The sequence below is a fragment of the Cheilinus undulatus genome, linkage group 22 (genome assembly GCF_018320785.1).
Source record: "Cheilinus undulatus linkage group 22, ASM1832078v1, whole genome shotgun sequence".
NCBI classification, from domain to species: Eukaryota; Metazoa; Chordata; class Actinopteri; order Labriformes; family Labridae; genus Cheilinus; species Cheilinus undulatus.
The window spans coordinates 25,871,012-25,995,838 of record NC_054886.1 but is presented as its reverse complement, the minus strand read 5'-3'; the positions used below and the strand labels follow the sequence as shown (position 1 = coordinate 25,995,838).

At 39.1% G+C, this 124,827-nt stretch overlaps 5 protein-coding genes and 1 long non-coding RNA gene across 11 annotated transcripts; all 6 read right to left on the bottom strand.

The window, feature by feature from the left end:
• Positions 1 to 3,577: 3,577 nt before the first annotated feature.
• On the bottom strand, positions 3,578 to 44,564 carry LOC121504242 (solute carrier family 12 member 6-like). Of its 3 annotated transcripts, none has more exons than XM_041778936.1 (26): positions 44,432 to 44,564; positions 38,094 to 38,871; positions 29,610 to 29,704; positions 28,930 to 29,058; positions 26,296 to 26,442; positions 26,150 to 26,204; positions 20,901 to 21,031; positions 18,931 to 19,172; positions 18,723 to 18,850; positions 18,452 to 18,637; positions 17,487 to 17,651; positions 17,152 to 17,250; positions 16,619 to 16,676; positions 16,333 to 16,507; positions 15,878 to 15,996; positions 15,703 to 15,801; positions 15,504 to 15,623; positions 15,285 to 15,389; positions 13,119 to 13,287; positions 12,839 to 13,034; positions 12,570 to 12,739; positions 11,197 to 11,328; positions 10,689 to 10,796; positions 7,686 to 7,918; positions 7,450 to 7,583; positions 3,578 to 4,576 (listed from the first exon to the last, which is right to left on the bottom strand). In XM_041778936.1, the coding sequence occupies exons 2-26, from the start codon at positions 38,296 to 38,298 to the stop codon at positions 4,485 to 4,487; spliced, it is 3,492 nt and encodes a 1,163-aa protein (XP_041634870.1). In that variant the 5' UTR covers positions 38,299 to 38,871; positions 44,432 to 44,564; the 3' UTR covers positions 3,578 to 4,484. The 3 variants fall into 3 exon arrangements, with proteins under 3 accessions (XP_041634870.1, XP_041634869.1, XP_041634871.1); XM_041778935.1 differs by having other exon boundaries at positions 38,094 to 38,874; positions 44,432 to 44,558; XM_041778937.1 differs by having other exon boundaries at positions 38,094 to 38,874; positions 44,486 to 44,549.
• Positions 44,565 to 47,361: 2,797 nt separating this feature from the next.
• LOC121504176 lies at positions 47,362 to 52,357 on the bottom strand. Its single transcript, XR_005991439.1, has 3 exons — positions 51,625 to 52,357; positions 51,158 to 51,461; positions 47,362 to 48,786 (listed from the first exon to the last, which is right to left on the bottom strand). It is a non-coding gene; the product is annotated as an uncharacterized LOC121504176 (long non-coding RNA).
• Positions 52,358 to 54,041: 1,684 nt separating this feature from the next.
• On the bottom strand, positions 54,042 to 69,057 carry lpcat4 (lysophosphatidylcholine acyltransferase 4). Its single transcript, XM_041778812.1, has 13 exons — positions 68,621 to 69,057; positions 66,843 to 67,206; positions 63,490 to 63,602; positions 62,589 to 62,649; positions 62,340 to 62,398; positions 60,512 to 60,546; positions 59,422 to 59,476; positions 58,784 to 58,866; positions 56,790 to 56,915; positions 56,551 to 56,707; positions 55,563 to 55,655; positions 55,341 to 55,476; positions 54,042 to 54,712 (listed from the first exon to the last, which is right to left on the bottom strand). The coding sequence occupies exons 1-13, from the start codon at positions 68,708 to 68,710 to the stop codon at positions 54,543 to 54,545; spliced, it is 1,542 nt and encodes a 513-aa protein (XP_041634746.1). The 5' UTR covers positions 68,711 to 69,057; the 3' UTR covers positions 54,042 to 54,542.
• An 886-nt stretch (positions 69,058 to 69,943) lies between these two features.
• On the bottom strand, positions 69,944 to 74,249 carry emc4 (ER membrane protein complex subunit 4). Its single transcript, XM_041778832.1, has 6 exons — positions 74,099 to 74,249; positions 73,007 to 73,151; positions 72,030 to 72,141; positions 71,643 to 71,796; positions 71,376 to 71,536; positions 69,944 to 70,622 (listed from the first exon to the last, which is right to left on the bottom strand). The coding sequence occupies exons 2-6, from the start codon at positions 73,108 to 73,110 to the stop codon at positions 70,587 to 70,589; spliced, it is 567 nt and encodes a 188-aa protein (XP_041634766.1). The 5' UTR covers positions 73,111 to 73,151; positions 74,099 to 74,249; the 3' UTR covers positions 69,944 to 70,586.
• Positions 74,250 to 74,651: 402 nt separating this feature from the next.
• Positions 74,652 to 92,850, bottom strand: si:cabz01101003.1 (ubiquitin carboxyl-terminal hydrolase CYLD). Of its 3 annotated transcripts, XM_041779768.1 has the most exons (17): positions 92,784 to 92,844; positions 92,336 to 92,698; positions 89,872 to 89,989; positions 89,467 to 89,624; positions 87,262 to 87,771; positions 87,018 to 87,123; positions 84,184 to 84,641; positions 82,910 to 83,075; positions 82,684 to 82,825; positions 82,119 to 82,241; positions 81,817 to 81,908; positions 81,652 to 81,715; positions 79,346 to 79,550; positions 79,150 to 79,258; positions 78,926 to 79,044; positions 76,060 to 76,267; positions 74,652 to 75,980 (listed from the first exon to the last, which is right to left on the bottom strand). In XM_041779768.1, the coding sequence occupies exons 2-17, from the start codon at positions 92,504 to 92,506 to the stop codon at positions 75,796 to 75,798; spliced, it is 2,934 nt and encodes a 977-aa protein (XP_041635702.1). In that variant the 5' UTR covers positions 92,507 to 92,698; positions 92,784 to 92,844; the 3' UTR covers positions 74,652 to 75,795. The 3 variants fall into 3 exon arrangements, with proteins under 3 accessions (XP_041635702.1, XP_041635701.1, XP_041635703.1); XM_041779767.1 differs by having other exon boundaries at positions 92,336 to 92,850; XM_041779769.1 differs by lacking the exon at positions 92,336 to 92,698 and having other exon boundaries at positions 92,784 to 92,832.
• A 206-nt stretch (positions 92,851 to 93,056) lies between these two features.
• On the bottom strand, positions 93,057 to 123,396 carry LOC121504903 (adenylate cyclase type 2-like). 2 transcript variants are annotated; one of them, XM_041779998.1, is made up of 26 exons: positions 123,133 to 123,396; positions 116,602 to 117,737; positions 112,287 to 112,496; positions 112,050 to 112,211; positions 110,470 to 110,619; positions 109,814 to 109,968; positions 108,136 to 108,247; positions 107,882 to 108,009; positions 107,018 to 107,176; positions 106,762 to 106,921; positions 105,779 to 105,961; positions 105,064 to 105,095; positions 104,556 to 104,609; positions 103,842 to 103,905; positions 103,529 to 103,626; positions 103,282 to 103,366; positions 102,183 to 102,320; positions 102,007 to 102,084; positions 101,561 to 101,736; positions 100,182 to 100,266; positions 99,927 to 100,085; positions 97,921 to 98,067; positions 97,726 to 97,833; positions 97,519 to 97,633; positions 97,108 to 97,232; positions 93,057 to 94,701 (listed from the first exon to the last, which is right to left on the bottom strand). In XM_041779998.1, exons 2-26 carry the CDS (start codon positions 117,439 to 117,441, stop codon positions 94,567 to 94,569), a joined length of 3,858 nt encoding a protein of 1,285 aa, XP_041635932.1. In that variant the 5' UTR covers positions 117,442 to 117,737; positions 123,133 to 123,396; the 3' UTR covers positions 93,057 to 94,566. The 2 variants fall into 2 exon arrangements, with proteins under 2 accessions (XP_041635932.1, XP_041635933.1); XM_041779999.1 differs by having other exon boundaries at positions 116,602 to 117,732.
• Between the last annotated feature and the right edge of the window lie 1,431 nt (positions 123,397 to 124,827).

The window sequence follows — 124,827 nt, the reverse complement described above, 5'->3', positions numbered from 1 at the left end:
CCATCAGATAATCAGGTTGTTTTCATAGTTAGTACTTTTTAATACAGCCTGTCAAAAGGCAATATAATCAAATTACCAGTAATACTGTAAAGTAACTGCATACAAAATAAACCACGTCGCGATTTAACTCTGCACAAATAAACAAGCAAAAATGAAAATAGGTTTCAAACTTATCTGAAACTTAATGTATAAGTTTTTAGCCTCCAGTTTTAAAATTAAAAAACCCTCAAAATTAGACGCCTAGGACTTTGATTTTAGTTGTCCTTTTGAAAAAATATCTTTGCAAGGGCCACAGTCCAAACCTGGGAGGGTGAAAATAGAATAAAATATAAATATGTATGAGTAAGAATGCTCACAATGTCAAAAAATCAAATAACTACATAAAACATTGATCTAAGAAGGTGAGGAGCTTGGTTTCACCTTTCATTTTCATTATTTTTCCTTACCTAGTCATTTAAGATTTGGGTTTAAAAGCTAGTTTAAGCCATCACTTTTTATACCCATTGTCAACTTTGTCGCTTGATGGTTTACCAAAAACGCATTTTCCTCTGTTCATTTTGTTGATTATTTGTCAATACACCACCTAATATATATGCAATAAATAACTTATGTTAAAAAGATGAATTTAATATGAATGATAAAAAGATAAAGTTAGACCTTCATGAAATTCAGAGATTATGTTCCTCAGATGAGTGAAAGATTTTAAAACTTGAGAGAAATTCATGCATTTTTTTTTAACTAAAAATCATTACTGAATACAGGTGTTCGATAACTGAAAACTTTATATTTAGAAAAAATGAATAAAATGAAAATTAAATACATTTTAGTTTGCCTTACTGAGTTGACAAATGAAAATATGATGGGCAAAAAGTTGTGTTTTGGAAAAAAAAAAAATGTTGAATTAAAGACCTGCTCTTTCACACAACTGCTAGTTGGGACCTCAACCTACACAAATGTCCACGTTATTGAGGTAATGCATTTTGGTATCATGAAAATCCATTTGTACGCTATTTTAAAAAGTTTGATTCTAGAAAAAGGTTAAATGTTTACTGTATAAAATGATATAAATGTGTTGTGTTTATATGAAAAAGAACAGTACATTTTCTTTCAAAATGTCTTTATTTCTTCCAGTATTTTTTCAAGCAAAGTTTTTTATGCTTTCTTTTTATATTAATGTAATTAAAAAAAGATAAAACTTGGGATCTTTTTCGTCTTTATGTACAAGCGAGAAAACAATGTATAGGAAAAAAACAAAGAACATAAAAGAATCCCTGCACGATAACACAGTAAAAAAAACAACAGAAGCATTAGAGTGGAATCAAACATCTCAGAGTCTACAGCTCCTTTAGCACGAAGCGCTCATTCACTCATTCTCTCGCTCTCTCAGACGCACGCAGCAGGAATCAGCAGGTTTAGTTCAGGTGAACGGTGAGGTGGTGATGTTTCAGGGAACAAGCTCAGAGTGCAGCCGATATTCTCAACATGAGGAATGGACGACACCGTTAATCATCTATCCATTACACACAGACGGACACACAGAAACACAAAGTTCTCTTGGACTGACGGTGAGATTTGGACAGCATGCAGTGCAGTGGTCCTCTCTGGGCGGTCCAGTTTGTCAATGATATATTTATTCAAAGTCTTAAAATCCTCGTCTCTAGACCTTCACAAGCACAGGCACTCAAAGAACTCTGATATGTCGCCTTGTTTTTTTATCTCTGGCAAGTTTTTAAACAAAGATATGTGAGTCAGTAACTGTAGATCACTTCTGTTGATTATGCTTTATCAGAATCTGGAATTAGACAAGAACGGAAGCCCATTTAAACCAAAATAGATAGGATGATGGAGTCAGAAGCGAGCAAAAGGGAAAAGATAAAACACTATTTTATTCTCTTTTATACATTAAATAATATTGAAAATCAGGCACCATTTTTATTTCTTCTTATTTTGCAGACACGTTTGTGTTAAATTATCTATCCACTCACATAACAAGAGACAAACAGGATGCTTTAAATCATACTGAGAGTAGTATCTGTGTAGTTTTACAAGTATGGCTGCTTAGATTTGCTATCAGTATTGGTGTCTCCCTACTTAAATAAGAATATTTTAATATTTAATTCTAATTTTCTAAATTTTTGAAAATTGACATCAAATACTGAGGCAAATATCAGCATTAAAAATTTGACCCTTTATCTCAATAACTGTAGTGCAATGACATTAAATCCCCACTTTATAGCAAAATGTTGCATTTTTTAAGCATTTAGTTAGGAATTTACTACTTTCGATGTACTAGTATAAAAGTCTTGAATCATAACTTTAACATAGAGGTATTACTGAATCAGAGTTAATTTTGGGTAATTTATTTGTGAATTTAATAAGAAATTTGGGGGAATTTGCTTGAAAAGACACCAAAATTGTCAGTACTTTCATGGGAATTTGAACAATTTATATGTTGAGGGGGAATTCAATGGGATATTTGGGTAGAGACCTTCCTTCCAAATCTTCCTGATCATGAAATGTGTTTGGATTTGGTTGGGGAACATGTTTGGGAATTTTAAATGGAATTTAAGGGGGATTTATTTCTAATATTGTGAATTTAATTTAAAGTTGCTTGAAAAGAATTTGCTTAAAAAGTCACCAAAAATGGAAAGTTTATGTTTCTCTTTTTCAGAAAAGCTTACTGAAACGTTAGGGGAATCTTTGGGGAATGTGCACAGAAATTCTTGGTAATGTCTTTGAAATTGTAGGGAATTTAACAGGATTATTATGTTTTGTGAATCTGTCATGCTTTAAAGGAAACTTTTAGTGCCTTAACAAGATCCTGTAGTCCATAATCAGAAAAAAAGTAGGCCGTATGTCTCTGAATGGCTGGCACCATCTCTTACTGACAAAACATTGGCTGAAAAACACTCAAAATGAATCAAAAATGTTAAAAATCTATATTTTTTTGTTGCACAGTAAGAAAAGCCTGTTGTCCTCATATGCAAACTTTGGTAAAATAAAAAAAAAATACTTCCTGTTCAAAGACAAAGCTTAAGTTTAAAACTCATCAGGTCCTACTGATCCCAAATAAGTGGGAGAAACTAAAAATGCATTCCAAACAAAAGCTCAGGTCTTAGGAGGTTAAATCTAGTCTTGGTCCAAGTCCTAAGATTCAAATGTTTATGAGCTTTTGCAACATTTTAGTCATTTTTAAACCTTATAGATTTTGTCCAGATTTGATTGACAAAACTTGAAAATGTTTAAGTCCAGATTTAGTCAGTAAAAATACTTACATTTTAGTCCTTTCTATCAGTCAAGACATTTCAAATTTAACCAGCCAAACAGTAAAAATGATATTTATGTGAAACATTGATTTTAATGCTCTATTAATACTAACATTAAAAAATATCTTTATGAAACGTGCTTATAGGCCCAGGGGAGAAATATCATGGATTCTGCATATCCATCGCTAACATTTTAGTCTTATTTTACTGTTGTTTTTGTCTTATTTTTTAGTCTTGAATAACGTTTTTAGTCATGGCTTGAGCTGATAAAATTAACCCCGTAACAAAAAAGATAGCAGCACAGTCAGAAATAAGTTTTTCATACTTTTAACTTTAAAATATGATGGTAAAAGAATTACTAAGACGATGAAAGAAGTCAGAATTAGAACCTCACAAGTACAAAGTAAAAGCCCTTTTTTGATTATGCCTAATTTTTCATGCATCTTTTTTTTTCTATTTTGGCAGAAATGGGCTTCCATACAAAAGAACAGACTAGCCAGAACCAGCAGCGAGTTCAGAAAACAAAAAAGGAAAACAGAAAAAAACAGACCCTGAATTTCTTTATGTGGATTAAAATAATCTGAGGTAAGAAAAGGAAACATTTTACTGATATGTAGTTAAATAAAATGTTTCTTTCGTCTTGTTAAAATATGTAAAAGAGGATTTAAAACAGAGATTCCCCACTTGTTTTGCAGCACTGTTTCTTTCCAGTTTTTATGTAGCAGTGAGTAAATGTAAAGTCTGACTTTATGGACAACATTAAACACTAGATTCACACACACAGGCTCCGCTCGCACTCGCATCTGCTTTCTAATACATTCTGTACAAAAAGCAACCCTGAGTCTCGTCAGTGGGACGCCTCGCTCGCCTCATTCACGCACACACGACACTGGCCCCTCCTCTGACACACAGGTGACTCTGACACACAAACAGCTGACCGCTCTCATTCTTTTGCTTGTTCCTGGAATCATGTTGGCGTTTCTGTGAGTTGTTGTAAGTGGAATGGAAACCCTTGCCGTGACAGAAAAGTGTGGAGGTGACAGGGAAAGGGGCTGAAGGGTGGATGGAGGTGTTGGGCGCAACGGCCGATGCTAACAGTCTTTTTTTTTTTTTTCTGTCCCAAGCTCCCGCCTTTAGAGCTTACAGAGCATCCCGCCGTCTCCTGCGCTCGCTTCAGCATGACTGGTCGCCTCTTTAACTTAACGCCCTCTTGTCCGATCAAGAGTAGATAGTGATGACCTCACTTCCTCCTCCTCTGACCAACAAGACGCGCTCCAAACCTTCAGTCAGGACTTCGAGGAACTCCATGTCTGATCACAGAGTTAAAGGGGCTTTGTTGTTTTAGTATGATGAAGTACGCTAACATGTTCTATGAGGCAATAATAACAAAGTTGAAGGGCTGATTTTTGAGATGTCCTCTTATAACTCATGAGGATTTAAGTAGCTGTGCATCCAATGGTTTTGACTGGATAATCTAGGTTCAACATAAATCCAAGTTTCATCAGAAATTCAAAGTATTGGCTTTACTTTTCTGAATATTTGAGAATATCAAGGTGGCAGAAACAACTTCTAATAATGCTGCTTGTCATTCTACTGCTGCTTCTGCTTTCACTACTTCTGCTATTTCTCTACCGCTACATCTGCCAGCCCTTCTTCTACTGGCCCTTTTTCAAACCCTTCCTCTACTGTTGCATCTTCAACTGACTGTATTTGACCCTTTTCTTCTACAGCTAAATCCTTTAACTTTTCTGCTCACTCTGCAATGGCTATGTCCTCTACCTCTTCTTCTAATACTGCTACGCCTTCTTTTTCAACACCTTCCTCTGACACTTCATCTTCTACTGCTTCTTTTCCAAAGTCTTCTTTATTGCTAAATCTTCTACACTTACTTTTCCCACAACTTCTTTACTTTTTGTCCTTTCACTCCTTCTTCTTGTGCAATATCCTATACTCTTACCAATACTTCATCTTTTACCCCTGTTCCTTTTTAAGCTTCTTTTTTGCTGCTTCCTCTTCTAACCCTTTAACGCTTTGTCAACCTTTTCTTCTACCGCTTAATGTTTGGCTACTTTTCCACATCTACGTCTACTGTGTCTTCTTCTCCTTCATTATTTTATTCCACAGCTACATTTTCTACTGTGTCTTATTCAACATCTTCCTTTGCTTCTTTTTCAAACTCCAAGCGACCACTACATCTTCTAATGCTTCTTTTTAAGCCTCTTCTTCTTCTGCAACACCTTTAACCCCTCACAGGTTGTTTCCACCAAGCGGTCCGGCACAGTTCAGTGTGGAATGGCACGTATTTTTTTGCGTTTCCATAAAGCAAAAGTTGGAAAGGGTCCCAAAAAACCGACCTGTATCATCCCACTTCTAAGCACCCTTCCGTAGGGTCACCAATCTTACCTATCCTTACCAAAAAGGTGGAGCTACACATACAACAATAGGGGGTTGTACTGACTTCACGTCAGCACATGACACTGCTGCAAAACACGGAAGTCTGCTCTGTGAGGAGCAGGCGAAAATGGGAGATATTTGGACTTGATGGAGATCCAAACTGTTTCCTAGTCTGTGGATATTAGTATCTGACCACAAATCAAGTTTCCTGATGTTTATCTGGACCTGATTTTAAAAACACAAAGCAGAGCCTGAAGGCTCACATCAGCCTGGTCTACCTGCGATGGATGTGAAACTAAAGTAATGCTGAAGTTTTGTGAAAACGAAGCCTTAGAACCGTGGATTCTATGTTCTGTCGCGAGTTATTAATCTACTTCTTACGTTAGGTAACCTGTGAAACCATTGCTCTGTGGTTGTTGAACGTGCTCGTAAAACTGCAGACTATTTTAAAATGAGACGTGCATCCAGGATTTCTGACTTAATCTAGCATGATTTTAACACCAGCTGAACTTTAACTTTGTTTTTAATTCGGCTAATTCTCATAGTACAGCTCTGAACTTTTATACGTTGTCCTATAAACTGTTCTAGACTAGATATATTCACTTATTAACGTACAGTTACAACTCAAACCGTTTCTGCACACATATTCCATCAGCTGAAGAGCTGTGCTGACAGTGGTTAACATAATTAATATGTAGTAATTTTTTTAAAAGCACTTTCAGCTGAAATAAAGCTGTTTACTGCTTATTCCCTACTGATTTCTGTTGCTCATCCTTTTATAACTCTGCGGCTGGACCAGCAGACTCATGCTGCATGTGACTTCACATTCATTGCCTTTACAGCCTGCCCACCAAGTGAGGGCACGGGTGTCTGTGGAAACACAAACTATTTTGGGGTTTAGCATACCAAACCATACCAAACCGGACCGCCTGATGGAAACACGGCTTAAAATACACCAGATACGCGTTTGGTCCGTCTCCGCTCCAGCACGGTAACAGAGCAGATAGGTTTTAGTTTAGTCAATGAGAGAGTTTCCACCAGCTCCGCTGCTCTGCATCTCTCCTCCAGTTCTGGCAGTTCGGAGCCCACGTTGGGCTTCTATTTCTGCCGGACGTTGGAACCCTGCACATAAATTCAGCACAGAGCAGATTGAATGGGGCAGGAAGTGTCGCTGAAACCAAATTAAAATATCTGGTTAAATTTTAGAATAAAATACTCTGTGTTGATGCCAGACTGTATTTCCTTTCACTACATCAACAAAAAGTCTTAATGGGGCACAGCAGAGCCCGTAATCAACAGGTCAGAGGAGCAAAAAGAAGCGCATGTATTTATAAAGAGTTACTGACCCATGGTAGAAGCAGAAAATTCTACATGAAAGGGAAAAACAGAGACAATTCAAGTTCATCCTACTCCTGCAGTTCAGAACAATAGCTTCACGTGTTTATTATGCTTTAAGGCACTTCAGTAGTTTCTACTCGCATGGCCAGGTGTGATTCTGTAACTACTGCGAAACTCCTCTGTGTCGCAGGTCTACATCATCTTCTGCTTCTTTCTCAACCGTTTCTTCCACTGCTCTATTTTCTACACCTATTTCCCATAACTTCTCTTTCTCACCCAGCACATCTTCCATCCTTTCTTCTTCCACTACTTCTCCTTTTTCCTAGAACTGTCTCGAACAGCCACATCTTCAGCTGCTTCTTTTCTACCCCTCTTCATCTCTAATGAAACAAAGTGTCACTTTAAATGTATCATTAGGTAAAATCAGGGGAGTGTGACATGTAAAGGATACAATTCTCATCTCCCTCTGTGTTCTTTGGAGGTCCGGGCATGTTGAGCAGGACCAGCCTGGCATCATGGGACTTGTTGACGATGACCTCGTTGAGTTTGACCGCGGTGTGCATCCGCCTGACATTGGAGTGATCCCTGAATACCAAAAAAAACCCAAAAAAAACCCACACAATTAATGACCTCTTTTAATTATACTGTTAACAGGCAGACGTTACAATAGATTATTGTGTCTCTCACGGCCGGATGCTGAGCATGTCTCTGAAGCCCTCAGGTGTGGAGCAGCCAGAGTGCGTCGCTCGGTATTGCGCTGCCTTCTCTTTGGTCCAGGTCATCTGGACTCTCCGATGGTGCTCTGAGCTGCCGCTGCTGCTCGCCGGCCTCTCTCGTTCACCGCCGTCTGTGTCGTCGTCGTCGTCTGATCCGATGCTTGTCAACCTCAGCATTGAGTTACGATCTTTCACCAGCTGGGCCTGTTTTGTTTTTATTTCAACAAACACACAAAAACATTTTATTTTTCATATCATCTAACATTTTTTTCCATTCTCTGCCTCAGGATACTCAATCCCTGCTTCCCGTCCTCGCTTTTGTGCTTCCTTACCGGTCTGTCAGTTGAGGTTTGTCTAGTGTAGCTGGAGGGGGGGGTATACCTACAAACAACAAAAGCCAAACTAACATGCTGAGACAAACACTGACTGCATCTAGTCTAGCAGAGGATCTAGAGGAGAACTACAGGGATGACATCGGACACAAAGAGTCAAAGGGACGTTTAAGATCTTAGTTTTCTGAGGTTATATTTGCTCTTATGTAGATTAACCTCCTTAACTGCTAGTTAAACACTCTCTGAATAGTTTAAACAAATGTTTTTGGCTAGAAACAAGTGGGATAAGTAGGTCTGTCCTGTTGGGATTTTATGTTAGTGCTTTTTCTGCGTGGGTCATGAGGATTCGGCTTTTTCTAAATACAAGAAATGGGGGCTCTAAGAAAAACAAATTGGAAACCATGGTTGATAATTATGAGGTAAACTTTGTTTTTGGACTTTATATAATCAGAACCTTCTCAAAACTTAAGTGGATGATTATCTAAAATCAAGAATTGAATTCAGTCAATCTGACATTTTTGTGCTGATCTCTATGACAAACCACAGTCAGAAATTATTCTCTGGTAGCAGTGACTAATCAGTGCTATGACTACGTGATACCTAAATGTGGATCAATTAGTGGATTGACAACCATCTATTTTGGTTGTATATTGAAAGATTAAGAATTCATGACAGTTTTTCAGCAGCTTGTCCAGAAGGGTCTCTATCTAGAGGGGTCTATAACTAAACGTCTCTATGTCGAACAGCTGATTGTTGACTAAAGTGAAACCAACTTACATCATCAAAACTCCAGCGTACCCGCTAAGAAGACCAGTGACAAAAGAAAATGAGATAAATCTTCAATAACAGTGATAACAAACTGTTATCCTTTTAAAGATGCAAGAAATCAAATCTCCTAAATCTAATGCAACTCCATACAGTTAATGGCCATCTTCAACCTATCAAACATGACTCTCCTATCCTATGATGTGTCATAGGATAGTCATATTTTGACCTCAGATTAAATGCAGATGACTCACACCTATTTAAGGTCCTGTGACCTCTAATGCTACGTTTCCATGAAGCAGTCTGGTTCAGTTCTGTTTGTTTTTTATGCATTTATTTATGATTTCACTGTTAAAAGATACCAAAATACGGCACCCTTGTGTTGGGGTACCAATCAGACTCTAAAGGGTGGAGCTAGACCTCCTGCAGTCTTTTGTTTGGTTGAGAGACATGAAACTTGGCGTTAGCTCATGTAGGACATGGTGGTCATGCACCGTGATCAACTGATAGCCAGTTGATCTTGATTATCGCCTTACAGCTTCCACAGCCAATCACAGCTCTTTCTCTCAGCACAGTGGTGTATTTAAATGACGTATTTCTCACTAGCCCCTGCATGCATTAATGTTAATGAACCACGCTGCCGTTATCAAAGCTTCATCTCCTCCACCCCAGCCTCCTCCTGTATAGCATAAAGCTTGTTGCACCCTCATATTCAGTCATGCTACCATTTATTGGATCTATTTCTTTTCAACTAACTTTACTGTATTCAATACACATTATTATAAATATATCCATCCATATGGGGGTTTCTAGTCATGCTGCTTGACTAACCCAGGGAGCATTTTTGGTGGAAAAACCCAAAACATGTCATGTTTGTACTCAGCTAAACAGCTTTTCTACCTCATTTTGTCATAAAAATACTTTCAAAAGGAAATATTATTTAGCAAATACACCTTGTGGGGTACTGATTAAATCAAGATAACTCAATTCAAGACCACAAGTTAAAAACTGTAGCAATGTGCCATTCACAAAAGAGCAAGCTCTTATATATGAACGACAAGAGTCAGCTCCCATGTGAGAGCAGGTTTCCTTTATCATTTTTGCTGTTTTTCAGCTGACTTAAAAAAAGCCAAAATGGTTCCAAATGGAGGGCGGTTTGGGAGTCTTAAGACCGGCTCCTTAAATATCTAATAAGAGTCTGAATTCCCATTACTACAAGGGAAGCTGAATGGAAGATGGCTGTGGAAACACAAGCAAGATCAGGGTTCAATGTACCAAAATTTCAAATCGTACTGAACCAAACGGAACAGCTTGATGGAAACCTTTAGTCTCTCTCTAACATCGGGTTTTAACCACAGGTGAAAATAATCTTACAAGTTATTTACAAGTTATTTCTTGAGTTCGAAACACCTTGAAAACTACTGAGACCCTCTTCATAGTTTGCCAAAGCAGGATGTTTCCATGTAATTTATATTTGAATTTCATTGACATTTAACACATCATATTGTTAAAACAACATGATGAATGGTCATTTTTACTCACAGACAACTTTCTTTCTACAGACACTGCCACATCATCTACTCACATCTCTCTACAACCACTGATCTCACCTGAGACTTTGTAGCACCTGCCTCTGTCCTACCGCTGCTGATGATAGAATACCCCTGATAAAATGATGCATGACAACCACAAATACATCACACCAGCTCATCACTGAGTACATAATGTCCCTTATACTGCTGGAGAATCATTTCATAAGACTTAAAATCAACTTCAGGGAGTTATTTGAAGAGATTTGGGTTGGAGATGGTTTGATCACTCATAAGCATTTCTACACCCTTCATTCTTACTAAATATTGTATTCTGACTCAGCCTACCTCTCTCTCCCGGTCTGATTTAGAGAGTCGCATCTGTCGGAGCATCTGAGACCTCTGCTCCATCATCAGGGTCCGTTCATAGGTGTATGCGCTGATATCGCTGTTATGCTGAGAGGAGAGATAAAGAGAGGGGTAAAGACAAGAAAACAGCCACAGAGATCAGCATTTTAACCCTTGAAGAGCATCACTAGTTAGGTGAACAGGGGAGCTACAAACATGGCAGAAGGCTGGGCAACATTTGTTGAGCTATTTTGAACATTTTTCTGCACTTTGTAAAATGTTTATGACTTAAAAATCGAAATATTTCAGTAAGCATTAAGAAAGCATCACAGCTGCTTGCTGTCAAGTTTTCCATCTTGAGTTGTCAGTTTCTAAATTAAATACAAATTTACAGCTCGCTGCATGGCTGAGTCTAAAGAGGGAAGAAAATACAGAGTTTTCAACTTTTTTTAGTTGTTGGATATCTCGTAGCGTCTAGAAAAATATAACTTGATCCTAAGAGGCATACCATTTCAACAACTTCCACGTCAGCCTCAATGCGGAGATGATAGAGGAATGTTGCCAGATCCTTCTTCATCTGGATGGAGTTATCCTCCATCTGGGCCACCGTAAAGATCCTCATGCCGCACTTTCGCCACACCTGAGAAGAGAAAAGAAAATCTAAACAAAAAAAAAGTCTATTCTCATCTGTCTTAGTTCCATCAGCGCATAATATGTAAAAGTTAAAGGTCTATCGTCTAGATTTTTCTGGTATATTTCAGGTTGTTGTCCTGCTGCATAACCCAAGAGTGCTTGAGCTTGAGGTCATGAACTGATGGCCGGATGTTGGCCTTCAGGATTTTCAGGTAGATGGCAGAATTCATTGTTCCATCAATCACAAGCAGCAAAGCAGCCCCAGACCATCACACTGACACCACCATGTTTGACTGTTGGCATGATGTTCTTTTATCAAATGCTGTTATTTTTACTCCAGATGTAACGGGCTGCAAACCTTCCATAAAGTTCAACTTTTGTCTCGTCAGTCCACAGGATATTTTTCCAAAAGTCTTGGGGATCATCAAGATGTTTCTTGGTAAATGTGAGATGAGCCTTTGTGCTCTTTTTTGTCAGCAGTGGTTTTGGCCTCTGAACTCTCCCGTGATGCCATTTTTTTCCCAGTGTCTTTCTTATGGTTGAGTCATGAACTCTGACCTTAACTTAGGCCAGTGAGGCCTGCTGGTCTTCGGATGTGATTCTAGGTGCTTTTGTGACCTCCTGGATGAGCCGTTGTTGCACTCTTGGAGTCATTTTGGTTGGCCGACCACTCCTGGGAAGGTTCACCACTGTTCCCAGTTTTCTCCATTTGTGGATAATGGCTCTGACCGTGGTATGCTGGAGTCCCAAAGCCTTGGAAATGGCTTTGTAGCCTTTTCCAGACTGATAGATTTCAATCACTTTGTTTCCCATATGTTCTTGAATTTCCTTGTACCGTGGCATGATGCGTTTCTTTTTGAGATCTTGTAGCCTACTTCACTTTGTCTGATAGCTTCTATTCAAGTGATTTCTTGATCTAACAAATCTGGCGGTAATCAGGCCTGGGTGTGGCCAGTGAAATTGAACTTAGCTTCCCAAGAACAGTGGTTAATCACAGTTAACTCATGATTTAACATGAATAAATAAAATCACCATTTAGAAACTGCATTTTCTATTTACTTTGGTTGTCTTTGTGAGATATTAAGATTGGTTTGATGATCCAAGCATTCAAGTGTGATAAATATGCAAAAAACTCAGGAATCAGAAAGGGGTAAATACTTTTTTCATGGCACTTTATGCTGGATTCATCTATATCTGAGGGTGGCTACTCTCTTTCATGCACTCCAAAGAGGAAGAATAATTTCATACTTTATGTTGGCGCAGCAGGAAGGGCAGCAGCATGAGCATCCCTCCATCATGAACAATCCACCACACGTCGATGTAGCCGTCTGTGCACGGCTCGCTATTGCTTGGAAAAAGGGAGATGTTTTTGGGCACCAGCAGGGCCAGGTGAGCTGCTGTTGTTACCCGCACTGTGTCTGAAAGGAAGAGAGGGGGCGCTGTTAGCCTGCAAACTCTGAATGAGTATGAGATTGGGAAAAAACTACCCTAATCTCTACCATTGTCTTTAAACTCACTGATGAAGGTCTTCCAGGCCTGTGGATCCTCGCTCTGCCTCCATGCATGCGGCCAGCCCATCACCACTGTGTTTGGTTTCATCCCCCCGAGCCCGCTCGACTGAATCATATGGCTGATTCCCTCACGCGGCTTCTGAGCCACGATGCACTGAGTGAAACCTTTCACTCTCTCTTTATCCATCAGATGCTTCAGAGTCTGAAACAGGACAAATTCGGGGTTTGTTTAAAAATTCTCTGAATGAGTAACTTCCTGGATTTGAAATACCACTGACCCTCTCACCTGTTCAGCAGCGAGAGCCTCCCCGTAGCTTTGGAGGAAGTTTCCAGAGACGACTGTGCCAACGATGGTCAGGCCCTTTCCCGCCTTCAGCTGGCTGGCAAACGTCAGCAGGCGAGGAGACTTGACGTGGGCGTCCTCATCCAGTTTAAGTAAGACCAGCACCTGGGGCCTGTGGGAGGAGATTAGTGAGTGTTAATGGAGGTTTATTTTGGGAATCGTGTGGCTTTTTGCTGCTTTAAGAAACTCTGTTTGTCACAGTTTATAAGCCTGACCCCTGGGCACGGATGGATTTCTGCACTGTTGATTTTTAGCTGAGTCAATGTGCACAGAGTAAGGCAAGAAAAACAGAGTGAAACTCAAACCATTTCTCTTTGAAAACCTGGGTTGCCTTGTTCTTGCTCATGGTGGATAAATGTGGGGTCTCTATAATTAACATAATATAAATGTTTGTTCTAGACCAGGAGTTCTCTAGCCACAGGACCCACCGCAATGTCTTTAGTTACAAATTGCCACCCAAATGTTTGAAAGTTTTTAATCAGATTTATTTAGTGAAAAATGTTCCAGTTTGGACCTTAGATGGAACAAAACATGCAACTAAACAAAGAGCCAGAGCAAAAAGACAGTCTACTCCATTTTCCTGTCAATTTAAGGAGCTGTTATCATGGAAAAGGGAGTTTTGCCATCCCAGGAAAAGGAGAGAAATTAGTTGAAATATGAAGAAATCATTTAATCTGATCTATTATCACAATAAAACAGGATCCAATCAGGACACAACAGACAGTGTGACAAAAAAACAGATTCTACATCTTTAATTATGATGCTGAAACTACAGGTGCATCTAAAAATATAGAATATAATGTTAAAGTTCATTTTTTCCCCCATGATTTACTTCAGAAAGTTACATTTCCATTTATTCTAGATTCATCTCATACAAAGTGAAATATTTCCAGTCATTTTATTGTTTTAATCTTCATGATTACGGCTTACAGCTCAAGGAAATCAAAACCTACTATCTTAAAATATTAGAATATTAGGGAAAAGTCCAGTTTGCAAAGGTTTCCTAAGCCTTCATTCTCTTACTCTGGTTCAGTTCACACAATCACAATCATGGGGAAGACTGCTGATGTGACTCTTGTCCAGAAGACAATCATTGACTCTCTCCACAAGGAGGATAAGCCACAGAAGTTCACTGCTGAAAGGGCCAGCTATTCTCAGAGGCAGTATCAAAGCAGATTCATGGAGAGTTGATTGGAAAGAAAAAGTGTGGTAAGATAAGGAGCTCAAGCAACAGGGATGAGCTCAGCCTTCAGAAGATCGTCAAACTAAGCAGATTCAAGAACTGAGGGGAGTTCACAAGGAGTGGGCTGAGGCTAAAGTCAGTGGATCAAGAGCCACCACACAGACCAGTAAATGGACTACAAGTGTTGTGTTCTCAGCATCCATCACAGTCAGTGATGGGTGCCGTTGGTCCACTGGTCTTTCTCAAGTCCAGAGTCAATGCTGTCAGCCATCTACCAGGAGATTTTAGAGACCTTCCTGCTTCTATCTGCAAAGAAGCTTTCTGGAGATACTGATGTCCTTTTCCAGCAGGACTTGGTACCTGCCCACAGTGAAGCCAAAACTACCACAAACTGGTTTACCGACCATGGTGGCACTGTATTTGACTGGCCAGCCAACTGGTCTGACCTGAAACCCGTAGACAATCTCTGGGGAAACGTCAAGAGAAAGATGAGACACCAGACTCAACAATACAGACGAGCTGAAGACTGCTATCAGAGCAACCTGGGCTTCATAACACCCCAGCAGTGCCACAGACTGATCGCCTCCATACCAAGTCGCATAGATGCAGTAATTTGTACATAAATGAGCAGAATTTTCCAGAGGGTCAACAATTCTTTTTTTTTTTTTTTTTGACCGTTAATGTTTTGAGATAGTGAGGTTTGATTTTTGTAAGCTGTAATATGTAATCATCAAGATTTAAACAAAAAAAAGTCCTTAACTATTTCCCCTTGAATGAGATTACTCCAGAATACATTGATGTTTAACTTTTTGAATTAAATCACGGGGGCAAAAATGAACTTTTTCATGATATTCTCATTTTTTGAGATGCATCTGTAGATGTTTTATATTGAATGTGGTGTGAGTGTGTGTTAAAAGCTGCTGTACCTCCAGTTTTTGGTGTGTGGTGGCCCCTCCTCCAACCTCAAGAGGGCGTAACGAGCTGCACTGAGCGAGAGACCCCGGATCCCATCCCCCCACTCCTTCTCCGCTCTGTCAAAACACAAGTGCAGACAGAAGAATAAAAATCTTAACTGTAGTATGTACTGATTTATACTAAAACCTCCTTAAACACAACCAAAAATAAAATGAGCCACTGTAACTTACCCATGATACTCAATGTACTTGTAGATCATGCCGGCGATCAACATGGCAACGATTGCGTAGTACCAGGAGGATATGAACATCAGCGCCAGGCAGATGGTCATCCCCAAGAATGATAACGTCCTGTGCACAAAGAAGGCACGGGTCAGAGTGTTTTTATACACTAGTGGTTATCTATGTGCAGGTGTGAGTGCGGTCGTACCAGTGGTAATAGGAGAAGCGAGGCCTCCAGTTGGGTGTTCTTAGGAGAGTCTGGAGGCCACAGGCGAGGTTTACAAACAGGTAACACATGAGGAAAAACCTGCAGAAGGAAAGGTGATTAAAGGGGAAGGTTCCAGTAAAGATAACAAACACAAACATGTGCTGCAGCGTCTCACATTGTTAGAATTGGAGCCACCAGGTCTAAAGAGGCGATGAGGATGCCGAGCTCAGCGATCAGGGCGGTGAGCAGCAGGGCCCAGGTCGGCTCGCCGTTAGCTTTCCCATGACCGAACACCTGAAACAAACAGACATTCAGTTAGTCGTAATGACTTAAGATGGAATCAGGTCAGATATTAGAGCTGTGCATTTAACGATCACAATGCAACAAGATGGGTTTCATCCTCAGGTTTCCATATCCATACACATAGTTACTTTTTATCAAGGCGAGCTGTGAGATAAATATTAACTTCCAAAGTCAATGTAAATTTTATTTCATTGTAAGGCAAAATAAATGAGTGATATATCCTTCGGCAAGTCCTTGAATAACCAAAGCTTACATTAACTCACGGTACCAGACTGAGACATCATTGTCCAAGTCTGAGTAATCAAAGTGCATATGTGCATCTCTCACCCGCAGGAAGGGGATGATGTTGTCCTTGGCGATGGCCTGCAGGAGCCGGGGGGCCCCGGTGAGCGACTGAAGTCCTGCGCCGCACGTGGAGAAGAAAGAGCCGATCACGATGACCCAGGGAGAGGGCCAGGCCAGAGTCCCCACCACCAGATTTCCTCTGACTGAGTCCCCGAATCTGCAGGAGGGAGACAAACCCACACGAATATTTCAGTAAAAACTGCTCTTTCACAGCACAGTAGAGTGCAAACAAACATACGGAGTTAGGTATGAGCGCATGTGTACTCACTTGTCTCTGAGGACAACCCCATCAATGCAGGCTCCAAACAGAACAACGCTGCTCAGATCTAGTTTGAAAACGCTCAGGAGGACACTTAAACCACATGTACCCTGAGTGACTTTCAGACACAACAGTACATTAGAATAAGCCTTAAATTCAGAATAATGTGGGCACTGACACAAAGTATAAAAACAGTAAAACAGCAAAAAATAAATAAATAAATAAATAAAAAATCTGTTTTACACTGATATTGGGAGAAAAAAATGTAAAAGGCTTTTAGGGTTGCACAGAGCAATATGTATTTTGCATGTGCTACAGCAAAATTGGTCTTTGCTACGAGGTTTTTGTATCTCAACGAACTGGTACTATGAGAGGCGGCGAGAGAGGCGTAGGCTAAAAGTTTTTTGCACATTACTATCAAGACTATCAACCTCTATAGCACCAGTGTTGTGGGCAAAAACATCAACAAACAGCCCTGGATTTCTCTGCTATTTCTGTATGAAGTCTTTAATGATTTCAATGTATTTTTTTTTAAAGGATACAGACAAGGGAGGTGGTGAGGATGGCGAGGATGGTTCCAATGGGGATGGAGCGCTGGGCATCTTTCAAATCTCCTGACCGGTTTGAACCTGCCATGATTCCTGAGAAAAAGAGAGACGATCAATTAAATTTACACAATTCTAATATATTTACACAACTTAACTTCTACTTGTATTACTTAGTAGTTTTGTTGTAGCATCGTGTCTAAATTCCCTCTTTTGAACAAGTTATGAAGCAAACAATGTGTGCATTAACAGCATGCTTGCATTAAGCTGAATAAATGTGAGTTTATTTCTAAATCCAGCTTAAAAGGAGGGGAAGTAAAGACAGTGCTTACCTGTGACGGAGGGGAAGAAGATGCCGACCAGAAGGGTGAAGGAGGTGGTGATGTCAGCGAACACGTAAGGCTGATGCATGGAGGCCGGGTGTGCATCGGGAGATGAGTCGATGGAGCCTTTCTCCACCACGTCTCCTTTGCTGAGGTAGGAGCTCCACAGGTTCTCTGTGAGGAAGAGAATTAACCCAAACATTAAAAAAAAATCCATGCAGTCGTGATGATCTTCATGTATTTGTTTGATTTTTTTGTTTGAATATATTTATTTAACTCTCTCCTTCTCCCACATCCTATGATATCTTTCGGAATATTATCATAGGAATCATACTATTTTTCACTTACTCCTTTATATTTTAGATTTTATAATCTTCTACTGTAACTGCCATTCAAGATCTACCTGTGTCATTTTGATTTTTGTTATTTTTTTCTGTGTTCATGTTATGTTCTTCCTTTCTTGTTTCATTTTACAGAGCTCCTACTCTGCTCTGATTCTTGATGTTTATTCTTCCCTGAGTTTCTGCTCTTGCTGTGTGTAAAGCACTTTGTAAACAACTGTTTTTAAAGTGCTATATAAATAAAGTTATTATTATTATAGTTTTTGTTTCATCCTACCAAAAGAAACATGAACCCAGTTTTGTGCAACTGCGTGCACTTGGGATGGCACCACCAAGTTTTAGCTGTCAATAGTGACACCGATCATATGCTGCAATGCAATGAAACCTCCTACAAATGATGATGATGAAACCTGATAAAAGCAGCACAAAGTGATCCTTACTCAGTCAGCGACATGCCTTAACTGACTGTTTAACAGACCAGTACAAAAACCTCCCAAGGAGCAATGCAACAAGTTTCCAACCTGGTCCAGGAACTCTTAGGGGGTGCCAGAGATTTTCAAAGTGGTACTCGTTTTGATTTACCTTGTACCTTGAGTATTTTAAAATCACATTCTATATTAAAACACAATTTACCTGAAATGGTCCCACTGGCCAGTCCAGGAATCCCTTCAATCTCTGAAAAGTTGTTGGAATTAAAGTATTTATCACAGGAAGCGTTGAGCTCTGTGCCCTCACAGAACTGCTTCCAAAGATACGTGGTCTTTTCTGCTGGTGCAGGACTCAGGCTGGGGTTAACAGTCGGGTTTATGGTGCTGTTTTCTATAGGATGACACACAGCGAGTCAAAAAGACAAATACACTTGTCATGATTTTTGTAATAAATTCAGTGTAAGCCTGCTCCCTACCATTGATAACTGTGTAGTTGGCGTCTGCTCTCTCTGCCTGCTCGTTGATCTGGAGCAGGATTGTCTTTGCACATTGGCGTTCCAGGACTTCATGGCCGCTAATCGTTCTGTTTCCCAGCATGCACACACTATAGAAAGAAGCATATACAACAGTCAATAACTACAGGAAATAGTGATACATTTTTGAGAGCCGATGATCAAAACTTACGGGAAATGTGGCGGTTTGAAGGCAGAGACCAGCGCTCCGATGTAGATGGAAACAATGGAGACGATGACGCAGGCCAGGAAGATGGAGGCCAGTTTGTTGACATATTTTACCCCAACAAAGACCAGCAGAGACATGAGAAGGAGGCAGATGGAGCCGTAGACACGCATGTTGTTCAACATGGCTGCCCCTTCACCCTCAGGGTGCTTGGACTCAAAAATGGCTGCCTTGGGTGCGATATACATCTAGAAGGAGGAGGCAGACTTTAGGCTTTGGCTTTTGTCACAGGCCTTATATGAATTGTAGTTAAAACCTGGATTCTTTCTTTTCTCCAGCATTAGTTAAGAAAAAGTCTATTAGGCTATGAGAAAATACTCCTACTTCTACATGAGTAAACATTTTGTTACACACTTTACTGTCTAAATCACACATTTCAAGCCTTCAACTAAACATCATGATGCTAATTTGAGAAATCATTTTTCCATGCAGACTAATATGGACAATAAAGTTTAGGGTATGAATACCATCACATCCAGCCAGTTTGCAAAGTTTTAAAGTGCTTTACACCTGCATCCTTTTAAATGGCCATAGCTACGCTAGCTATGTAACATAAGCTAATGCAGCTAAACTAGCTTTAGCAATTTGAGCTTTAGCAGTGGGGGCTTTAGCCAACGTAGCTAACGTTAACTAAGCTTTGCAGATAATGTAAGTATGTATCTCAAGTAGCTGCTTTGTGAGCTAAGCTTAAGCAAAGTTAGCTACGTAGTTATGCCTTCTGCTAAGATAGCTTTAGCAACATGAGCTCTAGCAAAAGGGTAACTTAGCTACACAGATACTGAAGATAAGTAGATAACGTAGCTGCTTTGAGAGCTTAGATTTAGCAAAGTTAGCTACGTAGCTATGTCATCTACCACTAAGTTAGCTTTAGGAAAGTGAGCTTCAGCAAACATAGCTAAAGCTTATTTAACTAAGCAGATACCGTAGATTACGCAGCTGCTTTGTGAGCTTAGCCTTAACTCCATCTATGTAGCTTACGCAGCTAACAGAGCTAAGTAAGCTTTGCTAGCTGCATTTGATTGTTTACATGGAGAACAACCTTTTTTCCTGTTAGACTGCTGATTCTGCATTACTAAACATTTTGTAATCGGGTTTTGCAGGTTTTGCAGGTCAGGTTTTTGACTTTTAACTTTTGGTATCCTAACCCTTACCGTAACTCTAACACTAAACGAAGGTGCATAGGGAACCTGATTTTATTTCAAAAGTTTCAGCCTGTATCTCTGTTCTGAAATACAGAGCGTCTCAGATAAATAGTCTGAGATTGGCCGTCAGAAAGGAGCAGTCTGCAGCCAGACTGTGTTGATAGTGTCAAGCTGTGCTGCCCCTAAAAGATGATATCTATGCTCTCTGTTCACTGTTGTTTACATCAGAGCTTAGATGGACCATTTGACTTGGATTGAAAAAATACGTATTAGGAATTACTTTACCAGTCTCATAACTCTAGCGCCCAGATCTGAATTAGTCCTGTAGCTGGCTAATCGTGCACATCCCTATTCACAGCCATGTCTTCCTTCACCTCAATAAATCTCCCTTGCCAAACTGGGCTTTTACTTAAAAAAACTGGAAGTGCAACTGGCTAAATCCAACCAATACGGGAGGTATTCCCACCCGTCATTATCTTAACCAGGCTGTAAGCATGTTTAATCCTGCTGCAAACATGGTCATTTAAAGACGGGACCTAATGTGATATATTGAGTTTTTAAGGCAGTCTCATGTGGAGACTCCAGGAACTGCATATTTTTTTGTTTTGTTGCACTTCTGGAGTGGCAACATTTTTCAAAAACCGATTGTATGTCTGGTAAAATCATCATCATGAGGACAAAGTGTGATTTTCCACAGTTATCCAGATCTTGATTCTTAAACCTACTGTGACTTAATAAACACACCATAAACACAGTAATGGTTTTCAGACTCACCAGGAGGATCTCAATGGCTCCAAGGATGTACATGGCTCCCGCAAAAGTGGTGCCCAAGTAGAAACACAAGCCCACCGCACCCCCAAATTCAGGACCAAGAGAGCGACTGATCATGAAGTAGGCCCCGCCGGCTGAATTAGGAGGAGAGAACAAGAGAGAGAGAGTGGGGTGGTTTGAAGAAATGGAAATGAAGAGGCAGAAAGGGGGAAGTGGTGGAGGAATAAGTTAAATTAAAGAGAGAAAGGCAGAGATGGAGAAGAGAAGATGGGACATAAAAACAGAGAGAGAGGGTTGGATGTTAGTGACATTATGGTGTTAGGAGGTAAAGAGAGAGAAAAGAGAACAGCTGATGAGAGAAGTCGTCCTATGCTTGAAGAAATAAGCATAATGTACTACATGAAACATTGAAGAAAGAAGACAGAGAAGATCTTTGGTCAAATAGTATCTGCAAATTAATGTCCTGAGTGTCTACAACAAGCCTGGGTTTAGCTAAATATGCCTGGAGTAAACTATTTTCTTTTGGGACTGAAAAAGCAAGAGATAGTACTGAAAAAACATTTTTCTGTCAAGTTTTCTTCTTATTATGCGTCACAAGTTGGTTAAGGATGATGCCACATCAGCTCTGTGACAGAACAATCATGACCTGGGAACAATGATATTTATGATTTGAGGTCTGAGAGGCTCTGACGCATTTTGGTGTAGGGCTGAATGAGTTTGGAGCATAATCTAAATGTGATTCTTTTCTGATATAATGATTTAATATGCAATCACTTTACAAGTTATGTATTTTTCAACAAACATAAGCAATATATCATTCTATATTATAACCAACACAATATTCAATACATTAACATTGTGACTATAAAAAGTATTCACCCCCTTGGGTGTTTTAACCTTTTTGAGTTTATAAATCAATCATGATGAATATAATTTGGCTTTTTGTGGACAAAAAACCCTCTTTAATATCAAAGTGAGAACAAGTTTTTCAAAGAAATGTTAAGTAAATAAAAATATGTAACATAAAATAAGTGACTGAACAAACATTTACCCCCTTCAAGTCAGTATTTAGTAGATGGACCTTTGGCTGCAATCACAGCTCTGAGTCTGTGTGGTTAGGTCTCAAGCAGGCTTACACATCTGGATGCTGCAATTTTGCTTCATTTGTCTTTGCAAAACTGCTCAAGCTCTGTCAGGTTCCATAGGGATGGGGCATAAAGAGCCCTTTTCAAGTCCAGCTGGGCTTTGACTCGGCCACTCCAGAACACTCACCTTCTTGTCTTCAAACCGTTTCTGTGTAGCTTTCATGTCATGCTTTGGGTCTTAGTCTTGCTAGAAAATAGAACTTCTCCCTAGTTGTAGTAGTTCTCTTGCAGATCCAATCAGACTGTCCTCAAGGAGCTTTCTATATTTTGCCTCATTTTACCCTCCACCTTAAAAGCCTCCCAGGGCCAGCTGCTGAAAAGCATCTCCACAGCATGATGCTGCCACAGCTGTGCTTCACAGTGGGGATGCTGTATTTGTGTTTGATGTTTGATCAATTTGACATTACACAGATTTTTTTTTTTTGTAATTTCTTTTTGTCAGAAAAAAAAGTATATTGACCACAATTGATTTATAAAATCAAAGGGGGTGAATATTTTTAGGCTCTGTAATTCTTAGGCTCAGAATGATTAATTTCATATGCATTTATCAGAAACAAAGTTGCATATCTGTACACTTTTTATATGGGTTCATAAATCCCTAAGTAAAAACCAGCTTGAATTTATCTCTATACCACTAGTACACCAGGCAAGCTATAAAATAAACACTAGACTGTATTTGCTGATACAATTTGAACCAGGTATAAAACAGAGTACATGAATCATACAGTAAGAGAAACTACATATTCACTACAGATTTTCAGCTTAAAATTCAGTGTTTGGCTTCCAAAATGAAGCCCTTCAAAACAAAATAAATGCACTGATATTGTTGTAAATTAAACTATATGTGAATAAATAAATGAATAGATTAATCTTTAAAAAAGCAGCCACACTAAGAAGAGAAAGGCTCATTTTATTGTGGGAGGCTGGCTGCTCTTCTGATACTCTCCTTCAAAATAAAATTCAGGCAAACCATAACCTTAAATTATGACTATAAAGCAACTTCCTTTTTTATTACTACAACTTTTCCCTTAAGACTTTGTTTCTTTAATATCTTTGGTACTCGTCAAACCACAGTAGGGTGGTGAAATAAATCAAGAATGCTATAAAACCTATTCCTGAAAGATCACTGTAGCATGCACCTCTAAATGGATTCGTAGGGCCTAACTTCATTCAGGAAGCCAAACACTCTGACACATGACATCTTTATATCAACCACAGTGAGCCACCGTCCATTCATACAGCATGAACTACCATCAGAGACTGGATGGTGAAAGCATGAAGCTGCTCAGGTGAGAAAAAGAGCATGGAATGAAATGTCATGTTAGATTAACTTTCTATGTTACTGAGCGTTTTCCTTTCTACGTTCAGTTCCTCAAAATGTCACAAGCTGCTGGAAATATCACACTACTTTGACATTTGGGATATTTGTCTACGGGCGATCCAGTGAGGGGTAAGAGTCAGTTATCCTGGGTTTGTAATGTGTTCAGACAGACAGGAAGAGGCAGACAGAGAGAGAGATGGGACAAACACAAATAACACTCATTAGGAACAAAAAAGAACAAGTAGATTAAAAGTACTGCTAGCTGGAAGATGAATGGGAAAACGTTGGGAAATAAAGTGGAAAATTGTAGATTTCTAAATTCTTAACTGTGAGACTCATCATATCCTTTAAAGCACATTATTAATGCTGGATCCCCTGATATAAATAACGTTTATGTTAGCAGGCAAAGGGACAATTATTATGCTTTAATGAGCAGAGCCCCTTTAAGGAATATTTATATCTCTAGGGGTTATTTAGACTTTTAATGGTCAGTGATTTTAATCCCCACTAAGCCCACAAAAGGGTAATTTTTCATTTATTCCCTAGTCATTATTGCAGCTGCATTAACCCTTTATCATGAAAAAATCTGCTGTATAATGTTTATAAAAAGCCTAAGGGTTGTGCGTTTGTTTCCAGCAGCAGAATCACTGCTTCTGTGTGAGGATGCTATAAAAGTGATGACAGTACTCCTGTAAACAATGCAGATCTAATTTGTCAAATAAAAGAACCTGTGAAAACAGAGCTTACCCTTTAGACATGCTTTTACTCACACAGCATATGAGTGCAGAAAGCTACTGCTCTGTAATGTGCAGCTTGTACTGATGAAATCTATGGTGATGCACAGTTTAAAAATACTTGAATTCTTCTCTCTGGAGCTTAAAAATGTACTGGACACAGTGAGAGTCCATTAGGCAAGATCAAGCAGCAAATAAATATTTGCAGCCTATCTTAACTGATTAAGATAGCACAGAAAAATATTGCCTCAAATCATCAGATCCTGTCTAATAATAGTCGCTGAATACTTTTTTAAAAACAGCTCATCTAAAGAAAGGAAAAGAGAGTGTATACAGGCTAGTGTGCCAGCATGTGCCTTGTATGAATTGCTTCTTGTATGAAGTGATTTTCAATGGGAACATTTGGGTCTAACATATTTTTGTTAGAAAAGCCTGAGAAAGTGATTTTTGCACAATATGTCCCCTTTAAGGTGCTTGGTAATAGTAACTGTATTAGCCAGAAGACACAGTGCATCCAGGAAGTATTTAGACCACCCTTCACTCTTTTCTCCATTTTGTATGCTACAGCCTGATGCTACAGCCATTTAAATTCATTTTTCTCTTAATAATCTACACTCAATGCCCAAAATGTCAAAGTGAAAACAGAATTTTAGAAATCGGGCAGAGTGGCTAGACAGAAACCTCTCCTCAGTACAAAAAACATTAGAGCTCAATTTGAGTTTGCAAAAAACTCCAAATGAAAGCCAAGTGGGCGCTCATGCATTTTGTACTGAGAGGCTTCCGTCTTGCCACTCTGCCAGAAAACCCAGATCAGTGGAGGGCTTCAGTGGTGGTTGTCCTTCTGGACCATTGCCCCATCTCCACACAGGATCTCTGGAGCTCAGTAAGAGAGGCAGTCTAGCTTCCGGTCATCTCTCTTACGGATGCTGCGTTCCTTTTGTCATCATAACTCATATTCAGACTTGTTTTCTAACAGGAGGCGGCGAATGGACCATCTCCCAAAGCCGTATTTACAACTTGTGAACTCGTTCTTTTACGGCACACCCTGACCTTGACCACACAACATGGCGGCACAAAGTATTAAGTGTAGTAAAAGCTGTGATTTCAACCTGTTTTCAGAACCTTTTGCTGTTTCTCTGTGCACTTTTAGAAACTGTAGACACAGCACTACCCTGCGGTTGCATGTAGCAACAGTCTTGTAATGCATGAACTACTGTGCAATGTGTTGTTTTAAAGGCTCATCGGCTAGCAACTGGTCAATGTTGCTAAAAACAATGACTGGCTAACGCAAGAACGGCATCAATCGTCTTTCCAGCTCAGATGACCAGCTCTTGGAAGAGTCCTGATTGTTTCAAACTTCTTCCATTTGGAAATTATGGAGGCCACTGTGCTCTTTGACACCTGCAGTGCAGCAGAATTTTTTTTAGCCTTCCTCAAATCTGTGCCTTGCAATAATCTTGTCTCTGAGACAGGATTTTTTGACCTCATGGCTTGATTTTTGCAATATGCATTGTCAGCTGTGAGACCTTCTATAGAGAGGTATGTGCCTTTCCAAATCATGTCCAATCAATTTTATATACCACAGGTGGAAACATCTCAGCAATGATCAAGAGAAATGGGAGGCACCTGAGCTAAACTTTGTGTTTTTGCAAAGGGTCTTAATTCTTACATCAATTTAACATTTCAGTTTTTTTACTTTTAATATATTTGCAAAAATGTAGAGAAAATATGAATTTAAACGGCTGTAGTATCAGGCTGCAATGTAAGCAAAACAAAAATGTGAATGAGGTCTGAATACTTTCTGAATGCACTGTAAATAAAGTTGAGAGTTCTACTTTGTCTGGTTGTTCAAATGCCTTCCCAATATTGTGTTAAATAAAAGGGAACAGCTAAAATGTCATAATAATGACCAATCCAGCCGCTTTGATTCATGATTTCTGCCCCACAGCTGAAAAGTCTGGGATAAATGATCAAGAGAAAATTCAGACTTCCACAGCATAAATGTGTTGTTGAGTCCAGGTGAGAGTGAAAGAGCAGAAGATGAAGAAATACCTGGTACAACTCCGTTGGTGGCAATCGCACTCATCGATATTGCAGTCAGCATCGTCTGCAGGGAAGCAGAGAGCGACACAGTGAGGGGTTTTTCTGCTTTGTTTCATCTTGTTTGTCTTCTTCCAAGGTCGACCTCAGATACTCACACAGCAGCAGCATATGAAGACGATGCAGAGACCCTGCAGCACCCCGGCTGTTCCCACCACCCAGGTCAACCTCAGGAACAGGATGACGCCGAAGATGTTCTGGAGGCATGGCAGGTAAACGCCCATAAATGTTCCCATCTGAGGAGACTGGAGGAAGACACAGCAGATATTAGAAACAGGTTTCATTGTTCTTCTATGGGTAAGTAAAAACATACTACATAAATTCAGGTCATTATGATTACTACTCAAATGACACAATACAAAACCATGTCTCCATGCTTTAATGCAGTGGTTGCTACCATGTGATTGGCTGATTAGATATTTGCATTAATGGGCAGCTGAATAGGTGTACCTAATGAAGTGGTCAGTGAAGGTATTTTTGTATTTGGCTGCTCTTCTCCACAGTCTCTCCTTCTTTTTGGCAGCAGTCAGGAGTGACTGCTCTGCACCGCTCTGGTTCACCACGGTCTTAAGTTAATGCTTGAACTGAGCACACAGCGTGGCCAGCAGCCAGGATTACAAGTGTTTTGGTTTAACTTCCTGAGCTGTCTGTGGTAAATGTGCCCAATCCTGCAAACATGCAATCAGAGTCATAAAACACTCCGAACCACGACAGCAGACTCTCTGATCTCGACCTGAGTCCGCCTTATCGGGAGGGATTGTAGTTCAGATCAGGGTCACATCCTATTGTCGGTTCACCTCGAGTCACTGAGTCAGGAGAACAATGAGTTTAAATTTCTCCTCCTTTATTGGTTCTTTTTTTTTCACTGTATATGAAACCGAATACTTTTACAGTAGGTGAACGTGGCAAGAACAGGACACTTGTTTTGGTGATGATTTACACTTTGAACCTGTTACACCCTTACTGAACCCATAATCATTATTGTGGTTGTGATTGCTGTAGTATAAGAACATTGTACAGCAAGACAAAGTACACTTAGGATCATATAGAGTGGATTCAGAGGCATACAAAACCTACAGTTAATTTAAACAGAAAGTTCTAGGATATGTTTGCTTTGTGTTCCCATTTCTTATAAAAGGCATTCAATTACACCAAAATACAGCGTTTTTAAGAATGTAATTCGATGACAATTCAAAGACAATGCAGATGCTCCTGTGTCAGAGCTTGAGAGAGCAGGATTTGGAACTTGACTTAGTGTCAAGGATATCTGAGCCCCAAGGTCCAGTTTGTCTGACCAGTGTGAACACTCTGTACCGGGCCCAAGCTTCTTTTGAAGAGGCAGGCTTCAGCGTGGTATAATAGGATAACTGGAGAACTTACATGTGACATAAAATCAGTATGAACATCTCATTCTCTCCGCATCTCTCTTTTCTGTTTCTGCATATCCTTTTTCTCTCTTTTATGCGGCATCTCCCTCGTCTTTTTCTTCTTGAATTTCTTTCTCTCCTTTCCTGCATCTCCCTCTTAGCTTTCTTTCTGAGCCCCACTCTTCTTCATTTTTCTTCTCTATCTCCCTTTTCTCTCTTGCTGCAGCTCTCTCTTCTCTTTTTTTTCTACATTCTCTTTCCTGCATCTCCCTGTTCTTTTTTGCTGCATCTCCCTCTCTCTTACTGCAACCTCTTCTTTCTTTTTGCATCTCTCCTTTCTCCATTTCTGCATCTCCATCTTGTCTTTCTTCTTGCATTTTGTTTTTTTTTGTTCTGTTATCTCCCTCTTATCTTTCTTTCTGTGCCCAACTCTTCTCCATTCTTCTACATCTCCCATCCATCTTGTCTCTTTCTGTATCTCTGTTCTCTCTTGCTCAACCCCCCTTCTCTTTCTTGCTGTGTCTCCCTCTTCTGTATTTCTGCATCTCTCTCTCCTCCTTTTCTACATTTCTCTCTTCTGCGTTTCCCTCTTGTCTTTCTGCATCTCCCTCTTCTATTTTTTGCTGCATCTCTTTCTCTCTTACTGCAACCCCTCTTTTCTTTCTGCACTCCCTTCTTCCTTTCTGCATATCTCCCTTCTCCATTTCTGCATCTCCATCTTCTCTTTCTTCTTGCATTTTTTTCTTCCTGCATCTCCCTCTTATCATCTTTCTATGCCCCTCTCTTCTCTCATTCTACATTTCATTCTGCATCTTCTCCCTCTTGACATCTCCCAGTTTTCTTTCTTTCTGCATCTCCCTCCTCCTTCTGCATCTCCTTTCTTTTTGCTCTCTTCTCCATTTCTGCATCTCCCTGTTCTTTTTCATGCTGCATCTCATTCCTCTCCATTTTTATATCCCCCTCTTCTCTCTTTCTGCATCTCCCATATCTTATTCTTTCCTGCATCTCCCTGTTTCCCCTTTCAACCTCAACACACCCTGTGCAGAGAAGCCTGGTTATTATGAGTCTGGTTCTGCTGTAGATAAAGGGAAGTTTTTCCTTGCCACTGTAACTCTGCTAAATGTTACTCAGTGCTGAGCTCATGGTGGATTTATGTTGGGTCATTAAAGATAATATAACAAAGAGTGTAGCACTGAACTGCCCTCTTGCCCACATTGGTTGGTAGTTGGCACTGAACAAATAATGATTGATTGATTGACTTCATTTGTAAATAAGCAACTGAGAAAGACTTCAGGGGTTGGGCTGTTCAGTATTCAGGGCAGTTTGTTAAGCAAAAGTCTGATATAAAAAGGTGCTTCAGTGTACCTTTCCTGCTTTCTTCTTCTCCCCGATGTTCTCCGCCTCTTCGTGCTCCTTCGCCCCCTGGGTCAGGTTGGTGTAGTTGGCCAGGCGACTGAGCAGAGAGGACACCTTTGGCCGAGTGTCCATCTCCTCCTGTGGCACGGAAAGAGGGAACAGAAGAGGACAGGGGGACAAAAGGTGGAGGAGGGGTAAATGGTGGAGGGAATAAAGTTAATCAGACAGCAAGAGGATAAAAAAGACAGGGGATTGAGAGAGAAAAGAGACAAAGAGGAGAGAAGCCAAAAGAAACAACAAAGAGGCAGGGAGGAGAAAACAGATGGAGAAGAAAAGATGTCAAAGATCAGGAATTGTATGAGAGAAGAAAGCATATTGAATACGATGTTTTGGGGAATAGAAGATAGAAGTATTTCCAGGAAACTTCAAATTCCATAAAACCTAAAATTATCTGCACCCACCCGCCAAATGCTTGTTTATTTTTGGCTCTAGACACTTTGGCAAACAAACAGCCGACATTTGGTGGTTCTATTCTTAAGGGCTTACTGAGTAATAAAACGAGAAGGGTGAGCGTTTTATAGAAGGTTCCTGATCACTGTAAAGTTTTCTACCTCTGTTATAAACCAAAGAACATTCATAACATGAGTGAAGTATGTTTTCACAGGGAAACAGTGGAGTAAATGTTGTACCTCGAATAACGCCAAGTTTCTGTCGTAGAAGTCATCGTCATCCACCCCATGTGTGTTGTTGATGTACACGCTGGAGATTTTTGAATTTCCGTCACCTGAGAAAAAGAAATAGATTAGAAAAGTCACAAAAGTCCCTCCCCTTATTTAAAGAGAGACGGTGCCAAGCAGGGCGTCTATCAACGACACAAAATGGATGATTCACAACCTCTCTATAAGATAAACCTGTTCAACTGCAGACATCTAATCAGCTCATAATGGCAGCAACCAGTGCATTCAGACATGCAGACATGGCCAGCGAGTCCTGCTGAGGTTCTAACTGAGCATCAGAATGAGGAAGTGACTGAGCGTGGAGACAGACTTGGAAAACTATGCACACAACGCTGTTTTCACCTTGTCACCACCATATGTTAATGGTGTCCAGTTCCACTTGAGTCCAACCCGCCTCTCTCACAGACACACACAGTTTGATGCGATGGCCACCATGTGTGCGGTCATGTTCCCCCTCAGTCAGCAGAGAGCCCTGCATCAGCAGCACCTGAGTCAGCAGCATCACTTCCCTCCCTGTTCCACTGCTCACATGCTAACTGCAGCTAACGCTCGTGTGCAGTGTCACGGTAAAACATGATGCAACCACAGACACAAATCTAATACCTTTAACTCTTTGCTGCAATGACATTCTAGTTTTCTCTCTACAGGTGTAAATCTATTCAGTAATGATGTAAATGTGGACAACTTCTGTTTATCTTGCAACCATGTAAGGGTTAGAGTTTTATTGTCACATGGAGCACATCTGAAAAAAGTAGGGCAGGGCTACAAAAGGCTGGAAAAGTGGTGCTTAAAGGTGGTGCAACTAATTAGACTTATTGGCAACAGGCCAGTAACATGACTGGGTATAAAAGGAGCATTTTAGAGAGGCAGAGTCTCTCAGAAGTAAACGTGGGTGGCTCCAGAAATGACACCATCTTCTCTAGGCCAAAGCAAATTCAAAACAGGTTAAAAGAAAATGGAAAACTGTTCTGTGGTCGATGAATCAAAATTTTGAAATTCGTTTTGGAAACCAAGGATAGCAATGACAATCTGACAATTTCAGCAAGACGATGCTAAACCACAAACTACATTGATCACAACACCATGGCTTCGTAGCATAAGAGTCTGGTGAAAACTTCTGGAGGATCATGAAACCAAAAAACTGTCAGAGAACACCCAGGACTGTTGAGCAGCTAGAATCCTACTTCAGACAAGAATGAGACAACATTCTTCTCCCAAACTCTGGCAACTGGTCTCCACATTTCCCAGATGTTTACAGACTGTAATTAAAAGAAGAGGGGATGCTACCTTTTCGAGATATGTTGCTGCAATCAAAATTAATTGTTTTTATTTACATTTTACACAGTGTTCCAACTTTTTTGGAATTGAGGTTGTATATTTTTTTGACCTTGCTGTTGAGGCTAGGGGTCCTCATCAGGGACTGTTTGTGATGACCAAATTCACTCTATTCTCTTTTGGCTCCTTATTTTAAAACAAAATACACATCTTTAGTTCCATTTTCCTATTTCAAAACAAAAGTCAGTTTGATAGAAAAAAAGGGGGGTCACGTATTTTTGATAGGCAACGTATGTAGATGGAATATACAAGGTATTTTAAGATGATGGGTCCTAGGAGGATAGCAAATTTCTAATTTGGGTCTTCACCATGCTTTACACCAGTGTTTCCAGGGACTGTTTGGGATGGACAAACTCACTCTTTTCCCCCTTGCCTCCTTATTTAAAAACAAAAAACACATCTCTATGCCCTAGGCAATTCCCTCCCTTTGCCCAACAGCCTGATTCCTCCTACTATGACACCTGTGCTGGTAAATCCTAAAATGAATCATCAACTTTCACTCTCTCACCTGCAAAGGCCAAAAAAATAAAACTCTGTAAAGTAAAAAAAAAAAAAAAAAAAAAAAAAAAAAGAAGCAGCATTTGGCAAGTGGGTGGTAACTTCCCATCCTGTTTGCAGCCCTTTATCTAGAAAGAGATAGTGAGTGTGAAACTGGCTCCCTGTCAATATTCAGTGGCTGAAGTAGGAAAAGATTAACCATGAAGATACTCAGGAACTTTCTCATGCCTTCATGGAATTCAAGGATTCTTTGCATCAGCTATCTCTACATGTAGGGTTGTCATAGGCCAGTTTTAGCGGTTCGCAGTAAATTTGTTCTCTTTGCTGTATATGCTGTGTGAGGAACAGTCACTCTAATCCCCCCCCCCCCCCCGTCTTCATCTGGCTCTCAGGGACACCTGCATGTGCCCTTTAGCTTGAATGTGCGCTAGGGAGAGTGTGAGCATTACCTGACACTGAGTCACACTTAAAATAGCCTTATACATTATTTCAAAGTGAAATTACAGAGAAGTTCATAAACATTAAAGCTTTTGGAAATCGAGAGAAGTGGTCTCAGTGTGTTTCACTGAGAGCTCTTTTGATTAAGTTCCATTTTTCTCCTTAAAAACAAAAATCTGTTTCGATAAAAAAGGGGGTGGTGTACTTTTGATAGGCGATGTATGTAGATCGAATATACAAGGTATTTTAAGATGATGGGTCCTAGGAGGAGAGCATATGTATCTAAGAAAAGCGCCCCCCCTCAGCACCCTAAAAGGGCAAATTCACGCTTTTCTTATCAAAAGACCTTAATAACAACTTAATAACTGTTTTATTATGGTTTTACTCATTATTTGCAAATCTAATTTTAGCAGCCTCACAACATACCAAGCCTTGCAACCCCCCCAAAGATCTTTGGTGCCCTCCTGGACCCCAGGTTGGGAGCCAATGCTTTACACCATATTATTTAGAGCACCTATTTTCAGAAAACGTACTCTATTGATGCTTTAAATTCTCTGCATACTAAAAAATCTGAGTAAGTAAACAAAAGCATGACCACACATATTTTAGATCAAGTCAACAAGCTCAAACCAACGTAAGCATGGGATCGTCTGTGTATTTTTTGACTCTAACCTGTTGATCAGGTTAGGAGTTAAAGGTAACTTAAGGTCGCGTCATCAGGGCAAACAGAAGACAGAGTCGATGACAGCATCAGCAACACGGATATAAACTTTAAGACACTTTTTAGCCCGTCTGACTAGACTGACTTCCTCCTACACACTAAAATGCAGCAGTTTGTTTCAGTTTTCACTGGAGAGCTGCTGCACTGATTTCAAAGTGCTGACTGTGACGATGTGACTTGAAGATGTGATCCTTTGTGATTTTATATAAAAATTATAGGACAGTTGGTGGGACATGGCAAGATATCTGAAGGCACTGCTTGTGTGCCAAATGTTTTTTGACATTTTCTGATATTTCTGATATATCAGTTGATTGAATGAGTGAGAAAAGATTTCAATATAAGGTAGTTAAGGATGCTTACTATGCTTATTGTTGCCAATTACATGACTTTCAGATAACATTTTGGTTCTCTAAAAAGTAGCATTCAACCTGTAGTTTCTTCATAACTGAGGTCAAGCAAAGCTAAGACATAACGCACAAAGATGGACTATGAAATACTCCTTAAGTCTATATCCTTTTTGTTTCCTCAATAGCAGAAATAGTCCGTTTCAGCTAATCTTTTTCTTAGGGAAATCCTTACACAACCCCTACATGTTTGAGACCTGAAATGTATATCTTATTTTCTGAACTTTCTCATTGCTTTTTTTTTCTATATGTAATGTTTGCAAATTAAATGAAAATATATATACCTACTTTAATTTATAAGCAGCTGTCCTTAAGTTGGATAGTAGGAAAGGTTTTTCGGTCTCATTCCTTCTTTTATCTCATCACAACCTTAATGATTAAGTGTGTTGTGTAAAACAAATTATCTGACTGCTCCATTTATAACAACTGGAGTGTCTTTCAAGATAATCAAATACATATATATATATATATATATATATATATATATATAATCCTCATGATCTTTATAAAATGCTTTCACCTGGGGCCTTTCTGTTTGTCATTCTGACAGCATGAACCAGGAAGGGAATTTTGGGGCTTCTGGGATACGTAGTTGGAACACTACAGCCGGAAGTGACAGTAGATCAAACATCAGAGGTGGAGACCCTGGGGTCAAAGAGCAGAGCAATCGTTACGGAGGTAATCTAAGCTAAAAGTTCTAACTTTGACGCTGGAAGTAACTTTAAACTTTTGCCTGAGAAATTGCTTACTCACTGAAACCGACACTGAACTTAACGACAGCGAATCCAGGGATCGGCGCTTTTATTGATCTGCCTTGGCCAGCAAAGAGGCTGAAGAATGTCGCAAAAATAGGGAAGATGGTAGGGCTGGACAATTAATCGAAAATTGGATGAAATTGCAACATGGCCTGCCACAATTTTCAAATCGCAGAAGGTGCAATATTTCTTTGACCTGAAATTGGTGTCAAAATTGCAGTTTTAAACAATTTTTTGCAGCAGAGATGCATGTCATGCAGTCGTTCAAGCACCAATTTTTTTAGTGTAGTCTATAAAAAAATCCTACCTTCATTTTTGTACTTTTTTCCTATTAAATATGAGAATGACAAAACCCCTTCAAAAATGCAATTAGATAATTTTCCAAAATTGCTCAGCCCTAGATGACAGTAGAGAAGAATGAAAACCATGCACTCATAAATTGTCAGGTGGAGGGATAACAAACTTCCACTAAAAATAAAATGAACTTTCAAAATAGTTTTAGGAACATTTATGGCATTAAAAAGTATAAATGTTTGTACTTGGTATCTGTAAGCTAGCAGTCCAGTTAATCTGGTTTGGTTTGATGCATTTTTATTTTCAATTCCACAATCAAAAGTCAGGAAAAGTGTCAAAATCACCAAAATGTACCATCCCACTTTTTTGGCACTCTTCTGTTAGGCATACCTTTCCAACTGCTGCAGTCCAGTGACTAGTCGAAATATCGGTCACTTCCCAAGCTATGATCTAAGATAATTACAAAACCCAAGCAAGATCAGGGTTTACCATATCAAACCGTACCGTACTGAAGAGTGGACCTCGTAGTGGAAATGCACAGAATGTTGTATGTCAGCTAGCAATGATGGAAGTGCAAAAAAAAGATATAGAGTCAATGTCAAACAACAGCTAGTTGAGTTTTTTTTTTTTTTTTTTTTTTCTTGTTTGGTCTGCAAGTTTCTGTTCTGCATATCCCCACTCAGCTACAGCGAAGAGAGAGCAGCTGTTTGTAGTGAGTGCTCCCTTTAATAAGTCCTCCACCTGAGATTACAACATCTGAATTTGATGCAATTCTGTTTGTGTGTCTTTGAGCAACCAGTGAGGCAGAAATCTACCGCTGCCAGATGTGTGTGAGAGTCTGTGAGCACGACAACCTCTACTGCCAGCTTTATTGGAGGATCACAGAGCATTTGACCTTTCTGAAAATACCTCCTCCTATCCTCCTGCCTCTCATCCTCTTCATCACCTTTCAGATCCTGACTCATTCACTCTAACAGCATTGTTTCCCTGTCTGCGCGCAGGTTTTTTTTCCAGCTGAGACGACTGTCTTCCTCCTTTTTTTCTCTCTGAGCGACATCACATGATCTCGATCGAAGCTGGATGGGATTAACAGGCTCCATTTCTATTTAGGGAGGCTTATTAAACAACGTGGGGCGTCTTTACTACTATGCAACTGCTTAAGTGGATCAGAGCAGTTAATACAGTTACATCTCTCTGCAGTTACAGCCCCGCCCTCCTGTTTGAGCCTATGAATCAGAGCAGCTATTCTTAAACTCTTTCAGAAAGTGAATTAATGCACTCTGAATAATGTGTGTAGTCAGTCAAAAAGCTCGACTCAGCATTAGCCTCCATTTTTAGACATGATTTCATGTCATACTAAACTTCCTAGTCCATTCTGAAAAGGTTGCTGCTGCCAGCACTAGTAAAGTAAAACAGTGAATGAGTGTATCTGCTCTGTAGGTGGGCTTACAACAGCAGCGGGGGAAGTCAAACCTACAAGAACACAATAATGTTACATTCAAGTCCTTTGATGGTGCATTTCCATATGTGGTGCTGGCTCTACTCTACTAGGTCTTGGTTCTGAAACACTTGCAGAAAACCTTAAAGATGATGATTGACTTGACTGGTCAGTTAACGATGAAGAAGAGAAACAGTTTACTGTGGCAGTGTGCAGTCTGAATTAGACCAAAGCTACACTAACTGATTTAACAGGGGACACATGAGGATGTAAGTGTTTAAACTATAACTAATGGATGGCTCAATGTTCAGATTTGTGTGTATTTAAGCCTGTGTGTCAAAAATAGATGTGGATATGCAATTAAGTAAGAAATATAATTCACATGATGTAATGTCAGGAAATTGTGCGCTAAATACCAATGATTTTTCACAGTTTTCAACTATGGAGATGTTTGTGCCAACATTTTTGGCATATCAGCACCATTTATAGAGTGCTTTATTAGCATTAAGAACATCTTTATGGATATGTACCAAAGGGTTAAAGACATATATATGAATTAGGTATTTTGAAACTGAAGAAAACTTGAAATGGGATTTTTTTCTCTGGCAAGTTCTGTAATTTTGCAGATTTTTTTTTCTTTTTGAACCCAAAATCATCCAAGAATTTACACGCGATTATCACTCAGTTATGTTGATGCTGAGGAAAACAAAAGACACGTGGCAATTCACCTATCACTAATCAGCACAGGGCGGAGTCACGTGTGTCACTCGGCCAAGGTCAAGCTCAACAGCATCACCCCTGGAAACCCTGGCAGTTTTGAAGCCCTTGGGACATCCACAGCATGACCAGGGGCTTGTGGAAACCCCACTGCCCTCCCTGACACTTACCCTACGCTGTGCTTACTTGCCACATCCATGCCTTACTGTGCCCTAAATGTGTGGCGTTGTTATTAATATCACAACATTACTTTTCCATGCCCCAGTAATGTGCAAGGACAACCAAAGTACTACCAGGATTGTGTCAATCCTCCTCCTTACTTGTCCCATCTATGCCTTACTTCAGCCCCAGTTTTTGGCCCAAACATGCCTAAATGTTCTGCACAACACTGTATATGTTATGTATGTTATATGCTATATATCTTATATTATATACTAATCAGCCACTTTATTAGGTACACCTTGCTAGTACCAGGTTAGAGCCCCTTTAGTTTTGAATCTCCCATTCCACCACATCCCAAAGCTGCTACACTGGATTGAGATCTGGTGACTGTGGAGGCCACTGGAATACAGAAAACTCATTGTCATGTTCAAGAAACCAGTCTAAGATGTTTGTGACATGGTGCATTATCCAGCTGGAAGTAGCCATCAGAAGATGGGTACACTGTGGTCATAAAGGCATGGACATGGTCAGCAAGAATACTCAGGTAGGCTGTATCATTTACACAATGCTCAGTTGGTACTAAGGGTCCCAGTATGCCAAGAAAACATCCTCCACACCATTACACCACCATCAGCCTGAACCATTCATACAAGGCAGGATGGATCCATGCTGTTCTATTTTTCTATTGTCTGATTTTAGTGAACCCATGCGAATTGTAGCCTCTGTTCTTAGCTAACAGGGGTGGTCTTCTGCTGCTGTAGCCCATCTGCCTCAAGGTTCCACGTGTTGTCTGTTGAGTGGTAATTTGAGTTGCTTTTCTCTAATCAGACTCAAATCACATCAACAAGGCATTTTTGTCCACATAACTGCCACTTATTGGATGTTTTCCCTTTTCAGACCATCCTCTGCAAACCCTAGAGATGGTCATGCGTGAAAATCCCAGTAGATCAGCAGAAATACTAATAGCCCGTGTGGCACCAACAACCATGCCACATTCAAAGTCACTTAAACTGCCATTCTGATGCTCAGTTTGAACTTCAGAAAGTCGTCTTTACCACTCCTACATGCCTAAATGCACTCCCTTGCTGCCATATGATTGGTTAATTAGCTTTTTATGTTTACAAGCAATTGAACCGATGTACCTAATAAAGTGGCCTGTGAGTGTATATGGTTCTTAAAGTCCTAAACTATGAAAATCTTTGATTTGTTGAAGCTAAGAGAAGAGCACTTCATGGGCCATCTGTTATGGTAACCAAAAATATGTTTATATACAGAGATTTACATCTAATTTGACGACAAATGGATTATCTGAAGATAACGACATTTTTCTTGATTTCCATTCTTTTATGTTTGAAATTTTATGCAAATTAAATGGTCGAGTAGCTGTTAAAAAGTAAAAAGGACTTTCATTTGTTGAAAGAAGTTCCTACATGGGTCATGCAGGAGGATTGGCCTGCTGACATGTCTCAAACATGTGGATTAAACTGTCAGTAATGGGCTTAGGTACGGTGACAGCATGTTATACACACTAGGTGTGTGTGATCTTGTTCCAAGCCAGTCCCTTGTCCGCCCCATGGATCACATTTTAAACATGTTAAATCTTCTTGTGTGTTCCCTAAAACTTAAGTGACAGCACATTACTTATATGTGGATTTGAATGCATGCGTTGTTCACCTTGCTCCACGCTGCTGTGTTCAGGCGTGTCGGCCCCTCCTCCTCCTCCCGATGCCTCGCTGAGTGGGTCACTTCGATTGACGCTCTCCCTGGAGCCGAATTGCACACGGGCGCCCGAGCGCGAGCTGATGTCAGGCGACGTGTCGGACAGCCCCGGGAGGTCCTCCGCCTTGGTGGGTGTCACAGTGAAGCGCACTGATGCCATGGCAGCTCACTTGGGGATGAAGTAGAAATGAAGGGCGGGGTACTCTGCAGGGAAGGGAAGCTGGAGGGACAAGCTAGTGGCACTGCGCTGACCTAAGCTGTGCTAGGCTAGGCTAGGCTGTCTCTCAGGTGACGTTTAAGTGATGATGGCCTCTATGATTTGTTCTTTTACTGCTGATATTCTCCATTTGAGCAAAGAGGTGGGCTACCACTGAGCATGTGAAAGAAAAATCAACTTTCTTCTCTTTTTTTTCAGCTCAGAACAAAAATAAACTTTCTGATTCTGTTTCAAATAAAGCAGACTTACAGGTAAAGTCCTTCTATATGAATATGTCAAAGTAGAAGTTTGAGATCAAACACACAAACAGAGTTCAAAGTCCCTTTAAAGCTTCATATTTTCCTTCTTTTCTCCAGGCTTCACTGAAATAGTTTATCTGTTCTTCTCACACTATGTCTTGATACCTGTGGCTAAAAGTCATCCCACAGCTCTCTGAACTCGTCTTTCTCTCTGCCGTCTCTCTAAGTCAACAACTAAAATTGGTCTGACATGCACTTCGGAGATAAAAATGTCTTTCTACTGATAGCACCCATCGGTGGTCACAAGCAGGGTGGGGGGTGGCACGGAGTGGAGTGAAGTCAGCAGTGCAGTGAGGCAGAGGATAGGGAGGGGATGATTGGGAAAGAGAGAAAAAATAAAGCAGAAGTTAGTTTTTTGGAGACAAAATCAGCCAGAGTATCTTTCATAGTGAAGCAACATTTAGGTGAAAACTTCCCAGAATTAGTCCACATTCGTTACAACTAAAAAATATTATTTCAACTACCATATTTCCCATATTTGGGAAGGTCAAAACCTTTGAAAAAAATCCCAGAAGGTGCATGGATGATTGTTCTGTGTCATTCATTACGGGCCAATCAGAGCAATGAAAAAGGTGACGAAACAAGCCTGCATAACTCCTGAGAGTAAATTACACAAAGTGGGCTTGACAGGTAGCTGTTATCATTGTTTACCATCAGGGGAGCCAGTTGGTAAACAAGCTCTTGCTGAAGCTGATCAGGAGAAGAGCAAAAAAAACCCTTTCAATCATGAAAGCTGTTGTTCTTTGCTCTTGTCTTTTTAATACAGAAAAGTCCAGCTTGATAACTGCCGCTATAACTACATTTGAGCTATTCTCTTCACCGTGCTATTGTTTACTTGCTTGCACTACACCTAAATCCTGCCTGTCCCTTATTCTTCTTAAATGACACTGATTGGTCCGTTCATTCTCAGACCAAGAACAAGGGTTTCAACTTGAGGCTTTGCAAGATGAAAAACACAGTCCCAAAGCCCTTGGCATCAGCAGTTTTTGTCCCTGCATTCAAAAAGTTCCCAGCAGAACCCGCTGTGCTCCTAAATATCCCTACTCCCAAGTAACTGGGGAACTTCGGATACAGCCTTGTCAACAACAATAGTGGAAAAGTGTTGGCACCATACAAGCGTGCATCCTGGTGTGATGCAGCACAATGCACGACACTGAGATGGGTGAGGAGCAAGGAAGGATGTGGATGACAAGTCATCAGGAGTGTCGGACAGGAATATTTCTTTGATTTTCTTTCACATTCCTCTCTAAGCAGGGCTTGTTGGCAGAAACAGCTCATCAATACAAAGCTTAAAATTTCCATTTGTCTGGATTCAAAATAAAAGCACTAGATGTCATATTTTTTACAAGGGGAGCCAGGCATTCACAGGGCAGAGAATCAAATAATATGACTAATAAAAAAAATTTAATAAATTTAGATAAGTATTACTTCTTTTGGTGTAGTTAAACATGCTGAAAACATAGTGGAAAACTTAAAGACTAAAATCAATATTACTCCAATTCAGGCTGGTAAAAAAAGCTTACTAGGGATGCACAACATCAGATTTTTTGCCGATATCCGATATATTAGTATTTACAGATTCATTTTAGCAGATACTAATATCCATAACGATATTTAAATATGCTTTTCGGACAAGAAATTTCAGTCCTTTTGTATACACTTCAAGGTTTGAGGACGACCAAAGAAACAAACCTTAGTTCTTAAAAACACTTTAACGTTTAAAGAATGAGGATAAATTTTCCAGGGACTGCAGGTGGAAACTAGCATTTTTGCTAAAACCTGGCACATAACATATTATCATTGTATGTGATTAATGTTTTTTTTGTGCATTGTCCCTGATCAAATAAATAAATTCAAAAAAATAAATAGAGAAAGAAAAAGGCCTCAACTGAAATGGGTCTGTTGGTTCAGCCTGAAAATCCACTCATTTATTTGTATATCTGGACAAAATTTACAGTCGATGTATGCAAAAATACACAGGCAAAATATCAGATGTAAATATTGGCAGAAATTTTTATATCTGCCAATACCACACCGATAATACCGTGCGTCCCTAAAGCTTACATCTTTAAAAGCAACCTTAAGCTTGAAATTGGAGCTTAAGTAGCTTTTCTTCATAATTAAAGGCCAGTAAAAAGTGACTTTTCACCCTTTTTTCCAACCACATATTCAACTTAATAAGACATCGACTAGTTAAATACTGACAGAAGTATCCTTCTTTCCTGCCATCATGACTAACTACACAGTGAGGCCCTGGAGGTGCAAAGTCACTGCTGCAGTTTACTGCCTCTTCTTAGGGAAAAAAGCGAGAAAGACAGGTAGATATAGCTGAATTGTTGTTTTAGCCCAGTTCATAATTTAATTATTAAAAGGAGAGCGGTTTCAACCGGTTGTGCCAGTGGCTGCTGCAGGCTGCTTCCTCTCACTCAGCATGCAGAGACACGGCGCATTTCCCTGTTTTCTGACGCTGCTTGCCTGACGCGTTTGGCCTGACCACACTGAGACGGACAGCAGAGGCAGTTTCACGTGAAAGATAAAAAGAGACACAAGACTTGTCTTTCTCGTTCCACTAGAAAAAACACCTCCCTAGGAAAAACAGGAGGACAGGTTTTTACAACTAACTTCCAGCTATGTTTGACAAACTCAGTGGGGGGGGGGGGGGCACTAAGACCGAATCCAGCATGCATTGTGAGGCTGGGGAACACCCTGCAGACGTTTATAGTCTAGACAAACACACTCACACCTACAGGCCTGCAGAAATCTCCAGAACAAGTTAACAGCATGTGGGTTTTCTCTCAAACTTCTCAGCAGTTAATGAAGCAGTTCACTAAATTATGTTATCAATACTCTGGCACTAACAGCAATAGGATAATACCCTGAGGGTGTTTCTTTTCCTTTTTTACTGCAAATATTTTCTCATTTTTCTAGACTTGTATGCCATAAGAGCACATTATGTCACTGTTAAAGCTTAAGTTTCTACTCTAGGACTGCACAGAACATTTTGTTTTTATGAAATTCAGGCAACCAGCAATGAGAATAATGCTTTATTAAGCAGATATCATCTGTATCTTGATTAGTTGTCTGGTCTCTTTCATCACTGTCATGATGTGTTACTTAAATATCTTATTCATTTTTCAGCTAAATGTTTTACAACCAGTTAAAGGCTTTTCAATGATGTAAGCTTACAGGATCATTTTATGAACTTTACAGTTACATAAGTCTAATGCCCGGCAAATTATGGAGGCCTAAAAAAGGCACAACCACACATCTTTTTTGTACTTATTATTACATAATGATAAGCAATTTCAAGTTGTTCACTAAGTATTTCAGAATAATACTGTGCCTGTAACTTTGCATAAAACCGTCATAGATATTAAAAAGATTTATATCACGTTGATTACATAGCCTATTATTTATTATTTTAATTTCTAGAAGTAACAAAAGTTTTACCTCATATCTCCTTATTATCTTTTTCTTTTCAGACTGTGTTAACCATTTTACTATGCCATCTGCTTCCCAAATTAAAGACTGTCTTCAGAGACTTTAAGGTAGGGGTGTCCACACTTTTTCCATTGGGGGCCACATACAGAAATATATAAGGATGGTGGGACCAGGTTAAAATATGCTCAGTGATTGGGCATGCTTAAATGGCTAGATGATAGCTGACAAGGTAAATAGCCAATCATTTTTTAGGATTTTGGGGAGGCCAGTCAGATTTCAGAGGGCCCTGGTGGGCTCTCGCTACCACTGGCTCTGCCGTTGGAACATCATTGGTGCTGCTATTTGCTGCTGTAATCCATTAGGGTGTAACAAACAAAGATAGCATAATCATTTCAGTTGCCAATGTTTACTATTTACAGTGTTGTCTCAATTTAATCATTTACAAAACTAGCATAAAAACTTTTCAAAGTGTTTGTTTACAGTGTTAGTATAATAAGTGTTAGTAAAATAATACAGTCTAGTGCAAGCTTCATGCCCTGTTGAGGGCCATATTTCATTTAAAGAATTTTTGAGAGGCCAACTAAAAATGGGCCGCGGGCCACATTTGTCCCCTGGGCCATACTTTGGACACCCCTGCCTTAAGCCTATGTAGGAAGAGTTTGCTAGACCACGAAGTAAATTTATGAAAAAGTAAATTCAAGTGACTTTGCAGATGCCTAATTAAAACAAAAAGGTAATGGTTCATTAATAGTACTTTGTAACCCCACAAACACTTTCTTAGAAATGTTAGTGTATCTGAAAGTAAAGCACTGGCATTGAAATCCCCTTCATGAAACAAAAATATGATAAATATCAGCTAAATCCCAAGTTATGTGGTGTGCCGCAAAAGATTTTGAGGTCTAAAACTGGGCTATAGCATAGTGATTTTTGGGAAAGCCTGCTCTACCCATCATGCAAATATTCAAGTGTTATTATTATTTTTTCGATACTATGCAAAGAATCCTACTTTCCTTATTTTTATATGTTTTTCAAAATCAAAATGAGAATGTTATTAAAAGATCATTCTCTCAATACGAGTCATATTGGATTTGCAACAGGAGTTAAAACAACTGCAATTAGGTATTTTTTTTTACATCATTGATTCCTAATTTCACTGCACTTTGCATGTAATGACAAAAAATATCAATCAACAAATCAGTATCTTTTTTCGTAAAAGAAAAATTCAATAACAATGGTTTTCCACACAAACAGTTATTTTCTCAAATTCTAAATATACAGCTGCATTTAATTCACTGTCATGAGAAAACTAATGTTTTAGTGAGATAACAAGACAAATAAATATAGGGTATTAAGGAAACAATCAAAATGCTAACTAGCTATAACAGAAATTGGAGTTATGCATGTCCTCTTTGGGCTTCCGTATGACATGGCTGAAAGATAACCTGTTATTAAACAAAGTAACTAGTTTTTGCAAGAGGGATAAAAAGCAACACTCCGATCTACCATAAAGCCTTGATTTACATAAAAAAAAATTATATAATACTGCAACTCATATTACTATTACGAAGTATTTAGCTCAATTAAGCAGATAATATCCCTCCTGCTGACTTTCCAAGCTCTATCTCGATCACGCTAATGCATCTGTAATCAACATGAACCAGGACTAACATAAAGCCAAACACGCCTGTATCAATTAGGATAAACATCCTTTAATTAGTCCCAACCAGCAACTTAAGCAAAGCCCCAGCAGATGCAGATGCTCGCCTGCTAACCGCCACTCACTTCCCATTCTAAGCCAATTAAGCTAGCCCTAATAATTCTGGCTTGAACCGGTCCGCAAACACCTCCCGATATTAATACACAGGCTAGAGCTTTATCTATGATAAAATTATGACCATGGGTTGTTTCCACTCAGCATTTCAGACTGAATTATCATGACAAAAGGAATGCGGCATCTGCGTGAAGCTGCGGTTACTGTCAGTAAGAAACGTATCGAAACCGGCTAAAATGAGAAATGCGCGCGATTGTTTCATGGGAAATAGGTTAAGTAATTAGCCTGTCGTTGATAAAGTTGTTATTTTCGTTTAATTTCAGCACCAGGAAATTTTGAGCTGCGTGTGCAGCACTAAGCCATCACTTGGGTAGCTGTAGATACACGGGTGAGGTAGGTGGTCGCAGGCAGCTCGCTCACTGTCTGTACAGCTAGCCGAGGCTAACGTTAGCCAGAGGCTGCCATGCCGCTGATTAACTCCGCGGACCTCCAGCTCTCTCACTGACAGCGACTAACGCCCACTGATAATCTCGAACCCGACATCTTACCCTCATGAAACGCGTACCTGGCTTGAGTTTCCCTTCAAGGACGCTTCCTCCATATGGCTGGTTTCACTTACATCTGGGAAGATTTGGCTCCTCTCCCAGGTTTTCTCGGCACTTTTTTTTGTCCAACCGACCCAACAAATAACATGCGAGGGCGCCTCGCCTGTCCTACTTCCCTTGCCGTCGTTCCAACGGCTGGCGCATGCGTAGTCGTGACAAAGCTACTAACAATCAGGGGAAATGTAGTGTTTTAAAAACAGGTAGATGCATCTGTAGCAAAATCTTTTCAGTGCTTCCATAAAGTTGTCCACACTAAAGACGCATAAAAATAATTCTTAAAGAGACAACATATTTAAAAAAAAATTAGAGTTAATAAAAACTTTTAAGCAAAACAAAAAAGTACGAATTTTTACCAATGAAGTTAGCATTACTACCTTACTTAACACTCTTCAAATGTCTTTTCCACTTATTTTTACCCATTTACTCATTAAAAAAGTAAAAAATTGTTAGATTGTTTGACTGAGTCCTAAAGTATTATTTTCATTTTTTGTTTGTTTTCCCTGAATGCTCATTGACCATACTGGTAAATATTAGCATTGATTTGCTAATAAACCAAAGGTTATCTTCATATCTTTTATTTTCAATCTTTAGCTAAAAAAAAAAAAAAAAAAAAAAAAATGAAATCTTTATGTAATTTCACTGAGAATTATTGTAAGGCCAAAGCCAAAATGTGTCTTTCTTATCAAACAACTCATTAAACTCCTGCGGAGAAATGATTCCTACGTTTTCACACTCACTCCCTTTACATTTTCTTAAATTTTAACACAATTAATGTTCTACAAAGAGACAACTGACTTCAAATCAACAATACAGCATTTATTCACCATGAAAACAACATAACATTAATGTCAAGTGGGTATTAACAAAACACAGTAGATAAAAAGATAGACAGCTGAAATCCAGCACAAAAACAGCCACTTAAATGTGATCCAGGAACTTTTTGAGGATATCCTGGATCCTGAATGTGAATTTCTCTTTACAGTCCATTCTTCACCATCATCCCTCCACCTCTTGGTCTCAGCCCCCTCCACTCTCTTCATTGCTTTCTCACAGCACCGGTCTGGGCTGCTGGGTGAGCAGAAGGCCGAAGCGTTTCTTCACCAACACGCGATGTCTGGAGAACTTGTCATCTGGGGAGAAGCGCGCCGGGTGGGCCGAGCTGGTGGGCTGTCCATCAGGGCGAGCTTTCTGTTGGTTACATAGACATTAAGAGGAACAGCTCTGTCAATTTGATTTGTAATTTAAAAGTATAAGTCATTGCTTCCAAGAGTATAGGGTCCCAAAAAATTGGTCTGCAGCATATTAAAGTTTAGGAAAGGCAGGCTTAGTTCATAACTTTATTGCTTGGCACAAAATTTTACTGTGTTATCTTTTATTCCATGTCTTTATTGTGAGCATCCATTTAGTCTCAGCCAGTTTTACTACTCCTTTAAGTCTCATCGCTTTTTCATTCTCTTGTAAAGATTATTGAACTACAATGGAATTTCAACGAAAGGTGCTGTAAAACTCATTGAATACCATATAAACTAATGCAACAACCCAGACATATTCAACAGTGAGCGCTTCCATCAATCTTAGATCATAATGACATGATTTTCAGCAAAGAGTCTTGTTTGAATCTCCCCTATCTCAGTGGTTCTAAACTGGTTGGGCCTACCATCAACTCCTCAATGAGAAGAAGTAAGCCGAATTTCTGCTATTTTTCAACCAGCCTGATTTATTTAATGAAAAATAGCACACATTGGACCTGTTATAGCACAAAACATGACAGATTAAAGAGACAGGACAAAACAAGCGTGTTTTTATAGTTTCACTTATCTGAAATGTTTGTCAAAATACCAGAGTAATACCCTTTTGGATCAGATGTGCTGTGCTTTGTGTATTATGAAAACATTACAGTGTTATCTTCTTAGAGTAGTTAACAAAAATTCTACTGTCCTCATAAATGTATGCTTTCCTAATCAAAATTAGAATTACCTAACAATTATATATCACTCTTGCTTTCCAAAAAACGTTTGATAAGATAGAAAACCGTTCATTTTTTTTTCCTTATTTGACAAAAAAAGGGAGGTTAAAGAAAAGAGCACCAGGACTGTAACATTATTTTTCCTCATTTGTGTGACTTGGTGTATGTGTTCTGGAAAAAAAAGGAATGTTATAGTCCTGGTGTTCCACTTTTATTCGACTTTTTGATCAGAGAATAAACGGCGAGATTATGAAAAAAAGTTTTCAATTACTCTTTATACAAAGCAAACACAAAGAAATCAAAAACTAAAAACGACACAAAAACGACAAATTTTTTCACTCCTTTCCTGAAAGACCAAGGGCCGCGGTTTTTCGCAACGTTTTGCTTTCCTGTATTTAAATGGTAAATAGCCTGTTTTTTTCACATCTAAAAACAAAAATTGGTAAGCCAAAGAGTACACTGACAGTGTTGCTTCTGTCCTATTTCCTGTTTTTCCCTCAATGTCTTTTGATTAATATAGGTAATGATTTATATGCACTGTCCCTGTAATATATAGCAAACAAATGGCGTACTCCTTATTTCAACAGTTTTGCAAAGACCTCCATGTATCTTTGTCGAAGCTTCAAGCACTACACCCAGAAACCTCGTTTCCCACTCACATTTAGTAGCGTCAGCTAGTTTAGCTTATTTCAGGCCTCAGTTGCTAGCTGGTTTAAAACGCAAAGTCACGTTGATACAGGCTAAATGAAATAGTTCTTTTAATATAAAACCACACAAACAGTATTTTAAGGTTCTCTGACAGGGCATACAGTACTCTTTCACTGCACGTTTTTGGATATGGCAGATGTAAACATCACGCTAACGTTTACCTTCAGGGTGTAGACTCTTTCCCCGGCCTCGTTTAAGTAGTACTGCAGAAACATGTTGGGTATAGCTTCTTTATGAGCTTTAATGTATGCTCAAGACGTGGTTTTATTTCGAAAAGATCTCAAAATCTGCAGCTAACAAGCACTTTCTCCTCTAGTTCCACGTGCGGTGAAGTTCTCAGCGTTAGCGCGGAGGATATCCGGATATTTGAGACGCAAAGCACTCTGGGTAATTGAGTTTTGAACGTATTACGCCTGTTGAAACTTCCCAGAGTCGTCAAAAAGAGTTTTAAACGCCACAGTAGAACATTTGTTTGATTAAAAACGTTGTAGTTAAAAAAAACGTGAAGATAGCCGTCCAAACGAAAAAAACCCACTTTATAGAAGTATTTTAGCTCTCTATGCCTAATGTTTGGTCTGGATCCCACTGAGATAAAACGCCATCTAGAGGGAGATTATTTTTTTTTTTTTTTTTTAAGGGCAAAACCTCATTAATAATTAATATATTTTTAAGAAATACCTTAGCACAGCACTTTAAAATTAATCACAACTTTTAAATAAATCTTTGAAAAAATAATCTGAGGTGGTTTGGAATGTTTTTTTTTTCCTGCACAACATTTAAATCAAATCAACCCATTTAAAGTTTTTCTTTTTAGTTACAGACTGATGGTATCAGCCAACAACAAAAAGGTAGGATCCGTTTTTTTTAATTGACCCATTAACAGTGTAGTTATTTGTTGCTCTTGTTAAAGCTTAAAGTCAGCAGAAGTTGTTTATTTGGTTGTTTTTGCCACAGCAATGTTCTCACTTTTTACTTGCAGCTTAAAAGACAGAGCTAAAGATGGATCCAATGTTGTTTACCCTCCCCGAAGTAATTCTCAGTGACAGAGGAGACTTTATTCCTACTCCTTCAAAAGTCTCCTCACACCAGGAGTTTCCTGCTGAGGGATTTGCTTCAAAAGATGAACCAAACATCCCCAAACCGTCTGAATTAACCTCAAAGACAGGCATTGAAAACATCAGCAGAGCAGGACCGCTCTCTCCATCAGAACCTCTTCCTACATTAGATGAGCCAACTTTCACGGCTGAAGAAATGCTCTGTATTATGTATGACTCCATCCCCAGATCAGACATATTATTTATAACAGAAAGCATCTCAAACCTTTTACCTGGGCTTCATCTGATCCCAAGCTTTCCCATGCCAAACACACTGCTGTTAGGACACTGTGGGCTTGCTCTGGTCCACCACCAGACACCGGCGTTACCAGAGCCCCTACTGACCCCCTCTGCCCCTCACTACACCTCCTGGTTGAATACGGCCCCCATTATTTCCACACCAAACCCTGGATTTGGGTTTAGCCCACATGTTTTGGTCCCTGGCGGGCTGTGTTTTCCTCCTCCTCTTGGTGTCTTTCCCGATGGTTGTACAAGCAGCTGCTCCTGTCCAAACATGATGTCCATCCATCCTCCCTGCACACCAGATCTGTAAGACACATCAGACAATTTTAGATTCGCAACAACTTGAAGCATCTTGTTTGAATCCTGATTGCGGTTCTGGTTTCAGGTTCTCCAGAGGAACAGAGGAGCACGTCAGTGAAGAGTTCTCTGCAACACCAGAGACTGCTGTACCATGGAGAGAAGAGCAGGATAAGGAGAAGGCCGAGTCAGAAGGTCAGGTGACAGTAGATATACTCAGGAAAGGGAATATCCAGACAGATTAAAAAAGCCAGACATTTTTCTTCTTGTCTTTTCTCACAAAAGGAGAGGAGGAACATCATAAACCTGATCAGGAAGACCAGCAAACTAGTCTAGATGAACAGACAAAGTCTGATCTTTCTCATGGATCTCAGCTCTCTTTGGATGACAAAACCCTGGCAGAGTGTAACTTTGAGGAATTCATGACAGCCATGGCCTCCACCTGCACCAAGGTCTGACAAAAAAAACATCTTCATTTACTAAAAACTGTTGATTTTAAACAGGATTTTCAACTTCTACTTTATTAACTTTGATCAGGTTCAAGAGAGAGAAAATGAGGATAACGAGACCGAGAAATCAGAAAGAGAAAACAGATTAATTGAGGAGTTTCTGGAAAAACTGTGGAATGAAGAGGAGCTTTCCAAAGAGGTTAGAAGTCAGTGGCGTTGATTTACAGAGCTGCCCAAAGAATGGGCCCTCCCTATTTGTGATTTATTGACAGCGTCATTGCATGTGTGTTGGGTCAGTAGCACTGGTGCTAGCATCCTGGCTAACAGTTTCCTCATGCTGGACCTGAAAAGTGCTCCAGGCTGTCAGTGGTTTTCGATGTGGGAGTTATTTTTTGGCGCAACTTTTTAACCCCCTTTCAACACCATTTATGCCAATGTTTAATACTTTTTTGACCACTTTCAACACATTTTTGCTGCCCTCTATGCCACTTTTTGCCTCTGTCAACCATCATTGTCACTTTCTGACCATTTTTGCTGCCGTTTTGCCACTAATATACGTTTTCTTTTTTACTGCTGTTTTGCCACTATCTACATTTTTGCCACTATTTTGCCATGTGTTTGGAGACTTGTCCATTTTTGCCACTCTGTAATTACTTCTTGCCACTTTTTTACACAAATTTAATGCTTTTTGTCAATTTTTTTTTCTCAGTTGTGCCTCTAATTTGCCACTTGATGCTCATTTTTGCTACCCCTTTTTACTACTTATAGCCCATTTTTGCCCCTTTCATCCACTTTTTGCCCATTTGTGACGCGGTTGTGCTACTTGTAACAACTGTCATGCTTTATCCCCATTTCTGCCAGTTTTTCACCACATTTAACCCATTTTGCTGGCAATAGTTCCCTTTTTCAACCCTCTATGCCACTGTATGCCCATTTTTGCCACCTTTTCTGACCTCATTTATTTATTTATTTATTTTAACTTTTATGCCACTGTTTTGCCATGTGATTGGAAAAGTGTCAATCTTTGCTACATTTAAACCACTTTTTGTCACTTGTTTTGCCACTTATATTCCATTTTGCCACTTTTAATGCTTCACCTATTTTTGCCACTTTTATCAAAATATTTTGCCACATTTTTGCTCAATTTTGCCACTGCTTTCCACTTTATGCTAATTTTTGCCACATCTTTTTTGCCGCTTATGTCCTATTTTGCCACTTTTTGATGCTTTGCTCATTTTTGCCACTTTTATCCCATTTTTTTGCCACTTTGGCCCATTTTTCCAATGTTTATCCCATTTTTTAAAGTTTATTTTTTGCCCTTTTATGACACTGTTTTGCAATGTGTCAATTTTTGCTACATTTAAACCATTTTTGCCACCTTTTGCCCACTTTTGCCACTGCTTTGCCCATTTTGACACAGTTGTGCCACTTTTAACCACTTATCATGTTTTTCCACATTTCTAACACTTTCTGCCACTTTGTTCTGCCAATTTGAACCATTTCTTACACTATGTAAATATTCTTTATTAAAGTGGTCTCAGTTTTTTCTGCTATATTTTCTGTCATCCTGATGTTTGCATGCTTCCTAGCTTAGGTATAAAGTCTGACATTACTTTCAAAGTGGTTTAGTTCAATATGCCTGTCCACATTGTTAACATTACTGATAAAAAGGTAATGGTGTTACAAGTAAAAAGGCTTTACATTTTTAAAAAGGCCACATTTGCACTAAAGTATATCTAAAATTAACTTTTTTTATAAGAGTGATTATTATTCAGGTTAGAAAAAAAATGGTTATTTTACAGTGGACCATGACTTGGCTACGCCCCAGAAAGCTCTCCCCCTTTATGGGCGGCCTTGTCGATACATAAGTGAGGACAGCCTTTATATCATCTGTGTTTCAATCATCTTTTTTCTCTCAGTGTGGGTTACCATTTGATTTGACGATCCTGGACTCCTTTCTGTCTTCAGACCCTGATTTTGCTCTCCTTGATGCACCAGAAAAACAAGAGCAAGAGGTAAATGACAAGAGGTGTGGAAATGTGTGCAAAAGATCAAGAGTTTATCCTAAAGAACACCGATATCCAGAACTTTGAACAATACCTGCAGTATCTTTCTGAGAATTAAAATAAGTCTGATTTACCTTTTTAAAAAAAATCTATATTTTTTTTTTTCTCTTTGAATCTGCAGACTCCACTGTATTCTGCCTCAGAAAACGCCGACACTGAAGCCAGAACTAAAGGAAAAAATCTTGTGAGTTGACAAGTACTTCAGTCTTTACTGTCCTTTAACTATGCATTAAATATAGAGTTAAAATTGGACTACGGACATAACGGATACTTAGTATGCAATCCCTGCTACACATGCTTCTGTACTGGACAGGCTCGTCTTAGCTGTACCTTATAAACTGGCATAGAAGTGAGATTCCATCGACCTTTTCTAGATTGTAAATCAAGTCATCTTATTTTATCTGCAGCCTCTGGAGGACAGCTTAGATCAGTTGTTAAATTCTCCTTCAGTCGACTCCAGCGTGGTATCTTCTGAAACGGAAGAAACGTCTCAGGCAACTTCAAACGACGAGGCAACAGACCAAAAAGCTCAGTCGCCCAGTTTGGATCATCTGAGCACTATATTAGACTCAAATCTAGATGACAATGTACAAACACTTCCCTCAGAGGAATCACTGCCAGCCTCTACCTCAAAGTACTACAATGTGATGATCCGACCGCTTTCTGATGGTTCCCTCTTCGAGGATGATTTTACTTTATATCTGGACCGTTCTCCCATTTTCACCCCTGACCCCAGCCTTACTTCTGAGGTTGTGGCAAGAAATTTAGAGGAATCATTTGACAGCACTTCCTCAAGGGATGTGCTGCAAGAAGGCTCAACTTCCCTCTCAGTTGACGATGCAGAGTCCAGTCAGCTTCCAGAAGGCTCTTCCTCTGAAGATTCTCTGTCCCTCGAGTCAAGCTTCCACTCCAGTGATGCACAGTCCAGTGGAAATCCTTGTACCGATGCCAATCTTTCTGACCCAATGCCTGAAAGAAAGACACCACAGCAACCAAAAGATCCAGAGGAGTCACAAACGGATTCAAAGACAAGCCAAGATATAAGAACAACAGATGCCACTGAAGAGAGAGAGGAGAATAAAGAGAATGAGAGCAAGTCAAGGAGAAACGTAAGACGCAGTCAAAGACTGTTGGGTCAATTCAACAAAGAGGAAGCAAGTCTTGGGAAAGCAGTTGAGAACAGCACAGAGGAAATAGAAAAACTCCCCCCAAAGATCGATGAAGGACTAAGGAGAAGGTCCTCAAAGGGAAGACCGTTTGAACAAAGAGATTTGGGTGATTCTGAAGAGAAGAGCCAAGCAACACAAGTGGCAAAAACAAATAAGCACCTTAAAGAAATGGAAGAGAAGGCACAACAACAAAACCGCTCAGGGGACATCCAGAAACCTGAGGTAGAAGAAGGGGGTCTGTGCAAGAACAAGAACCCTGAAGTGAACACTGAAATTGGGTCAGAAAAGGCCTTTTCAACCAACATGGCACAAGAGGAAAAACACTTGATTGAGAGGGCAACAGGGGAAAGTATTCCAGAGTCTGTAAGGAGAACTACAAGCCCAATGAGGAAGGAACGACTGCAACCATGTCCTCTTCTTGAAGGAGCTGAAAGGTGCCTCAAACAATCAGAGATAAAGTCATCGACTAAGAGAGGAGTGCAGGATGACTGCAAACAGGAAGTACCTGAACCACAGACGCTAACCATTCTTAGTCCTATGAAAAGAAGCAAAGCTTCAAGAGATGAGGACGAGACTTCTGAGAGTGATGTCGATAGTGATTCAACTGGATGTGAAACTAAAGAAATAGTCAGTTTGGTCCAACCTCAATCTTCTTTTAAGTGCCCAAGAACTCCAGAAGAACCACTAAAAGGACCATTGGACAAAGAGTCTGCTGTGAATCCAAGTTTAAGCCCCATTAGAGGGCCAAACATCAAATCTGTCACATCGAGTGGAGGTGAGGTCACAGGAATTGAAACTCTGAAGTTTTACAGCCTGAGATCAGGAACTTGCAATCCACGACTTTCACAAAGCATTCAAGAGAATGAGGCAGTGGAGGTGGCGGATCACCAACCAAACTCTGAACCAAGTCCAGACCAGAAAACAGAAATGCAAGTTGGCAAATTAATAAACGGAGGAGATGCTTTATGTCCAAGTCTTACATCGAGTCCAACTAAAAGATGTCGACATCAATGCGGAGCTTCCAAAGAGAGGGAGACTGGAGCAGTAAAGATCACTTCAAGCCCGTCAAAGAGAGGATGGTCGAAGAACAAAACTGAAGTAAACTTTGACAGCAATGGACAGCAGGTCTTGACTGTAAATGACACAGAAAACAGGGTCCCTGCAGAGAAAGATGAGGTGGAGACAATGGGTTGTAAACCTAGCCCAACCTCAACGAGTAGTAATAAGACAACGAAGGATGAAAACATTGCGACTTTATCTCAACGACAGAATTTGGGAGCTGGAAAATGCTGTGTGGGAACAAGATCAAGCTGTAAGAAGTGCATCTTGCACTTTCCTTGTACAAGACCAGTACGGCTTTCTGCAAAGTTGCCAACAAAGTACAAAGACTTTCTGTTGTTCCACAAAGAGGGACACAAACGTCAGCTGCCTAAGAAAAAAGGAAAGAAAGGAAGAGGAATAATGCTAAGACGTGGGAAGAAGAATAATTAATGTGAACAACAGCCAAGAGAACAAAGGAGAGATCCAAGATGCACAAAGAAAGCATAAAGATGAAAGAAACGACACTGCAAAAGCTCCTTAAAAGAGTTCACAGTTTAATCAATAGTATAAAAATATTCAAAAAAATGATACTAAAATAAACTTCTTGAGTTACAAAGCAAGTTTCTGTTTGCACATACCCTTGTCCCTTTAAAATCATTCAATATACAAAAGGTGACACTATAAATAATACATTTATGGCTTCAATGGTATAAAGATTTACATCAGTATCTTCTCTGAGGGTTATAAAAAGGCACACTGGTAAACATGAACAAAGACATGTGTTTACACACATAGAGAGCAACTGTAGTCTTAATTTAAAGCCTCTCTTGGGTTTTCTAATTTTTCATGACAATAAATATTACAGCAATAAAGTTTTAAGACCACATCCAAACACAAACACTTAAAAAATACAATCCTTAGTCCCAGTCCTAGTCCATAGTCCATGGTTTTCTGGGTCCGTCTTTCCCTTTGGGATGATATTCATATTACAAACCTGGCTGACAAAGATTCAGCTGTTACACTGATTTCCAAAAATCCTTATTCAAACTTCTTGTTGTAGCTGATAGAGCCGCTGACGTTGTGAATGTTTCCGTTATTGTTCTCAGCCTTCCCGTTGAGCAGTTGAGAGCCCGCCTCCTCAGGCTGCAGGTACTCGTTTACCACTCTCTGATAGGTCGGATGGGTCGTCAGAGCTTGCAGCAGGTGTTCTATAGAAGTAGACACAGTTAGGCAAAAGATATACTTGCTGTTTCACCTTGTATTCATGAGCTTAAATGTAAATATACTTGCCCAAAGGCATTGCATGTTTCTAGAAATTACCTCTAGAGGGCACATGAGAGCTCAGGCTGTATAGAACTACCTGCTGTGTGGGATGTAAACTAAAACCATGGAGACCCTCAAGGACAGTCCTTTATCATAAAGTGTGTCCTAACTGCATGTTACGCAAATCAGCTTCATTCTGGCCTGCAGCTTTTTGCCTTCATTATATTGACGCTTGTCTATTAAAGGTCATTGACCAACAACTCATACAGTAAAGAAAAAGGAGTTAGTGAATTTCAAGAGCGCACAACCCTGCTACTTATGGAAAATCATTTGATGGTACATGGGAACATTTTATTTCAAACTAAGAAAATGTGTTGATAAAGAGCTGACAATCCATTTATGGCAAACAAAGGACTGCAGGTGGCTTTTGCATCACTAGTAGCAGCCTTCATCAGCACTTCTGAACACAACTTACCCTCATATAGTCCTTAATATAACTTATATAAGCTGCCCGTATTCCTCCTTATATACAAATGTAACTAATGCAGAAAAACTCATTTCTGAGATACTCACCTTCAGTCAGCTGGCCGTTGCTGGAGGCCTGAGCGTACAGCTCAGCTATGTTTTTCTGAGGAAGACCCAGCAACGCCCCCATGAGGCCTGACAGCTCCTCTGCACTCAGACTGCCTTTGCCGTCCTTGTCAAACAGCTGAAAAACAAAGACGAAGAACTTAAAAACAGTGGATCCTTGAACTTCACCCTTCAAAATGTCCAAAAAGAAAAATGGGGACTCACAGTGAAAGCCTTGTGAAGCAGTGACTTGAAGCTGAGGGATCCTGACAGAGCAGCAACACTCAAATAGATCTGTCTGAGGTCCACACTGTCATCCTAAAAACAGAAACAATCTTTATATTGTTGGTTCTGGACACTATTTAACTTCACCTTTTTGTCTGATATATCCAATGATGCTTCTTTTTTTGAACTACGGATGCATATATACTTCTTTTTAATTTCTCTATTGTTTCCAACAATAGGATTAATATAATTATGACATTAAAAGTTGAAATCATTAGATAACTTTATCTCATAATTTCGAATTTCTATCTCATAATTATTACTGTTTAATCTCATAATTTTTACTTTTATCTCATAACGTTTACTTTTAAATCTCATAATGAATTTTTGATTTCATAATTTCGATTTTTTTCCTCATAATTCTTACTTTTTATCTCATAATTTAGACTTTTTCTCTTAATTATGACTTCTTATCACATAATTTCAGATTTTTTTTTTCTCATAATTTGGCTTTTTTTGTTGTAATTTTGACTTTTTATCTCATAGTTTTGCCTTTTTATCTCATATTTATGACTTTTTAATTTAATAACTTTCACTATTTTCTAATGATTTCAACTTTTGATCTCATAGTTTCAACTTTTTATTTCATAATTTTAACTTTTGTCTCTCAACTATGACTTCCTATCACAATTTTGGCTTTTTTTCCTCATAATTTTGACTTTTTTATCTCATATTTATGGCTTGTTAATTTAATAATTTTGGCTTTTTTCTAATAATTTCAACTTTTTATCTCGTAATTTCAACTTTTTATCTCATAATTTCAATATTTTCTCATTATTTTGACATCTTAATTTCATGCTAGTGCTAGGTGCAGGGGTAGGTAGGGTTTGAACCAATAACTTTTGATGCTAGTAAACATTTCCCCTGGTTTTTATCTGTTTAAAAGTAAATATTAAGCAGTAAACAGCAGACTCAGAAGTCCCCCTACCTTGGAGTAGAAGCCGCAGATATTGATAGCGGTCTTTTTGTCCATCAGCCCGAGGACAGAGGCGAGCTCATCAGCACTGATCTCTGACTCCTCAGCTCCAGACTGGCACTGATCAATAATCCTCCTCAGAGCTGCCTCCACTTCCTGCGCTCCAGCACTGTGAGAGAAACACAGACAGTGAGGAGAGATGAACGCGAAATGAAAATATATAAACAGTTAGATTTAGTTTCCTCCTGTACCCATGTTTGTGCAGCAGCGAGAGAGTTTCCCGGGCCGGCAACTCCACCGGGAGGGAGAGACCACCGAGTTTACTGACAGGAACGCCGCCCTCCATCACGTAATCTGTGGCTGGGACTCCCAGGGCCCTGAAGGACAGCAGAAAAGGGAGCAGTTCACATTTTATAAAAGACGATTCTATTCTAGTTGTCAGAAAAACAAGTTTTGTTGGCAGTTTCTCCTCAAATAGTAGAAGTCCTATAAACACATTTTTAAAGCCATATTCTGTGGCATGAGGAGATTGTAACTCTTGCTTTTTAATCATGTCTAACCCTGAGCTGATATTTTAATGTGACATCTTATCTTCTAACATGTGCTGCACAACATGATATAAAATCTGACTGGAATTAATCTATGAAACCCATTTAAATAAAAATAATGAATATGTTTCACTTTGATAATGAAGCACCACTGGACATCAACACTAGGTGGAAGTATTACAAAACCAGACCATTCAACATTTAATGCCTGGCATTTTCTATTAAGTTGCTGTGGTATCAAATCACTTATCTTTGTAGTTTAATTTTGTATTAAAACACACAGTGTGTGAAACTCGGCCACCGGGGGGCTCTCAACTGAACAGTAAGGATGAGTACAGCCCTGCTCTGCCTATATCAGCTGTTTACTTACCATTTTGAGTTGAGGATTCTGTTCAATTAAAAAAAGACGCCTCATAAGAAGGTGTCTTATGATGTTTTCACAAAAACATTTTACTACTTTAGGATATATTTTAAATACTGTAAGACAGTAATACTCAATGCATGGCTCTTTTGTGATGATTTCTGGCTCTTTTATGTCTTAATTTGACATATTTATACCCAAGAAAACCTCAAAAAGGGAAACTGACTTCAGAAATTATCCACTGCATGTCACATTAGTGAGGTTTTTTCCCCACACTTATACAGTAGGCTTTCATTTTCAAACTTCATTTGTTTTTGCTACTTCTTCCCCTCTTAAAACTTTTTTGCTGTTTTTAGCCTATTTTTTGCCTTTTTTCAGTTTTTGTCTCTTATCCTGCTTTTTACAATTTGCTTTTTTCCTCTTCTTGTCATTTTTGCCACTTTTCACCCATTTAAGCTGCCTTTGCCATTAAATGCCACTTTTTCCCCCATTTTTGAGATTTCTTGCTGCTTTTTGCCTATTTAGTCACTTTCACTCCTTCGTTGCCACGTTTCTTGCCACTTTTGGACTATTTTTGCAACTTGCAACTCATTTTTTGTCACTTCTCACCCATTCCTGACACTTTTTCTCCCCATTTGTGTCACTTCTCACCCCGTTTTTGCCATCTAATGCCCATTTTCCCTCTTTTCAACCATTTTTGCCCCCTTTTTACAGCTTTCTGACATTTTTGCCAGCTTTAACCAATCTTCATTGCCACTTTAACCCATTTTTCACCACTTGGATTTTGACTCTTGCAATGGTATCTTTAAACAATTTGGCTCTTTGTTTGAGCAGAGTTGAGTAACACCGCTGTAAGACCTAAATTAAAGAACATACATGATAGGAATGGCCACTTTTAAAAAGGAAAAAAATTCTACATATTGCATCTTTAAATCCTGTCAAAGTTAATCTTGTATTGTAATAACTCAAGAGCCAAGATCATTAAATTGGTTCATTTATATCCTCATTTTTTATAGTTATATATTCTTTCTGGTATTCCTTTGTTATAGCTTTTCCCATCTCCTCTTTACAGGAGTACTGCAAAAAAATTAAAGGACTGTCTTGTATTATGCCTCCCTGGCTATTAACTCAAATTTTACAGTGTTGTTCTCTGCCGTCTCTGATGGTAATGGTGGAGCAAAATAAAAAAAGCTTTCATTCCCAGCAGCCACATCACATGGAAGATTGAAATATATTCAAATGCACAATAAAATATAATCTGGTGCCTGACAAAGGAGCAAACCGTCCATCTCTGGCTGATAAAAGTCATAAAACAACGTTGGATTGTATTACTCACTTAGCCATGACTTTCTGGACGTTGTCAGCATACAGGTTGGGGTCGTTCTTCTCCTCTTGGGACGGCTTGTAAACTGGAAGGAACTGCAGCACAGTAACACATTTATTTTCTTAATTTTAGTCAGAGAGGATGGTGAAAAGGTAGGATAGAGTGTAGTCTGACAGTGGCTTAAAATATAAATATTCAAGCTTGTTTGCTGCACTTTATAACCACACCCTTTATGAGGTATTTTGCTTCTTTGGACCCATATCTACACAAACAGTGATGACAGACTGAAGTAAACACACTGGGGGTATCAGTGGTTATTCAAACAGTTCACGGAGGATCAGCTGTGCCCTGTATCTTCACGGGCACTATTTAAGAGATGCACTAATCCCTACAGCTCTACAGTCTTGTTTGACGACTCAAGATTGTACGTTTTTAGAGTGGAGACTCTGGTTGTTGGTAAATGAATCTGTAACTGTGTGGTGTGCTGTATGGTCATCACAACACTATACGGATAAAACCCCCCATTATTTGTTGTCATGTGTAGGGCCTCATTTTCAGAATTGGTTAAGATTTTAAAAGTCTTTTGTCTATTTGTCAGGTTTTACTCTTTAAATGTCTTGAATTGTTAAATTCTCTTTAAACTGTCTTACCTCGATGGTCATGTTGGTGTAGATCTGTGAAACTGTGTGCCACAGAGCCTCATACCTGGAAAAAGATGAAAAAAAAATCTTAAGCAACCAAATCATTACTGTTCACGTGTGTTATCACACCCTGCAATAAATAAAACCATCAACAGCTCAAAAAAGAGAGAGAGAGATTTGTAACAGAAAACAGTAAATTTAATCTACAACTTCTGTGTCTAGCACTGAGCTAGGCTGCTGCGCTCTGATCAAAGTTCCCCTTAAGGTCAGGGGCAGGCTAATTGCTGGAATGCGTGTCTATTTTTCACTTGAATCAGATGCAGCAGAACAATCTTACCTGCTGAAGGTGTGTTTTAATCCATATTTCACTCATTTTTAGTATTTGATGTTTAAAAGAAGCAAACTGTGGCTTTGTCTCTCTCAAAGCAGCGACAGTTCAATCCCTCCCGTCTGTTAGCATCAAAATGCTAAAGTTCAGTAAAGTATGTGAAGATAGACCCATTTTATTCTTGCTAAATCTTTCATAATTAAAGCCTCCAATGCTGATAATCATTTAAGACTCTTATTTTGAAGAGCAACAACAGGAAATTCAGTGTTTTCAATAGCAAATTAATAACAAAGATGTCTCAAATGGGAGAGACTTAACTTCACATAGCTCAGAAAATGACATAAGGAATACTCTAACAGATAAAAACATGGGATTAGAAAAAGAAACTGACTTTTTAATCTTTAAACTGTCTGCCTGTCGTGGCATAAATGTGATTATTTCTCTGGTGGCTTAAAAAAGAGGAGTTGTAACATAGCAGCATAGCAGACAGATGATTCCTCCAGTCAGGATGGCACGTCTTGTAAATGGGCGTGGCTTTGCCTCACTCCAAAGACACGCCCACACCATCCCAGAGCAGATATTGCTGCCTCACCTTCCTTTTTTCAGCTTAATTTTACAAACTTAGAGATGTTTTTCTTGACTCAAATTTAGCCTGGTGGTTCTAAGCAGTTTCCTGTCATACAATAAATCTAGAATAAAGATTTTTAAATCACTTTACAGGAACTTTATTAAACAATACCACATCAGCAGATAGAGGATGGAGAAACTCACCATTTGGTTCCTTTAAAAGTCCAGCGAACAGTATCCTGAGAAAGAGTCATAAACAGCCAAAGTCAAACACTGGACACAGTATAAAATATTTTCCCTGTGAACAGATGGGGTGGTGTGTGTTTTAATAGCATGTGTATTTCTGCTCACTTTCCCTTTTACATGCTCTGACAGGAAGCAGTATGTAAACATAGAGGGGCCTGAACAAACATTACAGCATGTCCATAAACACACAGAACCTGATAAAGACAAGGATATAGTGTGGTGTTCACGCTGTGCAAGATATGAACGCGTCAGAGTTGCATGATCTGCAGGAACAGGACAGAGCAGCTGCCCTGTTGTATGTACAATGCCACAGTTATGCTACACATGTTAACAATGCAGGTTGGCTGCTGTTTTTCTAACGTAATGTCTGATCTATACTGGATTCCTATGTGTATGGTCTGTTCATGCAAAACACATCAAGTTGGCATCCAGTCTGGTCTTGTTTTTGAAACCGTTAAGTCTCTCCAGATAAAGTGATGTGCCTAAGCTTGTTTGGGAACTGAGTCCCTCTCCAAATAAAGTCCCCCTCATTGAAAAATAAAACGTATGGGCTCCTATGCAGATTTTCATAGTTCACAGCTTTGGGTTTAAATTGGGATAAAGTGCCTCAACTTTCTTTGATTTCAGGGTCATAATTATGTTATTTTGTACAGCTGATGCAGCCTTTTCAAATACAGATAAAACATATGCACAGCTTTTCACATTTAAATGCATTTACATGCAAGGTGTACTCATTTCTTTCATTGATATTTATTGAGACATTGCAAATTTACTTGGTCACAAATTAATTCAATTCAGCTTTTTCGTGAAAGTTTCAATTTTTATTCTCTTAAACAAAGATGTATGTCATGTCTCTATAGGTTCTTTGCAGTCACATGATTCTTATGACATGCAAATGTTCACCGGTGGTTTCTACAAACATTTAATACAATCCCTACACTTTCAACCTCACCCCCCCCCCCCCCCCCACACACACACACACAGTTTAACTGATTTACCTGGAGAAGAGGCAACCAAATTCCAATTTACACAGTCCTGCCGACCTTTGTCTCGCCAGATGAAGGGAGACAAGAGTCTTGAGAGGTCTTGTACTGAGCTAAGAGGCTAGCAGAGCCCTTTAACGTACCATACACCTAATTTTGTCACAAACATGCTTTTAATTGAAATTTGATTGACTATCAACCGGATCAACTTTATTGGGGAGGTGATCGAGAAACAATTAACCGTTCAGTACTGAGCCTGTGCTACAAAACAGCTCTTAAATGTGAGCTAGTTTCTGCCTGTTTCCTTTCCTCCATCCTTTGTCGTTATTTAGTCCACAATCAAAAAGCCAAACTGTTACCAAGAAGGATTTAAGTCCAAACTTTGCCTAGGCCGCTCCAAAACCTTCATCTGTTTTTGGTTGCACCCATATATGGCAAACAGCCCACAGATTTTAGATTATTTTAATAGACACTCAGCCGCTGTTCCCATGTCAAGTCCGAAATGGCTTACTTTTTTCCCATTAAAGCCTTTTAAGTACTTCTTAAAGAGTATTGGTCTACACCATTTAAAATACAGAGGTATGGATTTCATAAATACATTTACTTCATAAATGCCTGAAAAGTTTCTCCATTGTTTGATCAATGCTGAAACAAACTGCTCTAAAAGGGGCCTCCCCAGAGTCTTGAAATCATACTACAATTGAAATGTTGTCCTACCCCAGTTACTTTGAACAAAAAACTCCAGCTCAAAGTGTCATAGCTATCATTCATAAAAATTTGTAGTCTAACCAGACTTTACTCACCAGCGAATTGGGGTAACGTAACAAAACAGGTTGAACCGGGACTCCGGCGAGGAAGGCGCCTGATGACAGAAAGAGAGAGAGGAGAAAAGAGGCACAGTTATAGTACAAGGAGTCGTCCATCATCCTGTAGTAAAAACAGAGCTGCTGCGCCCTTTTTCCTCTCATACTGACCAGTCTTACATGATTGCTGACAAAATGTTCTGAGACAGATTTCAGGAAAAACCAGACAGATTAAGAGGTTAAACTCACCAGGTTTGAATTTTATAAGGGCTGTACCGTTGGTTGTGGTGCCTTCTGGAAACATCAGCATCTGTTTAAAATGGAAAATGTTATTTTATAAGAAAAGATGAGCTGCCAGAGATATGTGTTTCTCCTGCAGGTGAATTTACACAAGTTTATGACTTCACGTTTTTTTTCTCCAATATTTGAGGCATAATACAAAGCTCTGTAAAGATGAAACCATTCCCAGCTTCTGTTCACCCTAATTACATATGTTTAAATGCTCAGTATGGATAAATTCAGTGATTAAGATTTTATATATTTATGAGCTACATATACAGTATAACTCCGTTAAAATATCCCGAACCCGGACCTTGTTGCAGATACATTGTTCAGGTTCGTGTGCATTTTTTGGCGCTCTATTCAGAGAATTCAGAATATGTGTCTGTTTGGACTTTTACTAGACTTTGTGGCACGCAGCCTCTGTCTGCTTAGTGTCAGCACTGTCTAAGTTGTAAACAAACCAAGTTCTCAACTGTTTGTAAAGCCAGGGTTAATCAGAGTGCACACAGCTGCATGTACAATGGGGATAATTGATTGAGTTCCACTCAGAATGGCGTTTACCTGTGCAGGTGGAGTATTCGTTTACTGACAATATTTCTAAAGAATAAAGAACCCTATGTCTTACAAGTTATATCAAAGTTAATCATTTGTTAGTGCTTTACTGAAAAACAGCAACAGGAGGAGAGACCATCCAAAAATTCATCTGTGTAAAAAATTCTAAATAAATTGCCTTCATTGCCTTCATCACTATTCATTACTTAGGGGGACAGTACATTCTCACTGGCTTTGTAATAATTTGTGCACATAAAGTCACTGAAATGCAGAGTGCATTAGGTTAACTTCAGTAACCAATCATAACACTTCTCACCTGTGGCCAGTAGCCGTTGGAGGTCAGCCTCCCTGTTAGCTCGGCCACTGCCTTTTTTCTCGACTCGGGGTCCTTTCTGCTCACAAGAACCGACTGGTTGAACTCCAGGAGAGCTACAAGAAGAAAAGATACAGTTAATGTTGGTACAAGAGGAAAAATGGGAACCAGAAATGAGAGAGAAGGAGGCTCAAGGGAGCACAGACCGGAAGTGTTCCATTAAACCAAGAGTGAGTCACCAGTTTAATTTTGGACCTCAAGTGCATACCTTTTATCTTCCCTTGACCCCTCTGCTCTAAACATTACTCTTAGTTATTGCTTGTTATTTTAGTTAAGAAAAAGAGTGGGCCTTCCAAAATAAAACTATATTGGATTATGAAATATAATGTCATCAAGGCTTAAGTTGCATAATAACAAACATGACTTATGGTTGTGGACTAATAACTAAATCCTGGCTGCCAATCTTAAGCCTTATCTGGTATAAATACTCCACCCCCTCCTATTTCTCCCCTTCTAAGGTATAAAGTTCACACTTAAATCAGGCAGCTGTTGATAATATAAGCCATAGGATGATTTTTATTCCTCCAAGCTGTCAAATGAAAAGAGCAGTCCAAAATCACTTCCTGCTACCCCTTCGGCTATATAGCCACATTTTTTCCAAGGTATTTATTTGCCCTTCATGGCAACGGTATATCATCATAGTATTACAAAATTAAGAGAGATAACCCTTTAAATGCACATTTAGGTGTTACAACCCTCATTCTCCCTCTGAATCAAACCCCTGATGGCAAACTCAACTCATGTCTGAGCTTTATTGTGAAGAACTTGTAGAAAATAGTACATTTTATTGCTTTAACTGAGCTCTAGCAGAGTTACTGGCGAGTGAACAGAGCTACTGTGCTTACAGCTGCTTCTGACCTCGTTTAACTCCACAGCTGCTTCTTAGAATAATCACAGGCTTAAAACCAGTGAGTCATCCATTAAAATATGTCTTTAAAGAGTTGAACAAGTCTTTATAAAACAAATACAGCGCCAGGCTCAAGACAAACCATGTCACGCCGTTGCAGCTCACAGCTTGTGTTAAAGCCCCCTAGAGGCTGACAGTGGAGTTGCAAAAATCCATTCAGTGGCAGAAATTTGACCGTGACTGTAATGATACCAGTTTACAGCCCCCACTACTGCATTATGTGCAGTTTAACTGATAAGAATTTATCATGTTCTTCTCTCTAAAAGAAGAAAAGAGTGTCAAAGAAGACCTCTGTGTCTTTGTGCAGAAACTTGAGGGAAGTACCAGTGTTGTGTTTCTAATAGTGGTGGGCGGTAAGCTAGTATCAATACCATCACCAGTAAAATTTCTGCAATGGTATTGATGTCTTTTCCACATTGTCATCAGTGGTTTAAACACTTGTTGGAGTGCACAAACACAAAGCTTATAACAAAGTGATATGAGACGGACAACAGCTCAGTCTGAGTCCAGTCTTCAGCAAGTTTCATTCTGACACCATTTTAACCACCTCTAACTCTTTTCTGCTGCTTTTCAACCATTTTTGCCACTCTTTACCAATTTGTGCTGTTTTTCACCCTACTTGACCATGCAGATCCATTTTTTTCTGCTTCTTACCCATTTATAGTAACACACTCTTTTGACCCTATAACACATTTTTGCCATCATCTCCCTTTTTCCCCACTTTTTTGCAACTTCTAACCCAATTTAGACATTTCTTGTCGCTGCTGTTAACACGTTTTAGCTGCTTTTCTCCCAATTAGCCACTTCCCAGCCATTATTGCCACTTGTTTCCGCTTTTCACTTTTACCAATTTTCGACCATTTCTGCCACTTTTCCCACGTATTTGCCACTTATCCACCACATTTCTCCCTTTTTGTCATCCATTTTTGCTGCTTCGTGCCCGTTTCTAGTAACATTTGTGACCATTTTTGTCATTTATCTCCCATTCCTCCCCACTTTTATGCAACTTCTAAACTGATTTAGCTGCTTTTCACCTATTTTGCCACTTCCTGTTGCAGCTTTTCTGCCATTTAGCCACTTCTCAGCTATTATTGCCACTTCTTTTTCTGTTATTCACTCTTTTTAACGAATTTAAATCATTTTGCAGCTTTTTGCCCATTTTTGCCACTTTTCACGCATATTTGCCACTTTTTAGCCACTTTTCTTCTTTTTTGTCCCCACTTTGAATCCATTTTGCTGCTTTTTGCTCTTTTTTAAGCCACTTTTTTGCCACTTCTCATTCATTTTTTTGCCCCTCTTCTTGTAGTTAAATTTTGGTATCCTAATGTTGTGCACATACTAGCTTAGCCCTGAAGTCAGACTTTTACTTTCTCAATACTTTTCAGTTCAGTGTGCCAATCCACAGGTAAGATAAAAAATTATGCATTAAGAAAAGGGTATTACATATGAAAAAAAGCATATCGTTTTACAGCATAAATAAAATTCATTTCTTGTTGCTTTGACAACAGTGGTTATCATTCAGGTTAAAAAAACATTATTACAGTTTAACTTTACAGGGAGGTGTTAAATATATTATTTAGGCCACATCATCCAGGTCTAGTTTGCACTAACCATCAGTCAGTGATCGCCCTGTGACAGCAGGAGCTGTAGTCAGCCTACTTGCTAAGAGGTTCCTCACACATTCACTTACATTTTAAATGTTAAAATCAAATTTGTAAAACATGATTAATATTCAAACATGAGATATTTGATGTCAGTTTATGACTCCTCTTATCAAATGATGGGCTTGTTTCTCCAATTGGATGGAGAGAGTCAGAACAGACACTCCATCACCCCATATGACTCACTGAGCCCCAGAGCCAGAAGACAGAATATTTATAACATTAATGGACACTGGACCTTATCTTTTGTTTACAACTGCACACAACATCTGTTATACTACTTTAGTTAACTGCACTACAATTTAATCAGTAACAGACCTGCACATCTGTATAGCTCCTCTACTGCACCTTTTACATACCATTGTGCCTTGCACAAACACACCTATAACTTCAGTTTATTTTTCATGTTGCATTGCTAATCCTTGTTAAGATAAGTCATCATTTATTATGTTGAACCCACTGATCATTGGATTGGGATCCTAGTAGCTGTCATACTTTACGGTTTATGTACTTTAAGCCTCTAAATGTGTAAAGACCTCATCTTTCCTGTTTGCTGCCATTAATTTGATGGAACATTTTCACTCCCAGAGGGGTAAAAATACCCGGATGATTGCTCTTATCAATAACCTGGGCCCAAGGTATGGTTCTGTCTATCCCATTTTTGTAGATGCTATATATCAACGATGCCTTGAGGGATTTTTGGAGGTTGTAGGTCCATGGCCTCTTACCTCCAATGACCGGCAGGCTGGTGTTCTCCGACCGTGACACCACCGTGGCCAGCTGAGTTGGACACAGCACCAGCATGTCAAGGAAGCTGCTGTGAGGAGCCACCACCAGCACCGGCGCCTCCTTCAGGTCCGCCCTGCGTCCCTTCACCTTCACCCACATGAAGCCCAAGGAGAGGAAGACGGCTCGGCTCAGATACAGGATGACGGGGTGGAAGAACCAGCGGCGCCAGCCCTCCACGGGACGAGAGCGCTCCTCCTCTGACAGGCCGGCCAATCGGAGTCGAGCTAGAGGCCAAATGATGAGGAAAATGATGGCTGCCAGGGTGACGCGAAGAGGGAAGAGGATGCTGCCCAGGATTATGCCCTATGGACAAAAACATATAGCTTCAGCTAGATAAGGAGAACAGTTTTAATAATTTATTATTAAGATCTGACAAAAAAATTCACATCATTCCAAAAGCTTAGAGTATCACCACAAATATTGTTTAATCATTAGCACAAAAACATTTATTTACTGTATTTGAGAAGAAGACCTGCGAAACCATGCTTTGACACTAAGGATGTCCCTAGGTGGCTATTGTCAAATCCAGTTAGACACAAATTTTAAATTACATTTAGTCAGCTAGTCAAAATTTCAGAAAACACTGAGAAAACAGTCAAGATTGAGCCCTACTTGTTCAACACGGGGTCACAATATTAACAGGGTAAACAACGTGAAAGTGGCTACCTAAGTGTGCCTAACATTAGCAGTGTGAGCACAACTAGCCTCATTGCTAGTAAATACCTGACTGCCTGAGCTGAATGCGGTTACTCATTGCTTCAGCTGATTGGTTATATGCAAGTAAAACCTGATAATGTAGCTTCTGTTGCTCAGTTAGCTGCAAAAACTACGTAGCTAACAGAGCTGGGTAGGTAAGCTCAGAAAGCAGCTACGTATCCAAGTTATGATAGCCAATTTAGCATTTAGCTACGTTTGCTAAAATCCACATTGCAAAAGCTAACTTAGCTACATCTGCTTATGCAGGAACATTAATAACGTAGCACTAAATAGTTCCAAATGAGAAAACAGAAGGAAAGCAATTGCTGCTAAAAAAGAGAAATAATCAAATTATACAGTGTAAACATCTTAAACAAACAAACAAACATGTCTTACATTAAAATGATCATAGTTGACATATTTGTGCCATATAATTGTCAGGACCCGTGTCTGACATGCATAGGTTTATTTTGCTTAATAATACTGGGGGAAAATAAACTATCATGATGACACAAATAACCATGATGTCCAACCCTACTTAAGTGACTACCATGGAGTTACGCAACTCTGTTCCTGTGGTATGTTGTTATGATGTGTCAGCGTGCCGATGGTGAAACACGATGACAGGTATGTTTTGCTTAAGCCCTACAGTCAGTTTGAGGACTGTAAATAATGCTTAGATCTGTTGTCAAAAATAAATATAAAAAAATACATGTGAAACAGAGTAAATATAGCCCAGAATGATGCTTTAAATATGAGAAAGGTCCTTTTGAGCTAGTAGGAATAGTTTTGTTTCATTAAAGCACAATGCATTATAAGTTGTTAAGCGTTGGTCAAATTACAGCCTGATTAGTTTCAGGTGGCACATTAAGGCTCAATTAAGCCATTTAACCGTAAACAATCAACCAAAGCACATCCCCTTTGACTACTGTTACAATTATACTTGAACTCTTGTTGACTTCGGTGCCAATATTTAAGTCCCTCTTAAATTTAAATTCAGTGACCTTAAATTAAACGTTACCCTGATCCTCTGCGCGTGGGTCATCTTCACCTCATGAACGAACGGATGTGGATACTCGTGCGTTGCTGAGTGACAGTCGTGTTTCTCCATGGTGACGGAGCAAAATCTGGCAGGCGAGTTTAACTACAAATCTTCTTTTAAATTGGAAAAAAAACTTAAATTAAACCGTTTTCTGTTGATGTGAAGGATGATGAGTAAAAAACGTAGGCTCAATACGAGTTTCCCAGTGTGTTAGTAGTTTCCCACTTCTTAGAAAAAACCGTTAGTGTCTCGCGCTGGTTTAAAATTTGAACGTTAACTTAGCTAAAACAAACGGTTGAGGTTTGACGCCTCCCAAAAGACACAATAAACGACATTTACTGGCTAAAAACAAACTTTTCTGGCCTCCACATGGCGACACACGACCGAGTGACTCGAACCATCCTTTTCACACTTTAAGTCTCCTCACCTGTCCCGCCCCTTCGTGGCCTGACAGCCCGGCCCACCGACATTCAGAGGCGGGTCAGGCAAGTCAAACCGGTCCCTGAAACTCAACCTTCCCAAGCTAATTACTCATATTAGGGTTATGTGGTTTTCTCAGAGGCCTACTAAAAAAAAAAATGTGTCAATAAAAACAATTGTGCATAAATATGGAGCAGTAACTCAATTCACTCTACACTTAAAGAAAAAAAGTCAAAATAATGAGTGGTGTGTTGACAATGAGTATTTATATTCATTTTGGATGTTTGTTATTGATCCCAGAAGACTATCAAATGATTTTGACCAGTGCTTTTTTATATTTTAATTCTTGCATCATTGCGTAATGTATTGGGGATATTGTTGGAGGTTAATTCTAGAAAATGCTTGCATACAACAGAAACAGTATGCTTAAATCTCATAGCTTTAGACTATATGTACAGTAGAACTTCACAGCACCAAATGGACATTTAAAAAGATAAAGATATAGGTACAAAATATTAGAATGTTTGTTTTCTTAGAGCAAAACTAGCCCCTACCCCTTTCCATTATCTTCTTTATTGGACAGTAAAACTTTATCACCTCTCACTTCCACATATTTTTATAAATGACTCCTAAAAAGGTTGGACAAGCTCACAGCTTTTTCCCTCCGCCCTGCCTCACTGCTTTTGTTCTCTGTCCAGGGTGTTGCTACTGATACCAGCAACACAGAAAAACATTAGAAAGCAAGGGATACGAAAAACAATGGTTGGTTAGGAAGTTGGATGCTTTTTTAAATCCTCTCAATGGGCATTTAACAGTAAGATACCATTTCCATCACACCTATGTGGAAAAAATCTACCAAGAATACTTGCCTGACACAATTCCTTCTTCATTCATACATTTATTGAAACAATTCCAACTTTTTTTATTCAGCCATTTCGGATTTATATCGGCACATTTACAGAGAAAGAATCAGTATAAATTAAACAGCCCTATAAATTAAACAGGTTGGTTAAATGTGTGGGGTGGCATGCTGAAAGCAAGCTGACAAAATCAGATGTGTCACTACAAGAGAAAATAAACTGAGGAAAAAATAAGAAAAAAATCCTCTGTAGTATACTAGCTAATAAGAGACAATTAGATTGATTTACAAACTTTTATTTTAGCGAGTTATAGATGGATCATTTCCTGTTTGAATCAAGTTCGACTGTACAGCTCTGTATCCTGTGTCGCAACATTATAAATAATTCTTCTACAGAGGAGAGCACAGCAGAATGACAGCTGGATTTTTAAACTTTATTGAAATAATGAAAAAATAAGAGATGGGAGCAACAAAGCTCAGCAAAAGGACAAGAAGCAGAGCAAGAGTCTGAAGTAAAGAGGAATTATTTTTTCAGTGAAAAGGGAATCAGACTTCCTGCGTGTTGTAACTACTGCTGTAAAATTTAAACTGTTATGGGGGGAAAAAGCTAAACAGCTGTACAGTATAAACCTCTGTAAAACATCTGGCCATGTGCACGCTGAGTCTTCACAGCACCATCCCTCCTCCCATGATCTCCATCCTCTGAAAGAAAACAGGAAAAAAACATTAGCTAGATGATTCTTTTGACTTAAAAATTTCAGGTAAGTTTTCAAACTTAAACTCAAACTTTTCAAAACTTAACTCTTGAATTATGTTAATTATTTCTGAATAGCCTTTTTGTATTTTTATCATTAGTTTATTTGTTTTAATACTGAAAATCCAAACAAAAATGGAGGATTTTTCAGTATATTCTGTGGACATTATTTGTATGTTGTTTTAGGAAAATCCAAATTTGAAACAACTATGTATTTAAAATAAAAATAATAAAAGAATCCTATCTAAATAATACTCATATCATAGATTTTAAAACATGTCTACAGATAAAAAGATTTTTAATTTTTCAATTGGCATTGTCCTCAAAGATCAAATGTCAGTCAGAAGTAGAAAAATTATTATTGTGTTTATTTGCAGACAGATAAACTATGATTCAATTCAAAAATTCAATGACAAACTGAACCCATGCTGCCCTCTACTGTCCTCAATGTGAACTGCACCCCCAATTTTTGAACGTCACAAATATAAACGAGTGAAACCCCAAACTCTCTGGAGGTTGCTTCATTTGGAAGCACTGGACAAGTAAAGATCCATTTAAGTACAAATAAAGGTGTCTGAAATTCTCTATGACAGCTTTTTAACTGATCCCAGCTGAGCTACAAGAGGAAAAAAGTACAATTACTTCCAAAACAAACAAGACAAATCAAAAAATGAGGTGAAGAAAAGCCTGTGTAGACTCACCTGAGGTGGGTCTATGAAAGCCAGCCAATCAGACGAGTGCGTCGGCAGCAGTCCCATTGACTGACACTTGTAGATGGCCAACGCCGAGCCCAGCAGGTTCCCGATCAGGTAGACGAGACCCTGAAGCCACTGCTGACTGGAGCTCTCCAGCAGTTTAAAGGCTGGGACACAAGAGTGTAAACTCTGTATCAGACACTGATTCATGAGCTGTCTCTTATCGAGACAGGAAGGAAAGAGTTAGCAACACCGTGAAGGCTGGATACTCACTGGCTGACATGGACATGAGCGCCTGAATGGGCCTCCAGGCCATCATACAGACCATCATGATAGGGAAGATGGAGATGGTGTTTCCTGACATGTACATGATGAACAGGTTCATGGGGATCTGTTTCAGGGGGCCCAGGGCCACGTCCCAGCAACGCTGCACCACAGAGACAGAAGGAGACGTAAGTGACATCAATAAAATCGTTTCTGTCTCAGTTTTCTTGACCAATCAACATCAAATCAACAACTATTAGGCACTCGGCGCTTTTTATGCTTTAACTTCTTCTGTTTATGTTTGTCTTTTATTTAAAACTTAACTCACAACGACCAGTGACAGTGATAGGGAAGAACCGTCTCTGAATCAAAGAAAAAAAAATAAAACTTGCTCACCTTCTCCACCAGATTCTTGTCGGTCTCCTGGATGCTGGTGTCAGGTACCGGTTTCTCAGAGTAACCGATGGGGTAAACAACGTCTCCTTGACCGCTTTGTCTGTCACGACTCCTGCAGCACAGAGAAAGACAGACGTATGTGAAACGCGCCATCACCTTCGACTCAGAGCACATCGACTCAGAGCACATCCACTTTGTCTCTTTAATGCAGATCATTTCTGTCAGGCACTACACTTTTAGCCTAGCATATTGAAAAACTTTTAAATCTTAACTGATTTCGTAAATATGAGAGACATTGTGACAAATCAAGACAGATTTAACAGTTTGTTCTTAGTTTGTGGTGTGTAACGAGATGAAAACACACCAAACACTAAGAGATTCATTCACCAAAAACCAGAGTCTCTACCCTCTAAACTCCAACTCTCACATGGTCAAATGTGACTTTTAGCTGCCAGCTATTTGCTACATTCAATGTGGTAGCAATCTCAGTCCAACTCCACTCCTTGTCTGTTTGTATGAACACTAATGTTGTTGTCACAAATCAACATGCTGCTCCTCCATTTCTGATGTCCGTCTAACTTTATGCTTCATGTTTATTATTGTTGCAATGGCTGTGTTTGCTGTGCTTCCTCCTTCCGCCAGCTAGTTCCTGATGGGCTATAGGTTCTTTGCAATCACGTGATCCCGGATGCCCGTTAGAGGTCAGGAAGTGGGGAACAGCCACAAGGAATGTAAGGGGACAAAGGAATGTGTGAACTTTAAAACTCCAAATGGATGTTGACGCTGCAATTACCATCAGAAAATTTCTACAAACGTTGAGTACACTTAAAAAAAAAATAAAAACAGTGAGTCTTGCAGACCTTCTAGCAATGTCTTTAATGTGAGCCATGGTAGCTTGCTCCCATTAGTGCCAATTTCCTTTCCTCCTTCCTTCTCTGTGTTTTGGCAGGGATGAGGTTGTGAGTGTTCCTGTGTACCTGGTGTTGCCCAGGCTCAGCTCCAGAGCCCACTTCATCCTCCTGGCCCCGCCTCCTCCTCTGGTAGACAGAGCTCCACCTCCTTGTCCCCCTGGAGACGCCATGGCAACTGGCAGCACTGCTGGACCTCAGAGACAGAAAGCACCTGTATTAACAGAGATAAAGACAAGAAATCAGATAGGATTTGGACAAAACAGGCACACATAGAGAGAGGGAAATGTATCTGAAATCAAGATAGGTCATTGCTACACCACAAAACAGAGCTGAGAGATTAAAACAGCAGATTTACAGAAAGAGATTCAGCTCAGTTGCTCTTAAGGATTCAGTTCAAACAGCCCTGCTTTTCTGACTCATGTTACTGAAATATATGAGCTTTAAAAATAAAAAGGAATGATGCCAGCTATCTTAAAGGTTTTATATTTCTAGTATCTGGCAATAAAACCCAAGTCTGCGGCACCTAATACTACTCAAGAGAGGTGCACTCTAGAGAATTAATGGGCACAAATTCCAACAGAAACTCTCCAAGATTAGGTTCACACTGATGTAAAAACTGACCTGAATCTTTTTTTTTTTAAAATTTGCTCACATGTGACTCGCATCTGATTTTTTTTACTTCGAGCTGCTAAAGGAGGACAACTCCATCTTAAAGTACATGTATTTGAGAAAAGTGTATTTACAGTCCCTGATGATGCAGTGGTCAGGTGGCCAAATACTTTTGTCCATACAGTGTATATAACTTTAGGTCTGGTCTTGATGCTTTAATGCTTTAGCTCACTAGTAATCTGTGTAGTGGTACGGTTTCATGCATATTCAGCATTATTTTTAAAAAACGCAACCGCTTTATGTTGACGAAATAAAAATGGAGTTATATGTCAGCACATTGATAATTGAGTAATAGAGGTAGGTTGACGAGCGACACTGCCCGTTAACTATTAACGGACATTAACATTACATTAAAAACGGTATCCACTTAAAACTCAACACCTTTAAAAGCAGGATGTTATCACTCGACGTCCCTGTATCAAAGCAGCTTCGACAAAACCTTTTTTTCCATATACGTCAACACTAGCCACGATTAAAAATGTATCTTACCTTATATAAACATTAAAAAGGCGGATATTCTCTCTCTTTTATCGTTATTTTTAAAGTAAAAAACCTAATGTGTCGAGAAACAAGTCGCCCCCTCCGTCTCCGTTGCTCCGATTCCGTGGCCCGCAATGATGACGCAGTCACGCTGCTGCTGTGGATGTTGCGTCACATTCGCCCTCTAGTGGTCCTAATACCATAACATATACGTATATATTGTCTGTGGTTCAGAAGAAATAATACTTTCAGGAAAGTTTTACACCATTCATCGTAGTAAAATAATGCTAGATCTTTGCTCTGTTTAACAGCACTTAGCAAATACTTTAAAAAAATTAAATTCAATAATTTCATTCTAAACTGTTCAAGTTTGACTCAAATCTTTCTAACATTTGTACTCTAAGTTTCTACTTTAAAATAAAGTTAATGGTGGAGAAATGTCAAACATTGAGATTCACTACACTGACTCCACAGCTTTAACTTTTGTAAAAACTTGAAATCAAACATGCAAATGGACAGGAGCAGCTTTAAGAGTTCATTTTAACAAATAAAAAAACAAGAAGAGTGATCAAAGCATTTATTATTGCATAATTGTGCTCATCTATAACAACCTTCAACAATATGTACATTTTCATGTGTGCATTTTTAGTCAGTTTAAGCTGATTATATCATATATAGTACAGATATAAAATCAAGGAGTGCAAACTTAAGGTTTGTTTTATATATATTACATTTTTCTGTACATTTTCTGAACATTAACAAGGCACATGGACATTACATGTAAACAGTACAGGTTCCTGAGTCCTTCAGTTTTACCAGTATAACCATCACCAACTTCAGGCTGCTTGTTTATAAGAAATAGCTGGTCTAACTGCAGAGGAATGAGCTGGTGTGTCATGTAGACAGTAATAATCAAATTTTACTAATATTTCTGAGTAACATTTTGTCCCTGCTGTTGAAGTGTTGCTTGGGAACAAATGTAAAGATGTAGGTTTTTTGATTCTACTTCAGGACTACACACGGGGTTCACGATTTACCAGGGAAGACCGTGATCTGGAGTCTGATCACAGGGAATTTTTAGGTTCACAGCAGAAGAAACCATGACTATGTAGCTTGGTAAGAAGTGCTGAAAACCCAGAGTTAACCCAGATACTCCATCACCAACCACAAATCCTGCTTTGCAGTGAAAGCATGATTATATACTCTGGGATAAATTAGCATTAGCACAGATCTAATATAAATTAGCAGTTGTGGATAATGATCCATTTCATTGAATATATACAGTCTTGGATAGTATTGCATTATTTTAACTCATCCAACAACCATATACTGATGCCAAAATTTCATAATATCCTGCATTTCCACTGCCCTGAGTGTGCATAAAATGTGACATTAACCATTAAAGAACTGCACATGCTCCCTTAAGGCTCATCAGCTTTGCATATGAAGTAAGTTGAGGGTTTGCTTAGCAAATACATTATTTGTAATATTTGATCATTGCTCTGCTTATGACAAAACATGTCAATTATTTTTTAGTGATATGGATGAAAATTGATCATTCTGCTAAACAATCCAGTCCAATTTCACAACATTATAGAGCTTGGTTTTTCCAGGGAAGACAGACTAGAGCACCATGCTGTTTTTTTTAATAAATGTTTCCTATCAGTGAAATTTGATCAAAAAGGGTTTTCCTTGTTGCGTTTCAATCACTTGTACAGGCTGAGCTCCGGGCTGTGGTACAGACACATATAAGAATCACAGAGAAGGCGCCGGGCCGACTCTTGTAGGGACGCTGTATCCACTCTACTCAGCTCCTCCTCTGATAGGCTGAGGAAGCGTCCCACCTCTGGACACGCCCTCACCTGAGGGATGTTGAAGCCGTTCTCTCCACCTGTGTGAGATCACACACACATGAGCACGGGAGTAGAGGTTAATCCAGAAACAGAAATCTTCATCAGTGTGTCTCTCACCTTCTCGGTCGGCCATGCTGTCGAAGAACAGCCAGTCCGTGTGGAGCGGGCCGTGTTTGACAAAGCTGACGTAGTGGCTCGTCTCGATGCACGTCACGGCGAAGAGGGACATCCGCTGTCGGGTGCAGTGCAGAGGGCCGGTCCATGATCCTTCAGGGATGGAGACCTTCACAGGTCTGTGGGACGCTCGCTTCTTGTGACTGTGGACCTGAAGATGGATGGACAGTTAATAGAGAATGGAGAGTGTGAAATCTCCATGATTTTCATTAATTTGTTTAAAACAGTTAATACTGGTATTTGGCCATCTGTCTGGCAGTATACATTTACAGGTCATTTCCACCGAGAAGTCCGGTTCAGCTTGGTGCATTGCCTGGGGTCCTATTGGTTTTATGGTACTTGATGTCAGTGTCTTGCCTGCATCCTGATGATGTCCATGATGTCTTAGTGTAGTATGGTTTGATGTCTGCACCCCAATTGATGTCTGTGATGTCTTAGTTTGCATGGCATCACATGACGTATGGGTTTTGATGTATTTTGATGTTGAAATATTATCTCGACCATATTTTTGGTTAGATTCTTTAAGTGTTTGGATTCTGCTGATGTTGTCTGAGTCACGTTTCTGTCTTCTTGTCTTTTCTTTGGGTTTGTTGCTTTGTTCTTCAGTTTGCTTCTGCACATGTCGAAGCACTTTGTAAACCCATGTTTTTAAAAGTGCTATACAAATAAAGTTATTACTATTATTATTACAACAATAAGGGATTGCACTGACGTCATGTCAGCACGACATGACTGCTCGGTTCTGGGCTGCAAAACATGGAAGTCTCTGTGAGGAGTGGGTGAACGGGAGAAAACCAGACTAATATCTGCTTAAATCAGGGATATTTGGGCTCAACAGAGATCCACACTGTTTCTTAGTCCCTGGATATTGATATGTGGGCACAAATCTAGTTTCCTGACTTTTACCTGGGCCTGATTTTAGTACACAAAGCAGAAGCTGAAGGCACACATCAGCCTGGTCTATCCATGATGGATGTGAAACTAAACCAATGCTGAAGTTTCATGTACGACGCTTAAGATCAATTAAACCAGTTCAACCTTTCCTTTTTTCTAATGTGACAAATAATCATGATACAGCACTGACTTTACATATAACCCCCAAGGCGATGTAAAACTGCAGTTCCATCCATGGCCACTTGAGGGCAGCTCCAAAAGTAAGGCCACTTCTGAAGAGGTCATATACTGTAGAGTAGAGCAGCACTGAGTCTTTAATAAAGATTTCAACATTGTGTCCTATGACAAAATGAATCTGGAAGTCCTTCACTGGTGAATTAGAATTTGACTGAATGAAGCTCAAAATAAATTGAAAACAAAAAAGGGGCGAAAATGGAAAAAAAAAAATGGAAGTTTATTTTTGTTTGGGTCTGAAGTAAAGGACAGCAGACTTTTAGAAAGATAAAAGTGGCAGATCTCTCTTTGACCTGCTCATATGTATTTTCTATTTGATTCACTTAGAGTCCAACTTTAAACTTGACATCCAAAGCACAAGCAGGAGAAATATTATTGGCATGGATGTAAAAAAAACAACCCCTCACATATCATTAGAGTGTGATTCAAAATCTATCCAATTTCTAGTTGCTTAGGGGGTCTTAATTCTTCATTTTGATCCTCAAAAATTAGCCCCCACTCTTATTAAAGTCCATGAAGTTGAGGTTCTCCTTTTTGTTTACTTCTCTTTTCTGTGATGTTCCTCAAGGATCTATTCTGGGCCCTCTACTATTTACCATAAATATTACTCTTGTAGCCAATCATGCATAGACACAATACTGATATCAATACATCACAGATGACACATTTCTCAAAACCCCTAATTTATCATATATTCTGCCAACTGATACTTGAAATTTTCCAACAGCTTACAAACTTCAGGAACCCCCCTTTCATTAGGCTGGTGATGGGCCTGGTCTATCATACTTACGGTGTTATCAGGGAAGGGGTGTCCAAACTTTGGTTGGCCACATATGAAAATATATATAAGGATGGTGGGTCCACTTTCATATGCCTCACCTTGAGGATAGTACAGTTAGTAAAAACTAGTCTTATGATGGTTAAGATATGCTAAATAATTAGGTATGCTTTAATGGCTAGTTAATGGCTGACAAGGCATCATTTTAAGGATTTTAGGGAGGCAAATCAGATTTTAGGGGGCCTGGTCGGCCCTGTCTATTACTGGTTCTGCCCCTTAAACACCATCAGTACTGCGATTAGCCTTTGTAATTCATCAGGGCATTATAAATCAAAACATTGTTATTATTTTGGTTGCCAGTATGTTTTCCATTTACAGCACCGTCTACATTTCATCACAATCAATAAATTCTTCTTGTCAAAATGTTTGTTTACAGAATTAACATGGCAGCACTGCCACTGAAGTTCTACACAGTCGAGCACAAGCTTCATGTTCAAATGTGGGCCATATTTCATTTAATGTTTAGAATTTGCTGAGGGCCAATCAAAAATGGACTGTGGGCCGCGTTTGGCCCCCAGGCCATAGTTTGGACACCCCTGTATTAGGGTGCCTGCACTCAAAGTTTGTGTGTTTAGAATTTGGAGATTATTCTGTAAGGCTAACAATAAGAGCAACTTTTGTAATTCTTTAATGCGATTTGTCTGATTTTTGGCAAAGGTACGTCAGAGGGCTGGGTGCAGAATGCACCCCTCCACTGGTGCAGGATGTGGGCAACACCCCATAGATTTCTCATCTATGGGACTTTGCCCACATAGATGTTCGTATATCCCATGCTACAGACATGTGAAACATAAAAATCAGGAATTTCAGCCTACCATCTCAGAGTAATTCACATCTTGGTACCTGTGTGTTGCATGTGTGGCAGTATTGCTTGAGATGACCAGGAGTTATATCAGGATCTTCATAACACTGGAGACACTCCCACTCAGCTAAAGCCTGGCAGATACTGCACTGTCTCAGAGCTAGAGAAACAAGAGACAAAAACATGCTCTATATCAAGTATGCATATTACAAAAATCAACTTAATCGGCTCTAAAATGCAAATGTCGTCTTCAAGTTTGTCTTACTGTCGTCCAGCAGGTCAGTGATGTCCAGACTCTGAGTGGGTAGGATGGCGTCAAACATCTTGAAGTCTTTTCCAAACCTTGGCATGAGCAGAAGCAGGCAGGACGGAGCCTGTTGGAGCAATAAATACACATGATAGTTCATGATGCTTTAACCTGAAGTATCTTGGCTGGAAAAACTGGACTTTGCTTTTGTTACCTCGACAAACTTGAGGCCAGCATGGAGAAAAGAGGACTCCAGCAGTGCCTGGACGGTGGCGACGCGAATGCGACCAGATGAAGGGGAGGAAATAGGGAGGGGTGAGTGAATGGGGGAGAGGGGTAAGGGGGAGGTGGGGGAAGAGGGAAGTGTTGGTGGGAAGAGCTGGTAGAGGTGGCACTCCTGAGGCTGCTGGGTCATTGACCTGAAAGTGGACAGAAATAGAATAGAAATGCGGAGTCTGTGTTGATAATTTTATGAGGGAGGTATTTAAAAATGAAGTCATAGACTATGGAGGTCAGCTAAACCATGGTCCTCTATAGAGTTAAACTGTGATATTCACATTTTATTTTTTACCTGAATAATAACCACTCTTTCAAAGAAAAAAAATCCCTCATTTATGTATGCTGTAGTGCAAATAAAGCTTTTTTATTCAAATGTAAATGCTTTTCATGAAACAGAATTACCTTTCTGTTGGTCATGTTAACAATGTGGATGGGCATTTTGAACTAAACCATGTGGAAAGTAACGTCAGACTTTGCCATGATGTGCACAAATGTCAGGATGCCAGAACATAAAGCAGAAAAAACGGACACAACTTCAATGGAGAATATTTACATAATTGTGAAAAGAGGCAAAAAGTTGAGGAAAAAATGGCAAAAATGGGTCCAAATTAGCAAACAAATGGCAAAAAGGGGTAAAAGGTGGAAAAAAAATGGACTAAGAAATGGGTTGAAATTGGCTAAACCATCACAAATATGCAAAAGTAGCAAAAACTAGATTAAAGAAAAGAAGTGGCAAGTGGTAGATAAGTGACAAAGATGGACAAAAAGAGCAGCAAAAATTTGTAAAAAGCTGCAAAAATGGGTTAAAAGTGGTAAAGCAGAGGCAAAAAATGGGAAAACAGTGGCAAAAATGCACAGAAGTTGGCAAAATAGTGGCAAAAACGGGGGGAAATGGCAAAAATGGTTTAAAGTGGCAAGAATTGGCAAAACAGTGACAAAAAATGGTTAAAATAGGCAATAAAGTTTCATAAAAAGGGCAGCAAACACCCAAAATGGTTTGAAAGGTGCAAAAACAAAGGAGGAAAATGGCAAAAATTGGCTTAAAGTGGTAAGAATGTGGAATAACACTTGCAAAAATGAGTTAAAATAGGTCAAAAGTATCACAAAAGGGCAGCAAACAGCAAAAGTGAGAAAAGATGCAAAACGAGGGCAGAAAACACAAAAAATGTGTTTAGGGTGGTTAAATGGTGGAAAAACAGTGGTAAAAAATTGCAAAATAGGGGCAAAAATGTACATGAAGAGGCAAAATGGTAGCAAAGTGGCAAAAGGGGGGGGCTGCAAAAATTGGTTTGAAGTGGCAAAAATTGGTAAAACAGTGACAAAAATGGGTTAAGAAAGGCAATCAAGTATCATAAAAGGGCAGCAAAGGGCAAAAATGGGCTAAAAGGTGTAAAAAAGGGCTTAAAAACACAAAAAAAGTGTTTAAAGTGGTAAAAAGGTGGAAAAAGGGTGTCAAAAATGGGTAAAATGCAGTTAAAAAAGTTTCAGAGAGGCAATAGTGGCATGAAAGGGCATAAAACCGCAAAAACAGGTTAAAAGTGGTAAAAAGCAGGAGCAAAACTTTGCAGAATTTAAGTTGAAAAGCAGTTTAAAAGCTGTACCAAAAAATATAATTCCAAACTCAGAACCCAGTAATAGTTTGAAAAACTTTTCCACTTTAAAATGAGGAAACTGTTAGCCAGTACGCTAGCACCAATGCTAATGATCCACATGCATTCATGCTATCATTGAATCACTGATGGGGAGGGCAAGGTCTCTGGGTTTTTCAGGGGCCTAGCCAATTCTGCAGGCCGCCCTGTCTAGACATAACATTGTATATTTCTTTGATTCCCCATGTTAGAAGCCTGCCAACAACACACCATCTGTTTTGTACCTTTAATTTGTTCAAATACAGATCTTAAGATTTAACTGCTAAAACTGTCAGACATTTAGATATCCGGGCTCTTTCACACATCTGTGGTGTGATCTCCATTTTCTCTGAGCAGGAGCACTAAATGTCAGTGTGTTATTTTCATCAAATCTACATCAGATTCAAATCATAGCAGCATCATCAGGAAATACCCAATATAAGCTAAACTGAAGTGAACTCTCACTGGTGTCAGGGACTTTTCAACCCTCGATAAATTAAAAACCATACTGGTATGTGTGTCAGTGAATCTGGTTCAACAATTAACATACGAAATGATGTGCTTATGGTCTGACTGTCCCACTTTGAGCGTGTGAAAACAATGAGGATGTTACCTGATCTTGAGGAGCGGCTCGACACGTAGGAGCTGGAAAAGCTTGTTGAGGAACTCTTCAGGATCTGGCGGACAGAGAAACAGCAGCATGGCGACATTCCTCCGTCATATCTCACAAACAAATGCCTGATAATGCTGAGAGAGTGAAGCAAACTTAAACGCTCACCTTTTTCCTGGCTGGTGAAGCCTTTGTCGCTGTTCTCAGCCTCCAGCAGTCGTCTTAAGGCCATTGTCTTACTGGCACACACGTAGCCATACCTGAGAAACACACACACATATGCAGGATATTTATCACTATTATACTTTAAATAAAGGAAACTATGGCTCTAATAACATGCCTAAAGAGGAAGACAAGTACTCAGACCCTGAAAACAGTTCAAAACAAGAAGACTTGCATTAAAAAGCTGAAGTTAAGGCAGTATAATAAGGCTGAGGCTGTGTTTTATCAAGGAGTGAAGGTTTACAAACCTTCTTAGGGGGTTGACAACTTCACATCGCAGCAGATCCTGAGCCTGGACAGAGTTCTGGTCTGTTTCAGGGTAAGAAGGCCAAAACAGCAGCCAGTCTGCCGAGCTGCAGCAGGAGAACAGACTATAGACACACAAAGGACACATGATAAGCAGCAGCACTTAAATATGAAACTGATAAGCCTAATAAAGTTGTATGTTTCTGGGGAACTAGAACATTTTTTTTGTTACAGTGCCTATAAAAAGTATTCCACTTGCATGTTTTAACCCTTTTATTGATTTGATAAAGCCATTACAGTCAAGATTATTTGGATTTTCCTATATTTTTCCACATTCTGAGAAGCATCCCCACAGCATGATGCTGCCACTTCTGTGCTTCACAGTGGGGATGGTGTGTTTGTGGTGATGTGTAGAGTTTGGTGTCCACCAAACATTATGCAATCACTTATTTCATAGCCAAATTATACTGATCGTGATTGATTTATAAAATCAATGAAGGAGAAAGCATCCAAAGGGTTAAATACTTTGAATAGGCACTGTATCTGTAGAAAGCATCAAAGTTTTACCTGAACAGCGTAGCATCCAGGTAACAGGAGTTGAGGTGACCCTGGATGCCTCTCTTCCAGCCCTCGTACAGATCTCTGGCCTCTTCCCCGTCCAGAGGAGGAGTGTGATCCTCGACGCGCTCGCTGCCCCAGTCAGCAAACGCTGTTAGCCCCACAAGAACAGAGGGTTGCTTTATAAAACCTTACAATACATTAGCTAAAGGGAGATTACAACCATTCTTCCTACCTATTGAGTTGCACCGCTCCACTTGATTGACAGGCGCCTCAGGGGCGGGAAACCTGGAGTCCCGCCTACAATTGCGGAGCTTCACAAACAGACCCTTGTTCGCCGGACAACGGAAGTGACGTTCGCCGAGGTAACTGCCGTCTGTTCCTGCAGAGAGCTCCTGGTCCTGAAATACAAGAGGAACTGTTCATTTAAAGACACGGCCTGTACCTTTAAAAGCTGAGCTACAGTTATAGCTCAGGTAGGATATTTGACTGGACTTCGTCCTTCTAATAAAAAAATGCACAGTTGAGAGTCAATTGAAAATACAGGCCAGTGGTTGTGCTTTTGCTGCATTAAAGGGATATTCTAGTATTCTTGAAGTTGGGTTGTATAAAGAGCAGGGAAAAGTAGAGGCCCTAGCCTCCAGAGATTTCAGTGAGCACTGCCCCTTCATACAGGACACACTTAAAGAAGCTAGGCTGTACAGTGCTACAGATGTACAGTTTCTCTGTGTGATTTAGTGAGTTTTAGGAAAAAAAATGGGCCAAAAAAATGTTGGCTCAAATGTCCGCTATGAACTTTCGGCTACATGCTAATCAGCTGGAGCACACAAAGGAACTTCTACAGATGAGGATTCAGCAGGAAGACCGAGAGAGGAGAGAAACTTTAGTGGGGCAGTTTACAAGAGAGATCCCGAATTACCTGGTGGTGTAAGTGTGTCACAAGTGGGACTTTACAACTCTTCTTCAGGACATTTCTGACCCTTCTCACAGACGCCTGCAGCCTGCATCACTCCCCATCCAGAGTTCCCCGTCTTATTAATGCAGGTGTTTCACGGACTTTCTTCAACTTTCCAGACATAACTTGGAAAATGGAAATTTGCCGTCCACGTACGTTTATGGCCAGTGCTTTATTCTGGCTAATAATTAGACGAACAGTCGGAATGATAGGTTTACTTTATGAAAACATTGTGTCAGCTGTTCAAGTGGAAAACTGAGCTGAAACAACTGGATTTAGTGTGGGTTTTTTTTGTTGTTGACCCTGTCGAAGCTTGCAGACTCAAGCAGCTGATCAGGAGATGATGGGGCGGAAGAACACATAACTGGACGTCACTTTGCAAAATAGTGCCAAACACAGAGGCGTTCTGGGTTTAACATCGGCCCTATTGACAAACATTAGCCATAAATAAATAATGTGGCATCTTTTTTAACTATATTTTGTAGAGTTTGAAGAATTCAGTTAAACAACTAAATATGTAACAAATAAAACTTGAACAACAAGCATCTTCTTACCAGTTCAATCCCCGCCACCGGCTCTGTAATCCCATTAATCCGTCCAATCCAGCGAATCACTCCAAAGAGAGGTGGGTCGTTCACCTCCACCATCGAACCCACCTCCAGCTCGCCCTCCTGCCCCGCCTCTCCGCCCTCCCCGTCAGTGCTATCCGGCGTCCTCTGCGGGGATGGAGGGCCGTATTCACCGTTGGTTTGCTGCAGCAAGTTGGTTCCTGTTGGTGACGTGGGGCTGATGGGTTTTGGAGGTGGGACAGGGGGAGGGGGTAGTTGTTTTTGGAGGGGTTTAGGTGGAGGCAGAGGTGGAGGTTTGACTGTTTGTTTGGTCGGGGGCATCAGGGCGACTTTAGGGGCAGAGGCGGGTGGGGAAGAAGGGATGGATTTAGGGACGGGAGGCAGGGAGGGTTTCAGGATGGATTTGGGGAGTTGAAGGAGGTTGTGACGGTGAGACTTAGACTCTGAAAGAGTAGAGAAAATTTGGTGTTGATTTGTTGGGATTTAAAATATCTACACAACTGAATCAGTCTATTACAACATTTATACAGCTTCTATTACGACTATGTATTAATATCTCCAACATACATTTGATCTGTTTGTTTTGTCATTTTTGGCATTAGTGTGAGCCTTTTTTAAACTTTGAAAACATCATTAAAACCTCTATCTGAAAACGTTTTGACAGGTAAAAGTGAAAAAAATAGAAACAAATCCCACTGGTCCAATTCCAATGGCCTACTTCTCTCTCATAGTTCTGGGCACGTGCATCGCCCTGTTTACATATCTCATTAATGATGCGTTTCTTGCATTTGAATGAGCGCACTTTTGTGCATGGGCCCCCACACTGCATTAACAATATGCCCTTAGTGACGACCTGATATCAGATTTCACTCGCCTGTTTCTTATGCAAACAACAGCCCAAACATCTCTTCTGTGGCTTGGTATCTCTGTGTGTCGTGTGCAGTGAAGCTGCTGTCCAAAGGAATGAATGGAGCTGAGTTAGCCACAAGCTATAAGGCTAGCAGTGTCTCTTGAACAGCTTTTCTTCATCAGACTGTCATAAAGATGCTTTTAAAGGGAAGGATGATATACTAGTTAGCATAGAAATCCATGGGGTGAAGTCAAAATGACAAGTCAAAATGATGAGATACAAGGGAGTCACGTGTTGTTTGTGTTTGGGTTCTGAGAGCAGCTTCCTGTCGACGAGACGGTTCTTTTTTCTGTTTTTGTTGTGTAAAGATATAAAAGACAGTAAAATGGTCCAAAATGAAGAGCCATTTAGTAGCCAAAAGAACAGAGACAAAACTCCCATCATGGAGAGGGAGGCTGGACAGAAAAATGAGACCATGCTTATGTTTACGGGCGCATCTCAAAAAATTAAAATATTAGAAAAAGTTCATTTTTTTCCCTGTGATTTAATTCAAGCAGTGAAACTTTCAAATATTTCAGACTCATATCATACAAAGATAAATATTTAAAGAATTTTTTTTGTTGAAATCTTGATGATTACAGCTTACAGCTAACAAAAATCATACATTCACTATCTCAAAATATAAAAAAACCTCAAAACATTATTCAAAAAAAGGCTTTATAATATACAAATGTCAACCTCCTGGAAAAGGATGCTCTTTTATGCACTCAGGACTTGGTTGGAGCTCCTTTTGCAAGAATTACCGAAACAATGCAACGTGGCATGCAGGCGATCAGCCCGTGGCACTGCTGGGGTGTTGTGAAGCCCAGATTGCTCTGATAGTCTTCAGCTCACTTATATTGTTGAGTCTGGTGTCCCTCATCTTCCTCTTGACAATAGCCAGGAGATTTTCTACAGGGTTCAGGTTAGACCAGTTGGCTGGCCAATCAAACACAGTAACACCATGGTCAGAAATCCAGTTTCTGGTAGTTTTGACTTCAATGTGGGCAGGTGCCAAGTCCTGCTGGACAAGGAAATCAGTGTCTCCAGAAAGCTTCCCAGCAGGTGAAACCATGAAGTGCTCTTAAATCTCCTGGTAGACTGGTGACAGGGTTGACTCTAGACTTGATAAAGACCAGTAGACCAACAGCAGCAGATGACATGGCACCTCAAACCATCGCTGACTGTGGAAACTGAAAACACTTGACTTCAAGCACCTTGGATTCTGGGCCTCTCTGATCTGCTAGACCAAAGGTCATTGACTACATTCATACAAGGGCCAGCTTTTTCCTAAACAGGCACTTTCTTTCAAATGTGCGTAATTTTCAGGCTCTAACAGTGAGATCAGTCCCTGTATTGCAGCCGGCCACAAGGGGCGATTGAGATATTTTAGTTGAATATTTCTGTGGCTGTCAGGTTGTCTGTCACTGGGTTTACACGCTATGTAATTATAAGTGGAAAAACCCAAGTGGGAAAATTGCACTCCCACAATGCCTGAAACTGAAAGTTGCCCCAGAAAACAGCAGATTTCCTGAAGAATGGACTGATAAATGTGTGTTTAAACATGCATCATATTTGCTAATAATGGCTGAGATTTTTTTCAGTCTCAGTAGTTTTCTGGAGTTGTTTTAATAGCTATAGGGAGTTTATTACAACATATGTTCTTCCCCTGCACATGTTCTGAATCTGATAGTGCTCTAGGAAGATGTGGCAGGGCCTGATGTGTTAGGTTTATATTTTTTCAGTGGGAGACATCTACACCCATCTAAACAGAAATAATTACAATATGAGTCATCTTGCCCTTTTATTAATCGTTAACATATATTCTAAAATAACTAGGCGAGGCTTGAGTCCAGCCTTGACATATCATCCAAAGGCCCTGATTATATATGTCTCTGATTAGCTGTGTGTTTTTAGAGAGAGAGGTTACCTGGGGAGATCTTGGAGGCTGGCAGTAGGATTCCATACTCAGGAGAAGGAATATGGCAGAGCTTCTCTGTCCTATGAAGCCCGTCCCAGTTACCAACAGGATGGTCCTGTGACACCAAATTAAAACATGAAGCTGCAGAAAAGACAGCTACACATGCAGAAAGAGTCTAACTAAACGAGGACTAAGGAATAACACTGAATAATTAAAACTTGATTGGACATCTTCATGTTTTTGTTACACTGACCAGAAGGACTCCGACGTACGACCCCGATGAGGACCGTCCTGGCAGGAGGCCACAGAATCGCACCTCCCCGCTGTACACGTTGTCCTCCAGTGGGAAAGACACACGCTGGCCGATATGGAAAGGTGGAGGTGAAGAAGAAGCTCTGATCTGGTTTTGAGCTGCGGGCGCCGAGTCTGTGGTCCGAGGCAGGATACCGAGACTGTGCGGCTGCGTGGGGCTGCTGGGACGGTGCTGGTGGAAACTGATGTGGCGACTGTGCTGCTGCTGCTGGTGGTGGTGGTTTGGGTGGTTGTTGTTGTTGATATGTTGCCCGTTGCTGGAGTGATTGTTGCTTGTACGGTGTTGGTGATGGTCTCGCTCACGCGGTCTTTCATCAGAGCCGCTGCCACGAGACCAGCGGCGGAGTCTGATGTGGCTGATGGGGACGAGGAGGCCGCAGGCTTCAGGACAGCTGAAGAGACGGTGACCTCTGAAGGTACCGTTACTCGCTCCTTTACCGACTGCTGAACCCTGAAGATGCATAGATAATTACAAAAAACTTAATTCAATGGTTCATACAAAATAAAAAAAATTTAATTAACTTGTTTCAGCTTTAGCTCATTTGGAGCTTAAAAGTGAGTCAAACCCTTGCTGGGTTCTGATGTTAGAAATATTTTCTCTTCTGCCATTTCTAACAAATTTTGGCTATTTTTCTCCCTTTTAGCCACTTTTGCTCCATTTTTGATGTTTTACAACCTTTATTGCTCCTCTTCTGCAATTTTAAACCCATGTAAGCCACTTTTTTGACCAATTTTTCAAATGTTGTGCAACTTCATGCACATTTTTTGCCACATCGTTTTGGCATTTATATCCCATTTATATCCCATTTTTGCTACTTCTCAACCCTTTTCTGTTGCTTTTCACCCATTGTTGCCACCTTTTGCCCATTATTCTGCCAGTTTTTACCCATATTGGCTGTTTATCGCCATTGTTAGCCCCTTTTTATCCATGTTGATGTTTTACACCCTTTATGGCCACTCTTTTGCCACTTTTCCACAATTTTTTCCAATGTTTTGCCACTTCAAGCCAATTTTTGCCACATTTTCCTGGCATTTATATCCCATTTCTGTTGCTTTTCACCCATTGTGGCCATTTTTTGTCCATTATTTTGTTTAGCCACTTTCACCCAATATTTGAGGTTTTACCATTTTCCTTGTTTGCCACTTCATATCCATATTGGCTTTTTTTCACCATTGTTAGTCACTTTTAATGTCTATTTTCTACACCCTTTATTGCCACTCTTCTGTCACTTTTGGACCATTTTCCCAATGTTTTGCCACTTCGTGCCCATTTTAGCCACATTTTTTGGGGCATTTATATGCCATTTTTATTAGTTTTTGCCCATTCAAGTCACTTTTCACTCAATTTCCCACTTCTTTTTGCCAGTTTATATCCATTTAGGCTGGTCATTGGACATTTTTGAGACTTAACACCTTTTTTTTAATTACTTTTTTTCTGATTAAGTAGTTATTTCCCATTAAAGTTGTCTCAGTTTTTCTGTATTATTTTTGGTATCCTGATGTTCGTGCTATGAAGTCTAATATTACTTTCCAAACGGTTTACTGCAGCCTGATCATCCACATTGTTAACATTACCAATAAAAAGATACATTTGTTGTTAAAAAAAAAAATCATGTTTTGTTGCTCCAACATGAGTCGTTATATGTCAGACTAAAAATAAACCCCCTTATGGGTGACCTTGACCCGACCACATGGCCATCATAGCCACCTCCAATGCTGAATGTTGTTTGGTCTATAAAGGCCTTATGAAAACTTGCTCCTACAAGTAAATAACTTTTCAAAATAAAAAACTTGCTTATCCAGCACATTTACATACTCCGACATGCTAATAACTTATTCCCACAACAGATTTACTTGCCATCACAAAATAACCATACCACGTCAATAACTTAAAAACTAGTGCTTGAAAAGGCCAAAACTTCTTCACATGCTCTGACTAAACTACTGATAACTTTTCCACACAAGAACATGATCATGATTTGTTCCCACCGATCAATATCTGGTTATCTAAAAGTTACTAAACCTGTTCCTACAAGATGATAACTGGTTACATTTAAAAAGTTTATTTGGCTCAGGTTTTCTTCCAATCCTTATACTTACGTGGGAGGCTACAAAGGCTTTACTCGTGTCTCTGATTAATATTTACCTTCAGCTGAACTCCAAACAGCACAGTGCTGCTTCCTCTGGACGGCGACCCGATGTATTTCAGCTCTGCCTCAGCCAGCTCATCCTGCTGGCCTATTACAACCCACAGCGGGGCATCGAGAGGCAAAGAAAGCAACTGCTGCAGCTTCCCTGGATTGTCTGAAGAAACAAAAACAACGACATGATGGAAACTTCCAGCAAGGGGGAGGCTTAAGTATTACTTCTGGTTTCGATATCACTCGTGAATGTGTCACAAATGTTCCAGTCTTTATCATCGCCACCAGTTATAATCATGGCCAGAATAATCATGGTTGCTTTCATTCTACTCTGTACTCATCCTCACCCACTACTGGTCCTATGTTAAAATGGACTGTTTGTATCTCTCTGACGCTTTTCAGTGTCTTACTCAGAAGTTTGAGGCGGGCTTCAGGATCAGTTACAGGCTCCAGCACACCATAGAAGGTTGTCGGTACTTCATACAGGAACTTCCTCTCTAGTTTTACCATAGCATTGTTGTCCAACACCTGTGGGTAAAAATAAAATGATATTAGGGGAAATTCACAAGGACTACATGGTCAAAAAGGCACTGAAAAAAGTGGGAACTACATACTCTTTTAATTTAATTCATAGAAAGATTGTTCAGTGGCTCTAAACATTTATGTATTTATTTTTCTGGTCAAAATTCAATCACTGTTTTTATGGATTTCACACTGTTCAAAGTTGCATGGCATGTAAATAAACAATCCTTTTTATATGGAATTTTATTTGAACCTTCTAAAACCTTGCATGTACACATGAGGAAATTACATTTTGGCATTTTTTCAAAACAGACATAATTTCTGCGACTATAATTTTGAGATAATTGTCCAGAATGTCCCATTCAAGTTGAAATTGTCGGAAATGTTGAGAAAATTGGCAACGAATTTTGGGGGGAATTTACATGGAAATTTTATAGGATTTATTTGGATATTTGGGGAAATTAGCTTGAAAATTTTCAAGTATTTACACAGAAATGTAAAGGATATGTTTGAATATTTTAGTGAGTAAATTTGAGGGCAAGTTGATTTGAAATGTCTGCCATTTCCAAGGATATTAGGGAAATCAATTCATTTGGCAAGTTATATTTTTTTTTTTTGTAATTTTGGGCAACTTTTTTATGTTTCTGGCACTTTTTGGAAGTGTATTTTTATGGAAGTTTGTGGAATGAATTTGTAAAATTTGGGGGGGATTTGATAAGACATTTTTTAAAGCCTTTATGATAAATAATATTGTAAAGTATCCTTAAAAAAGTTCAGAATTTTCAGGTAACTTCTTTGATATTTTGGGAACATTTTTCATGGATTTTTTAAAAGGAAGATTTCAGGAAATTTTTTGAATGTCTGTGGCATTTTTTGGAATTGTATTTTTATGAAAGTTTGTGGAATGTATTTGTAAAATTTGGGGGAATTTGATAAGAAATTTTAGGGTGAATTTACATTGAATTTGGGGGGGAATTTGCTTGAAAAGTTTCAGTAATTTAAATGGATTTTTAAAAATTTTAATTAGGCTTTATGATTAAAAAAAAAAGTAAAATATCCTTAAAAAGCTCAGAATTTTCACAGAAATTTCAGGTAACTTCTTTGATATTTTGGGAACATTTTTCATTGTTTTTGAAAGGAAAATTTCAGGCAATTATTTTAATTTTTCTGGCATTTTTTTGGAAGTGTATTTTACTGAAAATTTGGGGAATGTATTTGTAAAATTTGGGAGAATCTGATCAGAAATTTTAGGGCGAATTTGCCTTGAATTTGGGGGGAATTTGCTTGAAAAGTTTCAGGAATTTACATGGATTTTTCTCAATTTTTTATTAGGCTTTATGATTTATTTTTTTGTAAAGTATCATCTACATACCTCCATCCCTCTCTCAATGACTGACACCCCTTCTTACTGACTGAAGACCTCCAACGGCTGACCACCTGGCCAACGAAAAGCTAAAACATCTGCTCTAAAGCCGATCCAGTGCTGTATTTTTTTGCAGAAGCAGGACCTTCAAGAGGTTTGTAGACATTATTTTTGGTCAAACTTAATTCCTGCTCAAAGAAAAGGCTGAGCTTTTAAACTTGTAAGATCCTAATGATCCTAAATAAGTATGAGAAAATAAAAAAATATATTTCAAACAAAAGCTCAGGTCTCAGAAGTTAAATTAATGTTTGATGTAGATTAAATTATCTTAAAATTCCCTTTTTTGATAAACTAAATGCAAAATGATGGGTTAAATTACCCATTATAATTCTACCAAACCCACTGTAATGCAATCAATTTGCAAGTAATGAGTGCATAGATAATAAATACAAGTAAATTATACAACACAAAAGAAAAGCGACATATTTTTACATTGAGTTTACTCTAAAAGGCAAAAAGTATGTTTGATTATTATAATAAGGAATTTTTAAAGCTTTTAAAGCTGTAAGTGAGAATTAAGCCTTTATGAAGGAGACAGAAATTAATACTAAAGCATCTTTATTACCTACAAACAACAAGACTAATGGTAAAAATATAAATTGTTACTTTATTGTTTTTGTTGATGCGTTATAGTGCTGCCATGTGGTAGGCATCCAACTTTGACTCCAAGCTATTCACAACAGCCTTCTCAGACACTTTCCACTGAAAAGATTCTCAGTATGTGATACAATTGAAAACAGAAGGATTCAACTTTTTGTTGAATTAAAACTTATTTTGTAAATCCACAAAATAGACGACAAGTATTATGTCCACAGGGGTAGAAAAAAATAGGCTAGTAACAGGAGCTTTAAATAATCCCTTAATTCTGACAATTATGACACAGTCAGGTTTACTGTCTCCTTGTGTTGGGAAAAAAAATGCATCAATACCTTGACCCAAAGGAAGTCGCTTCTGCTCTTGCCTGAATCCTGCTCATGGCAGATGAACCCCCGCTGAAGCCGAATGGTACCGTCCAGCTCGTCCTGCAGCTTCAGGTCGGTCGCGATCAAAAACGTTTTGGGGGGGCGCCGCTTCCTGCTTTGCTCATGAGCCCCTGACATCTTTAGTCGTACTTTTTATGTTGCTTGTTCACGGAGGGATACACAACATCATTTCCGTCAAATTAAGTGATGAAATTAATCAAAAACACGCGACAGGAGGGACCGAAGAGTGCCCGTCCACCTTACGTAAAGGTAACTCCAGGTAGCGACGGTCGAGAAACTTTCTTCATTCATATTCAAACGGAAGGACATCTGTAAAAACCGCACAAGAACACTGCTGCCATGCTAACGACCAACGAGCTTAGCCTCTGTAGGCGTTTATCAAACAAATACTCACCAACTACATCAACTCACACCGTCAACGTTTCCCTTCGCGTTTAAAGAAGCTACGCTTCAATAACAAACCTCACCGCGGAGCAGGAAGCGCAGTGACTGACATCAGCGGGAGCCAATAGCAAGTGAGGAAAGTTTGGCAGGGGAGCGATTCCAGCCAATCAGAGCGCATGTGGGAATTACAGCGAATGGGGGGAAATTCCACCGCTCTTGACAGACGAGGTAATAAGCACGAACCAATCTAGCATACATAAACACACAGATGGTTGTACTTTTTTATTTGGTTTATAAATAAAACATATAAAAATACTCCCTTTATTCACGGGACAAACTCGTGCTCTTTTTTGCATTCACGTCATCCCTCAGAAACAAAACAGGACAACTATTCTGTGCAGTTTCGAAGCTGTAATGCAGAACTTCATTTCAAAATAAAATCATTTAAGAAAGTGCAACTTCAAACATGTTATTTGACTTTTCATGGCACATAATCTCAGTATGCAAGGAGATAAGCGTCAAAGCAAATGTGATAAATTAAATTAAGGACAGAAATAGTACATTTTTCCAGGCTTTCTTCTCCTTTTGGTCATTGAAACCTAAAACAAAGCTCATCTGACCTTTACCCATTAAAAAATGTGTAATGTCAGAGTGAATTACCCTGGTTGCTTCGTTTTTATCTTTTTTCAAAGGTAGAGTATTGGTTAAATACAAGACAAGACAAGACAATGGGAAAATAAAAGTACAGTTCAAGTCTAGTGTTCAGTAGTGTACCATCAAAACTTCAGTTTCTCCAACAACTTTTTGGGATTTTGTCAGTAAAAGTAAAATTGACAAAACATGTTTTAAGTGCACAACTGCCCCATTCTCTTAAAACATTCTTTAGTCTGTCATGGGCTAATATGAATTATTGCACGTCATAAAAAAAGGCCAAAATGTTTTGTTTTAGAGGAACAAAAATGGAGTAAAGTAAAAGTAAAATGTAAACTTTAAATACGATCATTTCAACAGTTAAAAATGCCATTTCTTGCTTCTTAAAATACACTTCATAAACCCACATAACCTCTGGTAGAGCTAAGACAAATCTGTTATTTTTTAATAAATTAAATAAACATCTCAGAGCTGTGTGGTAGTGCAGTGGTTAGTGCATGCTGCCTCACTACAAGAAGGTTCCTGGTTCAAATCCTTGTTGTATGTGGACTTTCATGTTCTCCCCGGTTCCTCCGGCTTCCTCCCACAGACCTAACCATACTTGTTAGGTTATTGATGACTTGTTTTGTCTCTGTGGCTAACTAGTGACCGGTCCAGGGTGCCTCTCATTCAGTGACAGCTGGGTTCAACTGCAGCTCCCCGCGACCCCGCACGGGTAAAGCAGTATAGACAAGGATGAAGAAAAACACTTGTGATTTGTGCCTCAGTTCGACAAACATAATTCAGACGTGTGATGGGGAGTGCAGCTTCACAGGATGACCCTGCTACAGTACAGATAATTTGCATTACAGCTGCCATTAAATACTCCACAGGTGGAAAGCTCCTTCATTTAACCCTGTTTCAGGATGTTAATTACTGTCTCATCCTTAAGACAAGTGCATCTCCTTTAGTGATGTTGCAACAGCAGAGTCAGTGCAAATAAACATGGTCATTATAAAGTCACTGGGCGTCCAAGTGGACTAAAGACCGGTTAGTCCTAAAAGGTCCTGAGACTGAGCCATTCAGTCCAGGCACATGAAAACAAACACCAATGTGAAGTTTGTACACAAGTCTGTGTGATGTTCAGTATCAAACAAAGGAGGTCAGAACTGAGGAGATGATTGGTCCGTGTTAACGAAGTAGGTGGTGAGATCTCCTTTCCCCTTGACGTGGACGACTCCCCTGACAGTGACGCTGTGTCCCACGCTCTCCACCATCCGTGCTGTCTCCTCTGTCACCTGGGAGCAGAAGATACACAAAGGAAGGAATGAGGGGATTTAGTCACCAGTTATTTATCGATTAATATCTGACATAACAAGACTACAGAAGACACAAGAAATGTGGTATTCCAAAAGCCTGACATGGGTCCACCACAATGAAACAATTAAGATCGATGTCGGTTTTTGACTGCTATGTATCACGTTTTTGTGGGTCTATGGGAGAGGGTGTTCAGCTTTTCCTAGATAAAAGTAGGGGGGAGAGACAGCAGAGCTACCCTGAGAGTAACTGCTGTTAGCATTAAGCAAGCATACCATTCATCAGAACATTTGGATAGACTACAGTAAAAACACGATATCTTTTTCTTTTTTCCAGTTGTTATTTAGTCCAACTCCACCTCCCACCATCATATCTTTTCGGAGAATCGATCAGGTACCTCTGTATAGTCTGTCTGCACATGTCTGTCAGTCGAGTCACAGCACAGATTTATGGCTCTGTGGTCGCCTAATTGGACACAGGGATCCTCGCAACAGACAGAAAGATTGTTTTGTCAAACGCACTCAGATTGTAAACCTTGAGGGTGAAATTTGGAGAACTTCACTTGTCCAGCTCAAACTGTTAAAGCCTCAAATGTCCTAAAAACATAAACTTTGGAAAATGTTTTGCAAATTAAGTTTGGGAATTTTTAACAACAGTAAGTTGTAGCATAATTTTATTATTTTCTAATTACAGGCTTGAAAGACAATGAAACATCTTTTCAGTGAGACCTTGCACATTGCGCACATATTTTTTCTTGCTTGTTATGGATGTATTTTTTTTTTTTTTATCAGTTGCTTTTTTTGCAAATAAAACAGAATACAGTTTTTGAACAAGATTTTGAAACTGAGACATTTTACCTTTTCATGAAAAATATTAGCTTATTTTGAATTTGGTGACAGCAACACCTCTAAAAAAAGTAGGGATGAGGCATCAAAAGGCTGAAGAAATGAGTGGTACTAATGGAAAATAGCTGGAGGACCATTTTGCAACTAATTAGGTTAATTGGCAACAAGATCAGTAACATGACTGGGTATAAGAGGAGCGTTTTAGAGAGGCAGGGTCTTTCACAAGTAAATTTAGGCAAAGCTTCACCAATCTGGACATTCCTCAATGTAAAATCCTGAAAAGTTTGATTATCCCATCATCTACAGTGCAGAATATCACAAAATTCAGAGAATCTGGAGACAAAATAATAATAATAATAATAATAATAATAATAATAAGTTTATTTATATAACACCTTCAAAACAATGTTAGGAAGTGCTTAACATCATAAAATAAAATGCACACCAATTAAAAAAAAACAACATAATAAGGTAAAATTAGAAAAGAATATTAAAAACACTGAAGCACAAGAGCAAAGTTTTAGCAGCGTGAGATTAAAACTGTCAGGTTATACAAACAAAATGAAAGTAAACAGGAAACTATAAATTGGTGACAGGGTCTAAACAGATAATAAAACAATAAAACTATTAGCATAATACACCGAGGAGGGGTAAAACTATTAAAACATTTACTATAGAAAAGCCTCTGTGAGCATCTCTGTGAGCAAGGGACAAGGCTGAAGGTCAACATTTTTCCTTCCGCCACTCAGGTGGCACCACATTAAAACCAGGTATGAGTCTGTACCGGAAATTACTGCACAGCTCAGAAACACTTCCAGAAATCACTGTCAACACAGTTCACTGTGCTATCCACAAATGTAAGTTTAAGTTGTATTACACAAAGACAGAGCCATTTGCAAAATGATCCAGAAACAACAAAGCTCATTTAAAGAGGCTCATTGGAGTGAGGCTAAATGGAGGCTGTTCAAAAGTCTGCATCTCTGATGGTATGGGGTTACATTAGTGCCTACAGTGTGGGCAGCTTACACATCTGGAAAGACAATCAATACTGAGAAGTATTTAGAGTTTTTAGAACAACATATGCTCCAATCTAGACGTTGCCTTCAGGGAAGGCCTTGACTATTTCAGCAAGACAAAGCTAAACCACATACCACACCCATCACAACAGCATGGCTTCACAGGACAAGAATGTACTGAACATGGCCCCATTCCTACTTCTTTGAGACATGTTGCTGCCTTCAAATTCAAAATGAGTTAATATTTTTAATGGAATGGTAAAATGTCTCAGTTTCAGCATCTGATATGACATTATGTTCTATTGGGATAAAATTTGCTTTGCATTCTGTATCTATTAACATGTCACACAGCATCCTAACTTTTTTAGGAATAAGGGTTATAACAGTCTTTCACTGCTTCCCCTTATACACATGGGCATCTTTATTAGAAAAGTTATGATAACAAAGAGGGTGTAAAGTTGTAATTTTGCAGTTTTCTTGTTGTAACACAGTGAAGAGCATGTTTACCATGTTGGCCTTCTCTCACCTGTATCTTGTCTAACACTCCTGTGCTGTCCATCCTGCTGGCCACATTCACAGTGTTCCCCCAGATGTCATACTGAGGTTTATGAGCTCCTATTACTCCTGCAATCACAGGACCATGGTTTATTCCTGCAAAAACAATGAGAAAGGTCCGTTACTGGCCTAGAACTGAAAATTATTTTTCATAAAATCCCATCCAATGGTATTTAACCAACATTATCACAGGTGATATTTGATAAAAATTATGTTTTTTTTCTTTTAAATTTTGCCTTCTTTTATGTCAAACTTGACATTAAAAAATGTAATAGTGTATATATAACATTTTCAAGGTTTATATGGCAATATTTAAGAGCCAAGACTGATCACTTAAGGGATTATGCCTCTCATCATCAGTATAAATCTGGGACAGACTCACCAATCCTGAGTTTGAAGCTGTTGAAGGAGTGTGTGTTTATAAGCTCCAGTTTGTTCATCAGAGCAATGGCAAACTCCACCATGGAGCGCACATGACTGTAGGACATCTCAACTTTCTGTAGAGGGCGCCAGAGATCTAATTAATGAAGAGTGCTGGGCAGGTGTTTCCTTCAAAAATGTAGTGTAAATATTTCTAAAAACAGCAAACCTTTGTTTCGTCCCCTTGAGGTGACTGTGTGAGCCCAGCAGCAGCCATGTAGGTGCTGCCGATCGTCTTTATCTTCTCCACTGTGCAGAATTTTGGCTTGGACAGAAGCTGCAGACAAAGAGGAAGAAAAGTAGAGCCCAGTTAGAGGCAAATGTTCCATCAGTCCAACACATTATATCATCTTCTTCCTCATACCTCATCAAAGTCCGATATGATCTCGTTGAGGAAGCGGAGACACTCCAGCCCATCCCTGTTCGCGCTGCTCTCACTGTAAAACTCTTTGAACTGGGGCACCGAGGCGAACATCACACAAACACAGTCATATGACTGGCTGTACAAATCCTGAAACACAGTCAGTAAATGTGGGATTTATGTTAAAGAAAACTGGAACATTTTCAACAAAAAGTCAAACATGTTTGACCACTTTTTGTACATAATGTCCTAAATTAATCACTCAAACCATTACTTAAATGCTAACACTCGTTTCAAAGTCTAGTATTATTTTCTACTTTGAAATACTAGATTTCAAATACGGTAGGTTTAAAATAGAATTAAAATTAAATTATCATATAAACAGACACAAAATGAATTGGATAAATTGTGACAAAGAGGGCTAACTCATGGGTTTGATCTAATTTTGAGATCTGTTAAACCAGTGGTTCTTAACTGGGCTAGTCTTAGGAACCACTACAATCTCTTCATTCACAAATCCTGTCCAAAGTTTCAAAGTTTTCCTGACAGTTTGGATCTTAGGTGGAACAAAACACATGTCTGAAAAAAGACACAGCACAAAAAAACCCCACATTCAACCCATTTTCCCATGAAAAACATGCACATCTTCAGCAAATTTCCAAAGATCTTGAGGAATTACCTCATTGTAAGGGGAAAAGCAGCTTTGTTGTGCCAAGAAAAGGAGATAAATGAGTTGAAATGTTGAGAAAACATTGAAAGTTACTCATTATTCTGGTAAAACTAAGTAAAATGAAAAGTATTGATGTTTGTCCACGAAGGGCTTTATAAACTTTTGCCACCATTTATTTTTTAAGATTTTATTTTGTGCCTTTATTACATAGAGGAGGACAGTGTTTAGACTCGAAAACAGGGATGAGAGAGTGGGGGAGAGACATGCGGCAAAGGGGCACAGGGGCACACATATATTCATAAAGGTCTTCAAATCATTCTGTAAGGGATCCCACAGTTTGACTCCAACCACATAAATACATCTCTGATTTTAAGTCATTTGTGCAAACTGATGCATGCTCTCTTATGCCTTCTCTCTGTCATAGGTGTGATTTATAAAGATTAAAAAAATTAGAAAGTGAGGAAACAGTGATGAAAACACACACACTAGACTGTGAGACCATATGTCATATATGGAGGGAAAAACAAATATGGCCCAGGCTGGCAGTATCACTTTTTTAAAGGAGATATTTTTAAGACTTGTTGATAGAGGAGGAGGACAGTGGATAGCATCAGAAACAGGGATGAGAAAATGGGGGAAGAGACCTGAACCTGAGCCACCACCCACATGGGTAGCAAACCACTAGGTCACCACTGCCCTTGGCAGTGCGACTTTTAAAAGCTTTTCTCCCCACTTAGGTTCATGCATCTAAAAAAAGTGGTTTACTGTTCAGTAAATAAACACTCAAACGCTAGTTTGACTGAGAATTCTTCAGCTAGAGAAAACTGACAAGCTGATTGCAAAATGAGTCACAGACTGAGGGTGTGTACTTCACAACTGTCAACATTACTGTCAGCTGAGAGCTCAGCTATTGTACTGGAAGACAGCTGGAATGCAAACTCCACATGATGTAAACAGATAGTACTAACAGAGCCACACAGCTGTAGAGAAACGACACATTCAGGACTTTTAAAAACACAATTAAATCTTCATGTTTAGGCAGACAACCAAAACAGACCATGATGCATATTTTGGGTTTATGGTAATGAAAAAATATTTTTAAAAGCCACAGAATCAGTATTTTTGTGGTACTGTGCCTTCTCCGTCTTCCACTTAAGTTATGCCTGAAATTTCTTAGCTTTAAACCATTGCACATTGAGTCTCTTTAATTAGTTTACAGCAAATGCAAATACATCAACTGTTACCTATCAAAAGAAAATGGCTACTAGAGTAATAATCCCCCAGTATAATGGAGCACGTAATGTGTATGAGCATCTCTGGTGTGCTTTAATGAATTTACCTGGTTGCGGATAGCTTTGCCCATGAAAAACGAGGCAACATGAAGCGGCAGGACGTTCTGGAGGAGGAGCTTGTTGACGTTCTCCATGGTCTCCATCTCCTCTCTCTCTGCCATGAAACAACGCTCCAACAGAAAGTCTACACGACAACCCAGCTCGTCCTGAGAGAGAAAAAACAAACATCCTTGAATAAATGAGTTGAAATTTTCATTTTAACTTTATTTAAAGACAGAAGACACACTTGTACACACACACACCTGTCTGGCCAGAATGAGGCACACGATGTAGAAAATGACGAGCCAGACCCCAGACATGATCTGAGGGTCCTTCAGTACTCCTGGCCTGTAAGAAAACACAAAACAATCATATATTTACCACTTCACTCTCACATAATCCCGATGTCTAATCTGCTCTCTTTTTTCCTTCCATGGCATAACTCCTCACACAGGAGTGTCTTGTATCCCACAATAAATTGTGTCTGGACCCCCCTGGTCAGGCTTACTTCTAAAAAGAGCTCCTGAATAAAAGATGCTGATCTGAAACTCCAGACATGGAGCAACAATCTGAGCTCTGAGTGGACGACAAAAGGTCGGAATACAACACCTGAGCAGAGTGAGACGGAGCAAGTGATGACTGAAGATAACAGTGAATGAAAGTGGGAGAGTGGAAAATGGACTTCAGCAGGATCACTAAGAGACTGTGGGAGTGAGCAGGCGGCTAACAAGCATGAGTATTTGTATAAATCTATCTTAACAGTTTGACACATCTTATTTACAAAAGTTAATAATTTACCAGCATGTAAAGCTGGTTAGACAGAATACCCTTAAGCACATTTTTACAGTTGAACGAAAGAAGTCAGAGCTTCTTATCAATTTTAAGCTTGCAGGTTGTACACCAAAGGTCATACTTACCCACTCACTTCACATAAACACACTGTTGGCGAAGGCTAGTATGTGGACCACCATCAACATAAACTAATCTCTTTCATTCTATTTTTATTCATTTAAATTCATTTAACCAGAGAAACCTCATTGATATTAAGAACCCCATTTACAAGAGTGCCCTTGCTAGCAGCACATTTAAAAGATCAACCAAATCCTGAGTCATAGAGCAGAGAGACATCACTCAAAACATCTACAACCACATGCATCTCCCTCCAGTGCCTTCAATCTACCCTTAAAAAGATCTAAACAGACCAGCTCTTCAAGACATTAAATCCCTGTGGCAGATTCCAGGCTGCAGGAGCAGCATACATGAAACTCCTTTTACTCATTTCCAGATCGACTTTGGGAAAAGAAAGTAAGAGTAAATCTTGTGACTGAGTCACAGAGAACAGAACTAAAAGAACAAAGCAAATTTCAACTCAGGCAGAGTGTCCCATACAATATTAAAGGTTTCTTTCAAGTGACTGAGAGCTTGATGCTATAGATGACAGTGTCATTGGCATATAAATGAAAATTTGCATTGGGAGCATTATGAGCAATGCAATCATCTCCTCTGTTCTTGCTTTGTCTCTGTGTTGATATCAAAAAACTTCCCCATGAAAACAAGCTACAGAAATGCCTTTACAATTCAAATTCTAAGCTACACAGAATAGACGGTGTTTAAATGTGATTTGACGTGCAGCATGTCTCACGTGGTGTTGTTGTAAAGCAGGTCGATGAGGCAGTAGGACCTCGGGGCGTAGACGTGAAGGAAGAGGGCGAGGTAAACCACCACAGCCAGGGTGAGCAGCAGCACCTTCACAGACATACACGTCCTGATGAACACGATCACTCCTAGCATGGCCAGCAAGCAACAGTACAGGTAGTACTGCATGTTTTGAGACACAATGGAAACAATGCGGTTTATGATGAGTTACGTGTGATGTTCAAAGCATGGACTGAACAGTCAGCATTCAAGATATAAGAACTAATCAATAGTAAAAGTTTATTAGGCTTGTTGGTGTTGAGCACCTGAGTCACTGGAGGTGAAGGAAAGGATACATGTTTATATTTTTCCCTTTTGTTATTGCTCATTATTGAAAAAAGAAGCACCAACAAAAGAACAACAGTTGCACTCTTACAGGACAGTGGCACTTACAGGAACAGTGTAGAGTTTAAGTTCTTCCAGTTCTGTCCTGTTGACAATTGCTGTGCAGTTATTTCCTGGAAGAAAGAACTGAAAAAGAAAAGAGCAGAAAGAAGTGTTTTACTACTGAATCTCTGTACAGAAGGGAAATAAGCAATAGGAGGAAAAACTAGGATAAAATCACTCACAAAGTTGAGAATGGCCATAAGCAGTGTGATGAGCACACAGAGACAAACCACAAAGATTCGTAGTACCGCCCTGGTTGAAACACCTCTAGAGAGCCCAGATATCCACTGGACACCTACAGGCATCTTTGAACGCCATTTCTGGGAAAAAAAAAAAAAAAAAAAAAAAAGGCATTTAAACATCAATACAAGAAATCTGAAACAAATAAACTATTCTGAGTCACAGTAACATAACTTATCCTAAAATAATTCAAAACCAACAGAATTGTGACAGAAAACCAAAAAAAAAAAAGACCAGACAAATACCTTAACATACCAAACCACCTGCTGCTAGAGAGTTGTTCTTGATTTATGCCCTCAAGTCAGTTATTTTTATTGGTAACTTGCATAACACAAGAATGTACTTCCTTTATCCACTGTTGTGTTGCTTTCACACAATCACCTGCTTAAACGTCTCTCTTTAAACATACATATGGGGCCATTTTTTTATCTGCATCCAACACAGCGAGGGTAAGGTCTTGTGCCATGAGATCTCGAGATATTGAAGGTTTAGGATATTTTTCGTTAAGGTGAAAGCTGCCAAGATGCAGAGCAGCAGCCATAGTGACATTAAACTAGAAAACTACCACAGAAGATGCCCCCAACTCATAAAAAAATCTTGATCATAACAGCATTTTGGGTAGCAATAAAGTCATTAAAGTTTTCTTAAAAGTAGTGTTAAATTATCTCGTTCCCATGAGCGAAAGTATACTGTCTTGTAACACCCCTAATCACACCACAGCTAAAGCAGAACTGCCCCACCTTTTAAAATGGAGAAAATATCACAGTGGAGTAGACAGATGCACCCCTCTGGATAGGTTAACAGTATCTAATAAAGGTAAAATTCTACAAGATTTAATATGCTTAAACCTAGCTGTCCTCTGACATTCGGCTTATATTCAAATTAATGCAAAATTAGTGCAAAGTTAATTTTTATCTACTATGTCTGCTGGAAGCCTCTCTAAAATCTGAGCCTGCATTGGTGTCAAAATTCCCACATTAGTATAGTAGTTCCTGTATCTCTTGCTGATACAATACCAACAGCAGTGATTCTTTTGTTTACCTCCAAGTATCCAGTGAAGGCGATGGACAGAAGCAGTATCAGCACAGGGAAGGTAACGCCGTAGGACACTGCCATCTCAAAGTTTCTAAGAAAGGTAAGAAAGAAAGTAAAAACTGATTATTTACACTGTTTAATCCAAAACTAAAAGCTCAAATAAGCATCTTTTGCCAAGGGTAATTACTCGAGGCCCTTAATCAAAGCCAGATAATACTGAGTAATGATATGTGATTGTGTGACTTTCACTCACTTCCTAGAGACGAGCATCTGGACAGCAAACAGAGTGACGAAGATCAGTGCTACGCAGCTCATAGAGTGATGTAAGCCTTCGACTTCTGAGAAACGAAACTAAAACACAAATGTGTGGAAAATGATTGACAAATACAGAACACCTAAAGTAAAACCTTTCTGTTTATGCTCTTTAAAAACCGTTCATACTGCATTTTGGCTTTTTTTTTTTTTTTTTTTTTACTTCTCTGAAGTTTGAAAAACACAAGAAATCAATGTGCACTGTCCTAACTAAATAAACTAATAAATAGAAAAAGAAAACAGGATGGAGATACCTTTCTCTCCAGGCTCAGGTCGTTGAACAGCAGAGTAAAACAGTTGAGCTTCTTTAGTTTCTTCCTAAGTCAATAAATACAAATGAAAATAATTTAAATTGTCAATGGACAGAGTAGGAAAGTGACAATTGAGATTAAATATATGGATTGAATTATCTATGTTGAGGAAAATCAATGATCACCACTTTTTAAATTTACCCTGTGGGTTATTTAACATATTTCATATCAAAGAAGCTACTTTTAATGTCACATTTTTCAAGCAGAGACGTTTTTTTCCTCTTATCTCATTATTTTTCCCCATAACAAGTTTTGTTCTTGTTTTTCTCCCTACTGAGACAGAAGTAACAGAGTCAGGGAGAGGCATCTGGCTGCAGCCCTCGGGCAAACCTCTATGCTGGGGCGTTTGGTTGGAGACCTCTACGCTGGGGCGAAACCTCTCTGCTGGGGCGAAACCTCTCCGCTGGGGCGTGACGTATATTACTCGCGACGAAATTTCAGCTCTATTCGCTTGCCGACAGGCTGACCCTAAATCTAACCAGTAGAGTTTTAATGCCTAAATCTAACCAGTTGGATTTTAATGCCTAAACTAAACCAGTCGGATTAGTCGGAAACCCAGCGAAGAGGTTTTGCCCCAGCGTAGAGGTTTGCCTGAGGGCTGCAGCCAGACCCTTTTGGAGTCAGGAGGAGAAAGAATTGAAAATGAAAGCATCTCACCCTGCAGTGTCCAGCCTGTCCAGTGATCCTCCAACGCTGTTATTCATAGTCACACTGGGAAGATAAAAATCAAAGATATAGCTCTAGCTATAACACCAAAACTGGAAAATCCCTGCAAACAAAGCATTTGTCTCTTCCTTTCCAGAGCTCCATGTTTTCAGTGTTTACAAGAGTATTTTTTCTGAAATGCTTTGAACACACAGTATTAAATTCTGCTCAGGTGTGGCCCCACTAGACATTTCCAAGCTTTGTGGGTACACGTAGCTCCTGCACCTTCGCTGTATACTTGTTTAAAGAATTGAGGGTGGAGTTAAGGGTTATGGTGGGTGGGGTTTGGTATTGGGTGACAGAAGTGCAGTCAATGGCAGAAAAGAAGAAAAAAACTTACAGTACAAGTTACCACTTCTTTTGTGTATGCAGCAGTATATAACATCCATCAATTTTAGTAGTCTAAACACTTAAGTGCAAAAAATTCTACCTATGGTAGCAGTAAGATTTGATAACTTACACTGAGGAATCACTCTGGCGAGGTCGTCTCAACTGAAATACAAAAAAAAAGCAGTTATGATGGCTTTAATAGCCAATATCTTCTTGTTTGAATACATAACGCACAATGATAATCATCAAACACTGGTGAGGGCTAGAGAAAGGAGATTGAGTGTTTTATTTGCACAGGGACAGATCAAAACATTCATGCTTATATAGGGGAAAATAAAATTTATATTCCCCTTTGTGTGTTGTTAGATTCATGCAGTAGGACTAGGGATGCACGATATTATCGGCCAAATATCGGTATCGGCATATATTAGCAAAAAAAAAATAGCCAAATATTGGTATCGGCAGATATCAAATTTTTGCCAATATTTACATTCGATATTTTGGCCGTGAATATCAGCATATATCAAATGTAAAATTTGGCCATATATAATGAGAAACTAGTGGAGTTTTAGGCTTGACCTAAGTAAGTTAAGATCTTATTCATTCTCATTCTTTAAACTTTAAAGCATGTTTTAAGAAAAAAGTCTGTTTCTTTTTTCATCCTCAAACCTAAAATTGCATTCAAAGGACTGAATTTTTGGTTATGTAAAACGTATTAAAATATATGTATCAATATCGGCTAAAATGAATCTGTAAATATTTGTATATCGGATATCGGCAAAAATCCAACATTGTGCATCCATAAGTAGGACAATAAAATACAAAAGAACAAAGCTAAAGCTTACAGCAGGTGGATGTGTGTGCTTCATGACGTTGGTGATGCTCCTTGGCAGTTTTCTCTTCTTGGAGGGTGTGGCATCAGGGTTACTGAGGTCTGCGAAGGGGTGGATGGTCCTCCAGGACTGTAGGTACTGGGACATCCGGACTGAGGCACGCTGCCTGGGCTCTGCTGACACCAGAGTGTTTACCTGAAATCAAGTTAAGATTATTTAATTTAACTAATTCTATTATTCTTCTGGCACTTCAGAAACTCTAACTACTTTTCTTTACCCATTCTTTCTCTAAGCTTGTACACAGGATTAAGCAAAGCAATTCAAAGATACTTGCCTCTTTTAAGAGCATGACTGAAAGACTGGCAGACATGCTGCTAAATCAATAAATACTGTACAATATTAATAGTTATGTAGATACTAAGAGCAAGTTGTGTTTCTTCTTGTTTTTAGGGATTAAAGCACGATCTTTGAGGCTTTTTCCTATCCATCTATCTTTTCATCGCTTATCCAGAGCTGGGTCTCTGTGGCAGCAGACTGAGCAAGTCAACCCAGACATCCCTCTCCTCAGTGACACTTTCAGGTGTTCCCAGGCCAGACAGGATAAATATTCCTTCCAACTCATTGTGGGTCTTCCCTGAGGTCTCCCCCCAGCTGGATGTGGCCGGAAGACCTCCAAATGGAGGCATCCGAATCAGATGCCTGAACCACCTGAACTAGCTCCGTTTGATGCAAAAGGAGCAGCAGCTCTTCTTCAGGATCTCTTTCAGATGTGTGAATTCCTCACTCTATCTCTAAAGATGAGCCCAGCTCCGCTCCAGAGAAAACCAATTTCAGCTGCTTGTATCTATGATCTCATGCTCAAAAATGTAAAATAATCCTGGAAAATTACTTTGAGCAGAGAACAAAACTGTCTAAAATTGAATAAAGTCTATCTAATGCATGCATTAAGAAATAAAAGGAATGCTACCATGGATCACAAATGATTAATAACATACTGCTTTAGGTCTCCTTGAACTGCTGTGAGGCTTGTGTGGGTCAATCACTAGGAAAGTTTTTCTTCCTTTAAGAAGGGGATCTCGACTCCCTCCATCCCCATCCTCCACTTGGTACGCTCCGTCCAGGTGCTGCAGTGTCTCCTCTGTGATGTGGACTCGCCTAGTAATAAAACGTAGTGTTAAAATCGAAGACTAGTGCATTAAAAGAAAGAGTCATATCCTCCAAATTTGACTGTTTCTGGATAGATTTTCTTACTCAGGTAGACCGCCAGATTCCATGTGATTGGCCAATGTAACGTCATGTGACCACACATCATACTGCCATTTCTGCAAGCCAATCACACCGCTGAGCACGTTCCCGGTGTGGACCCCAACTCGCATACTGATTTCAACCCCTGTGGCCTCTCGTAGTTTACTAGAAAAGTAAAGAAGAACATAAAACAGTTCAAAAGTGTCCTCTAATCAGTCCTACTAACCTTTGTTGCTCTTTATGTGGCTATCAATATAATTAAATCAGTTTTATCCAATACTTTTAGTCTATGTGGACTAAAAAAACAAACTTGTCAATAAAATGTGTACAAAACAAGGTCTGAAAGTTGTTTCTTAAACTGTAATAGACATTACAGCTGTTTTGTTCTGAATCAAATAAGATAAAAGGAGGTTCTATTATACAAATCACACTCCAGAAATCAAACCATCTAACTCAGCATTATATTCTACAAAAAGTCATCATTTTTTATTTGATCTTGATGCTGGAAGCACAAGAATCTGTCTAAAAATGTTTTAATGTAGCTAAATAAGACATATTTATGTGTAATAGTGTGATTTTTTTAAGCCCTGACTCACTGTGGTTTCAGTTGTAGAGGAAAAATAGTGAAGTAGAAGTGCCAGCTGACACATGAGGAAGTCATAGTGTGCACAAGCAGGAGAAGCAAATTAGGAGCACAGAGTATTGTTTAATTATATGACTAGAAAAACAAAGTTAGAAACAATGAAAGCACATTGAAATTACGAAAGATTGTGTTTGTTTTATAATCAAATTATAAATAAAAACAGTAAAAAAGGCTTTTAAGAGTAACACATGGGAATAAAGGCTATACACAAATTTAGACATACTGACCTGATGGCGGTGCACATGTCAAGCCCCATCTGGACACAGTTTTTGGCGTGTGTGGGAATGGGGTCAGGAAGGCCAGAAACACAGTAGTAGCAGTCACCTAAGATCTTAATGCGTAGACACCCATTCTTCTACAGACAGAAACAGAGAGACAGGAAGTAGAGAGGGAGTCAGACAAGGATTCTTAGTGATGAACAGAAAACTGTCTTTGGAGAGGGATTATACAAGTTTGGGGCTGATTAAGCAGCTGTTTTCACCTTGGCGATGTCATCAAATCTGCCAAACAGCTTGTTAAGCACAGCGACCAGCTCCTCTGGTGTGCAGGAACTCGCCAGCTTTGTGAAGCCCACAATGTCTGCGTACAGGATGCTGCATAAACACACACAGGCAGGACACTGTTATCAGTCATATTTACATACTTGATATGTACAGGAATGAATTTGAATCATAGGACCTGTTCTCTTTCAGAGTCAAAGCTAAACACACACACTGTTATTTTTAGCCTCTGGTTCACTTAGTCTTTTTTGATGCAGCCATAAAATGGCACCAAAATGGAGATTTACTCACTGTTTAACCTTGGGTTAGTGTATGCATCCAGCTACACTAAGAGTATGATTGTAAATATACTGGATTATGTATATTAGGATTAGGATATGTCTGTCTCACTGAAGGGCACAAAAAGGGCTCAGGCTGTATACAATACATGCTGTGCAAAATGTAAACAACAAACATGGTGACATTCTAGCAGGTTATTATAACAGAAGAACAACCCTCATACTTTTAAGACCTTTTTCAAGACCCTCCTCTCCCATTTTAAGACTATTAATTTTCTAACTATTATCTTAATAACAGTATCTATGCCGATATTTACAAATTCATTTAGCTGAGCTAATATCTGCAGATGCCAATAATATAATGCATACCTAATGAACACTGGTCAGAAGACATCTACATCTGGCTGAATGTGTCAGTTGTTATCGTCTATTTAGTTTTTCATGGTTCTATGATGACCTCTACAATAGAAATGTAATTGTCCTGGCTAGGATGACAGGTATATCTTGGCTGTGTAGTGACAATAACGCATTCTTTACATGTGGATAATTGTTGACTTGGTCTACCAGTACACAGAAAACAAAAAGTGCTTGAAGCTCATGCAGCCAGTTTGCCAAAACATAGGCAAATTATACTGTCTAGTCATGTTAGAGGGAACCATGATGACATTGCACTTTCTGTTATTTGCACATCTGCAAAAAGCATCCTGAGAGCTTTAGTTTGAAAAATTTGAGCATGATAGCATCCCTGCATGCCAAATCCCATTAAGACTTATTACAAACTCAAATAGAAAGCTATTTCATAATTGCTTTATCATTTTTTGTCTTTACTAAAAAGAGTGGAGTGTCTCTGTTGCATACTATAAGGTTGTATTATCAGGGGATTTTTAAACTCTTGATCTCCATGTGTGATGTAGAGGCAGAGCAAGGGGTGAAGCTGTATTCGGGAATCAGAGAGCGTACAGTCTATGCAGTCAACAGAAACATTAATTCATAACATTCCCCAATAATAATTACAATTTTAATAGTGTCACAATTGGCTTTTACTTAATTCTAAGTAGTGTCGTTGGTATTAGAAAGGGAAAAATGGGATCAGAACATCTTTAGACTAGATCGTTCAGGAGCTATTTATTTGTGTTTTCCCTTGGTACTACTTTAAAGCTGGTCAGTGTTTTGCAGTTTTCTCAACCTTTGAATTGCCTACTTGAACAAATTTAGGCATAATGTAATTAAACTTTGCATACTTTATTTTTAAATCTCAAAGTCAGCTCGTTAACTGTGCTGCCAAGAGCTAGTGGGGGATAAGAGAGACATCTTATGGTTCAATTTCAGGCACAAAAAAGTTAACAAACTCAACATGGCAGTGTCCCAGTTTGATCATCACCTGACGTCTTTGTGCTGCCGTATGTAGAGGCTGTGAAAGTTGTGGAAGTTGGAATTATTCTCCTTATCGCTGGTTGGCTTGGAGAGTCTATTTATTACCTCCGTTCTCAGCTCCATGGCGATATAACGTGGCAACACTGATAGGAGGAGCTGCTCCTGTAGCAGAGGAAACAGACAGAGGACAGGGTTTAAATATGTTAAGAGACAGTGGTGGCTGATGAGTTTTGACATTTTGTACTCTAACATTGGTTGCATGTCTTACAGAGGAGACACTATGTTCAGAGAGGCTGTAAAAGAAAGACGCAACCATCAAAGGGCCCTTTGAAGGGATGCTGTGTTTACTCTGTGAACCGTGCCTCATCTATTTGTTTACTTGCAGTGAATATTGTCCATCTGGGTTTGCATGATTTCCTGCTGCTTGGCAGAAGACAAGTGAATGATTAATCTATTGACCTAATAGACAGAAGAGCGCACAGCAACCGATGCCAGGCTTTCCAGGTAAAGAGCCTTTTTATGAAATAGATTACACATAAAGATTTTTAATTCAGAATGACTGAATTGGGCAAACAAATCAGTTGCACGCTGCAACAGAATCCACTAGATGGAGAGTAGCTAAATGCTTAGTGGGTTTGTCAGTAATTGTAAGTCTGTGCTCACCTGCTGATATTTCCTTATTTCCTTCTGGGAGCGAATGGCGCTGAACTCCTCTCTCTTCTGGTTGGATACCCTCAGATCATGCTCCGTTGTCCACAGGTGGAAAATCCCAACACAGTTCACACACACAAAGAGCACGGCATTGGCAATCAGCTGAAGAAGAATTCAGAGTAGAGGAAAAGTGAGTTTACTTGTTTATTATGCTCCTGTAATGTCAGCACAACAGCACAGCAGCTGAGCCACTTCTTAAAAATGTCAGTCAAACAGTGACAGAGTCATGAGAAAACTGTGGACATCATCATTTTAAATATGCAAGTTTAGTCACTATTTCATACTGATTCAAAAAAGCTTTCAATGACAAAAATTAGGTAACTGAAGTCCCAGTTTAGGGTTTCCCCTGAGTTACTTCCCATTCCAAACCATGCTTGTTACACATTACAAAATAGTATTGTGCAGTGTCACCCAAGCGTGACCTTCTTTATTTAAATCTGATCACTGTTTTGTGGCACACACGAGCGCCTCTTTGCAAATTATTTGCAAATGCATGCCTACATAATAAAGGACGCTATTATGAGCAGCTATTTGTTTATTACAACATAGCATAACAAAATCAGCTGTACTGATGGAGGAGATTCTTACTTCTGTGGGAGCCATAAGCAGACACCTATCCATATATTTTAGACACTCTATTTCCATGTAATAACAAGCTAATTTAAGTTTTTTTCTTTACATCTTGACTTATTTTTGACATTATCATGCTATGGCTGGTTTCTCAAAGTAAGTGATAAATACATCCGATCTCCAAACAAGAAAGCTTGTTTTCTTTTGATGAAGGGATTTTTTTCAAGCAATCTAGAAAACAAAACACAAACAAAATCACTGTGCACACTAAGGAGGCAGCTTAAGCACATCTCTGTTCGTTTTCTGCTTTTGGAACTCTGAGAATAAAAGATAAACAGTGCTGTGAAAAGTATTTGCCTAAAGTTTTGCCTCAGAGTTTTCTCTATTTGTGGATAATGGCTCTCACCACAGTTTGCTGGAGTCCAAAAGCCTTAGAAATGACTTAGTAACCCTTTCCTGACTGATATACATCAATGACATGACATGTTTCTCATCTGTTCTTGAATTTTTTTTTTTGATGGTGCCATGATGTGTTTCTTTCTGAGATCTTTTAGCCTACTCTACTATGCCAGACAGGTTCTAGGTAAAGGAATTCTTGATTCAACAGGCTTGGCAGCCATGGCGGAAGCAATAAAATCAAGGAATCATGTCAAAATAAATGGCAAATCTACCCCAAAAAGGCAAAATAATCCACTGTTGACATACTACTCCTGCATGAGCTTGCAGTTCCCATGTGGTCTCTGTCCCAAGCTAATCGGGTCTGTGCTGCATAAGGTAGCACTCCTGACGTGCTTCCACTGTGGAAGGCTTGGGTGCAGTGCAGCTGTTGTATGTGGAGATTATTGGTAAACTTTAAGATTTATGGCTGCAGAACTACAGCTTAGAAATATAAGAATAAAATATCACTTTAAAAAGGCATCAGATTGTTTACTTGATTTTATTCAAATTCTGTAAATCTTCACCTGCACAGCTAGATCTGGTGTCTCTGGCTCTGTCACAGGGACGTAAACACTGATGATGATGATGTGTGAAACGCTGGTCCCAATCCCGACCATGAGTGCCCAGGCCATCGACAAAGGAAGCACCGTGTAAACACTCAGAGAGAGGAAGAGGAAAAACGCCACCTGAAGAAAGGGAAATAAAGTTATCGACAGCAAACTAAACAAACATTTGTTGTTGATTTCTACCTTGTTTCTTACCTGTTCCCACGCAGTGACAGGTCCCCCGGTAAAAATGAACACTATGGCCGTAGTGTACAGAGCCCCCCAGACGAAGAGGGCTAGGGCTCCTCCACAGCGCCTCACTGTGGCCAGCCAAGGCAGGCAGATTAGCAAGATGGCACTCAGACAGAGAACGATGCACAACACAGACAACGCCCCTACATGGTCATCGATGTTCTGAGCAGATGCCTGCGACAGAAACATCAAATTAGTGGGATAATCATAGAATAACAACCCAGCTTACTTGCATTTCAACTAGACCCAATATGATATCTCTTACAAGTCTGTTAAGAAGTGTCATTAGCACACAGTCCAGCAGAAAAAGGCTCATTTGTTTTTGCAAAGAGCCGCCCTATTATTATCTCATTTTCGCTTAGTGGTTAGTTTTTTCTAAAATGCACCTGTCCATTCATTGAGGACTAAATATTCCTTTATTCAACAGACATGAAAGCTAGGGTGAGCTTCAAACAGCTGGTACAATGATTTACTCTGCTACAGCCACATGAAGTGTAGCTGTTTTAAGATCTGCAATAGAAAAGCAAGAAGAGCAATACCTTTCTTCTTCTAACAGATAACTTACACTGTTGTTGTTGATGTTACAATACACACAACAAATCATTCAACTGTGTTCATCACTGAAACCAATTTTATTAAATCCACAAGAAGCAGAAAATAGTTAAATAGGCCAATGCATTTGTACATTTTTGCTTACATGCTTGCCACAATAAATAATCCCAGAATTAAAAGTGAGAAACTTCTGTGCAGGCAAACAGGCAGCTTTTTCTCTCTGTTTGAAATTTTCTCAGTAAAACAAGTAGAGTTGTTCCCTGAAATGAGGAACCTAGTGCAAAAAAAGGTTAAAGTGAAACAACATCCACATGATCATGACAATCCAGAGCACTAGGTATCAAGTTGAGCTACATACTTTGTTACACCCTGTTTGGCCTTTTGACACTTCTGACACAAAAATGTCAATATTTTAACATGATAAGCTTTATCTCTTATCAGGCTGCAGGCACTTCAGATTTCTCACACCAAACTTGTGAGACAGGCTTTCTGTACTTTTTCTCTCAGTGATCTGATCAAATCTGATTATCCAGGTGTCATATCTGGAGGTAACTTTCTATGCTGGTAATGCATGTAGCAATCATCATCCTCTCCATCTCAAGTAATGCAAATGGATTCCTGTGCTTCCTGTAGTTTTTGGGTTTTTATGATGTGGTGCTTGGTTTCTTATGCTGAAGAGGTAGAAATTTCCATGTGTTCTTTTGCTGTAAGTGTTTTTGATGCTGTTTTTGGTGCTTGCTGCTGGGCTCTTTTGTGTTTTAGTTTTTGCTTTGTTTCATGAACACTTGCCAAGTGATTTGGCATGCATGCATGCCAAATCACTTTTTAAACCCTTTTTAAAAGAGCTATATGAAAAAAGTCATTATTTTTTAAGTTTAATTCATCTTCAAATGAAGCTTTGATTCATATGGATCAGGTCTAAACAAAGCCAGAATGCTTTATAGGCAATGTCAACTTCTGTTTACAACTTTTTTGTCATTGTTATAGCAACAAGACCTCAGACTGAAAAGGTCTTTAATAAGTCCAAGTCCATTCAAAGTATGAGGATAAAAGGGCAACACTTACAGTATTATGAATTACAGTTTGATTCAGATATGTTTCATCATGTGTGAGATTGTTTTGCAGGATTAAGAAGTCTTGTTTCATGTCTGATGGATGACGATGTTTTGGAGAACAGGTTTAACGTTATTGTCCTGAGTCAGCTGTCAAACTTCTTTTCCAGTTAAGAGCTCATGTTTCATTTCTCCTTTCGTAATCTTTTTTTTTTTTTAAACAGAAGTTAGAAACAGACTGTGGGACAACCATACTAAGTCTATATCCTAAAGCTTTCCAACATTTTTTATGGGTGATTTCTGTGTTTAGTCTAATTATTAGACAGATTAACTTCTGTATTGTCCTTGAAGCAGGTTCAAATCTGGCCCATGATCTCTCTCCCTCCACTATCTCTATCCACCTTCCTATCTCTCAAATAAAGGAATCAAACCCTCAAAATAATTTCTGAAAATCAGAACTACAATCTATTTGAGAAAAGTGTAATTTCTCTGGTTTAAGGTGGAATAGAAGTTCTAATCTGTCACATCAACCTGCCAAAGGAAATCAGACTGGCATGTTCCTCAATCCTCTTCTATATCTCTCTTAAAAACCCATTTTAGCATTTTAGTGAGTCTGTGTTAACAGAGTTTAACTTACTTACTAAGTTTTATCTTATTCTACTAAGTTTGAACTGTCTTTTTGACTGGCTGTTTGTGGTATGTTTACTGATGTCCTGCTGCTGTCATTCTGTTTTTCTCATTGTTTTTCTAATTTTATGCAGAGAAGAACTGTGTAAACCTGTTTTAAAAAGTGCTACATAAATTCTGTTATTCTAATTATGCTTATTCTATAGTCGGATATATAATTTTTCTTATAATGGATGATACATTTATCTGATAACACAAAAGTAAAATTTCTGTTTCAGTCTGACTGAAATCAGACTAAATCCAATTTTAAGAAGTCAGACTAACATGCCCTGATAAAGCAGTTGGAAACTGGTTTACTCTAGCTTGGGTCTGCCTCAGAAGAACTCAGGATGGACCAGGCCTTCGGCACATGCAACATTCAAGAATAGTCATGTGCAGACAAGGCCATCTGGGGGCCCACAGAGGTCAGCAAAATCATGGTACATTGTGAAATCAAGCTGTAAAAACCATATTTGATATTTGACTAAATAATAACCACTCTTATCAAGGAAATGGATATCTCCATCTTTTCATTTGTGTAGTAAATAGCCTTCTTAAAATGAAATAACTTTCGTTAAAAACCTATTTAAAATGGGTGAAAATTGCTTAAATAAGTAAATATGGCAAAAAATTGTGGAAAAGGTGTTGAAAGTGGATTTTTAAAGAACACAAATGGGTTAAAAGTGGCAAAAAATTAGATAAAAGTGGCAAAAAATAACCAAAAATTGATTAAATTAGCAAAAACAGGCACAAAAAGTGGTAAAAGGGGATTAAAACGTGACTGAAATGGCTTTAAAGTAGGGCTGGGCGATATATTGAGTTTACAAGACATACAGTGCTTAACAAATTTATTAGACCACCCTAACCCTGACCAAAGTAAGGTTTATGCCACAGCTACCCTAAATTAACAGCATTGGTAATTACCAAAATCATTTTTGATGTTTCTGCAATGGTTAATACACCAATATGTAGAAGCTTTTTAACTGAAATGATATTTTTAATGCTTAAATATAATTATTGTTGTTATCCATGAATTTTTAAATTTACTGATTTACAAAAAACAAAAAAAATAGTAAAGCACATTAATATTTCTTGATTAATATGTCAAATTATAGTTATTTACTTGCATTCCTGAACAGAAAAAATGAGTTTTAGAGGTTGAATGTTATGCTTGATTAATTTCTGACTTCTCAGAGAAACCCAGTGAGCCGGCTCAAATTTGGGTGAATTCAGTTTGAAATTCCTCATTCCTGTTCAAAATGGTAAAACGTGGAGAGCTCACTGAAAATGAAAGAGTCCGCATTAAAGCACTTCATGATGCTGGATGGTCCTTGAGACAAATATGACAGGTGGTCTAATACATTTCTTAAGCACTGTATCTATATATTTTTGAATGAGATATGAAGTAAGACAATATTGTTTATATCGACATAATTTGTTTTATGCTAAAATACTTAAACGCGAGTCGCTATTTCGCCTATTTCTCTTGACTCTGTGTTGCTCTTTGTCCTTCCACACCTCCCTTCCCCTCCAAAACTTTATGAAACTCAAAAGCCCACCCCTCCCTCCCACTCCGAGACCTCACAAAACTCACCTCACGAAACTCATGGAACTTAAAACTGAATCTGTTTTTATTCCTTCTTATTCCCTCTTCATGCCCCCACCTGGAGTTCTCGCTGTGACATGATCCCCCAACAACCAACAGAAACTAGCCGAAAGGGAGCATATCACCACCTAGCATCAGGGAGTCAGACATTCTTTTGTCAATGAATGTTTTTTCACCATTGAACTAACAGTCCTAACACCTGAATGTTGAATACAGAACAATATCCGACAGCAATAAGGAAGAAATAAATCTAAGAGGCTAGAACCAGTTGTTTGCAAGAATTTACCCTGAAAAATACACCTGACAGTTAAGGAAGTAAAGATGGCAAACCCAGGTGAGATTACATAGCTTACATAGCTTATCCCACCCCTTTAGCACAAACTTGCAAAACAAGCCATCTTACCCGTCCTGTGGTGGGGATGAGGACAATTAGGGCCACACAGAAGGCCAAAGACAACACCAGTCCCGACAGCATGGCCGGCGTCTCCTCCACACACTGCAGACAAGCCCTGTGGAACGCCTGATAGCAGCAGCACACCCCCTCTTTAATGCTCTGTCTGGACCGAATGCTCCGCCTGTCCCCATCTTCATCCTCATCCTCTGACCTGACGTCGATGCTGTCCCTTGGTATGAAAACGTCAGATGAAACTTCAGTAAATGATTTCTCTGCTTTTTCTTTTTCTATCCGGTCTGTTCGTGAATTGCCATCATCATCCTTTGGATTGTATTTGGTGGCTTTGTCTAAACTGGGATCAGAGAAATTAAGAGGAGAGATATGGTTCTTTTTTTCCAAGGAGGTTGTGTCGAGCTCGGATAACTCCTCATCACAGAGGTCAGTGCTGAAGCTGGTGTTAGCATGTCCAGGGCTGGACTTTGTGCTGTTGTAGTCAGAGTCACTAGTGTTGCTGTCAGTCCGTAGTCCATCTTCAGGTGGGGTCACACCAGCTCCCTTTAACAAACAATTAGCTTTTAGAGGTTCAGCAGCCTGCTCTGTTTTAGCCACACCAACCTCGACAACAACCTGTGATTCATTAGGATCTAATTTTGAAACATCACTGTCCTGTGTAGGTTGTTTTACTCCATCTGCTTTTTTAATAATGTCGCCCAGCTCCATGGTATCCCCTCCAGGGATTCTGCCTCCCCTGTCACTGGAGATGACCTTAATGTCTGGCACTACAGACACCTGTGGTGCCTCTTCTCCAGCCATCCCCTTCTCTTCAAAAGTCTGCGACTGGTCCGGCATTGTGACCAGTGAGTGTGAGGGATCTCACCCTCTATCAACTTGTCACTGCCTTTCCAAATGTCTCGTCTTCTTATTTACTTACATGACACTTAACAGGAATAAAATCCACAAACTCGAGCTCTCCTGTGGCTTAACAATTCTGAATAGATCCGATGAAGATGAGAGAAGTATCCTAGGCCTTTAACAAGGATACTCCAGTCTGTTAAGGTCCCCAAAATAGTTGATATGGAATCCTAGACCATGGCTTAATCTTCACTGATGAGGGCAGATTCATCTTGGAAGGCAGAAGAGCTGTGCTGCATAAGAAAGATAAACAATTAGAACTCTTTTCAAAGCAATCACCAAAGAATTTGTCTTTACTGACATCGTTAACGGCAACAGATACAGCTGTGTGATTATTGCAGACAACATGATCTCAATCATTTTGGTTGATGATGAGATCATGTTGATCAAACAGATTACCAATTAATTTTACGTCTGCTTCTGTGGGTGAATTTCAAATGATTAAATAAATTTGCTGTGTTGCATTGTGACACAGCAATGAAAAATTTCAAATCCAAATGTCTAGTTTTTCTTGAAATTAACAAATCCCTTTAACTTTTAGTTTTTGAAGTGGTCCTTATACGCTGTCCTACAAAATAGCCAGTTATGTAGAACACAGGTGTCAAACTCAAGGCCCGGGGGTCAAATCCAGCCCGTGGTACAGTTACAAGATCATATCATATTTTAATCTAACTGGTCTTAAATATGAGGTCTGCAGGTTTCCTCCAGTATAAAAATGTAAACTGTAAAATAATTAGAAAAAAGAAATGTGGGAAAAGAATTTAATTTGTGTTTTCTTTTCATATTTTCAATTTTGCATGAAACAATTATGACTTCAATCTATTATTTGGACTTTAATTTCATATTTCAACCTTTTACGTTTATTATTTTGAATTTTTATCTTGTATTTTTAACATTTTCAGTTTATCATTTTGACATTTTGTCTCATATTTTGACTTTGTCAATTTATTATTCTCACTTTTTATCTCACATTTTGAGCTTTTCAAATTCTAATTTTCATTTATCTCATAATTTCAGATTTTTCAATTTAAAATTTTGACTTTATAAATTATACCTTGACTTTGTCAATTTATTTTATTCAGTTTTTATCTCATGTTTTGACATTTTCAATTTATAATTTAGATTTTTTTTATCTAATTGTTTGACCTTTTCAACTTTATCTCATATTTTGACCTTTTAGGTGCACCATTTAAATTTTAAGTCATATTTTTACCTTAAAAACATGATTGTGACTTTCTTTTTTATATATTTGCCTTTTAAAGGCATTATTTTAACATCTAATTTTGCATTTGACCTTTTGAACTAACAAATTTGACTTTTTATTTCAGATTATGAGCCTTTAAACTTATTATTTTGACTTTTTAAATCTCAAAATCATTTATTATCAGTGCTAGTTTTTTACCCCATAATTGATTACTGGTAAAAATGTGGTTAACAGTTTGGTTAAATGTAGACCCTGTTAGGCCCTCAGGTTAGACCTTAATTCAGAATCCGGCCCCTTCTGTGATTGAGTTTGACACCACTGATGTAGAAGATCAAAATCATCACATTATCATTATAAACTGGATTTAGAAGCTTCAGTCTGATTTCTTGTATATTTAAAGCCGTATAATGCAATTTATGACCTTCTACTCCCGAAATTTTAAAGTTTAGGGCCAAAAGTGTTGATTTACTACACAAGAAAATTCTGTTTTTTTTTCATGTAAATTAACATAGATAATTACGCCACTGTAGCTTCCACCAGAGACAGTTGAGATCTTTTTATCAGTTTGGACTGACAATGTAACTAACTAACTGATAAAGAGTTTTTTTCCTCCTGTCTTATAAAGATATCAGCATGAGCTAGGCTAAAAAACAACAGCAATCATAACTCATCCATACACTGCATTGTTAAACTCCTTTTGTGTGGGGTTTCTTCCTTCTATCATAGCTTCCCTTTTTAGCTAATCAAAAATTAAGTTATAAGAATCCTAATCAGAACAGCTCGACTAAGCATAAACATGTATGCCATTTTTTCTCATCTGAGAAAATTGTTTTTATGCATGTTGGCTACAAGCAATGTATATTACAAGCATTAAGAAATGCTGGCTGTACATTGTTTTAATGCCATTTCAATTACAAACTTCGTCTAGTTGTTTCCCCATTACGCAGAAAACGAGTTAGTCTAGCTGTGAGCTCTTCCTTGGTGACACACACTTCATTCAGGTGTGTATTAGAACAACATGTCCACGACGCACCCACTGCACATTAAAAGCATTTTTCCATTCACCTCTCACACTCAGGGGTTTAACTTTAATCTGCATCTCTGCTGCTTTCCTCTTTTGCTGTCATTGAATACACAACTGTCTCTTAAGTATGCAGACTTTATCTCAAACAACGTGCAAAATCACGACTGCTTCATATCTCTTGTGTAATCATAAACTCCCTGAATAAAGATCTACTTCTTTTCTGATACAGGAGAGCACCAGTCACCTAAATTGACCTGCACTCTGTCGCTGATCAACAATAGTGAGCTTATTTATACTTCACAATAACCTATTTTCTTTCATGTCCCTTGACAGTAAGGTATTGTGTGTCCTTTTTGAAGAAAACCTGATGCTGTGTGGTAATGTCACGGTACATTTATCATTCTTACCCAGTGTTTCATTGGTTTCCCTTTCCCATGTCTGCTGGCTTCATGACAATATGTTATTTTGCAAGGATTTCCCTAAACCTCCCTTTTAACCTCTTTGTACCAATTGTTTGCAACTTTTAATCATTTTTTACAACTTTTTCACTAACTTTTAACCCATTTTGCCACATTATGACAATTTTCACCCATTTTTTGCCTTTATTTGGCCCCTTTTTGCCCTATTTTTCATAACCGTTAACCCCTTTTTACTAACTTTTTTACAACTGGTCACCCATTATTGCCACATTTTTGACATTTTCACTAGTTTTTGCATCTTTCAACCAACTGTCTGGCCACTTTTTTGCCAATTTTGACATAGTTGGGTGATTTTTTGGCCAAATTTTACATCACTTAAATCCCTTTTTACAACCTTTTGGCAACTTTGAACCTATTATTGCAACATTGTGCCAATATCACCTTCTTTCGCTGTTATTCTGCCACTTTTTTCCCCATTTCTGGCACATCACTTCTAAGCCATTTTTACTACCTTTGACAAGTCTTTTTACTTTATTGACACTTTCAATACATTTTTGCCACTGTTAACCCATTGTTTGGCCACTTTTTGCCTTTTTTTTTTTACTTTGTTTCACCACTTTTTGCCCAATTTTGCCATGTTTTTACATCACTTTCAACAATGTGAATATGGTGCGGCTTGAGATTTTGGCTAAACCTTTGGTGTGCCTTGGGCAAAAAAAGTTTGAAAACCACTGAAATAGACCAAAGCAGTAACCTTGCATAGCAGATGGATACGCCTGTTTCAGTGTTTCTCACTGGCAATCCATCTTGCAAAGCTCCTGTCTGAAACATTTGGGCCCGGTTAGAAAGTGACAAGACCAATCAGCAACGAGGGGCAGTACCTTCAGGCGCCGCGGAGTCGTAAAGTAAGCGAGCAGCAACAAGAGTAGCGTGGATGCTGCTAAAGCTCCAGTTTTATCAGAACTTGACAACATTTCTTCGTTAAAAGAAGAACAAAGAACAGCAGTGAGTTGTTTTCTTTTCAAAAACAACAGAAGTCGTGTACTGACATGTCTATAGTCGTCATGGTTTGCGTTATTCCTCGGTAGCTGCGCACATGCACCTCGGTCGTGGCTACGTCATGTGTTTTGCTGCTCTTATTGGCCTGTAAAGATGTGACAGGCAGAACGTTCATCCAATCACACAACAAGTTTTTTTCAAATCCTCTGCCCTTTCCCAAAAGCTTAGTATTTAAGGTTTTCCAGATAGGTGTGTGAAACAAATCCATCTGGCGTGTCAGGTTACCAAAGCAGCTGATTGTTATGAATGAGAGGTGAAACTGCTGTTCTGAATATATCCGTGAAGAGGTTTTACCTTTAGTCTTTCTGTCACAAGCTAGTCATCTGCTTGTGCCAGACGTACGATGCCGTAGAAAAGTATTTGTATACTTTTAGTAATAGTACTAATAGTATTTTGTATGACCCAAATGCGATTGAGTTTGAGTTCAGGAACTAATGGCAAGATGTTCCCCTTCAGGATTTTCTGGTAGCAAAATTCATGGTTCCATCAACCAGCCCCAGTCCATCACTACGTTTGACTGTTGATATGATGTTTTTTTTTTAAGAAAAGATGTTAGTTTTACACTAGAGATAACAGGAAAGAGACCCTCCAAAAAGTTCAATTTTTGTCCTGTCAGTCCACAGAATGTTTTCCCAAAACTCTTAGGGTCATGAAAGTTTTTGTTTTTTTTTGGCAAATGCGATTTGAGCCTTTTTATTCTTTTTGACCGGGAGTGATTGGCCGAGTCTCTTGTTGTTAAATCATGAACACTGACCTTAACTGAGTCAAGTGAGGCCTGCAGGTCTTTAGATGTTATGGGTTCTTTTGTGACTTCCTGGATGAGCCATCAGTGCACCCTTGGAGTAATTTTGGTAGGCAAGTACTGTTGCAAGTTTTCCCCCTTTGTGAATAATGGTTCTGACATTGGTTCACTGGAGTCCAAAAGCCTTAGAAAGGGCTTTTTTTTACCCTTCTCAGACTGATTTTATCTCTCATCGGTTCCTGAATTTCTTTAGATGGCGCCATGATGTGTTGCTTTTCGAAATCTAGCATACTTCACTTTGTCAGACAAGTTCTATTGAAGTGATTTCTAGATTCAACAGGTCTGGCAGTAATTAGGCCAAGGTGTGGTTGGTGAAATTGAGCAGCTTTAAAAAAAATGTGGTAGTTAAGTCATGATTTAGCAGAGGAGTTACTTTTTCTACATATAGCCAGGTAAGTTTAGATGTTTTTTCCCCTAATGAAACAAAACCATCAATTAAAAACTGTGTTTTGTATTTACTGAGGTTATGTTTTTGTAATATAAAAATTAGTTTGATGATCTGAAATGGATAAGTGTAACAAAATATGCAAAAAGTGAGAAATCAGACAGGGGCAAACAATTTTTCACAGCACTGTATGCATTGGCTTGTATGATCCTCATAAAGAAAGTTTCTTATCTTCAGGCAAATAAAGCTGAGAGAAAGCAAGCCAAGGCTTGATGGGTTGGAACAAGAAATTTTTGAATGCAAAATGTGCTACAACAATGGCTGAAGGTCTTTATTCACAACGGTGCCTTTAAATATTTGATTTATACGTTGTTAAAGATGATGACAGCAGGTGTAAACCGGCTTAAACATTAGGAAATCGGTTAAAAAGTAAAAATACATCCATCATGATACATTTCTAAATTTTGTGCTGATAAAAGCCCACAACTTTGGTAGCCTTTTCTCAAAATAAAGTAATTCTCATTGACTTTGTACGTTAAGCTAACGCTAGCTGTTAGCAAATATGACGTCAATATCATCGATAACTTATTTTACACAGGTAGCCTGAATGAGTTAAACAGGTTAAATTGGCTGAGTGACAGGGAACTTAACGAGGTTTGGAAACTTAGATAGCCTAAATTTTAACTTGGGGAGTGGAAAAGTATTGAAAGTTAGTTGAAAATAAAGTTTTCTTACCTCATTGTTTATCAACGTCGCCTTTCGTCTCCTCCTTTCAACGTTAATCCACTCAGACACGAATGTTTAATTTCCCTCTGTCTTCATCGCTCAAATTTCTCTGTCTTCCATTAACTTTTTGTCAGAGAGTACTTATAAAACACACCGGACCTTTAAAGCGTTACAAAAAGTCAGAATATTCCCTCAAAAATCGTCTTTCCTTTTCAATTTGAGACGTTAAAAAGTTAACGTCTGGAGCTCTACGCACGAGCACCTGTGTGACAGTCAATGCAGCGCGAGACAGATGAAAGAGGTGCGGGGGCGTGCACAGCCACGAGCGCTCTGGTCCAGCTATGCAAATAGATGTAAGATGAGGTAAACAGAGAGGCAGAGGGATGGGGAGGAATAAGGTTAAAGGTCAATTTGCAGCTGAGCTACAGGAAGTGTTCAGTTGTTATCGTTATGCAAAATTACCGCCTTAAAATGTGAAAAATTTATTTCTACAAGCTAAAACCATGCACTCAATGGGTTAGTTACCAACTAAAATTTTAATAGAAGTCTGCTGGGGCAACCTATGTTATAAATAATCTGACCATGAAATAAAGTTGGTAAATGTAGACATCTTTTTATGTCCTAAATTCACATAAGTATTATTCTCAAAACAACATTAGAACACTGGTCATTTCCCACTGTCTCCTTTTTCCTCTTCATTTTCTTAACCATCAGGTTGATAATTCTTCTTCACCTGTTAAAATACCTCCCCAACTTTCTTGTGTTTTAAACCACACACTTACTCACTACTGCCTACACACTACATACTTTGCAGGTGATAAAAATGAAAGCTGTCTGATGGAGCCCCTCTAAGGGGACTTCCTACTGTCATTGCAAAATTGGCACATTTTGAGCCTTTGGCTTAAAGTTTTGGTTTAAAAGTTTAAATGTATGTATTCTTAAAAATACACGAAAAATATGTTGACTTGGATTATTAGTAGGTTTTAGTAATTATATGTTACCTAAATGTTCTTATTAGCTGTCTTTGTTGGGCAATTTTTACCTTTTATATTTCACTTTGGGTTGTATTTGAATAACATTTTGTAAAGACTTAGTTATCTGATTTATGTTATTTAATCATTATTCTTCTTTTGGTTTAATTCTATTTTTTAGATTTTATTTTTTTATTTCTTAATGCTAGATAATGTTAAGAGTTAAGCCTACTGGAAAATATCATGAGTATTTTAGAAGCTGCAATTTGCTTTCCTGGACAATTTGTGTGACCTTTTGTCTGGAATCCAATGAACAGGGTTTGAGTAATTACCAAACAACTGGCAAACTGACTTTAAAAAGGCATATCTTTTTTTGTGTGTGCTGGAGGACACATTAAAGTTAATGTGAGGACTTGTTAGCAAGTAATAAAACAGACTGAAATGCAGTGTGTAAAATTGGGACTATCAACATCTAACAGTCAATTCTGGAGTGTGATGCTCATTTCTCTGGTGATAACTGTGGGAACCAGTGAAGTTTAAAAATCAATACATGCTTAACTGTTATTTGGTTCCTTCTATGGTGCCATAGAAACAGGCAAAATGCAAAAATCCAAGATGGCAGCGCCCTTGGAGGGGACCCTCCTTATGTATGAATAAAAGGCTTATTCTGAGTTAATTTAAAACATAAATTTAAAAAATGTGTTATCAGATGTCAACACAAATTTATATCAAT

Coding starts and splice junctions, on each gene's coding strand:
- LOC121504242 (XM_041778936.1), bottom strand. CDS start 38,298: ATGGCATCAGTGCGCTTCACTGTGACACCCACCAAGGCGGAGGACCTC. Junction 26,443..28,929: donor AGAAGAAGAAAGCAGGAAAG/GTACACTGAAGC, acceptor GTCTTCCTCCAG/TCTCCTCAGATGGGAACATT. Junction 13,035..13,118: donor AGGCTCTCGCTGCTGAACAG/GTGAGAGGGTCA, acceptor GTCCTGTTTCAG/ACTCTGAAGCATCTGATGGA.
- lpcat4 (XM_041778812.1), bottom strand. CDS start 68,710: ATGGAGAAACACGACTGTCACTCAGCAACGCACGAGTATCCACATCCG. Junction 63,603..66,842: donor CAGCCTGCCGGTCATTGGAG/GTAAGAGGCCAT, acceptor TTCTTCTTGTAG/CTCTCCTGGAGTTCAACCAG. Junction 55,656..56,550: donor TCTGCGGCTTCTACTCCAAG/GTAGGGGGACTT, acceptor TTCTGTTTTTAG/GATGACAGTGTGGACCTCAG.
- emc4 (XM_041778832.1), bottom strand. CDS start 73,110: ATGGCGTCTCCAGGGGGACAAGGAGGTGGAGCTCTGTCTACCAGAGGA. Junction 72,142..73,006: donor CTGAGCCTGGGCAACACCAG/GTACACAGGAAC, acceptor TCTGTGCTGCAG/GAGTCGTGACAGACAAAGCG. Junction 70,623..71,375: donor CTTTCATAGACCCACCTCAG/GTGAGTCTACAC, acceptor GTTTTCTTTCAG/AGGATGGAGATCATGGGAGG.
- si:cabz01101003.1 (XM_041779767.1), bottom strand. CDS start 92,506: ATGTCAGGGGCTCATGAGCAAAGCAGGAAGCGGCGCCCCCCCAAAACG. Junction 82,826..82,909: donor GGAGCGGTGCAACTCAATAG/GTAGGAAGAATG, acceptor TGGGGCTAACAG/CGTTTGCTGACTGGGGCAGC. Junction 75,981..76,059: donor CAGCATGGCCGACCGAGAAG/GTGAGAGACACA, acceptor GATCTCACACAG/GTGGAGAGAACGGCTTCAAC.
- LOC121504903 (XM_041779998.1), bottom strand. CDS start 117,441: ATGCCGGACCAGTCGCAGACTTTTGAAGAGAAGGGGATGGCTGGAGAA. Junction 110,620..112,049: donor CACCAGATCTAGCTGTGCAG/GTGAAGATTTAC, acceptor ATTCTTCTTCAG/CTGATTGCCAATGCCGTGCT. Junction 101,737..102,006: donor TTAAACTCTACACTGTTCCT/GTAAGTGCCACT, acceptor CAAAACATGCAG/TACTACCTGTACTGTTGCTT.